The sequence below is a fragment of the Pristiophorus japonicus genome, chromosome 7, assembly GCF_044704955.1.
Source record: "Pristiophorus japonicus isolate sPriJap1 chromosome 7, sPriJap1.hap1, whole genome shotgun sequence".
Classification (NCBI taxonomy): Eukaryota; Metazoa; Chordata; class Chondrichthyes; family Pristiophoridae; genus Pristiophorus; species Pristiophorus japonicus.
In genome coordinates, this window is record NC_091983.1 from 81,099,651 (window position 1) to 81,243,829 (window position 144,179).

At 45.6% G+C, this 144,179-nt stretch overlaps 2 protein-coding genes across 3 annotated transcripts in view; both read left to right on the forward strand.

Moving 5' to 3' along the window:
* The first annotated feature begins 33,908 nt into the window (after window positions 1-33,908).
* Window positions 33,909-74,864, forward strand: laptm4a (lysosomal protein transmembrane 4 alpha). 2 transcript variants are annotated; one of them, XM_070885102.1, is made up of 7 exons: window positions 33,909-34,107; window positions 41,577-41,697; window positions 47,906-47,982; window positions 48,099-48,221; window positions 50,264-50,359; window positions 51,862-51,960; window positions 74,671-74,864. In XM_070885102.1, the coding sequence occupies exons 1-7, from the start codon at window positions 34,009-34,011 to the stop codon at window positions 74,752-74,754; spliced, it is 699 nt and encodes a 232-aa protein (XP_070741203.1). In that variant the 5' UTR covers window positions 33,909-34,008; the 3' UTR covers window positions 74,755-74,864. The 2 variants fall into 2 exon arrangements, with proteins under 2 accessions (XP_070741203.1, XP_070741204.1); XM_070885103.1 differs by lacking the exon at window positions 74,671-74,864 and adding an exon at window positions 56,010-56,993 and having other exon boundaries at window positions 33,911-34,107.
* A 58,955-nt stretch (window positions 74,865-133,819) lies between these two features.
* Window positions 133,820-144,179, forward strand: part of LOC139266798 (matrilin-3-like) — a 47,988-nt gene continuing 37,628 nt past the window's right edge. The window contains exons 1-2 of the mRNA XM_070884391.1: window positions 133,820-133,994; window positions 143,511-144,080. Coding sequence (XP_070740492.1) covers window positions 133,820-133,994; window positions 143,511-144,080 — 745 coding nt within the window. The remainder of the gene's footprint in view (window positions 133,995-143,510; window positions 144,081-144,179) is intronic.

Below are 144,179 nucleotides of genomic sequence, written 5' to 3' on the forward strand. Positions count from 1 at the left end.
AATTAAAGGGACAGTTCCACACATGTAAGCAATGTAACAGTAATTGTAAGTTAGAGACAAAATGTGTAACGGATTATGTAAAGTGTGTAACTGGTAATCGGAATTGTATACATGCAACCAGCGAGGAAAAGTCACGCGATTATGTACAATGTGTGATTGATGATCTGAACTGTGCATATGCAACCAATGAGGAAGAATCACCCGATCATGATCGGACCCCCAGAGTGTCCATCATAAGTAAGGAAAAGCTGTGCGATGCAGGATCCCCACTGCACGCAGCCAATGCAGCGGGTAGACACCCATCGGGAGCACACGGGTCCAGCGAGCTACCCAATGCTGTAGCCTGCGTACCTGGAACCAGAGTCATGCACCATGAAGTGTGGCCACAAGCAGCCAACACACATGAGCTGAGGAGCAAGCGACCTCAGCAAGGCAACGGCAACGGTATTGATACCATGCCCTGGGTCGGCTCCATCTCTCAGGCAACCGATGGCACCAACTGCCACGAGCCTGAAGGAGTAGACTGCACCAAGGCCATACCCCTAGATGTAGGGTCACCTGCCACTGTTCCCCCAGAGGAAACAGGTACCAACCAGGATTCCAAACCAAACGACGCTCAGGCCAGCGTGTCAGCAGTTCCCTGTGCACTGCTAGACGACAGCTCCTCAGGGAGCAGCTGTCACCCAGCGTGTAAAGAAAGAACAGGGAGGTCACAGACATCTGTGAACCAGCCCAACGCTAGGGACCATGGCAACAGCCCCGAGAGCAGGCTACGCAAGCCAACCGGGTTCCCACTGAGCTGCCACAAGACTGCAGGGACACAACCCAACAGCTCCGGGACTAGCTTGTCCTCACGCACCAGTCACCGCATCGACAAGGCATCTAAAATACTTGTCGCACCACGGAATCACAACAAAAAAAAAAAAAAAATGCAAAACCCACTTACCTGAACTTGAATGTACATGTATGTCAGGAGCCCCCCGCCACATCAATGGGGGGGGGGGGGGGAGAGAGTGGAGTGGTTATGAAAACACACACACAAACAGCAACTACCTGCACGCTACTGCACCAACTACCCACCCAAGGTTGAGGTGGCCCACTAGAGGTCAACCAGACAAAACCCACATAAAGCTAAGCCCAGAGCACAGTCAATGCAGAGGCGATTTGCACTGAGGGTTCAGGGGGGAATGATGTCATGTATTCTACATGGCTACTGTTGGTACTATCACAAGGTGTGCCACCAGAGGGCACAGCAGTGGGAGACTCATAGGTTTCCTGTACAGGTGTGCCTGGCCTAGTATAAAAGACAGGCCACCAGGTGTAATCCTCATTCTGGAGTTAACTAATAAAGGACTAAGGTCACTACAGTTCAAGTACAACACACTGCCTCGTGGAGTCATTGTTAGAGCACCTAAGGACACAACAGTCTACCATGCTGCTTCCTCAATCTAAAGTTACATTAAAGAGACCAAGGTCACAACAGTTTGAGAATAACTCTTGTGGAGTTATTCTGAACATAATAAGGGATACCATCTCAATACCTCATGCATGACTCCTGTTAGGAACCCGGACACAGACACTGAGCTTCGCTGCAACAAGTGCCATGCGGCAACCAGAATTCTGATACAGCAGGCTATAGGGATCTTAAAACAAACATTTTGGTCTTGACAGCTCTGGAGGCATATCCTTCATTACAGCTCAGAGCATGTATCAGGATTCATGGTCATCCATTTCATGCTGTGCAACTTCACAATACAAAGGAAGGAATCCTTGGCAGTCACCAGAGGAGAAAGATCTGGAGCAGAAATGGCATGTAGGGATCAAGGAGGCGGAGGCTCCAGAGGAAGAGCAATGCATCCATTTCCCCGAACTCTCGGGCTGCAAATTATTGAAGGGAGGTTCTCTTGAGGAATCCCTGAACTCCCAAGTGCACCAGCAGTGCCTCCTATAATGTCACCCAGTCCTTACACCCACCATGGAGAAGTGCCCAGATAAGTGTACTCTTTAACACTTGCTCTTCATTCATAAAATCAATTTCTATCCTGCACCATCAGGAAGAGAATATACAGAGAACATTTTCCCATTTTAACAGCACTCCTCCATACAATAGAAGGTGGAGGGCACAATTGCAGTGAAGTACAGTAAAACCTTACACACAGTAATTGCAAGTTATGCTGATCTTGAGTACTGCCCATTTTACACTATCATCCAAAGTCAAGATTACCCCATAAGCAGATAGAGGAGCTACAGATGGCATTGGCAATTGAGATCTGTTGCCGTCACCCAACAAGCATGCTCCATTTATTATGATACGTCATATCATAACTCCTTTCTTCATCCTTAAGGAAGGGTTGCACCAGTTATGAATCATAGATATTTGCGGCAAAGAAGAAGGCTACTGGACCCATTGTGTCCATGTGACCAAAAAAGAGCTATCTAGCCTAATCCCACTTTCTAGCTCTTGGTCCATAGCCTTGTAGGTTGCAGCACTTCAAGTGCAAATCCAAGTACTTTTGAAATGCAATGAGGGTTTCTGCCTCCACCACCCTTTCGGGCAGTGAGTTCCAGACCCCCACCACCCTCTGGATAAAATAGGTTCTCATCGACTGCCCTCTAATCCTTCTGCCAATTACTTTAAATCTATGCCCCCTGGCTATTGACCTCTCTGCTAAGGGAAATAGGCCTTTCCTATCCACTCTATGCCCTCATAATTTTGTACATGTCGATGAAGTATCCACTCAGCCTTCTCTGTTCCAAAGAAACCAAACCCAGCCTATCTAATCTTTCCTCATAGCTAAAATTCTGCAGTCCTGGCAACATCCTCATAAATCTCTTCTGTACCCTCTTTAGTGCAATCACATCTTTCCTGTAATTTGGTGACCAGAATTGTACACGCAGTACTCTAGCTGCGACCTAACTAGTTTATACAGTTCAAGCATAATCTCCCTGCTCTTGTATTCTTTGTTTCGACTAATAAAGGAAAGTATCCCATATGCCTTCTTAGATACCCTATCTACCTGACCTTCAGGGATCTGTGGACATGCACTCCAAGGCCCTTCTCTTCCTCTACACTTCTCAGTGTCGTACTATTTATTGTGTATTCCCTTGCCTTGTAAGCCCTTCCCAAATGCATTATCTTATACTTCTCCGGATTGAATTCCACTTGCCACTTTTCTGCCCACTTGACCAGACTATTTTCCTGCAATCTACAGCTTTCTTCATCACTATCAACTACACAGTCAATTTTTGTATCATCTGCAAACTACATAATCCTGCTCTCTACAGTAAAGTCTAAATCATTGATATACACCACGTAAAGCAAGGGACCTATTACTGAGCCCTGTGGAAGCCCACTGGAAACAACCTTCCAGTCACAAAAACACCGATCGACCATTATCCTTTGCTTCCTGCCACTGAGCCAATTTTGGATCCAACTTGCCACTTTCCCTTGGATCTCATGGGCTGCAACTATATCATGTACTAAATACCTTATGATGTCTGTTTTTGAAGGCATTGTTTTTGGGGATTCATTATAAATCAGTTTCCTTTTTTCTTCCTGTGGGTTCTGCCAAGGTGAGGTGGCAGTACTAAAGGGCAGTGCAGTCTCTCACTTATCACAGCACCTTATGTAATTGTACCACCCTGAGCCCAGCACCAACAAAGATACTAGTACTCAGGAGGATGTAGTTAGTGATCGTGAGATATAAATACAGAGTGATTTGCAATTCCCAAATAAGGAACAGCAAGTGGAGGTAGAAGAAGAGGACGAAAGACTTGCCTTTATATAGTGCCTTTTACAACCACAGGACGTCCCAAAGTGCTTTACAGCCAATGAAATACTTTTGAAATGTAGTCACTGTTGCAACGTATGAAACACTACAGCCAATTTGCGCAAAGTAAGGTCCCACAAATAGCAATGTGATAATGACCAGATAATTTTTTTAAATGATGTTGATTGAGGCTAAGGGGAGACCTGATTTAGGTGTATAAAATTATGAGGGGCCTGGATAGAGTGGATAGGAAGGACCTGTTTCCCTTGGCAGAGGGGTCAACAACCAGGGGGCATTGATTTAAAGTAATTGGAGGGAGGTTTAGAGGGGATATGAGGGGAAATTTCTTCACCCAGAGGATGTTGGTGGTTTGGAACTCACTGCCTGAAAGAATGGTAGAGGCAGAAACCCTCACCACATTTAAAAGATACCTGAATTTAAAAGATACTTCAATGGGGCCCAGGTACAGCAGAGGTGCGGAGAAAGATCGGGGCCCAGGAGTAACGTGATTGGGACCCAGGAGAGGTGAGGGTTCGGGGCCCTGAAGAGGTGATTGGACCGTTGGCAGGTACAGCAGGAGCGGCGAGGTCAGGGCGAAGGAGCAGCGAGAGATTGCAGAGCGATGTGATCAGGGCTCAGGAGAGGCGAGAGTTCAGGGCCCAGAAGAGGCGTGGGCCCAGGGGCAGCATGGGCCAGCCCACACTGCGATATGTGTGTGCATTAGGTCCGTGTCGTCTTGGTAAATCCTTGCCACTGGACCACGCCTCTGTCAAGCCCCGTGTGGTGGCTGGTGTGCAACAGCCACCACACGTTAAAAAAATCCACACACAGGCATCTTCCACCCTTCAATATGCAGTTCGGGACCTGGAATATTAGGTCCTTCATTGAAACACCTGTGAACTCATCCATTTTTGGCGTGGAAGCAAGTCATCCTTGTTTCGAGGGACCGCCTAAGAAGAAGAAGAAGATGTGCACTTAAAGTGCCATAACCTACAGGGCTACAGACCAAGAACTGGAAAGTGGGATTAGGCTGGATAGCTCTTGGTTGGTCTGCGCAGAAAAGATGGGCTGAAATGACCTCCTTCCGTACTGTAAATTTCTATGATTCAGGGATAAATATTGGCCAGGACACCAGGAATAACTCCCCTGCTCTTCGAAATAGTGCCATGGATCTTTTACATCCACTGGAGGGAGAAGACATTGCCTCAGTTTAACATCTCATCTGAAAGACAACCCCTCCGACAGTGCAGCACTCTCTCAGTATTGCACTGGAGTGTCAGCCTCAATTTTTATGCTCAAGTCTCTGGAGTGGGCCTTGAACCCACAACCTTCTGACACCAAGGCGAGAGTGCTACCAATCAGGCTATGAGTATCCTACCACATATAATTATATAGACAAGGAGTTTTTATCCTGCTGGGTCTTCAGAAAAAAAGGTATTTACTATATCCTTTGATTCTTTCAAGAGCAGCCTGCAGCAGCTGTCCGAAAGTGTGCAGCTGTGACATCATTGAAGTCCTACGCTAAGAATCTTATGGAAATGCTTAGTACCATGCAACAAGTGGCAGCCCCAAAGCATGAGGGAACAAATGAGAACAGCTTTCTCTCATGGGTCTGTCAGAGCTTGCCAGTAAAATTCAAATGAAGTCTACAGCTCTATGGTCTACAGAATAAGTCGTTGTATTTCAAAGTGCTTCATTGTATATGCAGCACTTTGACTTTGTGAAACATAGAAACATAACATAGAAAATAGGTGAAGGAGTAGGCCATTCGGCCCTTCTAGCCTGCACCGCCATTCAATGAGTTCATGGCTGAACATTCAACTTCAGTACCCCATTCCTGCTTTCTCGCCATACCCCTTGATCCCCCTAGTAGTAAGGACCTCATCTAACTCCTTTTTGAATATATTTAGTGAATTGGCCTCAACAACTTTCTGTGGTAGAGAATTCCACAGGTTCACCACTCTCTGGGTGAAGAAGTTCCTCCGCATCTCGGTCCTAAATGGCTTACCCCTTATCCTTAGACTGTGACCTCTGGTTCTGGACTTCCCCAACATTGGGAACATTCTTCCTGCATCTAACCTGTCTAACCCCGTCAGAATTTTAAATGTTTCTATGAGGTCCCCTCTCATTCTTCTGAACTCCAGTGAATACAAGCCCAGTTGATCCAGTCTTTCTTGATAGGTCAGTCCCGCCATCCCGGGAATCAGTCTGGTGAACCTTCGCTGCACTCCCTCAATGGCAAGAATGTCCTTCCTCAGGTTAGGAGACCAAAACTGTACACAATACTCCAGGTGTGGCCTCACCAATGCCCTGTACAACTGTAGCAACACCTCCCTGCCCCGTACTCAAATCCCCTTGCTATGAAGGCCAACATGCCATTTGCTTTCTTAACCGCCTGCTGCACCTGCATGCCAACCTTCAATGACTGATGTACCATGACACCCAGGTCTCTTTGCATCTCCCCTTTTCCTAATCTGTCACCATTCAGATAATAGTCTGTCTCTCTGTTTTTACCACCAAAGTGGATAACCTCACATTTATCCACATTATACTTCATCTGCCATGCATTTGCCCACTCACCTAACCTATCCAAGTCGCTCTGCAGCCTCACAGCATCCTCCTCGCAGCTCACACTGCCACCCAACTTAGTGTCATCTGCAAATTTGGAGATACTACATTTAATCCCCTCATCTAAATCATTAATGTACAGTGTAAACAGCTGGGGCCCCAGCACAGAACCTTGCGGTACCCCACTAGTCACTGCCTGCCATTCTGAAAAGTACCCATTTACTCCTACTCTTTGCTTCCTGTCTGACAACCAGTTCTCAATCCATGTCAGTACACTACCCCCAATCCCATGTGCTCTAACTTTGCACATCAATCTCTTGTGTGGGACCTTGTCGAACGCCTTCTGAAAGTCCAAATATACCACATCAACTGGTTCTCCCTTGTCCACTCTACTGGAAACATCCTCAAAAAATTCCAGAAGATTTGTCAAGCATGATTTCCCTTTCACAAATCCATGCTGACTTGGACCTATCATGTCACCTCTTTCCAAATGCACTGCTATGACATCCTTAATAATTGATTCCATCATTTTACCCACTACCGATGTCAGGCTGACCGGCCTATAATTCCCTGTTTTCTCTCTCCCTCCTTTTTTAAAAAGTGGGGTTACATTGGCTACCCTCCACTCCATAGGAACTGATGACATAATGAAGTGCTCTATAAATATATTTTTAATAAATCTCTGTTGTTACAAACTATTCTTAAACAAACCATGGGCAACATCATGGGAGATCTGATCGTTCAGAACAAAATGTCGTTGTGAAGTTTTTTTTTAAAAGCTCAGTTTAAATGCTGTAATGCCCATTTTCAAAGTTATTTCAGACTGTCACATTTCATTATTGTATCACAAATGACCTGTGAAGTAGGGATTTTACAAATTCTCCAATTTTCAGCACCTTGTGCCATTGCCTATCTTCCAGATTGCAACAAATAACATAACAGGTTCAGCAGTTATAAGGGATGTCTTGTGATTTATTCCTCAGCCTATCTGCACATCTCAGGCACTTCTGTGAGTAAAACCTCTTCCTGTTCATATATGTCACACTGTTATGGGCAAGGGTTCAAATGCCTGTCTGGTGTAAATAATCACCCTTGTGCTCATAGGAAGCCAGTCGTACAATGGATTGTATTGTCTGCTCATATTGTTGCTATTGCTCTGACAATAATTGTAATGACTCACGAGTCTTGTTACTGTAAACGGCCTCAGGTGCAAACCTGATCCAACTTTATTCGCGGCCAAAGTACCCGCGTGACATGGTACCCACGCTTATATACCAGTGACCACGCACATGCACGTACAACCCGATGACCTCTGACAGTGGTGCCCCTGGTGTCTGGTGACCCCAAGCATCAATGCATAACAATAATGATGAAGCATCTGATTTTCCAAAATAAAACATCAGTCACATCTTAATTTCAAAAATCATTATTATTTTACTTAACTTTCCACTACCTTACCCACTCTTGACTATGGAGGACAATTCGGTTGATGCAGATTGGTAGCAGATCAGATTTAGAATGAAACGTAGTAGTAATAGATATGGACCCAGTTATTTGCACTGTGTTGACTGATTGGCTCTCCATTATCACATGACCCGATTGCTGATTGGTCCCCTTGGAGGATAAGCTACATTCAAAGGTTTCTCTGGAGTGTGTAATTGGAACCGCTCAGCCCAATTTCTGAGTGACTTTGCAAAGTGTAATTCGAGCCATTCTGACTTCAGAATTCCCCTGCAAGCAATCACAGAGAGGATAGAGCTCCACAAACTCAGCAAAAGCTTCCCAAATCCCTGACCCCAGCCCAAGTGCATGCCACCCCAGCCGAAGTCCCTGACATACCTGTTATGTATACAAACCTCACCAACGTGTAAGACTTGCCACGAGGGGGCACACCTGTGGGAGACCTAAGGGTCACCTGTGCACCCTGGGACAAGCAGGTATAAAAGGCAATCCACCATGCTGCTGCCTTGCTTTGGAGTTATATTAAAGACTAAGGTCACAATGGTTTGAGCTTACAACACAGTCTCATGGAGTTATTCTGAACTTAACAACTGGCGACGAGTTACAGATCATGAACTTTCAAGCGGAAATGGCTGCCGTTGATATTCTTGAGAGATTTGTTGAGGAAGGCTTCATTGAGCGTGTCGACCAGTACTTCGTGGCCAATGAGCTGGACACGGTTGAGATGGCAGTGAAGCGCAGGGCGATTCTCCTCACCGCTTGTGGGTCTTTGATATATGGCCTCATCAAAAATTTGCTGGCACCGGACAAACCAATGGACAAGACTTACACAGAGCTGTGTACACTGGTTCTGGAACACCTCAAGCCGAAGGAGAGCACCTTAATAGCCAGGTATCACTTTTACATGCACCATCGCTCTGAGGGCCAGAACGTGGCGAGCATTGTCGCCGACCTAAGACGCCTTGCGGGACAATGCGAATTTGCCGGATCTTTGGGGGAAATGTTGCGGGACATTTTCGTGCTTGGAATCAGCCACAAGGTCATTCTTCGCAAACTGCTGTCTGCCGAATTCCTAGATCTGAGCAAGGCCATCACGATAGCCCAGACTTTCATGCCACGAACCAGATATCTTCACGGCATTGAACTCGATTGGCAATATGATTCCCTCTCATTGAAGTCTGTCCAGATCGATTTCGACTTTCTCCCGCATCATATATGGGACTGCTCGGGCCTTGTGATGAACGGGCCGTGCCCCAGGAACAAGATGCATCTGCAACTTGGCACCTGTGAAGTTGCCGACGCCTGGCTCGAATAACGGGAATTTGTTTAGCACCTGGGCGCACGGGGCGTCATCCACCGAAGACAGCGCTTTGATGTTGTCCCAGTTCCAAGGGACCTTTCCTAGCCAGCTTCTGCCGAACAGCAAGTACTGTGCATAAAATAATGCCTTCAGCAGGCAGAACTGTACATGGTAGGGCCTACACGACTGCAGAGGCCAGGCCTAGGGTGACTCAGAGGCCACTGTGGGGTGTGAATGCGTATCCATTAACACCATGCTGGCGCTGCGGGGACAGTCATAGAGCCCATCAATGTTGATTCAAGCATGTGTGAAAGGGCTGTGGAACAATGGGGCACCTCCAGCGAATATGCAAGTGACCTCTGACTCACCACGTGGCAGTCAGCAGAGGACGACCGAACCAGCGCGGATCACACTGAACGAGCAGGAGAGGCAACTCAACCTGAGGATGAAGAGGAAGTGTACGGGGTACACACCTTCACCACCAAAAGCCCTCCGATAATGTTAAAAGTTAAACTTAACGGCATTCCAGTCTCCATGGAATTGGACACGGGGGCGAGTCAATCAATCATGAGCCAGAAGACTTTTGAGAAACTGTGGGGCAACAAGGCACAGAGGCCAAAACTGAGCCCGATTCACACAATGCTACGCACTTACACCAAAGAACTCATACCTGTTATCGGCAGTGTGGCAGTGAAAGTATCATACGACGGAATGGTGCATGATTTACCACTATGGATTGTACCAGGCGATGGCCCAACACTGTTCGGCAGAAGCTGGCTAGGAAAGATCCTATGGAAATGGGACAACATCAAAGCACTGTCTTCGGTGGATGACGCCAGGCATCGGCAACTTCAACTTCACAGGTGTCAAGGTGCAGATCCATCTTGTTCCTGGGGCACGGCCCGTTCATCACAAGGCCCGAGCAGTCCTATATATGATGCGGGAGAAAGTCGAGATCGAGCTGGACAGAATTAATTGAGAGGGAATCATATTGCCAGTCGAGTTCAACGAGTGGGCCAGTCCAATCGTGCCGGTGCTAAAGAGCGATGGGACGGTCAGAATCTGTAAGGACTACAAGGTAACGATCAACCGAGTCTCGTTACAGGACCAATATCCATTACCCAAAGCGGATGACCTGTAAAAAGCTGCATCCTCAATGGGAGCTGGTCGGCGGTTCCTGGGGAAATGTAAAATGAAATTCACCGACGTAAGGATGAATTGTCCATCCAATCGGATTGTCTCCAATGGGAAAATCACGTGGTTATGCCAAAAAAAGGCAGGGAAACGTTTATACATGACCTACACCGTACCCATCCAGGCATAGTCATGATGAAAGCTATTGCCAGGTCGCATGTTTGGTGGCCCGGCATTGACTCTGAATTGGAGTCATGCGTACACCAATGCAACACTTGCTCACAGTTGAGCAACACATCCAGGGAGGCCCCACTGAGCCTGTGGTCATGGCCCTCCAAACCGTGGTGCAGGGTCCACGTAGATTTTGCTGACCCTTTTCTAGGAAAGATGTTTCTAGTAGCAGTGGACGCTTATTCTAATTGAATGTATAATAATGTCATCATATACGTTCACTGCCTCCATTGAAAGTCTCAGGGCCATGTTCGTCACCCATGGTTTTTGTCATGTATCTTACATTATCATATATAACTGGATCCTAACATGCTATACATAAGATATGACCTGTAACCACCAGCATACCTTACCACCAGGGGTGCACTTGCAAGAGACAGGCATATAAGGACAGGTCTCAGGCAAGTGCAGCATTCCAGAGCTGTGAAATAAAGGTGCAGGTCCAGAGTGACCTTGACTTCACTACATGCCTTGTGTGAATCTGTACTGAGGGGACAGGACTTTACAGTGGCGACGGGTTACGGGATTACAGAATCCACAGAATGGCGAACAATGGATCAGATGAAAAGTACAATGCGGGAGACAATTGGGAGGACTTTATAGAAAGGCTCCAGCAAAGCTTTGTAACCAAAGACTGGTTAGGCGACGATAAGGCAGACAAGAGAAGAGCCCATCTCTTGACCAGCTGTGACTCGAAAAAATACGCTTTAATGAAGGATCTATTGGCACCCGAGAAACCAGCAAGCAAGTCGTTTGAAGAATTGAGCACACTGGTAAGAGACCACCTGAAGCCAGCGAGCAGCCTACACATGGCCAGACACAGGTTCTACAACTACAGATGCTGTGTGGGCCAGAACATACCCGACTTCGTGGCGGAACTTCGGAGGTTGGCTAGTTTATGTGAGTTCTCCGATGAACTGAGGAGAGAAATGCTGAGAGACTTTTTTATTGAAGGAACAGGCCACGCAGGCATATTCCGAAAGCTCATAGAGACCAAGAACCTGACCTTAGAGGCAGCAGCACTGGTTGCACAGACATTCTTGGTAGGGGAAGAAGAAACGAGGTTGATTTACAATGCAGTTACAACAACTAACAAAATATCGGAACAAGAAGTTCACAGCACTAAACAAGCTGCTACCCCCACACACAGACAAAACCAGGAGAACAGGCTCTCGACAGCAGGCAGAAGCCATCAAGGGCCACAGGAACGGCCGTTCACACCTCATCAACCCACAATGCGAGCAATCAACTACAAACTGAGAGAAGCTCAAGAGAGATCAGCCAGACGCAGCTCATTCTTTGGGAACATTTTGAACAATGGAACAGTTCTGTGCTGGAGGTGTGGGGGTGGGGACTCGTCAAGCGGATGTCGATTTCAGCAGGCTGTTTGCAGAAATTGTGAATATACAGGGCATTTGGCCCGAATGTGCAAAAAAACGGCAGCTCGGCTGGTATACGAATCGGATGGGTCGGAAAGCGGACCAGAAGATGGTGGGGACAGTACCCGGGACACCGATCTACAGCGGGTCAACACGATCAATGGCCGCTGCTTCTACAACAGGACGCCTCCTATAATGATGAGGGTCCTACTCAACGGGATATCTGTCAACATGGAGCTGGATACGGGAGCGAGTCAATCTCTCATGGGCGCTCAACAATTTGAACAACTGTGGCCGCATAAAAGAGACAGACCAAAACTCACAAGGGTCAACACCACACTAAGGACCTATACCAAAGAAATCGTACCAGTCCTCGGCAGCGCCATGCTCTCTGTCACACACAAAGGGACAGTGAACCGACTTCCCCTGTGGATTGTCCCCGGAGACCCCTCAGCACTGCTGGGGAGAAGCTGGCTGGCAAAACTAAACTGGAAATGGGATGATGTCCATGCCATGTCATTAGATGAACAGACCTCCTGCTCAACAGTTATAAAGCGATTTGAACATCTCTTTCAGCCAGGTGTGGGCACTTTCAAAGGGGCCAAAGTCAAAATCTACATCACACAGGATGCTAGACCGGTCCATCACAAAGCCAGAGCTGTACCCTATGTGATGAAAGAAAAGATTGAACACGAACTAGACAGGCTTCTGCGGGAAGGCATTATATCACCTGTGGAATTTAGCGACTGGGCAAGTCCCATCGTCCCAGTCACGAAGCCTGATGGATCCGTACGAATCTGTGGGGACGACAAATCTACCATAAACAGAGTCTCCCTACAGGATCAGTACCCGTTGCCCAGAGCGGAGGACTTATTTGCCACATTGGCTGGAGGTAAACTTTTCTCAAAATGAGACCTCACATTTGTGTATATGACGCAAGAATTGACCGAAGAATCCAAGCTACTCACCACCATCAACACACATCGAGGCCTTTTCATGTACAATCGATGCCCATTCGGCATCAGGTCGGCAGCTGCCATATTCCAGCGCAACATGGAGAGTCTGCTCAAGTCCATCCCGGGGACGGTTGTATTTCAAGATGACATACTTATCACGGGCCGGGACACCGACTCCCATCTCCGTAATTTGGAGGAAGTACTAAAGCGGTTGGATCGGGTAGGCCTACGAGTCAAGAAATCCAAGTGCCTGTTTCTCGCACCCGAGGTTGAATTTTTGGGCAAAAGGATTGCCGCTGATGGAATCCGCCCAACAGAGTCCAAAACAGAAGCAATTCGCCTGGCACCCAGGCTCCGAAATGTCTCAGAACTGCATGCCTTTCTCGGGCGACTCAATTACTTTGGGAACTTTATGCAGAACTTAAGCACGCTGCTGGAGCCTCTCCACGTGCTACTCAGGAAGGGGTGCGATTGGTTTTGGGGTGACACCCAGGAACGTGCCTTCAATAAGGCACGCAGCCTTCTGTGTTCCAACAGTGTTTTGACTTTCTTTGACCCAGGTAAAAAGCTAGTTCTCACATGCGATGCGTCAGCGTATGGAGTCGGGTGCGTTTTGCAACATGTCAATAGTGCGGGCAAATTACAACCCATTGCTTATGCCTCCAGGTCACTTTCGCGGGCGGAGCGCGTGTACGGTATGGTGGAGAAGGAGGCGCTCGCATGCGTGTATGGTGTCAAAAAGATGCACCAATACCTTTTCGGGGCCAAGTTCGCATTAGAAACCGACCACAAGCCCCTCACGTCCCTCCTATCTGAGAGCAAGGCAATAAACGCCAACGCCTCGGTGCGAATTCAACGGTGGGCACTCATGCTGGCGTCCTAAGACTATACCATAAGGCACAGACCAGGCACAGACAACTGTGCTGATGCGCTCAGCAGGCTACCCCTGGCGACCACGGAAGGGTCTGATGAACAGGACTGTGAGATAGTCATGGCAATCAATGCCTTTGAGTCCACAGGTTCGCCCATGATGGCTCACCAAATCAGAACCTGGACGGCCAGCGACCGCACATTATCCTTAGTAAAAAGATGTGCCCTAACCGGTGACTGGGCAGAGGCTCGCGATGCCTGCCCCAAGGAATTAAAACCCTTTCACAGCGCTTGCATGAGCTATCACTACAAGCAGACTGCCTGATGTGGGGCAGCCGAGTAGTCATGCCTCTGCGAGGCAGAGAGGAATTTGTCCGGGAGCTCCACCGCGAGCACCCGGGGATCATTCTCATGAAGGCCATAGCCAGATCCCACTTCTGGTGGCCTGGTATTGACACGGACTTGGAGCTCTGCGTCTGAAGGTGCACCATTTATGCCCAACTCAGCAATGCCCCCAGGGAGGCTCCACTGAGCCCCTGACCCTGGCCTACCAAACCGTGGTCGCGGGTGCAAGTAGACTATGCGGGCCCATTCATGGGCAAAATGTTCCTCGTAGTTGTAGATGCATTTTCAAAGTGGATCGAATGCACCGTTTTAAACTCTAGCACAGCCTCCACCTCTGTGGAGAGCCTCGCAAACATGTTTGCAACGCACGGAATTCCTGACATATTAGTCAGTGACAATGGTCCGTGCTTCACCAGCACAGAATTCCAAGACTTTATAATTGACCACGGCATAAATCACGTCAAGACGGCACCGTTCAAGCCGGCCTCCAACGGCCAGGCGGAGAGAACAGTGCAAATCATTAAACAAGGCATGCTTAAAATCCAAGGTCCCACGCTGCAGGGTCACCTGTCGCAACTGCTGCTGGCATACAGATCTCGTCCGCACTCACTGACTGGGATCCCCCCGCGCAACTGTTGATGAAAAGGACTTTAAAAACAAGGCTCTCATTAATCCTCCCAGACATGCACGAAATAATTGAGGCAAAGCGCCGTAAGCTGACTGAATACCATGACAGAAATTCGAGGGGGAGATGGAATGAGATAGGGGACAAAGTGTTTGTACTAAACTATGGCAGGGGTCCCAAATGGCTTGCAGCGACAGTAACGGGCAAGGAAGGAAACAGGCTACTGGTAGTACAAATGGACAATGGCAAAACCTGCCGGAGACATGTAGACTAAGTCAAAAGCAGATTTGCCAACAACACTGCGGAACCAGAGGCAGACTACAATGTGGAACTCGCACCACACCTGGTGGACAGACAGAGGGAACAACCTGAGGAAAGGGCAATCCCAACAGACAGTCCAGGCGAGTCAACAACAATCACACCAATCGAAACAGACAGCCCAGGCGAGATACCAGCAACCACACACAAAGAAAAACAGACACCAAGGCAAACAACTGAACCACAACTCAGATGCTCCACGCGAGAGCGTAGACCACCTGAGAGACTGAACCTATAAAGACAATAAGACCTTGGGGGAGGGTGATGTCATGTATCTTACATTATTATATATAACTGTATCCTAACATGCTATACATGACTGTAATAAGATATGACCTGTAACCACCAGCATACCTTACCACCAGGTGTGCATTTGCAAGAGACAGGTATATAAGGACAGGTCTCAGGCAAGTGCAGCATTCCAGAGCTGTGAAATAAAGGTGCAGGTCCAGAGTGACCTTAACTTCACTACATGCCTCGTGTGAATCTGTACTGAGGGGACAGGACTTTACAGTTTTGTTATGTATTTAACCCCTTGTAACCTACATCACACCTGTCCACCAGTGGGCCTACCTGTCAGAGTCCCAAGAGATCCCAGCATCTCTTGGGAGCATAGTATATAAGCAGGCCACCCACGATGTACCTGCACTCTGGAACTACAATAAAGGAGCTAAGGTCACACTTGCTCATTACACACAGTACTCGGTCTGACCATTTATTATGAGTATAACAATTGGCGACGAGGTAACGAACCGCGCGAAAATACAAAGAACAGTCGGCATCCTGGAGAAGTTCTCAGAGGGGGACGATTGGGAGGCCTTCGTGGAGAGACTTGACCAATACTTCGTAGCCAACGAACTGGAAGGGGACGAGAACGTGACCAAATGAAGGGCGATCCTCCTAACTGTCTGTAGGCCTCATGAAGAATCTCCTGGCCCCAGCTAAACCAACAGAGAAGTCCTACGAAGAACTGTGTATGCTGGTCCGGGAGCACCTAAATCCTAAAGAAAGTGTTTTGATGGCGAGATACCGGTTCGACACGTGTCAACGATCGGAGGGCCAGGAAGTGGCAAGCTACGTCGCCGAACTAAGGCGCCTTGCAGGACATTGTGAGTTTGAGGGATTCCTAGAACAAATGTCAGAGACTTTTTTGTACTGGGCATCGGACATGAGACAATCCTTCACAAACTGTTGACTGTAGAAACTCCGAATCTGAGTAAAGCCATAACGGTTTCCACCAGCGACAACACCAAGCAGATTTCGCAGAACAATGAAGTTTTGGCCAGTACTGTGCATAAAGTAACATGGGTTTTGAGCAGAAATGTACAGGGCAGAATGTACACGCCGGCTGCTGTGGCCCGACCTCAATTGACCCAGAGTCCACCATCATTTGTTAATGCGAGGCAGTTAGCATCCTGTTGGCGCTGTGGGGGTGATCATCAGCCCCATCAATGCCACTTTAAGCACTATGCGTGCAATGGCTGCAGAACAATTGGACGCCTCCAACGAATGTGCAGGCGAGCTGCAAACCTGCAAACCCTGCAAACCAGCACGTTGCAAAGGAAGATTGGTCCACAGTGGATCCAACGGAATTGGAAACTCGTACGGAGGAGGCAGAGGTGTACGGGGTACACATGTTCATGACGAAATGCCTACCAATAATGTTGAAAGTTGAACTGAACGGTATTGCAGTGTCTATGGAACTGGACACGGGGGCAAGCTAGTCCATAATGAGTAAAATGGCCTTCGAAAGGCTGTGGGGGAAGAAGGCACATAGGCCCAAGCTCAGCCCCATTCACACCAAACTAAGGACGTATACAAAGGAACTAATCCCTGTAAATGGCAGTGCTGAAGTCAAAGTCTCCTATGAGGAGTAGTACACGAACTCCCACTATGGATTGTGCCACAGGATGGCCCCATGTTGTTTGGCAGAAGCTGGCTGGGGAAAATCCGCTGGAACTGGGATGACATCCGAGCGTTCTCGTCCGTTGACGACACCGCATGTACCCAGGTTCAAAGCAAGTTCCCTTCGTTGTTTGAGCCAGGCATTGGAATTTCTCGTCGGCGAAAGTGCAGATCCATTTGGTTCCCGGTACGTGACCCATCCACCACAAGGCTCGGGTGGTACCATACATGATGCGTGAAAAAGTGAAAATCGAGCTGGACAGGCTGCAACGTGAAGGCATCATCGCGCCGGTGGAATTCAACGACTGGGCCAGTCTGATTGTTCCAGTACTCAAGGAGAACGGTACGGTTAGAATTTGCAGGGACTATAAAGTAACGATTAACCGTTTTTCGCTGCAGGACCAGTACCCGCTATCCAAGGCAGACAACCTATTCGCAACCCTGGCTGGAGGGAGACGTTCACCAAGCTGGACCTGACCTCGGCCTACATGACGCAGGAGCTGGAGGAGTCTTCGAAAGGCCTCAGCTGCATCAACACACACAAACGTCTGTTTATTAACAACCGGTGCCCCTTCGGGATTCGGTCGGCCGCAGCAATCTTCCAGCGGAACATGGAGAGCCTGCTAAAGTCGGTTCCTTGCACAGTGGTCTTCCAGGACGACTTATTGATTACAGGTCGGGACACCATAGAGCACTTGAAGAATCTGGAGGACGTTCTTAGTCGGTTGGCTCACGTGGGGCTCAGGTTGAAATGCTCGAAGTGTGTTTTCCTGGCACAGGACGTCGAATTCTTAGGAAGGAGAATCACAGCAGATGGCATCAGATTCACCGACGTCAAGACGGAGGCCATCAAGAGCGCTCTGTGACCACGGAATGTGACAGAGCTGCGGTCGTTCCTGGGACTCCTGAACTACTTTGGTAATTTCCTACCTGGGTTAAATGCCCTGCTAGAACCCCTGCATGCGCTGCTGCGCAAGGGAGATGACTGAGTATGGGGGAATTCACAAGAGGCTGCCTTTAAGAAAGTCAGAAATTTACTGTGTTCTAACAAACTGCTTGCTCTGTATAACCCATGTAAACGACTAGTATTAGCTTGCGATGCGTCATCATACGGGGTCGGGTGTGTGTTACAACAGGCTAATGAATCGGGAATTTTGCAACCAGTTGCGTATGCATCCAGGAGTTTGTCCAAGGCCGAAAGGGCCTACAGCATGGTTGAAAAAGAGGCTCTGGCGTGCGTTTACGGGGTAAAAAAAATGCACCAGTACTTGTTTGGCCTCAAGTTCGAGCTTGAAACTGACCACAAGCCGCTCATGTCGCTATTCTCGGAGAGCAAAAGGATTAATACCAATGCCTCTGCCCGCATCCAAAGATGGGCGCTCACGCTGTTGGCATACAACTATGTAATTCGCCACAGACCGGGCACAGAGAACTGTGCAGATGCTCTCAGTTGGCTACCATTGCCCACCACTGGGGTGGAAATGGCACAGCCAGCAGACTTGATTATAGTCATGGAGGCATTTATGAATGAGAAATCCCCCATTACAGCCCACCAGATCAGGACCTGGACCAGCCAGGATCCTTTACTGTCCCTGGTAAAAAAAACTGTGTCCTCCATGGGAGCTGGTCCAGTGTCCCAGCAGGAAGCGATTAAGTCATTCCACAGACGCAAAGATGAGCTGTCCCTGCAGGCGGACTGTCCTTGTGGGGCAATCGTGTGGTCTTGCTCAAGAAAGGCAGAGACACATTTATTTGTGAACTACACAGCACCCACCCAGGCATCATGATAATGAAAGCCATAGCCAGATCCCACATGTGGTGGCCAAGCATCGACTCGGATTTAGAGTCATGTGTGCGCCAGTGCAACACTTGCTCTCAGTTGAGCAATGCATCCAGAGAGGCACCGCTAAGTATATGGTCCTGGCTATCCAAACTATGGTCGAGGATCCATGCGGGCCCATTCCTAGGCAAAATGTTTTTGGTTGTCGTGGATGCTTACTCAAAGTGGATTGAATGTGCAATAATATCTGTAAGCACATCCACGGCCACTATTGAAAGTCTACGAGCTATGTTTGCCACGCACTGCGTGCCCGATGACCTAGTCTACCACAATGGGCTGTGCTTCACCAGTGCGAAATTCAAAGAGTTCATGACCCGCAACGGGATCAAACATGTCAATCTGCGCCGTTCAACCCCGCATCCAACGGCCAGGCAGAACGGGCAGTTCAGACTATCAAGCAAAGCTTGAAACACTTGTCAGAAGGCTCCCTGCAGAGCTGATTGTCCCGAGTACTGCTCAGCTACCGCACCAGACTCCACTCACTCACAGGGATTCTCCCAGCTGAGCTGCTCATGAAAAGGGCGCTTAAAACCTGAACTCTGGTCCACCCTGAACTACATGATCACGTGGAGGACAAGCGGCATCAACGAAGTGTGTACCATGAACGCGCAAACTTGTCATGCGATATTGAGATCAATGATCCTGTGTTTGTGCTCAATTATGGACATGGTCCCAAATGGCTCACTGGCACGGTCACAGCCAAAGAGGGGAGTAGGGTATTTCAGGTCAAACTGACCAATGGACAAACGCACAGAAAACACTTGGACCAAATTAAACTGTGGTTTACCAACAGCTACGCACAACCTGAAGAGGACACCAGCAACTTTGACCTTCCAACACACACACAAGTGGCAACTGACATCACAGTTGACCACAAAACAGAACTCATCATCCCCAGCAGCCCAGCAAGGCCGGCTGCCCAACAGCCCAGTGAAGAACTGACCAACCCACCCACACCAGCATTTGTACCGAGACGATCGACAAAGGAACGCAAAGGCCCAGATCATCTCACCTTGTAAATAAGTGTATTGTTGAATACACGGCGGAGTGATGTTATGTATTTAACCCTTTGTAACCTGCATCACACCTGTCCACCAGAGAGCCTACCTGTTGGAGTCCAAGGGATCCCAGAACCCCTTGGGAGCACAGTATATAAGCAGGCCACCCACGAGGTACCTGCACTCTGGAACTACAATAAAGGAACTAAGGTCACACTTGCTCATTACACACAGTACTCGGTCTGACCATTTATTATGAGTAGAACAGGTTTGCCCGACGTCCTTGTTAGTGATAGAAACATAGAAACACAGAAAATAGGTGCAGGAGTAGGTCATTCGGCCCTTCTAGCCTGCACCGCCATTCAATGAGTTCATGGCTGAACATGCAACTTTAATACCCCATTCCTGCTTTCTTGCCATACCCCTTGATCCCCTTAGTAGTAAGGACTACATCTAACTCCTTTTTGAATATATTTAGTGAATTGGCCTCAACAACTTTCTGTGGCAGAGAATTCCACAGGTTCACCACTCTCTGGGTGAAGAAGTTTCTCCTCATCTCGGTCCTAAATGGCTTACCCCTTATCCTTAGACTGTGACCCCTGGTTCTGGACTTCCCCAACATTGTGAACATTCTTCCTGCATCTAAACTGTCTAAACCCATCAGAATTTTAAATGTTTCTATAAGGTCCCCTCTCATTCTTCTGAACTCCAGTGAATACAAGCCCAGTTGATTTAGTCTTTCTTGATAGGTCAGTCCCGCCATCCCGGGAATCAATCTGGTGAACCTTCGCTGCACTCCCTCAATAACAAGAATGTCCTTCCTCAGGTTAGGAGACCAAAACTGTACACAATACTCCAGGTGTGGCCTCACCAGAGCCCTGTATAACTGTAGAAACACCTCCCTGCCCCTGTACTTAAATCCCCTCGCTATGAAGGCCAACATGCCATTTGCTTTCTTAACCGCCTGCTGTACTTGCATGCCAACCTTCAATGACTGATGTACCATGACACCCAGGTCTCGTTGCACCTCCCCTTTTCCTAATCTGTCACCATTCAGATAATAGTCTGTCTCTCTGTTTTTACCACCAAAGTGGACAACCTCACATTTATCCACATTATACTTCATCTGCCATGCATTTGCCCACTCACCTAACCTATCCAAGTCACTCTGCAGCCTCATAGCATCCTCCTCGCAGCTCACACTGCCACCTAACTTAGTGTCATCCGCAAATTTGGAGATACTACATTTAATCCCCTCGTCTAAATCATTAATATACAGTGTAAACAGCTGGGGCCCCAGCACAGAACCTTGCGGTACCCCACTACTCACTGCCTGCCATTCTGAAAAGTACCCATTTACTCCTACTCTTTGCTTCCTGTCTGACAACCATTTCTCAATCCATGTCAGCACACTACCCCCAATCCCATGTGCTTTAACTTTGCACATTAATCTCTTGTGTGGAACCTTGTCGAAAGCCTTCTGAAAGTCCAAATATACCACATCAACTGGTTCTCCCTTGTCCACTCTACTGGATACATCCTCAAAAAATTTCAGAAGATTTGTCAAGCATGATTTCCCTTTCACAAATCCATGCTGACTTGGACCAATCATGTCACCTCTTTCCAAATGCGCTGCTATGACATCCTTAATAATTGATTCCATCATCTTGCCCACTACTGATGTCAGGCTAACCGATCTATAATTCCCTGTTTTCTCTCTCCCTCCTTTTTTAAAAAGTGGGGTTACATTGGCTACCTTCCACTCGATAGGAACTGATCCAGAGTCAATGGAATGTTGGAAAATGACTGTCAATGCATCCGCTATTTCCAAGGCCACCTCCTTAAGTACTCTGGGATGCAGTCCATCAGGCCCTGGAGATTTATCGGCCTTCAATCCCATCAATTTCCCCAACACAATTTCCCGACTAATAAGGATTTCCCTCAGTTCCTCCTCCTTACGAGACCCTCTGACCCTTCTTATATCCGGAATGTTGTTAGTGTCCTCCTTAGTGAATACCGAACCAAAGTACTTGTTCAATTGGTCTGCCATTTCTTTGTTCCCCGTTATGACTTCCCCTGATTCTGACTGCAGGGGACCTACATTTGTCTTTACTAATCTTTTTCTCTTTACATATCTATAGAAACTTTTGCAATCCGTCTTAATGTTCCCTGCAAGCTTCTTCTCGTACTCCATTTTCCCTGCCCTAATCAAACCCTTTGTCCTCCTCTACTGAGTTCTAAATTTCTCCCAGTGTCCGGGTTCGCTGCTATTTCTGGCCAACTTGTATGCCACTTCCTTGGCTTTAATACTATCCCTGATTTCCCTTGATAGCCACGGTTGACCCAACTTCGCTTTTTTATTTTTATGCCAGACAGGAATGTACAATTGTTGTAGTTCATCCATGCGGTTTCTAAATGTCTGCCATTGCCCATCCACAGTCAACCTCTCAAGTATCATTCGCCAATCAATCCTAGCCAATTCACGCCTCAAACCTTCAAAGTTACCCTTCTTTAATTTCTGGACCATGGTCTCTGAATTAACTGTTTCATTCTCCATCCTAATGCAGAATTCTACCATATTATGGTCACTCTTCCCCAAGGGGCCTCGCACAATGAGATTGCTAATTAATCCTCTCTCATTACACAACACCCAGTCTAAGATGGCCTCCCCCCTAGTTGGTTCCTCGACATATTGGTCGAGAAAACCATCCCTTATGCACTCCAGGAAATCCTCCTCCACCGTATTGCTTCCAGTTTGGTTAGCCCAATCTATGTGCATATTAAAGTCACCCATTATAACTGCTGCACCCTTATTGCATGTACCCATAATTTCTTGTTTGATGCCCTCCCCAACATCACTACTACTGTTTGGAGGTCTGTACACAACTCCCACTAACGTTTTTTGCCCTTTGGTGTTCTGCAGCTCTACCCATATAGATTCCACATCATTCAAGCTAATGTCATTCCTAACTATTGTATTAATCTCCTCTTTAACCAGCAATGCTACCCCACCTCCTTTTCCTTTTATTCTATCCTTCCTGAATGTTGAATACCCCTGGATGTTGAGTTCCCAGCCCTGATCATCCTGGAGCCACGTCTCCGTAATCCCAATCACATCATTTTGTTAACATCTATTTGCATAGTTAATTCATCCATCTTATTACGGATACTCCTTGCATTGAGAAACAAAGCCTTCAGGCTTGTTTTTTTAACACCCTTTGTCCTTTTAGAACTTTGTTGTACAGTGGCTCTTTTTGTTCTTTGTCTTGCGTTTCTCTGCCCTCCACTTTTTCTCATCTCCTTTCTGTTTTTTGCTTTTGTCTCCTTTTTGTTTCCCTCTGTCTCCCTCCATTGGTTCCCATTCCCCTGCCATATTAGTTTAACTCCTCCCCAACAGCACCAGCAAACACTCCCTCTAGGACATTGGTTCCGGTCCTGCCCAGGTGCAGACCGTCCGGTTTGTACTGGTCCCACCTCCCCCAGAAACAGTTCCAATGCCCCAGGAATTTGAATCCCTCCCTGCTGCACCACTGCTCAAGCCACGTATTCATCTGCGCTATCCTGCGATTCCTACTCTGACTAGCATGTGGTACTGGTAGCCATCCCGAGATTACTACTTTTGAGGTCCTACTTTTTAATTTAGCTCCTAGCTCCTTAAATTCGTTTCATAGGATAATGGACCATGTTTCACCAGCTCGGAATTCAACAAGTTCATGACCCGCAATGGCATTAAGCATGTCAGGTCTGCCCCATTTAAGCCCGCATTCAACGGTCAAGCAGAATGGGCAGTCCAAACCATCAAGCAGAGCTTGAAATGCATAACGGACGGCTTCTTGCAGACCTGGTTATCTCGGGACCTGCTCAGCTACCAGATGTGCCCCCACTCACTCACCGGGGTTCCTCCTGCAGAATTGTTAATGAAGAGAGCACTCAAAACCAGGCTCCCCTTAGTCCACCCGGATCTCAATGATCACGTAGAAACTCAGCGGCACCGGCATAAATGTACCATGATCGTACACATTGAGGTTAATGATCCGGTGTTTGTTCTAAATTACGGTCATGGTCCCAAATGGATTGCTGGCACTGTTTTAGCCAAGGAGGGGAATAGAGTGTTTGTTGTGAAATTGTTGAATGGGCAAATGTGCAGAAAGCACTTGGATCAGACCAAACTGCGATTAATGGACAACCAAGAACAGTTTGAAGAAGACTTTACCATCTATGATCCACCAACACACTCCCAACCAGCAATTGACCTCACTGTCAACCACGAGGATGAACCCACCATGCCCCACAGTCCAATCAGACCAGCTGCGCTGCCATGCAGCAATGATCCGACCAACTCACCCATGCCAGGACTTCAACTCAGGTGATCGACTCGGGAACACAGAGTGCCAGATCGCCTCAACCTGTAAATAACTTGTACATAAGACTTTGGGGGGAAGTGATGTTATGTATGCAAACCTCACCAACGTGTAAGACTTGCCACTAGGGGGCACACCTGTGGGAGACCTAAGGGTCACCTGTGTACCCTGGGGCAAGCAGGTATAAAAGGCAGTCCACCATGCTGCAGCCTCACTTTGGAGTTATATTAAAGAGACCAAGGGCTTAATGGTTTGAGCTTACAACACAATCTCGTGGAGTTATTCTGAAAACAATACCCAGCCCAAGTTTATCACTGCCCCCACCCAGTCCAAGTGAATGCCTCCCCCAACCCAAGTTGATCTAATCCCCAGCCCAAGTTCATGCCTCCCCCAGCCCAAGTTCATCTAATCCCCAGCCCAAGTTCCTGACCTTAACCCATCGCCCCCCCCCACCCCGCCGCTATAGATGAGGCATTGTGTGTGCGTCATGGATTGTTAACAGGTTTATTGGGTATGAAATGAATAGTGAAAGTGTCGTGACTTCCGGATTTCATCCACTCCAACGCTGTCCCTTGTAACACACACGCTTAGCTTTCCGAGAAGTCGGGTGTGAGTGTAAAGGGGGTTAGAAGAACGTGATCCAGCTTCCCTGAGTTCCCTCGCTCTCCTCCAATCCCCCCTCCCGCTTCCCCAGCTCTCTCTCTTCCCCCTGTCTCTCTCTTTCCTCGCCCCCCCCCCCCCCCACTGCATCCCCATCTCTCTCTCTCCCCCTCAATTATTAAGGATGTCATAGCAGTGCATTTGGAAAGAGGTGACATGATAGGTCCAAGTCAGCATGGATTTGTGAAAGGGAAATCATGCTTGACAAATCTTCTGGAATTTTTTGAGGATGTTTCCAGTAGAGTGGATAAGGGAGAACCAGTTGATGTATATTTGGACTTTCAGAAGGCGTTCGACAAGGTCCCACACAAGAGATTGATGTGCAAATTTTAGAGCACATGGGATTGGGGGTAGTGTACTGACATGGATTGAGAACTGGTTGTCAGACAGGAAGCAAAGAGTAGGAGTAAATGGGTACTTTTCAGAATGGCAGGCAGTGACTAGTGGGGTACCGCAAGGTTCTGTGCTGGGGCCCCAGCTGTTTACACTGTACATTAATGATTTAGATGAGGGGATTAAATGTAGTATCTCCAAATTTGCGGATGACACTAAGTTGGGTGGCAGTGTGAGCTGCGAGGAGGATGCTGTGAGGCTGCAGAGCGACTTGGATAGGTTAGGTGAGTGGGAAAATGCATGGCAGATGAAGTATAATGTGGATAAATGTGAGGTTATCCACTTTGGTGGTAAAAACAGAGAGACAGACTATTATCTGAATGGTGACAGATTAGGAAAAGGGGAGGTGCAAAGAGACCTGGGTGTCATGGTACATCAGTCATTGAAGGTTGGCATGCAGGTGCAGCAGGCGGTTAAGAAAGCATGTTGGCCTTCATAGCGAGGGGATTTGAGTACAGGGGCAGGGAGGTGTTGCTACAGTTTTGCAGGGCATTGGTGAGGCCACACCTGGAGTATTGTGTACAGTTTTGGTCTCCTAACCTGAGGAAGGACATTCTTGCTATTGAGGGAGTGCAGCGAAGGTTCACCAGACTGATTCCCGGGATGGCGGGACTGACCTATCAAGAAAGACTGGATCAACTGGGCTTGTATTCACTGGAGTTCAGAAGAATGAGAGGGGACCTCATAGAAACATTTAAAATTCTGACGGGGTTAGACAGGTTAGATGCAGGAAGAATGTTCCCAATGTTGGGGAAGTCCAGAACCAGAGGTCACAGTCTAAGGATAAGGGGTAAGCCATTTAGGACCGAGATGCGGAGGAACTTCTTCACCCAGAGAGTGGTGAACCTGTGGAATTCTCTACCACAGAAAGTTGTTGAGGCCAATTCACTAAATATATTCAAAAAGGAGTTAGATGAGGTCCTTACTACTAGGGGGATCAAGGGGTATGGCGAGAAAGCAGGAATGGGGTACTGAAGTTGAATGTTCAGCCATGAACTCATTGAATGGCGGTGCAGGCTAGAAGGGCCGAATGGCCTACTCCTGCACCTATTTTCTATGTTTCTATGTTTCTATGTCTCTCTCTCTCTTCCTCCCATCTCTCATTCCCCATCTCTCTTCCCCATCTCTCTTCCCCCCATCTCTCTCCCCCTTCACCTCTCTCTCCCTCCCCCAACACCGTGTCTCTCTCTCTTCTCCCCTCCCCATGACTTTCTCTCTTCCCTCCTCTGCGCCTCTCTCTCTTTCACCCCTCCCCCCCGTGTCACTCTGCCTTTCACCCACCGTCTTTCTTCTCCCCCCCCCGTCTCTCTTCTCCCCCCCCTCCCGTCTCTCTTCTCCCCCCCCCGTCTCTCTTCTCCTCCCCCCCCGTCTCTCTTCTCCCCCCCCCTGTCTCTCTTCTCCTCCCCCCCCCCATCTCTCTTCTCCCCCCCCCTGTCTCTCTTCTCCCCCCCCGTCTCTCTTCTCCCCCCACATCTCTCTTCTCCCGTCTCTCTTCCCCCCCACCCGTGCCCACCCCTCTGCCCGCTGCATCTCTCTTCCCCCCGCCAGCATCCCCCCACCCCCCTTTCTCCCCTCCCGCCGCCGCCTCTCTCTCCCCCCCCGCCTGCTGCCTCGCCCCCACATCCCCCCCACACCCCTCCACCCTCGCCCCACGCCGCCACCTCTCTCTTTCCCCCTCCACCTGCCGCCTCTCTCTCTCCGACTACCTCTGATGCTTTCTCTCCCACAGAAGGCCGCAATAATGCAAAGGCTAGAAGCAATGTTTCAGCAGCGGACTCCATTTGGACTCATCTGGGGCCTACTTGCGGTTCCAGTTTTGGGTCCATGGAGTCTGCGTGAGAGGCGTCTGGGGCAAAGTCCAGAGGATGCAGGCGGAGAAAAAACACAGTGCAAATAGTCACTCTAAATAGATATAGAATGAAAGTGTAATCATAAGACAGGCATGCTTTATTTTATATATATATATATATATGTGTGTGTATGCTTAATGTAGAGACTAGTAGATTCTGAATGAAAAAACTGGGCTGAATCTTAACTCCCAAAAAGGGGTGGGTTAAGGTCGGGTCAGAGGTTAAAATTTTAAAAATCTGAAACAGGAGCCCAACGCGCCTCAAATCCGCCCACTTCTGATTTTAATGGTGGCGGGATGAGGGATGATCGACCAATTGGTCATTTAAATATTATAATCAGTCTGCCTGCCTTCATTTTAACAATCATTCTATTTTTAACTCAAGTTGGCCATGTTTTCCAGAGCTTGGGAAACCCGGCAGGTGAAAGGAAGCGAGAAGGACTGAATCCATAAGGTAAGTACCTTTACAGCAATGTTTGTGGGCCAGGAGCAGTCGGAGTGTTTACTCCTGTCCCAACAATAGACAATGTCCTAGTAAAGGATTCCCTTGGAATGAGTGATCATAGCATGATTGAATTTCAAATTGGATGGAGGGTGAGAAAGTTGGATCTCTAACCAGCGTACTAAGCTTAAATAAAGGAGACTATGAAGGTATGAGGGCAGAGTTGGCTAAAGTGGACTGGGAAAATAGATTAAAGTGTAGGACGGTTGATGAATAGTGGTGTACATTTAAGGAGATATTTCACAGCTCTCAAGAAAAATATATTCCAGTGAGGAGGAAAGGGTGTAAGAAAAAAGATAGCGATCCGTGGCTAACTAAAGAAATAAAGGATGGTATCCAATTAAAAACAAGGGCATACAAAGTGGCCAAAACTAGTGGGAGGACAGAAGATTGGGAAGCTTTTAAAAGCCAGCAAAGAATGACCTAAAAAATGATTAAGAAAAGGAAGATAGACTATGAAAGGAAACTAGCACAAAATATAAAAACAGATAGCAAAAGTTTCTATAGGTATATAAAAAGGAAAAGAGTGGCTGAAGTAAATGTTCGTCCCTTAGAGGACGAGCTGGGGGAATTAATAATGGGGAACATGGAGATGGCAGAAACTCTGAACAAATATTTTGTATCAGTCTTTACGATAGAGTACACTAACCATATCCCAACAGTGGGGGGGGGGGAGGAACTAAACACAATCACAATCACTAAAGAGGTGGTACTCAGTAAGATAATGGGACTAAAGGCAGATAAATCCCCTGGACCTGATGGCTTGCATCCTAGGGTCTTAAGAGAAGTAGCGGTAGGGATAGTGGATGCACTGGTTGTAATTTACCAAAAATCCCTGGATTCTGGGGAGGTCCCAGCAGATTGGAAAACTGCAAATGTAAAAAAGGAGGCAGACAAAAAGGAAGAAACTATAGACCAGTTAGCCTAACATCTGTGGTTGGGAAAATGTTGGAGTCCATTATTAAAGAAGCAGTAGCAGGACATTTGGAAAAGCATAATTCTGTCAGGCACAGTTAGCATGGATTTATGAAGGGGAAGTCATGTTTGATAAATTTGTAGGAATTCTTTGAGGATGTAACGAACAGGGTGGATAAAGGGAAACCAGTGGATGTGGTGTATTTGGACTTCCAGAAGGCAGTTAACAAGGTGCCACATAAAAGGTTACTGCACAAGATAAATGTTCATGGGGTTTGGGGTAATATATTAGCATGGATAGAGGATTGGCTAACAAATGGAAAACAGAGAGTCGGGATAAATGGTTCATTCTCTGTTTGGCAATCAGTAACTAGTGGGGTGCCGCAGGGATCAATGCTGGGACCCCAACTATTTATAATTTATAGTAACGACTTGGAAGAAGGGACCAGTGTAACGTAGCCATTTGCTGACGATACAAAGATGGGAGGAAAAGCAATGTGTGAGGAGGACACAAAAAATCTGCAAAAGGATATAAACAGGCTAAGTGAGTGGGCAAAAATTTGGCAGATGGAGTATAATGTTGGAAAGTACGAGGCCATGCACTTTGGCAGAAAAAAATCAAAGAGCAAGTTATTATTTAAATGGAGAAAGATTGCAAAGTGCTGCAGTACAGTGGGACCTGGGGGTACTTGTGCATGAACACAAAAGGATAGTATGCAGGTACAGCACGTGATCAGGATGGCCAATGGAATCTTGGCCTTTATCGAAAAGGAGATGGAGTATAAAAGCAGGGAAGTCTTGCTACCGTTATACAGGGTATTGGTGAGGCCACACCTGGAATACTGCATGCAGTTTTGGTTCCATATTTAAGAAAGGATATACTTGCTTTGGAGGCAGTTCCGAGAAGGTTCACTCGGTTGATTCCAGAGATGGCGGGGGTTGACTTATGAGGAAAGGTTGAGTAGTTTTGGGCCTCTACTCAATTGAATTCAGAAGATTGAGAGGTGATTTTATCAAAATGTATAAGATTATGAGGGGGCTTGACAAAGTGGATGCAGAGAGAATGTTTCCACTGATAGGGGAGACTAGAACTAGATAGCATAATCTTAGAATAAGGGGCCGCCCATTTAAAACTGAGATGAGGAGAAATTTCTTTTCTCAGAAGGTTGTGGATCTGTGGAATTCTCTGCCTCAGAGAGCTGAGGAAGCTGGGACATTGAATACATTTAAGACAGAGATAGACAGTTTCTTAAGGGAATAAGGGGTTATGAGGAGCGAGCAGGAAAGTGGACCTGAGTCCATGATCGGATCAGCCAAGATCGTATCAAATGGTGGAGCAGACTCGAGGGACCGTGTGGCCTACTCCTACTCCTATTTCTTATGTTCTTATGTTCTAATAACAAGCTACCCAGTAAATACCCCCTCCCTACCCCACCCCGCGATCTGTATGGTACTTCCCCCAACCCTCCCCCTGACCACCCTCTGCTTTCGCCCACCACTTACACACCATCGATCCCCCAACCAGAATTGGACCCCCCCTCCCCCCCACCCGGCAATCAGGAACCCTCTCACTATACCAACCTGGTCTCCTCGGCTGCATCCTTGTGTTACAGGCTTCCCCATCCAACAGGCCTCTAGTCTATCAATCAAGCTGTCTGTGGGTGGGAAACCAACAGGCCTCTTGTCTATCAATCAGGCTGTCTGTGGGTGAGAAACCAACAGAATAAAATGTAAAGAAGCCCTGCAGTTAAAAACTGCCAGGACTTGCAGGAAATCCTTTTTTCGGGTTTCCCGACCTCAAATCAGCTCCCCCCACCCCACACGCAATGCGTCTTTGGGCTAAAATCCAGGCCAATGTGTCCAGAAACTCTTGAATTGTAGCTGACCTCATAGCGCAAACAGTTTAATTATCTTTTTAGTATAAACAATCCTCTGACAAAAATACAAAAGTCTTGGGATCACTCAGAGCCCCAGTGTGAGACAGCATAGTGGCTCCTGTCCTATTCATCTTTTCAGCTTCACAGGAAGCAGGAGATATGTAACGTCTTTATGATGGCTAGGTGTTATTACAGAATGATGAAGCAATAGATTAATAATTTGTAAATCTGATCTAACAATTTGCATCAACATCACTGTCCCCCAGATCAAGAGTGAATTTGTTCAGTTTATAGACTCAGCTTGTTAGGTGAAAATTTTTAGTACAGAACTATAATATAGGTATTACTTTGTGGAATCTCTTGTATGATGAATATTTAGTTTTATTATTGTGAAAACGACATATTGAAAATAAAGCCTGACCTCAGGGCCTAAAGCATGTGTTGTGTTTCATTGAAAGTCCAGAACTAAACTAGAAATAAGCATAAAGCTTAACAAGGATGACATTGGACATGAATTCAAGGCTGAGATAGATAGAATTTTGGATTTGGATTTTTGGACTCTAAGGAAATCAAGGGATATGGAAATCGAGTGGGAAAGTGGAGTTGAGGTCGAAGATCAGCTATGATCTTATTGAATGGCGGAGTAGGCTTTAGGGGCCATATAGCCTACTCCTATTCCTAATTATTATGTTCTTTGTCTCTACGATTGAGACCATCCGATAGCTGCCTCTGCCACTTCCCTTCTTTCTCCTAGCCCACTGGGCAAAACTTCCTCTCTGATTCCCCCTGCCCTAGCCCTGAAGTTGTATATTTCTCCAGTTTCTCTCAGGTTGCCCCTCATGACCTCTCCGCAGTCATCTTGTCCTTAAGACCCACTTCCTTCTCCCTTGACCCTATTCCTACTAAACTGCTGCCCACCCAACTTCCTTTTCTGGCTCCCATATTAGCTGATATTGTTAACTGTTGTCTCTCCTCAGGTACTGTCCACCTCTTCTTCAAATCTGCCGTCATAACCATCCCAAAAACAACCCTTGACCCCCCCCCCCCCACTTCGTCCTTGTAAACTACCACCCATCTCCAACCTTCCTTTCCACTCCAATGTCCTTGAACGTGATGTTGCTTCCTAAATCCATGCCCATCTTTCCCGCAACTCCATGTTTGAATCCCTCCAATCAGGTTTCTGCCTCTGCCGGCCTTATCAGTACTGAAACGGCCTTATCAAAGTCAGAAATAACATCCTATGTACCTGTGACAAAGATAAGTTATCCCTCCTTGTCCTTCTCGACCTGTCTGTAGCTTTTGACAGGGTTGACAACCCATCCTTTTCCAATGCATCACCACTATCATCCAGCTGGGTGGGACGGCACTCACCTGGTTTCATTCTTATCTATCTAATCATAGCCAGAGAATCATCTGCAATTGCTTCTCTTCCCGCTCTCACATCATTACCTCTGGTATCCCCCATGGGTCTATCCTTGGCTCCCTCCAATTTCTTGTTTACATGCTGCCCCTCAGTTTCCACATTTACGCTGATAACACCACTTCTCTTGACCCCTCCACTGTCTCTAAGTAGTCAGACAGCTTGTCCGACATTCAGAAAATTCCGCCAATTATATATTGGGTAGATTAAAGACATTATCTTCAATCCTCATTATGAACTCCGTTCGCTAGCCACCAATTCCATCCATCTCCCTAGCATCTGTATGAGGCTGAACCAGACTGTTCGCAATCTTGGTGTCTTTTTGACCCTGAAATGAACTTCTGGCTATATATCCGTGCCATAACTAAGTCTGCCTATTTCCACCTCCGTAACATCGCTCATCTCCACCTCTGATTCAGCTCATCTGCTGCTGAAACCCCCATCCATGCCTTTGTTATCTCTAGACTTGACTATTCCAATGCACTCCTGGCTGGCCTCCCACATTCTACCCTACGTAAACTTGAGATCATCCAAAACTCAGTTGCCTGTGTCCTAACTTGCACCAAGTCCTGTTCACCCTTCACCCCTGTGCTCGCTGACCTAAATTGGTTTCCAGTTCAGCAATGCCTCAATTTTAAAATTATTGTCTTTGTTTTCAAATCGCTCCATGGCCTCGCCCCTCCTTATCTCAGTAATCTCCTCCAGTCCCACAGTCCCCCAAGATATCTGCGCTCCTCTAATTCTGCCCTCTTGAGCATCCCTGATTTTAATCATTCAACCATTCGCCATACCTTCAGCTGCCTAGGCCATAAGCTCTGGAATTCCCTCCCTAAATCTCTCTGCCTCTCCACCTCTCTTTCCTCCTTTAAAACGCTCCTTAAAACCTACCTCTTTGACTAAACTTTTGGTCATCTGCTCTAATTTCTCCTTATGTGGCTTGGTATCAAAAAAAATGTCACACTTCTGTGAAGCACCGTGTGATGTTTTACTACATTAAAGGTGCTATATAAATACGAGTTATTGTTGTTCTTATGTTCATTCTGGTTGTCTCGCCAAGGTTTCATTATTTACTTTTGTCTGTTGTGTTATATAAGATAGAGAAACCGAGATTTCAAAATTCAGAGAGATTTTTCTAGTTTTGCTTTGGCCCATAAGGTAACATTGGGCACAAACTCAATGCCAGAAAATATATTACAAGTGTCCCCCCAGTAGGCAGGATGTATCAGGGTGGTGGACAAGGGTGCGGATGTCAAGAATGTGGATCAGCAGTGAACAGAGGAAATCACTCCATGGTGATGGTATCAATGGTAAATGTGCTTCTGCAAGTTTAGAAAAAAAAATTGCGCAATTTTGTGTGTTGAATCACGAGATCGTGAGTAGGGCTAAATTTTCATTAAAAGTCACGTGTTTCGTGATTAATTCGCGAGAGTTGGCATTACTGAATTACCAACTTTATTGAATTCAGTTTCACAACTTGCCATAGTGGGATTTGAACTTACAACCTATGAATTGGTAGTCTACCATCAGTAATTAAACCAGTGATTTGATTTATAGAAGCTACATATATGGAGCTGACAGATCAAAGAGGTCTCTGCCACTCGGAACAAACATGTTTCAAATTCCACCCTTCTCTGCAAGGCCAGCCTCCCCCCAGTGCCAGCTAGCAGGTTCGGCCTACTCACTGAACTCACTGGAGTTCAGAAGAATGAGAGGTGATTTTATCAAAACATAAGATAATGAGGGGGCTTGACAAGGTGGATGCAGAGAGGACATAGTCTCAGAATAAGGGGCCGCCCATTTAAAACTGAGATGAGGAGAAATTTCTTGTCTAAGAGGGTTGTAAATCTATGTAACTCTCTGCTCCAGAGAGCTGTGGAGGCTGGGTCATTGAATATATTTAAGATGGTGATAGGCAGATTTTTGAGCGATAAGGGAATGAAGGGTTATGGGGAGTGGGGAGTGGGCAGGGAGGTAGAGCTGAGTTCATGATCAGATCGGCCATGATCTTAGTGAATGGTGGAGCAGGCTTGAGGGGCCAAATGGGGGACTCCTATTCTTATTATGTTCACAAGGTGACGGCTTAGGTAGCAATGATGAATTGAAAGTGCAACTGTGTGACGTCTTAATTGAAGTCCCGCCCCTTCGCTCTCTTCCTATTGGTCCACCCGGGCGGGTGCCCTTTCACACGCTGGGATTGGAGGGGGCGGCTGTCACTCAGGTGACGCGGGCCGGGTTGCCTGGTTGGGTGGGCGGCGCAGGGAGCGGGTCGGTGCCAGTTGCTGGAGTCAGGCAGCGGGCGTCGGACGGAGTGTGTTTGCTGTGGTCGCCATTATGACTTTCAAATCGGTGGGCAGCCGCCTGTACAGCACCCGGTGCTGCGTCTTCTGCCACGTCCGCACCGGGACCATTATCCTGGGCACCTGGTACATGGTGAGTGGGCACCGCAGGCGCCTCGCAATTCAATCTGCGCAGCCGGAAGTGGGCCAGAGTCATAAACAAACGGCCGCCCTGGCCTGTGTCCGGGCCACACCCTGTGTGCGGAGCCCGGGGGCGGTTTGTTGGGGTGGGCGGTCAACCGCCTGAGTGACGGGTTTAAAGTGTAAAAATGAGCCAGGCCCGGGAAAGTGAGTGCCTTCAGTAAGGGCAAGCGGGCGGGCTAGTCTGTGAGCCCCACTCGCTCTCCTGTTTCAGTCCGAGGCCCCGGATCCACTCGACGTGTCCGTTTCCAGTTGGGACCTCGAGCCTCCCCTCCGTGCGGGAGGTGACGTCCGCAAAGCCTGGAGCTGCACTGTGGGATTGCACACACACTGCCGAGTTCACCAACTCACCGCTCTGTGGGCTGGGTGGGATTGCACACTGCCGAGTTCACCAACTCCCCGCTCTGTGGGCTGGGTGGGATTGCACACTGCCGAGTTCACCAACTCACCGCTCTGTGGGCTGGGTGGGATTACACACTCTGCCTAGTTCACCAACTCACCGCTCTGTGGGCTGGGTGGGATTACACACTGTGCCTAGTTCACCAACTCACCGCTCTGTGGGCTGGGTGGGATTACACACTGTGCCGAGTTCACCAACTCACCGCTCTGTGGGCTGGGTGGGATTACACACTGCCGAGTTCACCAACTCCCCGCTCTGTGGGCTGGGTGGGATTACACACTGTGCCGAGTTCACCAACTCCCTGCTCTGTGGGCTGGGTGGGATTGCACATACTGCCGAGTTCACCAACTCCCCGCTCTGTGGGCTGGGTGGGATTACACACTGCCTAGTTCACCAACTCACCACTCTGTGGGCTGGGTGGGATTACACACTGCCAAGTTCACCAACTCCCTGCTCTGTGGGCTGGGTGGGATTACACACACTGCCGAGTTCACTAACTCTGTGGGCTGGGTGGAATTACACACTGTGCCGAGTTCACCAACTCCTCGCTCTGTGGACTGGGTGGGATTACACACACTGCCGAGTTCACTAACTCCCCGCTCTCTGAGCTGGGTGAGATTACACACTGCCGAGTTCACCAACTCCCTGCTCTCTGAACTGTGCTGTGTGACGTTCGGCGGTGTCATTACTGGGAAATTGAGAGACTTTTTAAAAACCACAGCTTCCACACAGTATCGATGTATTAAAATTTCGGTTTGTGGTAAGGTGTTTTTAAATAAAAACAAATCAAAATATATCTCTTATCTAAAGCTAGATATATCGATCTAGATAGCTATATAATTAACGAGAACAAAATAACAATGTCTACTGTGAATTCAGGTGTTAGTATTCTATTGTACACTATACCTTTTGAAAAGACTCACTAAATTAACTGAGGTTTAGTTCCCTACAATTGCTGCATCTTTTCTAGTGAACTGCTTGGTGTAGCTGAATTCAGTTTGCTAACCCATCTAAAAATACCAGTCTCATTTAGGGTAATCAGGGATGCCCAGTAAATGCTGGCCTCGTCACCGAAGCCCACATCCCATGAATGAATTTTTTTAAAAAGAGACTTCCTTTGAGGTTCATGTCATGCCTAATTTATATTGAGCCCAATTTCCTGAGCCCTTGCCCCCTTCCCCCACCCCCCCCCAAAAAAAAAGCTTGGTGGAATCCCAGAAAATCGATCTTGTTTGCTGCCCTATTTCCACCTCTAATATATCATAATTCTGTTCCTATTTTGCCACCACTGAAACTTTTTCATGCCTTTTTCATCTCAACCTTGACTTTTCTAATTGGGTGCACAGCTGAAATGTTGACTGACCTGCCCTCTACACAGATGCTGCTTGACGTGCTGTGTATTTCCACCTTTTTCTGTGTTTCACTTCTTTGCTCTCCTTGCTGGTACCCAGGGCAGTACTCTACATTACAACAGTGACTACACTTCAAAAGTACTTCATTGGCTGTAAAGTGCATTGGGATGTCCTGAGGTCGTGAAAAGTGCTATAGAAATGCAAGTTCTTTTTACAGTACACAAACTTTAACGTCCAAAACTCTGCTGGTCATGTGCTAGCCTATGTTAAATCCTGCTCATCGATAAACCATTGCATTGATTTCATACTTCTAATTCCTGGTTACAGATCTCTCCATGCTCTTTCATCTTGTCTCTGCAACCTCCTCCAGCTCACTTTCTGCTCTTCAGGCATTGGCCTACAGTGTGTTATCTCTACGTAACATCAATGTTGCTCCTGCCTGCTGGAATTTTCTTCCTAAATCTGTTACCTTGCTACAACTTATCATCTTCAAAAGCCTCCTCAAAAAAGATCTTTGACTATGTCTTTGTTCTCCTCTGCTAACATATGCTTGGTGTCTGTTAAGTTTCCACTCTTTGAGTGCTATGTACCAGGCAATGGTATTGAAGTAGCAACCCAGATTGAGTTCCAATCCTATCATGGTGTATTGTAAAATTGAATTAAATCAGTCTAGTAATTTGTGGGCTGGCATCAGAAGAGTGACTGTGAAAGCTGCCAGGTTGTTGTACATACCTAGCACCTGGATAAGGAACCTATCTAGTCTGGCATACTTGTAACTGCAGTCCCACGCATTGAATTTTAGTAAAGTACATCGATTGATGCATCATAAGTAACCGTGCTCCTTTAAAACTTGTAAGTAGTTGTGGAGGCATGCCCCAAGGGCAATGACTTAAATCAGCAAGCGGTTGTCTTTTCTCCTCTGCATTTTTGCCTCCCCAGGAATTAATATTATTCGTGATTGTGAAGAGTGATGTTTGCGGGTGCACTGTTTAACTAGTCGGATGGGCCTAATGATTGTAGGGGTTGGGGGATGGCTGTCTGCGTGGCCTCATAAGAACGTTAGGTTTTAAAATCAATACTCGTTGCTTCAGCAGCTTCTAAACATTATTTCCTCCTGCTTTTATATTTCCGTTATTTTCTTGGTTCAATGCTGGGGGTGCTCCAGCATTGAAGCACTGACCACACTTGATCAGCTTCGCTGGGCAGACCACATCGTTCGCATACCAGACACGAGACTCCCAAAGCAAGTGCTCTATGCGGAGCTCCTTTACAGCAAACGAGCCAAAGGTGGGCAGTGGAAACGTTACAAGGACACCCTCAAAGCCTCCCTGATAAAGTGCGACATCACCACTGACACCTGGGAATCCCTGGCCAAAGACTGCCCTAAGTGGAGAAAGTGCATCCAGGAGGGCGTTGAGCACCTCGAGTCTCAACGCCGAGAGCATGCAGAAATCAGGTGCAGGCAGCAGAAAAGAACGTGCGGCAAACCAGTCCCACCCACCCCTTCCCTCAACGACTATCTGTCCCACCTGTGACAGAGTCTGTGGCTCTCGTATTGTACTGTTCAGCCACCAAAGAACTCACTTTGAGTGGAAGCAAGTCTTCCTCAATTCTGAGGGACTGCCTATGATGATGATGATTACTTTCCTGGTGCTTTGCCTTCCCCTTTAGGGTCTCACTTCCTAGTTTGTGACTTTTATATCTCCTGTGGTTTTGTCCCCACTGTGCTCTGTGACGTTTACTTTCCTGATTCTCATTGAGTTTTTTTCTTCAGTATGATTAGCTAGAAGTCATTGTACTAAGACATGTTGTACAATTTATTGGTTTCTTGCTCACAGTTGCTGTTTATACTGCATTACAAATCAGTATTAAACTCCCGAGAATGCTTAGACCATTCCCGGAAGAGAATACTGTGTCGCGAGACATGGTTCAGAAAATCCCACCCAGACCTGTGTTCAAGTTGGCTCCATTTTCCTAACTTCTGCTAGTCTGTTTGGAGAGATCGAGACTTTTTGCTCCTTGAGTTAGATAGGTATAGATTATGGCTAGCTTGAAATAACATTCCCTAGTCTGTCCAATGTCACAAATTACCATAGTAGTGTGATTATACCCTTTTTCAGTAGATGCTAAAATGCATGAAATTTCTTTTATAAGCTTTTGGAGCAGTTTTTCTTTATGTAGGATCAATTGTACAGAGAAACTATTTATAGTCATGATTACTTTTCAATGTTTCTGCTTGTCCATCCTACTTGATTGGTGCTACTGGACTCACCACCTCCTTTAGCACCATGTATGCAGTATGTATTTACAGGATGCAGTACAGAAACTTATCAAGCTTACTTCGACAGTAACTCACAGCACTGTGGCCTCCAGCACCAAGGACAAGAAGCAGCAAGATCATAGGAACACCATTGCCTCCAAGCTCTGCTCCAACTCACACACTGCACAGCATTACAAAGTATTTATGCAGAAACAAGCCATTCTTCCCAACAGGTTCATGCCGGTGTTTATGCTCCACATGAGCCTCCTCCCATTCTCCTCCTAACCCCATCAATATATCCTATTCTTTACTACCTCGTGTGTTTAACTTCCGCTTAGATGCATCTCTGCTGTTCGCCTCAACTATTCCTTGTGGATCGTCCGCACTAGATTGACTTGGACATATATTGCTGTTTCTTCAAAGTAGCCGCTGTGGAAATGTATTTTTATCTAAGCTGATACCATACGGTATTTGTGTGCCCATTGCAATATATATCAAAATGGAGTCCTGGTCTTTCCAGAACTTTCTGCTTTTTAGCAGTCAGCTTGCATAAACAGCTAAACCTGGTTTGAGATGGCTGATGGCCATCAGACAGCTAGGAGACAAGTCATGCTGAGACAAGTACCCCCCCCATGGTGCTCTCCTATTGTCTACACGACACCAATTCCATGTCACCCCACCTTTCCTATGTACTCCATTCCACCAGCCACTATCTCTTGTAGAGACCTCATCCTTTTGATGTAAACAATAAACTGACCAGGAAATTGAACAATCCTGACACAATACAAGACAGGTGATAGCCCATTACATATGATTCATGGAGTAATGGCCGGCTGGCCAACTGATAACCCTGACAAAAGGAAATATCTGTAAACCATGTCAGGACCAGGATATAGTAATTAACTCTTTATCTGTATTCACTGACTGTGAGACAGAGCAATACACAGGGAGAGGCCAGAACTTGGGTTTTACTGTATAAATATCTTGTGAAGCTGTACCATTTCGGAGGTGTTCACTTAGCCCTTGACTGAGTGTGACCTACCCCTTGCTAGCAAGCGAATTAAAGAAACTTCCGGAGCTGTAAGTGTCAGAGTCATTCTTTTCGGAGGTCGAGATTTCGACACCGCTTCAAAGTCCTGCAGTTCCTTACCTAACACCATCATGGGAGCACCTTAAGCATAAGGGCTGCAACAGTTCAAGAAGAAGGACAAAGGGGAGTTGTCAATAACTGTGGCCGTGGCATCTTTGCCCACAACTCGAACATTTTTTGGGAGATAAAAATACTAATAATTGGGAGATTACATAAAGATCTTGAGGACTAGGTTCATAAGTTCCAAACTTGTTGGTACTTGAGGTGAGGCTAGAGAGATTAGAGGTTTATGATAGTGGTTGTTCTGGGCAGGCTCATTTTGGCTGCTGATGTTTGATGTGGTTAAACCAGAAAAGGATTTGTGGAAGGATTTAGCTAAGTTATGCATTTAATCAGACAAATGGCAAATACATTTTAGTACTGAACATTTATGTATTGCATAAAGTTGAGGGGATGGTGGTTAATAATCAATGACAAGGGTATACAATGAAGGAAATGGCACAGGAAGACATTGAATGGGACCTTGCAGCAACCTAAAGAACTGTTAGTTTGGGTTTTGTTCCCTAGCACCTTTGTTCTGCTTATGGATGCTGGTCTGGCTGTCAGCACCAGATTGCCTTGTATAACCAAGACCTATATCTTTATTCTTCCCTTGGTATCACTACCCTGAATTATTTACTGGAAGATGTGTCGATGGCCCATTCTCCCTCTTCCTTCCCCGCCTCTCTTTCCCCCCCCCCCCCCCCCCCCCCACAATCACCTCCAGAAGACAAAGGAAGCACATCAGTAGCCCATCACACTCTCCAGATTTATTCACAAAAGCAGACAGGTAGGGGAGATGTAATTGGTCAGAAAAATCCATCTTACACTCGCTACCTGGTTTGGTAGCTTAAAACAGACACCATCCATAGCTTTTGAAGTCCTTGCTGTGATTAGAAATTGTTTCTAGTGAAATGTATGAGATTTCATGGTATCCCTGTGGTCCCAAATTATGTAACAATAGATGGAAATGAGAGTCCCTTTATTGTAAGGACCTGATTTTCCATCTTTATGGTTAATAAGTCACATATTTTACCCTAAAATAATCTTTGATTATTGAGCACACTCCTTGATGACATTACCATCCACTTTGATTGAATTAACGATCAAAGCACCAATTGTGGTTTCTTCTGAAAATTACACCAATTCCAAATCATACTTGGTTAGTACAGGTATAGACAGTATTTCACTAACTCTGGCTAGTAGGCCATAGTGGCATAAATTTATATCTGCCTGTCACTTTGTTTTGTATGTCATGCACTCTGTGTTTGGGCATCAACATTCTATGTCACACTTGCCTGTAGCTGCAAACTTCTACCACTAGCTGGAACTCTACAAGCTGCAGAACCCCATACCTTCAACATCGCTAATGTACTTGGGCAAATTTGCATTGTCCTAACTTTCCATGGCAAAGTCACAAGATGCACTAGGGAGGAAGTTTAAAACCCTATGTAGAAAGCTTTACTTTACGCAGAGTGTGAGGAATTGAATAATCTAACTGATACCCAATAGCCAGACGAGGGTATTCAAAATGCTAATTGGTGGGCTTGGTAAGTAAGAGTACCAGATAGATGAGTTTTGATGGGCTTTATAGTCTGCCAAACAATTATTTTCATGCAAATTTAAGCACCTGCAGTTTTTCTGCTAATCCTGGGTGCTCTCTTCAGTACCAAGACCATGAGGCATCTTTGGAGACGACTTTAAATACGCAGTGAATAATTTTGGCTTAATATACAAAAGCAGATATATTGCTGTTGAAATTTTGAAAGCTGATCATTTAAAGTTGCTTTTTTTTTAAAAGTCGAAAGCACTGCTAGAATTGAGAATTCGTCCATGGCTGATGCCTAATGTGTTTTATAATTGATTTCTCATTATTATGTTAATACAGTGCTGCTTTGCAGAATCATTGAAGGATGAGATTAACTGCTCACTGTCTTGCTAATAATTTCATATAGCATAACCTGGTTCATTATATCACTAAACACATTCCCATTCTACCCTTTTTATGCAAAACTTTCTAACTGATAGCATCCATATTTGAAATCAGGCAGGGTGGTCATTTAAGAATTCTATGCATCATAATTCAGTAATCAAGTTTATCTTGCACTAAATAAATATGGCATAAATATTACATCAACCAGCCTTGTGCTGGTAATTTTCTACTTTATAACATTAGGTGCCTATCTTGTAAGACAAAATGTAGTATTAAATTGGTGTTATGAAGTCCAATAAATGTATTTTATTGTATAGTATTAATGTGTATAAAACTTTTTTTGAATAGGTGGTGAATTTACTGATGGGAATTTTGCTGACTGTGGCAATAACTCACCCTGAAACTGTACCCCCACTGGACATACAATATGAAGTTATTGGAAACTACTATTCCTCCGACAGAGTAACCGGTATGAAAAATATTGAATATGCTGAGATTTTTTAATTCAGTACTTAAGCAGCATCTTATTATCTTGCAATGTGCAAACTGCAATGGTAACTTCTGCAGAAATCCTTTTTTTTAAAAAAAAAAGTATAATGCATCCTTTATAAATTTATACAATTAAAAGCTATGATTGTTCCTTCACATGATATACAGCAATGATGATGAGCCTCTTTCAGCTCAAGTGCCATAAGATGATAAAGATTGAGTTATTTCTTAATGTGTCTCTTGTTCCATAAGCTCACTCTTGTCTCCTACGTGGAGATTGACAATGAACAATGACGCAACATCCACTATCTTTTGGGGGAAGAGAATTCCACATTTCCACTACACTCTAGGGGAAAAAGTGCTCGCTGATTTCATTGAAGATAGGTGCAGGAGTAGGCCATTCGGCCCTTCGAGCCTGCACCACCATTCAATAACATCATGGCCGATCATTCCTTCAGTACCCCTTTCCTGCTTTCTCTCCATACCCCTTGATCCCTTGAAATGTAAGGGCCATATCTAACTCCCTCTTGAATATATCCAATCAACTGGCATCAACAATTCTCTGCGGTAGGGAATTCCACAGGTTAACAACTCGTGAGTGAAGAAATTTCTCCTCACCTCAGTCATAAATGGCTTACCCCTTATCCTTAGACTGTGTCCTCTGGTTCTGGACTTCCCCAACATCGGTAACATTCTTCCTGCATCTAACCTGTCCAGTTCCCTCAGAATTTTATGTTTCTATGAGCTCCCCTCTCATCCTTCTAAACTCCAGTGAATACAGGCCCAGTCGATCCAGTCTCTCCTCATATGTCAGTTCTGCCATCCCGGGAATCAGTCTGGTGAACCTTCACTGCACTCCCTCAATAGCAAGAACGTCCTTCTTCAGATTAGGAGACCCAAAACTCAACACAATATTCCAGGTGAGGCCTCACCAAGGCCCTGTACAACTGCAGTAAGACCTCCTTGCTCTTATACACAAATCCCCTCGCTATGAAGGCCAACATATCATTTGCCATCTTCACCGCCTGCTGTACTTGCATGCCAACTTTCAATGACTGATGTACCATGACACCCAGGTCTCGTTGCACCTCCCCTTTTCCTAATCTGCCATTCAGATAATCTGCCTTCGTGCTTTTGCCACCAAAGTGGATAACCTCACATTTATCCACATTATACTGCATCTGCCATGCATTTGCCCACTCGCCTAACCTGTCCAAGTCACCCTGCAACCTCTTAGCGTCTTCCTCACAGCTCTCACTGCCACCCAGCTTAGTGTCATCTGCAAACTTGGAGATATTACACTCAGTTCCTTCATCTAAATCATTCATGTATATTGTAAATAGCTGGGGTCCCAGCACTGAGCCCTGCAGCACTCCACTAGTCACTGCCTGCCATTCTGAAAAGGACCTGTTTATCCCGACTCTCTCTTCCTGTCTGCCAACCAGTTCTCTATCCACGTCAATACATTACCCCCAATACCATGTGCTTTGATTTTGCACACCAATCTCTTGTGTGGGACCATGTCAAAAGCCTTTTTAAAGTCCAAATACACTAAATCCACCGGTTCTCCCTTGCCCCCTCTACCAGTTGCATCCTCAAAAAATTCTCGAAGATTTGTCAAGCATGATTTCCCTTTCATAAATCCATGCTGACTTGGACCGATCCTGTCATGCTTTTCCAAATGCGCTGCTATTTCATCTTTAATAATTGATGCCAACATTTTCCCCACTACTGACATCAGGCTAACCGATCTATAATTCCCCATTTTCTCTCTCCCTCTTTTTTTAAAAATTGGTGTTACATTAGCTACCCTCCAGTCCATAGGAACTGATCCAGAATCAATAGACTGTTGGAAAATGATCACCAATGCATCCACTATTTCTAGGGCCATTTCCTTAAGTATTCTGGGATGCATACTATCAGGCCCCGGGGATTTATTGGCCTTCAATCCCATCAATTTCCCTAACACAATTTCCCGCTTAATAAGGATTTCCTTCAGTTCCTCCTTCTCACTCGACCCTCGGTCCCCTAGTATTTCCGGAAGGTTATTTATGTCTTCCTTTGTGAAGACAGAACCAAAGTATTTGTTCAACTGGTCTGTCATTTCTTTGTTCCCCATTATAAATTCACCTGAATCTGACTGCAAGGGACCTACGTTTGTCTTCACTAATCGTTTTCTCTTCACATATCTGTAGAAGCTTTTGCAGTCAGTTTTTATGTTCCCAGCAAGCTTCCTCTCATACTCTATTCTACCCCTCCTAATTAAACCCTTTGTCCTCCTCTGCTGAATTCTAAATTTCTCCTAGTCCTCAGGTTTGCTGCTTTTTCTGGCCAATTTATATGGCTCTTCCTTGGATTTAACACTATCCTTAATTTCCCTTGTTAGCCATGGTTGAACCACCTTCCCCGTTTTATTTTTACTCCAGAAAGGGATGTAAAATTGTTGAAGTTCATCCATGTGATCTTTAAATGTTTGCCATTGCCTATCCACCGTCAACCTTTTAAGTATCATTTGCCAGTCTATTCTAGCCAATTCACATCTCATACCATCAAAGTTACCTTTCCTTAAGTTCAGGACCCTAGTCTCTAATGTTAAGGTTATGTCCCTTTGTTCTGAATTCTCCCACCAGAGGAAATAGCTTCTCTGTATCTACTCTATTGAGTCTTTTTATCATTAATTAAATTACCCATTAACCATCTCAATTCGAGGGAATACAACCCAAGTTTATGCAACCCGTCATCAGAATTTAATCCTTTAAGCACCAGTATAATTCTAGTAAATATGTGCTGTATCCACACCATGGCTAATATATCCTTCCTGCGATGCAGTGCTTAGAACTGAATGTAATACGCTAGATTGAATCTGACCATGGCTCTCTACAAATGAAGCATAACTTCCTCCCCTTTGTATTACAACCCTCTGGGGTAAAGATCAACATTCCATTAGCTTTTCTGTACATTTGTGTCCACAACTTGATACAATCCTTCTCTGTTTTCTGTCAGAGCAGTTAAAGGGGGGAAAAAAGAAAGACTTCCATTTATATAGTGTCTTTCACAACCTCTGGATGGCCCAAAGTGCTATACAGCCAATGAAACATAGAAAATAGGTGCAGGCATACGCCATTCGGCCCTTCGAGCCTGCACCACCATTCAATACGATCATGGCAAATCATTCACCTCAGTATCTTTCCTGCTTTCTCTCCATTCCCCTTGATCCCTTTAGCGGTAAGGGCCATATCTAACTCCCTCTTGAATATATCCAATCAACTGGCATCAACAACTCTCTGCGGTAGGGAATTCCACAGGTTAAGAACTCTGAGTGAAGAAATTTCTCCTCATCTCAGTCCTAAATGGCTTACCCCTTATCCTTAGACTGTGTCCCCTGGTTCTGGACTTCCCCAACATCGGGAACATTCTTCCTGCATCTAACCTGTCCAGTCCCGTCAGAATTTTATATGTTTCTATGAGATCCCCTCTCATCCTTCTAAACTCCAGTGAATAAAGGCCCAGTCGATCCAGTCTCTCATATGTCAGTCAATCATCCCGGGAATCAGTCTGGTGAACCTTCGCTGCACTCCCTCAATAGCAAGAACGTCCTTCCTCAGATTAGGAGACCAAAACTGAACACAATATTCCAGATGAGGCCTCACCAAGGCCCTGTACAACTGCAGTAAGACTTCCCTGCTCCTGTACTCAAAATCCCTAGCTATGATGGCCAACATACCATTTGCCGCCTTCACCGCCTGCTGTACCTGCATGCCAGCTTTCAATGACTGATGTAACATGACACCCAGGTCTCATTGCACCTCCCCTTTTCCTAATCTGCCGCCATTCAGATAATATTCTGCCTTCGTGTTTTTGCCCCCAAAGTGATAACCTCACATTTATCCACATTGTACTGCATCTGCCATGTGTTTGCTCACTCACCAAACCTGTCCAAGTCACCCTGCAGCCTCTTGGCGTCCTCCTTACAGCTCACATCACCACCCAGTTTAGTGTCATCTGCAAACTTGGAGATATTACACTCAGTTCCTTCATCCAAATCATTAATGTATATTGTAAATAGCTGGGGCCCCAGCACTGAGCCCTGCGGCACCCCACTAGCCACTGCCTGCCATTCTGAAAAGGACCCATTTATCCCGACTCTCTGCTTCCTGTCTGCCAACTAGTTCTCTATCCACGTCAGTACATTACCCCCAATACCATGTGCTTTAATTTTGCACACCAATCTCTTGTGTGGGACCTTGTCAAAAGCCTTTTGAAAGTCCAAATACATCACATCCACTGGTTCTCCCTTGTTCACTCTACTCGTACTTTTGAAGTGTAGTCACTGTTGTAATGTAGGAAATATGGCAGCCAATTTGTGCACAACAAGGTCCCCAAAAGCAATGTGATAATGACCAGGTAATCTGTTTTCAGTGATGTTGGTTGAGGGATAAATATTGGCCAGAACACTGGGGAGAACGCCCCTGATTGGTTCACAAATGCAAAATAGTACTATGGGATCTTTTGCGTCCCCCTGAGAGGTTAGACCGCGGCTAACATCTCATCTGAAAGACGGCTCCTTCAACAGTGACACACTCCCTCAGTTCTTTACTGGAATGTCAGTCTGGATTTTGTGCTCCAATCTCTGGAGTGGGATTTGAAACCACAACCGTCTAACTCCACAGCGAGCCACGGTTGACACCTGTTCCATCAGTAATGGGTCCCAAGACTGCATCATTTTAAACCCATTTTTATTTTACCTGTTTGTCAGACATCAAGATAAAATAAACAGTTGCCCAGTTGTTTTCTTGCTGTCCAGAGGAAAGGGCTGTACAATTATTTAATGTAATATAATCACCTTGATAGTCATTCAAGGGAGTGGGGTTGGCACTGTGGCCTTGGTATGTCAAGCCATTTATGTGATGTCACAACACAGAATACCTGGATTGCCCAGGTGAAATATACTAAATTAAAATGGCTTTATTAAAATGGCTTTACAGATAGTTGTGAGACATCTACCTTATATGCACTATAGTTAAAGTACCTGCCACAGATTTTATTCTGGAATCAATATCTTTCCATTTAAACCTGACTCTCCAGCAAAAATTCCAGTGCCTCACATGGCATGTTCCTGTGTGCCAAAGAACCTGTTTTTTATGCGCACAGCAGCAGTGCTAAATTGATCCTTCAACAATGTGCATTTATATAGTCTGTTTAATATGTTAAAAACACCTCAAAGTGCTTCAAAGGCATAATCCAAAAAGAATTTTGGCAGAGAAGTAAATTCCACAGCAGCAGAAAGAGTTGTTTTATTCCTGTAACTGCTTATTGATAATATGGCACACTTGTTACAGGATAAATTTACATGAGAATTTTGGCAAATTATATTGATCTTGGCCACACAATGAATTATCTTTAAAATGGCTTGATGGAGTGCATACTCTACTTTCTTATGTAACTTGGGTTGGGACCAAATCTAAACTAGATGGAGACATACTTCCACAGTCTGGGGCACTGTTCAACTTGGAACGTACACATCTGAGCATTTTGGGGATATTGAAGTATTGACACTGGTAATGGGTGTTATTTAGGATTACTTAGTGCAGTCAGTATTGAAAAGCTTTGAAATAACTTTTGTATGCTTTGGATGTAAAAGTGCTCATTTACACTTTGCATTCTTCTCTGCTTATTCCTTCCCTTGTTGAAGATCTAACTTGTTTTAAAGAGGAAAGTGAAAGAGGCGGTGCAGATCATTACCATAGAATGCGTAGTCCGAGAGAAGCAACTTTCAAATGTTGGGAATGAATTCTTAACGCACCCTTGGATGTTGTTCGTATTGAAATTTCAGAGAGAGAAATGTACAGTAATAGTATCTCTGAGGAGGAAATTTACTCTTATCTAGTTATGGAGTGCTTTTGATTGTGTCCCTGGAAAGATCTACAAACTAACCCTAATAATTGTTAAAGCCACTTAACAGCTGTATCTGTGGTATTTATTAGTTAACTTTTCCCCTTCCATTTTGAAATTCCATTAGGGCTTCTCGCAATCCAATGAAACCTCAAATCATAAATGAGTGAAGTTCGAATAGTTTGTCAAAATATTTCCTGCAGCCCAGATATATTTAACCTGTTGAATAAACTCCCTGTAATTAGTATCACTTTATGAATTTGTTTCATTATCTTTTTCCTTTTCCTTCTGTTTAGAGAATGCTTGTGTTGGGTTTACCATATCACTTTTGATGTTTACTATCAGTGCCATGTTGGTGTATGGAGCTGTCACTGTGAGTATTTTCAAACTGAACAAATTGTCCAAAACATGTACTTGTAGTTCTTGGGTTATAATTGCTAGATGCATAACTTCTTCTAACTATTTTTTTCATTTTTCCCTCTTGCCCAGCACCGTGGAGGATGGCTGATTCCATTCTTCTGCTACCTGTTGTTTAATTTTGCCCTTTCCTGCCTTGTTGCTATCAGTTCTCTCACCTATGTGCCCAGGATCAAGGACTATCTTGACCAGCTGGTAAGTTTTAGTAATCTCCAGTTAAAAGTGCATTTTTGTAACAATTGTGAAGTATCAGAACTTGGGGGTAGGCCTTAGTGCTAGTAATCCCAGCCACTGAGATCTGTTTTCAATAGTCTTGTGTTTACCTCCTTTTAATTTGAGTTTTGAGTTTACAGTGTCAAATGTGTAGTATAGCCTAAGTTTAGCTTTTTAAAGTGCAAATTTAATTGCAAATGGATAACTGCCTCCAACTATTAATATATGAAAATAATTTTTTAATTCATGATTTTATTTTCCTTTGCAGCGATGGAGCTTGATTTATTTAATGACTAAGCTGCTTGTATGCTTTGAGTTCTGAATCAGTGCTTATAGCTTAAAAGCTAGCTTTTATTGGATAACTGGTATCAAGTTGCAATGTCTCCTATGATCACTTTATATTTGTTGCTTTGTAGCTTGAGTAACGCTTGGTTTTATCTGTTAGAGATACTTCAACGATTGTTGAGTTATAAAATATTCTTTTAATAAGTCTAGTGAATCTTATTTTGGAAAGGTAACTTTTTATGATCTATTAAAGAAAACTAAGAAATTGTCAAATACGAGTGTATTGAATCCTATTAACTACTGTTTTGCGGTTTTGAATTTATTCTTGTACTGTAGGAATATACAGATTTATCATGAAAGATTCCAGTCGAGATTAGATATGAATACACTGGTCTTCTGCATCAGACTTTAATTCCTTCCTAGAAAGAGTAGGAATCTTTAGTGAAAGATACCTGGGTCTTGTTTTCTTGGTATATTTATCCATCTCCTAAATTGTGCCATATTCAAGCCTACAGCTTCAAATATAAACTGACCATATGAAGCTTGTGTAGATATTCCTATAGCTTCTTCAGATGCTGTAGAAATAAAGCCACCAGTCCATAATAAATGTTTCCATTTAAGAGGCCTGACTCTCTCGTCTGTTTTTAGTAAAATCATTTGTTTTACAGTTTTTAATACACAATTTCAACAGTACCTGGCATTAAATCACCTGATGAATACTATAAATTGTATTTGGACAGCCTCTTGAGCCCTATTTCCAGTGGATGAATCTGCAACCCAGAGCTAAATTCCCAATTAGAACCTCAATCATATAATAGTGTCTGTTCTAACACAATCGTCTGAATTGGAAAGTTGACATTTCAGGCCTTACTCCATGCGCACGTAACATAGCTTGACTCGTCATTGTATTCAGAGGAAGTGCTCCATTGTTGGAGGTGCTGTCTTTTGGATAAAATATCAAACCAGTTCAGGTTGAAGTAAATCAGGGCTCGACAAGGTGGATGCAGAGAGGATATTTCCACTCATAGGGGAAACTAGAACTAGGGGACATAGAAAAAGGGGCCGCTCATTTATAACTGAGATGAGAAGAAATTTCGTCTGAGGGTTGTAAATCTATGGAATTCTCTGCCCCAGAGAGTTGTGGAGGTTGGGTCATTGAATATATTTAAGGCAGAGATAGCCAGATTTTTGAGCGATAAGTGGGTAAAGGGTTATGAGGAGCAGGCAGGGAAGTGGAGCTGAGTCATGATCAGATCAGCCATGATCTTATTGAATAGGGGAGCAGGCTCGAGGGGCCTACTCCTACTCCTATTTTTATGTTCTTAAATAGTCCCACGATACCATTTGAAGTCGAGCAGAGTTCTCCTTGGTGTGCTAGCCAACAACCGGCAACCCCAAAACAGATTAATTGGTCATTCATCCCATTTGTTGTCGTGGGATCTTGCTATGGGCATTGATTGCCCTGTTTGCTTACATAATAGCAAGTACACTTCAAAAATAATTCACTTGGATGGTGACAGAATACAAATACAAATTATTTCAATGATTGAATCAAATTATTTAGATTCAACATTGACAAATGGAACAGCTGGATACGTGCTTTGGAAATACTTTTTAAATGAGTTTTTAATCCATTGTTCAGAGTGATGCTGTAATACTGTGTTTTTAGTGTGTGTTAAATATAAGATGCTGTGGTTAATACTTCAAATGCACAGCACAAATTTTGTTTTCTTTTGCAGCCTGACTTCCCTTACAAGGATGACCTCCTTGCTTTGGACTCCAGCTGCCTTTTGCTGATAGTTCTGCTTTCCTTCACCATTATTATTACTGTTAAGGTAAGGCAGTAGCAGAGCATAATGTTTTTTTAAACTTAAACATGTATGCCTTATTTTTTGAGTAAAAGATATGTGTTCAAAACTTTTAAAAATATCCATAGTTGATTAGAGGACAAATTAAAAACTTCAAGCACAAACCTAAATCTCGAAAGATACCTACAGAAAAAACACTTCTATTAAATGCGTACTTCAAATAAAAAATGGCCCATGTAATTAACTAACGCAGCCATTTTATTGACTGTTCCAGCCTTAATTATTAGTTATGGGACTCATTCTATAAATGTACTGTCGTACTCTGTAATATTCAAAAAAAAGTGCAACTCATGATACAATATCCCACCAATTAAATATGGCATCATATCTTTCAAAATAAACATTTTCAAAGAGGTCCTGTTTTTGGCTCAAATCTCTAACACTTAAACATGAGTCTTTCTACATTGTGGCTGAGCTGCTGGTCAGTTTTCTTCCTCATTAATTGTGTTTAACTCTGGGCTTTTTTTTCTCAGCCAGTTAGAAATATTTTACTCTTCTTTCATATTGCATAACTTGTCTCTCCAATTTCCCCCGTGATCATGTTTGGCTATGTCATTATTCCTCACCCATCTCACTAATATATATATTTAAGATTTAAAAGAAAATCACATTGTTTAAAAAAAACACGAACAAAGGAAATTGTAGAATTACCATAAACTTGGATCCAACAACTTTTTCTCACTCCAAAAAAAAATCTCACTCTGGTAGACTCTCGGTACAACATTCTAATTTTCTCTCTGATCTTTCTCCTTTTCTTCCCCCACCCATACCAGTATCTTTAGCTAAAGGGACGTGAGAATCTTTTTATGGGCCCAAAATTCAATAATCCCTAATGTGATATCTGACATGTAAAAGTCCATTTCTCAACATACTCCTGACTTTTATTTCATCAGTGTTGTGACCCAGGACAAGAGTTGGAGGAAAATTGAGATACCTTCTTGTTGATTGGGAGGGTGATGAGCCTGCAGGAGGAGGAGAAAAACTCCTGCTGTGGGGAAGGTGCCTATTTCTGCCCCTGCTTGGATGGGAGGGGATAGTTGCTGTGGTAACTTATTAATCAACATCATAAATGGTGCCTTCTCTGACTGGCTGTGAGCAGTTCCATGATCCAATAGTACAGTAAAGCATGACTGATTTTGACATCCTCCTCTTTTCTCTTCCCCCACCCCCTGCCGTTCACTCCATTTGCCATCCAAAGTCCTTAAGTTAATGTCTTATTGTAACCAATGTTCTAATTACTATAGCTTTGACCATTTATTGCCTGGCCAACCACAATTCACTAACGTTATTGAAACCAGATATGCTACTTTATAAAAGCAAACAAAAATCCATTTCGCTGTATTATGTCTTATTTAGTGTTTAGGTTATTATAGATTTAGAAATGCCTTTGTAAATATATCTAGATTTTGCTGCATTCAATAAAACTGCAGCTAATGAGCAAGTACATACAGTTTTGTTCTGTTTTACAGGCTTACTTCATCAACTGTGTTTGGAATTGCTACAAGTACATCAACAATAGGAACGCACCTGAGATAGCTGTGTATCCAGCATTTGAAACACCTATACAGGTATGCAAATTGTGGGTGTAACATCTTCACTTTATTTTCCCCTTTTTTTTCTCCAATTTTACTCACTCTCCTCTTCTCCCATTGTGGTGAATGGCTTCTTGGTAATGTATGGTTTTAGTCAGGGGCCAAGGAGGCAGGCAACCTCGTACATCACCCATTAGGCAATTATTCATAAGCCTGGGCAGGCTGTTGGATTATAGAATAAACTGGTGCCTGTTGCCAGGGTTTTTTTTTCTCTCTTCCCTTTCCCTAGGGACATTGAAGATAATTGCAGTGACACTATAGATATATTTGCTGTGTTACACTGAGCCACACAGCTTAAAAACCTCAAATTCAATCCCTGGGTTGTACTGATTTTGAACATCCCAGCTGAGGTGCAATGCAGATGAGGCAGTTGGCTTCAATGTCTGGGTTGGGGAAAAATCAGTTTCCACTTCTGATCACTATTCAAGTACTTTTGCTTTGAAGTGCATACCTGTAGATTCTGCGTTAGGCGTTTATTGGGCTCGTCTTTAATAGTTCTCGCAATGGATTTGAGGTTAGGTTTTGAAATGAAGCATGACATGATGGGATGCTACTACCTCAAACTGTACCTTCGCTTGAGACACTGCCTTTGGGATTAGAGAATAAATGAAAAGGGCAAATACTTAGGCATGCTTATTCTCATCATCATCATAGGCAGTCCCTCTGAATCGAGGAAGACTTGCTTCCACTCTTAAAAATGAGTCCTTAGGTGGCTGAACAGTCCAATACAAGGACCACAGTCCCTGTCACAGGTGGGACAGATAGTCGTTGATGGAAAGGGTGGGTGGGACAGGTTTGCTGCACGCTCTTTCCGCTGCCTGTGCTTGATTTCTGCATACTCTCGGCGATGAGACTCGAGGTACTCAGCGCCCTCCTGGATGCACTTCCTCCACTTAGGGCGGTCTTTGGCTAGGGACACCCAAGTGTCAGTGGGGATGTTGCACTTTATCAGAGGCTTTCAGGGTGTCCCTGTAACGTTTCCTCTGCCCACCTTTGGCTCGTTTGCCGTGAAGGAGTTCCAAGTAGAGCGCTTGCTTTAAGTTATACGATGAAGTACAAAAACACTCATCCACTGATTTATTTTTCATCCCTGGGATGTGGCATTTCAGGCAGGGTGGCATCTACTACCAATTCCTAATTGCCATTGAGAAGGTGATGGTGGGCCGTCTTGAATCACTGCAGTCTGTGTGGTGAAGGTGCTCCCACAATGCTGCTGGGTAGGGAGTTCTAAGATTTTGAGCCAGTGACAATGACTTAAGTGCTGGAACTGTATAAAGCTTTGGCATTGATTAAAATGCATCAATACAACAGAGTTGTGAATGCAGGGTGAGATAACTGGTCCATAGTGGAGGATAATTTTTTGGGAGGGTATTTAAAAAGTATTTTAATAAAATGGAATGAAAAATTATGCTATAATGAGCATTTTTAGAAATGTATTTGGGTAGGTTAGTTTATGTGGATGAGAACCCTTGACTGTTGAAGTACTGTTTGTCTCTGACATCAAGTCATTAATTCTATTTTCTCCAGCTTAACAGTAGTAAAACATGCCATCCTATTCAGTTCCTGATCAACATCCACAAAAAACTATACACTGGGTGTTGAGTCCATCCTTCTTGGCAACTTGCATATGCTAGAACTAATGGTGTGCATCTTCCAATGTCCTGTCTGATCCTGAGCTCCACTTCAAAACCCACATCCAATCCATCCTTTTCACATGGCATATCTACATCTCTACAGAACCTTCATCCACCCTTTCATGTTCTCCAGGCCTAAATTCTTCAATGTTCTGCATGCCGATCTATGAAACGTCACCTCGCATAAGCTCGAACACGTACAGAACTCTACACCATGAAACCTGCCCCCCACCCTACATTACCTCCCCCATTGCGTGGACTTTAAAGTCTTCGTCCTAGTTTTCAAATCTTCCAAGTTCTCCCTACCTCTACATCTCTTCTAGCTCTGGTCTACTGAGTGTTCTACCCTCTCCTCCTATACATTGATTGATTGTCTTTCAGCCAGGATATCCCTGCACTCCAGAATTTACTTCCTAAACCCTTCATGTTTTCTACTTCTCTCCTCATCTTCACAAGACTCTACTTCATTGTCTTCTTCTGGACACATGCGATAATAGTAACCAGCCTTCTGGCTTGGATCTCCTTTTTTTGTTTTTCTTTCCCACCCAATAATATGCCTTGGGAAGTTTCATTATGGCAAGCTGTTACATAAACTAACATTTTAGTTGGGTGTGTGTAAATGGAGACAATTATAACGAGTAGATTTTTAATCAAATTTAATTCATCTAATAATTGGATTACTAATTGAAGCACCATAGTATGAAGCACCATGTTCAAACAAGAGTTCAGCAAATAATTCCGTTTCAGTATATAAGGGGCAGAGCACTCGGCAAAATCATTAAAGCTCATGGGCAACAACTATCTGAAGCTCTCCAGGTATTCTCTGCAGATTATTTGGGTAGATACTGAATGTTGGAGTGCTGCTCTTGAGATAATGCTGTGGTCATGATCTTGGAACAGGTCTTAATTCCTCACAGCAACACTTTATTTTTATAAAGAGGATGTGCTCTGACTTGGAAGTAGTCAAATCCACTAGCCTTCAGTACAGACTCCAGGTACAAAGGATGAGTTTGTCTGCTGCCTCCAAACAGGATTGCGAAATGTCTTCATTTGGGTGGATATAGACTTTGTAGAGCAATGATTCTGAGCGAGTATAGCATGATGTCTAGAAGATTCCCTTTTGAGTTTTTTGTCGTCTTCACTTGTTTAACCCAACACAGATCAAATGTGATTATCAAGCCATGGAATAGAATGTTTAACAAAGGTGTTAGAATTAAAGTGGAAGTAGCTAGCTGACATAATGGCTAATCTTTGTCGACTGAGTTATTAATGTAATCTGCTCAATAGTGAAGATGTATCACTTCTATGTGGCTGTAATGATTGTGCACCACTTGACTTTCAGATGATTCATTGACTCTACAATAGGTTCTATCAATAAAATTTTAATGAGTGCCTCACTAAAACATGTTTTTTGGCCTGTGATTTGTTTTCAACCATAACACTGAAAATATAACACGACAGTAGTCTTGCCCCAAAATAGAGGCATCTTGTAAAATTGCTTGCCATTAATTAATTGTAATTTTTGTAGCTTGCCCTTGTCTTCATCCATCTGGTCTTTTTAAAATAAAAGTCGAATTGTATCTTTGACTAGTTGCATTGGCTTCTGTGATCATTCTAGACCAGGTTCAATAGCTAGTGTGGCAGCTAATTTATCATTGAAGTGTTCCTGGTGATTCCAAATTTATTATGGCATGTTCAAAATTAAAAATTTAGCTGAATTTAATGGAAAGCTTTATTGTCCCCAATTTTTGGGAAGAATTCCAGTGCAGTGCTGTAGTGAGCATTTATTTTGATAGTTTGAATTAACTGCTAAATCTGTCTGGTTTAAACAGTACTGGCTTTCTTCTTTGTTCCCAAGTCAAACATGAATGGTCAAAATTCATTGTCTAAAAGGCTATTTTCCAACCAACTGATAAGTCTTAAGAATGAAATGTTTACTCTAGGAAAAGCTCTGCTGAATAGAAATATTGACAGGCAACTACAGGAGTACCACACATGGACAAGTGAAGTTCTTTATGACATTTATACGGGTTACATTTTCTGTTTTTTGTCCTGAGTGTTGTTAAATGCTATGTTTTCTATGAGTGGCATAACAACTAGTAGCTTTTTTTATTATACTGTTTTCAAAAACAATTAAAAGGATATTGTGGATACATATTGCAATACTTTGGCACTTGTGGAGGTGGACTCTCGTGCTTTTTCTTGGTACACCACAGCTTGTATCTGAAATCTGCTATCTGGCTAATTAACTAGAGTAAGACCTTTGAACATGTATCTATCTACTTGTACTGGCTTTCATTGATATGACTAAATTGCATTTATATTTTTAGATCTATATTCCTTGAGATGGTATAGCTCCAGTATTTAATTGTGCTTTGACATTTTTTTTAGTATGTGCTGCCAACTTATGAAATGGCTGTGAAGATGCCGGAGAAGGAGCCCCCACCTCCTTACATGCCTGCTTGAACACAATGTAAATCAGTAACAAAATGAGCATTTTTCTCAACAAATTCAAGCCTGGTTACCTTGCATTTAAACTTTGAAACTTTGTAAGAGGTATTCTGTATTTGTGTAAACTTTTGAATATCTAGAAAATTATATTTTGTATGTAAACACATGATTGAAACTAAAATCCTTGAATATGGACATGTTTTTTAATCTATTTCTTGTTACTTAACTGGGTGAATATTTTTGATCCTTTTGCGCCAGACTGAGATTTTTTTATTTGAATTGCTTTTCATTCAAAATTATCTGGGTGCATTTGTATTTTTATATCTTCCTCATAACATCACATGGAGAGTAGAATGACTCTGGGAATAAATTCTGGACAAAACTGGTCACTAATTTGAAATTTGACCATTTGAAGTAGATGAGCAGTTAAAGCACTTGTTGGAATACAGTGTAGAACTTGAAGTTGAAATATACAATACTTAGTTTCTACCACTAGAGGTTTCAAATGAGCTATCATTAAATCTTAGTGCAACCTCCTGAGGCAGAAATCATGTACAACACTAGTTTTCCACTGGTCCATCCAACTTTGCACTTATTTTTTCTGCAGGCTGTAGACTTCAAACTGTTTGAACCTTCAATTCAGACTGGTGAATTATGTGTCCATTGGCGATATGGAAATGTACTGTTGGATGTATGGATCAAATGTATTTGTGCACTTCCTTCTGTTAATTTGTATTAAGATTCCTTTCAGTTTAGTCTCTTTTTAGGTGAGGGAGAGGAAATTGTAATGCTTAAACAAAATGTTCCTGTTTTCTGCATTGTATAATTGATACAAGTGTAAACAGTTTCATTTTATGGATTGTATGATTGCTTTATTTGTCATTTTTATCTAAAAATTTCATTAATAAATGTTTCAATTTATAATGCAGTTAATTACTCTTTAAACTGATAGATAACCTGCTTGATTAAAAGAACTGTTGGCATTGCCTTTCCATATACAACTGTACAACTGTAGTCCTTACTACTAGGGGGATCAAGGGGTATGGCGAGAAAGCAGGAATGGGGTACTGAAGTTGCGTGTTCAGCCATGAACTCATTGAATGGCGGTGCAGGCTCGAAGGGCCAAATGGCCTACTCCTGCACCTATTTTCTATGTTTTACCCATGTGCAGATTGAGGTGGAATTAAACTTGTCTGTGGTTAGTTATTACAAAAAGATATAAAAAGTACTAGTCTTAAGCTGATCCATCTCCAGTAGAAAGGCAAAGGCATTGGGTCTGCAAGTAGCTATTTATTTACAAAACTGACTGAAGTTTATCTATAGATTGTATCAATGGTAGAATCATTTACCATCCTTATCAAAGGGAAATCCTTTTTTAAACAAAAAATTGTACCATGCTTCTCAGTTGTTCATCTGCATTTAGGTGTACAACAACTTGCATTTATATTGCATATTCAACGTAGTAGAATGTCCCAAGGTCCTTCATAGGAGTGTAATAAGACAAAAACTGATGCTCATTCGGACAGGTAACAAAACATTGGTCAAAGAGGAAGGTTTTAAGCTCTGCCTTAAAGGAGGAGAGAGAGAGGTTTGGGAAGGGAGTTCCAGAGCTTGGGGCCTAGATAGCTGAAGGCACAGCAGTCAGTGGTGGGACAAAGGAAGTAGGGAATGTACAAGAGGACAGTGTTGGAGGAGCCCAGAGATCTAGGAGGGTTATAGGCCTGGAGAAAGTTAGAGATGGGGAAGAACGAGGACATAGAGGAATTTGAACAAAAGTATGAACATTTTAAAATTGAGGTGTTGGTGGATTGGAAGTCAGTGTAGATCACCGAGCACAGGGGTGATGAGTGAATGGGACTTGGTGTGAGTTCAAATATGAGCAGCAGAGTTTTGGATGAGCTCAAATTTATGGAGGAGGGAGAATACGTAATTATGTTCTCGCCACATTCTCAGTTCTTTCTCTTGCCACTTGGCAGCAATCATAGCTGTTTTAATAAACTAGAAAAAGCTCAGGTTCTGCAAATCCATTGATTTTTCATGTTGCATCACCATTCAGGTTGAAAGTTCTGTATATTTTCTCGTTCCTCCAGCACTGCCTGATGGGATGAAAATCTCCTTTGTGCTGGCTTTGAGAACTGGAAGTATCTGCCAGCTGACTTGTGTGAAATGAGATCTGGGTAGTTTCATAAGAACATAAGAAATAGCAGGAGTAGGCCAGTTGGCCCCTTGAGCCTGCTCTGCTATTTAATAAGATCATGGCTGATCTGATCTTGGGCTCAGCTCCACTTCCCTGTTTGCTCCCCATAATCCTTTATTCCCTTATCGCTCAAAAAACTGTCTATCTCCATCTTAAATATATTCAATGAGCCAGCCTCCACAGCTCTCTGGGGCAGAGAATTCCACAGATTTACGACCCTCAGAGAATGGGCAACCCCTTATTCTTAAACTATACCCCCTAGTTCTACATTTCCCCATGAGGGGAAACATCCTCTCATTGTCGAGCCCACTCAGAATCTTATACATTTCAATAAGATCACCTCATTCTTCTAAACTCCAATGAATATAGGCCAAACCTGCTCAGCCTTTCTTCATAAGTCAACCCCTTCATCTCAGGAATCAACCTAGTGAACCTTCTCTGAACTGCCTCCAATGCAAATATATCCTTAAATAAGGAGAGCAAAACTGAACGCTGTACTCCAGATGTGGCCTCACCAATACCCTGTACAGTTGTAGCAGGACTTCCCTGCTTTTATACTCGATCCTCTTTTTGCAATACAGGCCAACGTTCCATTTGCCTTCCTGATTGCTTGCTGTACCTGCATACTAACTTTTTGTAAGTCATGCACAAGGACCCCTAGGTCCCTCTAATGCAGCATTTTGTAATTTCTCTCCATTTAAATAATTTGCTTTTTTATTTTTCCTGTCAGTGGATAATCTCTCACTTTCCCACATTATACTCTCTGCCAAATGTTTGCCCACTTGCTTAGCCTGTCTATATCCCTTTGCAGATTTTTTGTGTCCTCGCAACTTGCTTTCCCACCCATCTTTGTATCATCAGCAAACTTGGCTACATTACACTCGGCCCCTTCATCCAAGTCATTCATATAGATTGTAAATAGTTGAGGCCCCAGCACCGATCCCTGTGGCACCCCACTAGTTACTGTTTGCCAACCGGAAAGTTACCCATTTATCCCGACTCGTTTTCTGTTGGCCAATCAGCTATCCATGCTAATATATTACCCCCAACCTGTCAGTTTTTATCTTGTGTAGTAACCTTTTATGTGGTACCTTATCGAATGCCTTCTGGAAATCCAAATACACCACTGGTTCCCCCTTATCCACCCTGCTTGTTATATCCTCAAAGAACTCCAGCAAATTTGTCAAACATGATTTCCCTTTCATAAAACCAGGCTGACTGCTTGACTGTATTATGCTTTTGCAAATATCCTGCTACTGCTTCCTTGATAATGGACTCCAGCATTTTCTCAACGACACATGTTAGGTTAACTGATCTATAGTTTCCTGCTTTCTGTCTGCTTCCTTTTTAAAATAGGGGTGTTACATTTGCAGTTTTCCAATCCGCTAGGATTTCTCCAGAATCCTGGGGATTTTGGTAGATTACAACCGATGCATCCACTATCTCTGCAGCCACTTCTTTTAAGACCCTAGGATGCAAGCCATCAGGTCCAGGGGATATGTCCACCTTTAGTCCCATTATTCTACCGAGTACTTTTTTTGTAGTGATTGTTTTAAGTTCCCCCCTCCCTATAGTCCCTTGTTTATCCATTATTGGAATGTTTTTAGTGTCTTCTACCATGAAGATCGATCCAAAATATTTGTTCAAAGTCTTCGCCATTTCCCTGTTCCCCATTATCATTCTGCAATCTCATTCTTTAAAGAACCTGTTATGTTCAGAATAAATTCACAGGACAATATTGCAAGCTCAAACTGTTGTGACCTTGGTTTCTTCATTCACACTCCAGAATGAGGAAGCAGCATAGTGAATCACCTTTTATACCTGCTTGCCCCAGGGTGCACAGGTGACCCTAGGGTCTCCCACAGGTGTGCCCCCTAGCGACAAGTCTTCCATTTGGGTAAGGTCTAGATACATAACATCACTCCCTCCAAAAGTCTTATTGTACAAGTTACTTGCAAGTTGAGGCGGTCTGGCGCCCTGCGCCCCCGGGTCGATCGCCTGGGTTGAAATCCTGACATGGTGAGTTCATCCTCGTGGTTGATGGCGAAGTTGATCGTGTTAGTGTGTCGCTGGGGGCCAGGTCCTTTCACAGTGGTTCCTGGTTATCTGTCGTCCGCAGTTTGGTCTTGTCCAACTGCTTTACTCATTAGCCCGGTACATAATTTCACAATTAAATGTTCCGTTTTCATCACATATGCTTCATTCCCCCCCTTGGCTAATGCGGTGCTAGCGGCCCACCTGGGGCCCTGAACATGGTCTACATCACTTAAACTGATGTCGCGTGGAAGGGCCGTGCAATTATGGTGCATTTTCTGCTGTTGGCATGTGGAAGGCTCGGTTCTGAGTGATTGCGTAGCACCCAGGATAGCCGGGTCTGTAGGGAGTCTACCGTGACACGCATTGTGCTAGGTTTAGTGATTTGGGCGCTGACATTGAGGTCTGGCAAGGAGGTCTAGTGGCGGGAGGTCTAGTGGACCTTGGGCCGTAGTATGGGGCCCCCGGACCATCGATTGTGTGTAGCCGCCCTGCCTTGCTTTGCAACGCTGGGAAAGGGTCTATCGTCTATGCGGCTGATAGGTTGCCACATTCCGTCAAGCAGTTCACCGTTGGCAGGCGGTGATAACATGGGATCAAGGCTGGTCCAGGTCCTAAGCTGGGGGGCCGTTATGATTGACCTCTTGCTTTCTAGCACTTCCACAACCGCTAGTGGGTCTGCAGGCTGTGCCTTTTCCATCCCAGGGGTGGGCAACAAGGCCAACTGAGGGCGTAGGTGCCGCTCTCTGTGCCTGGCCCGTGGCGGATCATGTTACAGTGCATAGACAGTGTTGGACATTCTCGAAACAACGCATCGATAATGGTGCCTCTGCTCTCCCAAGCTTGTGAGATGAGCAGCTTGTCTGACTCGAGCACACATTGGGACACTCTTTGGTACGTCTCTTTAGTCCCGTGAACACAGGCTGCTGCTTTGTTTAACTTATTTGATACATGTTCAATCGTTTGGGGCTCGCCCACTACTTTTGATTGCTGCACAACACGCCCGACCCCGTGCAGTAACATCTCACTTGCTACAAGTACTTTGTCAGATATATATATGACCGGTTGGTGTTTGCCCGCTACTTTGGTTTGTTGTAAGGTACACCCAACCCCATACAATGGTACATCATTGGCCGCGAAGGACCGCTCGCAAGGGCTACATAGTGCACATAATTTATTTGAGTGTAGTGGGTTCCTGGCCTTCACCGCAGCCACCCTTTACCTTTGTCCAAAACCCAGTCGTTTTCCTTGCTGGGCGACACATTCCTCCGTTCCGTTGCGGTGACCTTCCGTGGTCTGGGCGTCCTCTCGTCCGTGTCTGTGATGCCGCTTGCTGTGATCTTCCTCCTCAGGTATTTTGCCTCTGGTGTCGGAAAGACGCATTCGGATCATTTCGGCCACTCCGCACGGTCGACCTGGAACCTCTTCCATCGTCGCGAAAGGGTCGTCAGCTTCGGGTGGTGGATATTATGCCTGTACCGCTGCTCGGTTGAGCTTTACCTCCTCATGGTTGTGATGAGCGGCCTGTGCCTTGGGGATCTGCACTATGATGCCTGGTTTAGCTGGAAGTGGGGCTTTGCTCGGCATTTGAGAAAGGGAGGCCTCGTTCGCCGGAGAAGGTACACAGAGGTCTTCCCAGTTCCATCGGATCTTCATCCACCTCCTGCCAAGCAGCGTTGGCCCATCACCTGAAACAATCCACAGTGGTAAATCGTGCATTGCTCTCTCATGGAATACTCTTATGTCCGCACTACCAATAACTCCTTGGTGTAGGTGCGCAGCTTTGCCTGAATCAGGATCAGCTCAGGTCGCTATGCTTCGTCGCTCCACAGCCTCTCGAAAACCTTCTGGCTCATAACTGATTCACTCGCCCCCGTGTCTAGTTCCATGGAGACTGGAGTGCCATTAAGTTCAACTTTTAACATTATCAGAGGGCTTTTGATGGTGAAAGTGTGTATCCCATATACTTCCTCTTCATCCTCAGGTTCAGTTGCCTCTCCTGCTCGTTCATCGTGATCCTCGCTGGATCGGCCATCTTCTCCTGACTGCCACATGGTGAGTCAGAGATCGTTTGCACATTCGCTGGAGGTGCCCCATTGTTCTACAGCCCTTGCATACATAGGGCTTGAATCTGCATTGATGAGCTCTATGGCTGCTCCCGCAGCACCAACATGATGCTAATAGATATACATTCATGTCCCACAGTGGACTCTGAGTCACTCTAAGCCTAGGTCTGGCCTCTACAATCGGGTGGGCCCTGCCCTGTGCCGTTCTGCCTACTGCAAACATTATTTTGTGCACGGTGCTTGCTGGTGAGCTCCGATTCTGTGAAGATATCTGTTTCGTGGATATATTGGCTTGGGCTACCATGATGGCCTTGCTCAGATCTGGGGATTTTGCAGACAGCAGTTAGCGAAGGATGACCTTGTGGCCAATTCCAAGCACGAAAAAGTCCCGCAATATTTCCCCCAAGGATCCTGCAAAGTCGCACTGCCCCGCAAGGCATCTTAGGTCGGCGACAAAACTCGCCACGTTCTGGCCCTCGGAGTGACGATGTGTATAAAAGCCTTACCTAGCTACCAGGATGCTCTCCTTTGGCTTGAAATGTTCTTTAGCCAGCGTACACAGCTCTGCATAAGATTTGGCTGTTACTTTAACTGGTGCCAGCAAATTTTTAAGGAGGCCATATACCGATGACCCACATACGGTGAGGAGAATTGCCCTGTGCTTGGTCGCCGTCTCAGCCTTGTCCAATTCGTTGGCCACAAAGTGCTGGTTGAGGCACTTGTTTTGGATCAATAATAATAGACTCAGGTTCGGGATCTGGATGAATGTTAAATAAGAGACAAGACAAATGAAGTAAAGAATAAAACACCATTTACTGAGAGAAAAGAAACAATAATACAGTTGACGAAGAAAAGAGAAGTATGATAAGATGCAACAACGCTCACGGCCTTCCGTCCGTCGGGAACTCCACAGCGACGGCTGGTCTGGAACATTGGGGGTCCCGGCACCGCTCGCGAATCACAGTCCAAGGTGAAGTTCAAAGAGCTATGGGACAGTGCTGTACCTTTATACTATCAAATAAACATACTATTGAACAAAACATGGGTGCATGTGGCTTATGGCCAACTCCTAATCTGTAAGGCCCCAGGTGCTTGTCCACAAAGCATGAGACCGCGAGTCGCGGACCGTCTCATAACAAGCTGGTGTGCGTCTCAAGGTTGCTTTCCCTCTCTCTCTCTAGCAACAACATCCACGAGGCATGAAGCAGAGACACACTGTGAATGACTAAATATCATAATTAACCCTATGTGATTAACCCTATACAATACAGCGCTCCACAAAGGCTTCCCAATCATCACCTTCAACATATCTCTCAAGAATACCAAAGGCAGCCATTACTGCGTGAAAGTTTTTGATCCATTACTCATCGCCAATTTGTTATGTTCAGAATAAATTCACAGGACTACATCGCAAGCTCAAACTGTTGTGACCTTGGTCTCTTTATTCAGACTCCAGAGTGAAGAAGCAGCATGGTGAATCACCTTTTATACCTGCTTGCCCCAGGATGCATAGGTGACCCTAGGGTCTCCCACAGGTGTGCCCCCTAGTGGCAAGTCTTACATTTGGGTAAGGTCGACATACATACACAACAGAACCAATGTTTACTTTAGCTACTCTTTTTATATACCTGTAGAAGCTCTTACTATCCATTTTTATATTTCTTGCTAGTTTACTCTCAAGCTCTACCTTTCCTCTATAATTCTTTTAGTCATCCTTTGCTGGTTTTTTAAAAATTCCCAATCCTCTGGCCTTCCTCTAATCTTGGCCACTTTGTATGCCATTGTTTTCAATTTGATACCATCCTATATTTGTCATGGATGGTTATCCCTTCTCTTAAAGTCTTTCCTTCTCACTGGAATATATTTTTGTTGAGAGATATGAAATATCTCCTTAAATGTCTGCCACTGCATAACAACCGCCTTACACTTTAATCTATGTTCCCAGTCCACTTTAGCCAACTCTGCCTTCATACCTTGTAATCACCTTTATTTAAGATCAGGACACTGGTTTGAGATCCAAATTTCTCACACTCCAACTGAATTTGGAATTCAACCATGCTATGATCACTCTTTCCTAGAGGATCCTTTATTACAAGATCATTTATTAATCCTGTCTCATTACACAGTGCCAGATCCAGGATAGCCTGCTCCCTGGTTAGTTCTGCAATGTACTGTTCAAATATACCATCCCGGATATACTCTGTGACCTCTTCCTCAAGACTACCTTGGCCAATTTGATTTGTCCAATCAATATAAAGATTAGAATCACCCATGATTATTGCCGTACCTTTCTTACAAGCCTCCATTATTTCTTGATTTATACTCCGTCCAACAGTGTAGCTGCTGTAGAGGGCCTATAGACTACGCCCACTAGTGACATCTTTTCCTTATTATTTCTTATCTCCACCCACACAGATTCTACATCTTGATTCTGAGCCAATATAATTTCTCACTCATCATTCATCATCATAGGTGGTCCCTCGAACAACAGTGACTTGCTTCCACATGGGTTCACAGATCTTTCAATGGAGGGCCTGATATTCCAGTCCTGAACTCCAATTGAAGGAGTGGAAGATGCCAGTGTGTACATTTTTTAACGTGTGGTGACCGTTGCATAATCAGCCACCACATGGGCTTGACAGAACTAGGCATTTATCCAGTGGCAAGCATTAACCAGGATGACTGGAGACCTGCTCTGCTGCACGGACCTAGTGCGCACACATATCGCAGTGTGGACTGGTCCGTGCTGGCCTTGGGCCTTTGGCTCGTCTGGGCCCCGTACCCTCATTTGCCGCACCTACGCCACGATCACTCGCTGCTCCTCCGCCACAAACATTTGCCCCACCTCTGCCACAACCTCTCACCGCTCCTCCGTCATGATCTCTCGCCGCTACTCCACCACAAACATTTGCCGCACACCGCCACATTTCTCACTACTGCACTGATATCATTCTTTATTAACAGAGCTACCCCACCTCCTTTACCTTTCTGTCTATCTCTCTGAAATGTCAAATACCCCTGTGTATTCAGTTCCCAGTCTTGGTCACCTTGCAACCACGTCTCTGCAATGGCTATCAGATCATACCCATTTATATCTATTTGTGCTTTCAACTCATCTGTCTTGTTATGAATGCTGCGTGCATTCAGATAAAGAGCTTTTAATTTTGCCTTTTTACCATTTTTCCCTGCTTTGACCCCATTTTCTGAAACACTCTTATTTTTATACATTTTGTCCCTTCCTGTCACACTCTGGTTACCACTTCCTCTACCGCTACCCTGGTCTATTGCCTTCTCCTTGCTCTTTGACTTTTTAAATTTCCGCTCACCCGAACCTTCCCCACACCACTGCCCCCACCGCCCCCACTATTTAGTTTAAAGCCCTCTCTACAGCCCTAGTTATTCGATTCGCCAGGACACTAGTCCCAGCATGGTTCAAGTGAAGCCCATCCCAATGGAACAGCTCCCTGTTACTCCAGTACTGGTGACAGTGCCCCATGAATCAAAACCCATTTCTTCCATACCAGTCTTTGAGCCACGTGTTCATCTCTCTGATCTTATTTACCCTATGCAAATTTGCTCGTGCTCATGTAGTAATTCAAAGATTATTACTGTTGTATATGTGGACTTGTATTTACTCTATACAGCCACCAAAGGGCTCATCCCCATAATCCCTTGGGAGCACAGGTATTTAAGGAGGCCTCATAGGTTGGAGAGGCACTCTGGAGACCTGCAATAAAAGACTAAGGTCACACTTTACTTTGAGCTCACAGTGTTCAGTCTGACTCTTTCACCATATGTAATAACTGGCGGCGAGATACAGATGGCGAACCCAAAGATGCAGAGAACAGTGGGCATCCTGGAGAAATTCTCGGAGGGAGATGATTGGGAAACTTTTGTGGAGCGACTTGACCAAGACTTCGTAGCCAACCAGCTAGATGGGGAATAGAGCGCTGCCAAACGAAGGGTGATTCTTCTCACCGTCTGTGGGGCACCAACGTATAGCCTCATGAAGAATCTGCTCACTCCAGCGAAACCCACGGAGAAATCGTACGACGATTTGTGCACACTGGTCCGAGAGCATTTGAACCCGAAGGAAAGCGTTCTGATGGCGAGGTACCGGTTCTACACTTACAAAAGGTCTGAAGGCCAGGAAGTGGCGAGTTATGTCGCTGAGCTAAGACGCCTTGCAGGACATTGCGAATTTGAAGGACATTTGGAGCACATACTCAGAGACTTTTTCGTACTTGGCATTGGCCACGAAACCATACTTCGCAAACTTTTGACTGTAGAGACCCCAACCTTGAGTAAGGCCATAGCGATAGTCCAGGCATTCATTGCCACCAGTGACAATATGAAGCAAATCTTTCAGCGCACAAGTGCTGCTACAAGTACTGTGAACAAAGTGATGTTGTTTTCGAATCGTAATGTACAGGGCAGGTCACACATACCTGCAGTTACATGTCTGCAGATGTCTCAGAGTCCACCATCAAGGGTGATGAATGCAAGGCCATTAACACCTTGTTGGCGCCGCGGGGGTGATTATCGTTTCCATTCATGCCAATTCACAGGGTATGTTTTCAAGGGTTGTGGAACAATGGGACACCTCCAACGTATGTGCAGGCGAGCTGCAAATCCTGTTAAACCTGCAAACTACCACGTTGCAGAGGAGGACAGATCCACGGAGGATCACGACGAACCAGAGCCTCAGACCAAGGAGGCAGAGGTACATGGAGTGCACACATTCACCACGAATTGTCTCCCGATAATGCTGAATGTTGAACTAAATGGACTCCCAGTGTCAATGGAGCTGGACATGGGCGCGGGCCAGTCCATCATGGGCAAAACGACTTTCGAAAGGTTGTGGTGCAACAAGGCCTCAAGGCCAGTCTGAACTCCAGTTCACATGAAACTAAGAACTTACACAAAAGAACTGATTCCTGTAATTGGCAGTGCTACCGTAAAGGTCTCATACGATGGAGTGGTGCACAAGTTACCACTCTGGGTGGTACCAGGCGATGGTCCCACGCTGCTCGGCAGGAGCTGGCTGGGAAAGATACACTGGAACTGGGACGACGTCCGAGCGCTATCGCCCGCTGACGGCACCTCATGTGCCCAGGTCTTATACAAATTTCCTTTGTTGTTCGAACCAGGCATCGTGAAATTCCAAGGAGCAAAAGTGCAGATCCACCTAATTCCGGGGGCGTGACCCATCCATCACAAGGCGAGAGCAGTACCTTACATGATCAGAGAAAGGGTAAAGATCGAGCTAGACCGGCTGCAAAAAGAGGGCATCATTTCACCGATCGAGTTCAACAAGTGGGCCAGTCCTATCGTTCCAGTCCTCAAGGGCAATGGCACCATCAGAATCTGTGGCGATTACAAAGTAACTATCAATCGTTTCTCCCTGCAGGACCAATATCCACTACCAAAGGCCAACTACCTCTTTGCAACGCTGGCAGGAGGAAAGACGTTCACGAAGCTGGATCTGACTTCAGCCTACATGACGCAGGAACTGGAGGAATCATCGAAGGCCCTCACCTGCATCAACACGCACAAAGGTCTTTTTGTTTATAACAGATGCCCGTTTGGAATCCGATCAGCGGCGCCAATATTCCAGAGAAACATGGAAAGCTTACTGAAGTCGGTCCCGCACACCGTGGTCTTCCAGGATGAATCTTGGTCACAGGTCGGAACACAGTCAAGCACCTGCAAAACCTGGAGGAGGTTCTTAGTCGACTCAACCATGTGGGGCTCACGTTAAAACGCTCAAAATGCGTTTTCCTGGCGCCTGAAGTGGAGTTCTTGGGAAGGAGGATTGCGGTGGATGGCATCAGGCCCACCAACGCGGAGATGGAGGCAATCGAGAACACACCGAGGCCACAGAACGTGACGGAGCTGCGGTCGTTTCTGGGACTTCTGAACTACTTTGGTAACTTCTTACCGGGTCTTAGCACACTGTTAGAACCACTACATGTTTTACTATGAAAAGGGGATGAATGGGTTTGGGGCAAAAGCCAAGAAAATGCCTTTGTAAAAGCGAGAAAATTGTTATGCTCAAACAAATTGCTTGTGTCGTATGATCCATTTAAGCATTTGGTACTAGCATGTGATGTGTCGTCATATGGCTTCGAAGGTGTATTGCAACAAGCTAATGATTTTGGGAAACTGCAACCGGTTGCTTATGCATCCAGGAGTCTGTCTAAGGCTGAGAGAGCCTATAGCATGATTGAGAAAGAAGCATTAGCATGTGTCTATGAGGTAAAGAAAATGCATCAATACCTGTTTGGGCGAAAATTGGAAACTGACCATAAGCCACTTATATCCGTTTTCCGAGAGCAAGGGGATAAATACCAACGCATCGGCCCACATCCAGAGATGGGCGCTCACGTTGTCCCCATACAACTATGCCATCCGCCACAGGCCAGGCACAGAAAACTGTGCCGATGCTCTCAGTAGGCTGCCAATGCCCACCACGAGGGTGGAAATGGCGCAGCCTGCAGATCTAGCCATGGTTATGGAAGCATTTGAGTGTGAGCAATCACCCATCACTGCCCGGCAGATCAAAACCTGGACAAGCCAGGACCCCTTATTATCTCGAGTCAAAAGCTGTGTGCTTCACGGGAGCTGGTCCAGTGTCCCAGTGGAAATGCAGGAAGAGATAAAGCCGTTCCAGCGGCACAAAGATGAAATGTCCATACAAGCAGTGGGGCAATCGAGTAGTGGTCCCCAAGAAGGGCAGAGACACCTTCATCAATGACCTCCATAGTACCCACCCAGGCATCGTGATGATGAAAGCGATAGCCAGATCCCACGTGTGGTGGCCCGGTATCGATGCGGACTTAGAGTCCTGCGTTCACAGATGTAATACATGCTCGCAGTTAAGCAATTTACCCAGGGAGGCGCCGCTAAGTTTATGGTCTTGGCCCTCCAAACCGTGGTCTAGGGTACACGTCGATTATGCAGGCCCGTTCTTGGGTAAAATGTTCTTTGTGGTTGTAGACGCGTATTCCAAGTGGATTGAATGTGAGATAATGTCGGCTAGCACGTCCGCTGCCACTACTGAAAGCCTGCGGGCCATGTTTGCCACTCACGGCTTACCCGATATCCTGGTGAGCGACAACAGTCCATGTTTTACCAGTGCTGACTTCAAAGAATTCATGACCCGTAATGGGATCAAACATATCACATCTGCCCCGTTTAAACCAGCATCCAATGGTCAGGCAGAGAGAGCAGTGCAGACCATCAAGCAAGGCTTGAAGAGGGTAACCGAAGGCTCACTGCAGACTCGCCTATCCCGAGTCCTGCTTAGCTACCGCACGAGACCCCACTCGCTCACTGGGATCCCACCTGCTGAACTGCTCATGAAAAGAGCACTTAAGACAAGGCTCTAGTTAGTTCACGCTGATCTACATGAACAGGTAGAGAGCAGGCGATACAACAAAGTGCATACCATGATAGCACAAATGTGTCATGCGAGATTGAAATCAACGATCCTGTATTTATATTGAATTATGGATAAGATCTCAAGTGGCTTCCTGGCATTGTCGTGGCCAAAGAGGGGAGCAGGGTGTTTCGGGTCAAGCTTTCAAATGGACTCATTCACCGGAAACACTGGGACCAAATCAAACTCAGATTTACGGACTATCCTGAACAACCCACCTTGGACCCTACCTTTTTTGATCCCCCAACATACACACTAGTGGCAACCGGCACCACGGTTGACCACGAAGCAGAAATCATCATCCATAGCAGCCCAGAAAGATCCAACACACCAGGCAGACCAGCAAGGCCAGTTGCACAGCAGCCCAGCGAGGGCTCAACAAATGATTCAACAGTACCAGCTTTTACACCAAGATGATCAACCAGGGCAAGAAGGGTCCCAGATCGACTCACATTGTAAATAGTTACACTATTGGCTTTGGAGGGGGAGTGTTGTTGTATATGTGGACTTGTATTTACTCTGTACAGCCACCAGAGGGCTGATACACTGGAGTCCAAAGGGATCCCATAATCCCTTGGGAGCACAGGTATTTAAGGAGGCCTCACAGGTTGGAGAGGCACTCTGGAGACCTGCAATAAAAGATTAAGGTCACACTTTACTTTGAGCTAACAGTGTTCAGTCTGACTATTTCTCCATACATAACAATTACCTTTGTGGTTCTGGTTTTCACTTTTGCCTCTAGCTGCTCATACTCCCTCAACAGAACCGCTTTCTTTGCCCTACCTATGTCATTGGCACCTACGTAGACCACTGCAACTGGATCTTCCTCCTCCCACTCCACGTTCCTCTCCAGCCCAGATGAGATGTCCTTAACCCTGGCAACACAGCCTTCTGGATTCACGCTCTTAGCTGCAGAGAACATTATTTATCCCCCTAACTATACTGTCCCCTACCACGACAATATTTCTTTTTACTTCCCCCACTTGAATGGCCATCTGTACCACGGTGCTATGGTCAGTTTGCTCATCCTTCCTGCCGTCCCTGCCCTCGTCCACACAGGGAGTAAGAGCCTCGAACCTGTTGTACAAGAACAAGCGCTGAAGCTCCTCAATCACTACCTCCTGGGACCCTAAACGTTCCTCACTTGTAGTCACACCCTCCTGTCCCTGACCACAAACCAAATTTGAATTAATTAATCTAAGGGGTGTGACTGCCTCGTGGAACACAGCGTCCAGGTAACTCTCCCCCTCCCTGATGTGTTGCAGTGTCTAAAGCTCAGACTCCAGCTCATCAACACGGAGCCAAAGCTCCTCGAGCTGCAGATACTTACTGTAGTTGTGGTCGCTGTGGGCCTCAGTGATGCCCACCAGCTTCCACAGGCAGCAGCAGAAACACATCGCCTGCCCTGCCATCTCTAATGTATTTGATTAATTAGGTTTTGAAGTTTTCAACGTTTAGTTTTTAATCCCAGCTCTTAATTTAAACCAATGCCCAAGAAAAGAAAGAAAACTGACCAAACAATCAGTTCCCTGCTTTCCTGTGATGTCTTATCCTTTGAAACTTTTGACTTCTTATCCTCCCAGTTCAGTTGGGCTGTCTGTTTTAAGTTGTGCCACTCCTCCTGATTTCCAGCTCTTTTAAGCTGTTTCAACCAGTTCCTAATAGGTCAATGAACCAACAATGCAAAATTTGCTCCAGGCTATAGACAGCTAGTTTGGAAAGTGGAAAATCACATCTAAGTAAATATGTTCTGTGCTTGATAAAGACTTACCCTCAGATGGATTCAACATACTGCTGTATAGGATGTTCTGAAATGATAGGACAGAAGAAATGGGATAGCTTTATATATTGAGAATTTGAAAATTAAAGAAGATGGATTAATATCCCGGGGAAGACATAGTTCAAAGGCGAAATACTGTGGAAGCTGATATAAAAGAAAATGCTGGAAATACTCAGCAGGTCAGGCAGCATCTGTGGAAAGAGAAACAATTAGTGTTTCAGTCACTTATCTTTGGTGTCAGCTGTGGCTCAGTTGATAGTACACTTCCCTCTGAGACAGAAGGTTATGGGTTCAAGTCCCACTCCAGGAACTTGAGCACATAAAATAAAATCTAGGCTGACAGTGCTGTACTGTTGGAGGTGCTGTCTTTCAGATGAGATGTTAAACCGAGGCCCTGTCTGTCCTCTCAAGTGATGTAAAAGATTCCCTGGCACTATTTTGAAGATAAGCAGGAGAGTAATCCCCAGTGTCCTGGCCAATATTTATTCCTCAATCAACATAACTAAAAAAACAGATTAACTGGTCATTATCACATTGCTGTTTGTGGGAGTTTGCTGTGTGAAAGTTGGCTGCTGCGTCTCCCACATTACATAGTGGCTACACTCCAAAAGTACTTCATTGGCTGTAAAATGCTTAGAGTCGTCTGATGGTCATGAAAGGCGCTATATAAATGCAAGACCTTTTCTTTTTCATAAGAACTGGAAAATGTTACAGAAGGAACAGGTTTTAAGCAAATACAGAAATGGGTAGCGGAGGAAAGAACAAAAGGAAAGGTCTCTGATGGGGTGGAAGGCTGGAGTGATTAAAGGATGATGGTGTTGAGGCAAAAAGGGGGTGGTAATGGGACAAGAAAGAATGAAAAGATGGGTCTAGAGGAGCTGTAAATGGCAACAGCATAATCATTAGCAGCACCTGTTGTCCAAAAAAATGGGAGCAGTGGCTATCTGAAATTGTTGAATTCAATGTTGAGTGTGGAAGGTTGTAAAGTACCTAATGAAAAGATGAAATGCTGCTCCTTGAGCTTGCGTTGAGTTCAAGTTTTTTGTTGACAAATCAGAACAGGCTTAACTGGGTTTGCTACAGACTATCTGAACAGGATGAGGATAACCTATAGAATGGAAGAGAATATAAAGACCATGTAATTGGTGACATCAAGCAATGTGATTTAAGTTGAACACGTGTAAATGGAACAGAATCAATGAATATAGTGCAAGATTGCTTCTGGATCCAATGTGTCTATGACACTAGTAGGAGTAATTCTAATTTAAACCTGGTAATTGCAAGTAATTAGAATAGCATCCATTATTAACATCGAGGGACCAGTGATCAGGGTAAATTTAACTATCAGACAATCAGCAATAGTAAGAAGAGAATACAAATTTAAATGTCAAACTTCAAAGGAATGAGGTATAAATATAATTAACGAGAAAATATTGCTGAACATTGAGGGAAAACAGAGTACACATGTATGCAAGATGCAAGCATCTCCAATTGGATAACTAGGCTAATAAAAATGGGAATTAAAAAAAACCCTATCTAAAGCCACTTTCGTGGGGGGTAGGATTATCTAAAACAAGTCAGAGTTTGAACATGTGAAGAAAACACCAACAATGAATTATAGTTGGAAGATGTTGAGCATAACACCAAAGTTCAAATATAAGAGTAGAGAAGAATTTAGAACTTTAAAAGTGTAAGTGAAATTAAGGGCAACATAGTTGAAAACATTTGTAGAAGTATTCAAGTGAAAGGATATGATTACAGTCTAGTTTTTGTAATACACCTTGTATCCTAAGAATATTTTGAAATCAGTAGTATATATCTTGTGGGACAAATGTATTATGTGTTATATACCATAGTTAGGGTTAGATAAATACTTTTATATCTATATACAGAGGTGAATAAAATTCATGGGAAACAATGGGGGTGAATTTCCTCAATGGTTTACCTGCTGTATCTTTGGCAGAAGAGCCATGGTATAAATACAATGTTTCTGGGAGTCACTTACTTCTGCCAACATTACAGCAGACGATTGTAATTCCATGATATCCAAAGGTAATCAGCTAAAACTCCAGATCACCACCCAAACTCTTATCTTCATTATTCAACCCTGCTCCCATCCACAGAAAATGTGGGAAGTGAATTTCCACAAAGGGTAGTGGGGTGGGGAAATTAGCCCAGAACTAATCAGAACCCATTGAGGGGCACCATAACTGAACCCAATCTCTACTTGTATGTACTTTCCAGCAGATGTCAATAGATAGCAATCAGGAGCAGGAGCTCGGGCTAATTTCCCCACCCCACCAACATTGTGAAAATTCACTTCCCACATTTTCTGTGGATGGGAGCAGGGTTGAATACTGAAAATAAGAGTTTGGGTGGTGATCTGGAGTTTTATTTGATTACCTTTGGATATCTTGGAATATTTATTTTCCAATTTTCTCTGCTGAAGGTATTGACTTCTGCTAGGTATGTTTCCATGGGAAAAGCACCCTTGGTATCTTGCCCAAGCAGCAAATCTTCATATGTGATCTCAGTCAGTAAGTTTTGGTGCGCTGTTCATTATTGAGGGGCATCCTAACTGAACCCAATCTTTACTTGTATGCACTTTCCAGCAGATGTCACTAGATAGCAATCAGGAGCAGGAGCTCGGGCTAATTTCCCCCTCCCCAGTCAAGGGCACAAAATCCAATGGTAGTATCCCAACTGCCACTCTGCTGAAAGCAGCCAACGCAGTACAGATTGAGAATCAAACCTGAAAGCTTTTAGTCTGTATGACTCAGTCACACCATACCAACTGGGCCAACCGTAATACCTGGAATAACATGTCAAGTTTCCTCTCAGGAGATTAAATGGATTAAATGTACATGGTTTTGAAGGGAACAGGCTTAGTGGGACTAATACTGTGTTCTGTATTTCATGTGAACTGTTTTTGGAATTTGTCACAACAATACTAAGATTGTATACTTCTTACTGTGATGTTTCTGCCCCCATTTTGGATGTTCCTTTCCTCGTTGAAAGCAATTATTGCTTTGTTACAATAAATATCAAAGTTGCCATCTATTAAAAACTCTTTCATTTCACAGGAAAACAAATCCCATTCTTGTTCCCATGGGACCAATGTGTGGTGGAATCTCTTGAGCAATTTATATACTTTCATTGGACGCTGAGGTGGTCTTGGATTTCGATCTTCAGAGCCCTGCCTTCAGTTTCTTTGATGTAATATTTGTTTCAGGCGATTGAAGAGGAAGAATACATTAAATGCCCACTGTTTTCCTCATTTGATTTGTCAGTTTCTAATCTCTTAAATCATTTCACCTCACAAAACTGTTTTTCCAATGTGAACAGATTGAGCGAGCTTCATGGTTCAGTTATTTCAAATCTGGGACCATTTTTACTTTGTTTTTGATAATTCACCAATTTAAAACCGAGTTGAGAAGGAATTTCTTCTCCCAGAGGGTTGTGAATCTGTGGACTTCTCTGCCCAGGGAAGCAGTTGAGGCTAGCTCATTGAATGTATTCAAATCACAGATAGCTAGATTTTTAACCAATAAGGGAATTACGGGTTATGGGGAGCGGGCGGGTAAGTGGAGCTGAGTCCACGGCCAGATCAGCCATGATCTTGTTGAATGGCGGAGCAGGCTCGAGGGGCTAGATGGCCTACTCCTGTTCCTAATTCTTATGTTCTTATGTTTTTATTTAAGGGGAAGCTAGATAAGTACATGAGGAAGAAAGGTTTAGAAGGATATGCAGATATGGTTAGATGAAGTAGGGTGGGAGGAGGTTTGTGTGGAGCATAAAGCAGTTGGGCTAAATAGCTTATTTCTGTGCTTTAAATTCTATTTAATTGGACTAATATTCAATGGATCTGTTTATGCAACTAGCTTTGTAGTTCTCCTTGCAATTGCTGTCCATTACAGTGACAATAAGTTTTAGGCATTTTCACACATTTCTGACCCACCTTATTAACAAAATACTTTTTATAATCATGTTTGTTACTTTTGCACCAATATGATCTAACTTATATTTGTCAAATTAAATGTCACCTGTCATTAATCTGTCCGAATGTTGAGGGAGTAGTTTTCCCATCTGCCGTGACTGGCAGATTTTGGGGGACAGGAATTACACAGGGACATTATGCAATTTCCTGGAAGCCTTTAATAGGGACGAACAATATTCCTGCACAAATCACGCTTGAGCTACATTTCCATAAGTAACTCGGGAGTAATTTCACAATGCCGTGGCTTGATTTATGCAGTGAGATGATCCTGCTCATACATGGGTGTTAAATACCAGTCCTGCTCCTTTTTCAGGAAGCAATTTCTTAAAAGTGAACTATTCAAATTGATTGCTGAAAACATCATTGCCTAAATCATTATAATATTTAGTTCTCCTCTATCGCTGAGCTTTGTTTTAAAAGGAAAGAATCTCGGGATGCTAAGGAGGTTCATCCGTGCAGGAAATGGGTCACTCGCTCCTGCCATTATCCACTGATGCTTGCAGCCACCATTCTTTTCCTTTAATGCAATTCTCCGTGCTGGAAGGAGAGGGCTGACTTAAAGGATAGTTCCAAAGGGATGTAAAGATTTTAAAGGATGGCTCCTCTGCAGCCTAGAATAATTTAGAAAGTGAATGCTGGTAACAGCGACATCCCTGCACCCACCCAAAGGATCATAGAGAAGACGACTGACTTCTTGAAACTTTCCTTCAGATGCCTGGACTGGTCAGGTGACATCTTGTAGTAAAGCCGTGACAAGTCTCCATTGCCTGTTGCAGACTGCACAATTTCACCACCTAGAGAGGCCTAACTGGGGAGCACAAAGTCAATTTGAAGTAAATGGCAGGTAAAATCTGGCAGGGTGGCTATTTAGATATCGCCTGTTTCACACCATCGTCCAAAGTTAACACTACCCCCCCAACCTCACTGGCTTGTTCTGCAAATAGAGAAATACCATTGAGAAATTTCATGAGTACATACAATGAAAGTAACAGCAACCACTTGTATTTATATAGCACCTTCAACGTAATGAAACGTTCCATGGTGTATCACAGGAATATTATGAGATTAAAATTTGACACAGAGTCGCACAAGTAGAAATTAGCGCAGGTGAACGAAAGCTTGGTCGAAGAGGTATGCTTTAAGGAGCGTCTTGAAGGAGGAAAGAGAGGTAGAGAGGTGGAGAGATTTAGGCAGCGAGTTCCAGAGCTTGGGGCCGAAGCAACAGAAGGCACGGCCACCAATGGTTGAGCGATTATAATCAGGGTTGCTCAAGAGGGCAGAATTACAGGAGCGCAGACATTTTGTGGGGGGGGGGGGGTGTTTGTGAGGCTAGAGGAGATTACAGTGATGGGGAGGGGTGAGGCCATGAAGGGATTTGAAAATAAGGATGAGAATTTTGAAATCAAGGCATTGCTTAACCGGAAGCCAATGTAGGTCAGTGAGCACAGAGGTGATGGGTGAGTGGGACTTGGTGCGAGTTAAGACATGGGCTGTCGAGTTTTAGATCACCTCTAGTTTTACGTAGGGTAGAATGTGGGAGGCCAACCAGGAGTGCGTTGGAATAGTCAAGTCTAGAGGTAACAAAGGCACTGATGAAGGCTTCAGCTGCGATAAGCTGAGGCTAGGGCGGAGACAGGTGATGTTATGGAGGTGGAAATAGGCGGTTTTAGTTATGCTTCGGATATATGGTCGAAAGCTCATTTCATGGTCAAATATGGCACCAAGATTGTGAACAGTCTGGTTCAGCCTCAGACAAAAGTTGGAGAGAGGGATGGAGTCAGTGGCTAGTGAACGCAGTTTGTGGTGGGGACCAAAAACAATGGCTTTAGTCTTCCAAATATTTAATTGGAGAAAATTTCTGCTCATCCAGAACTGGATGTCAGACATGCATTCTAACAATGACAACAAGGTTTGCCAGAAAAAAATTGGACTGCAGTCTTTTAAGATATCCATTTGCCAAAAGTTTCAGTAATAACCTGCCCCAGAATTTGCAGCCTGCTACATCAAGGACATTAATCATAAGCATTTAGGCAGCTGTAAATAAGCCTTAGGGGTTGGCAAAAGCCCGCAGCATATGAGAATGTGAGGAAGCATTTTGTGGCATGCATACTTTGCCTATTTTGCTTGGTATAAGATACTGGTGGGTCATTTTCCATTGAATATTTTCTTTTGGCATGAAAATATTTGATGCCCATAAAGGTGGCTAAACAGGAGTAATTACTTGCATCAGCTGTTCTAATCTTGCATGTGATTATTTGGGGTCCCAGGCTTGCCAGAGCACCATTATCAGCCTGCAACCTTTCATCAAAAGTAATCTTCTGAATATTTGCTAGAAAAAAAACGGACCTGCCTTTTAAAAGGAAGTTGCAACTGGTTTTAATAAATATGCTGCCTCCAAATCAACCAGTTTGGAGCTTGTTTGTCACATGTAATTGGGTTCAACCCAGAAGATGTGTCTGAATCAGATATGCATCGCTTAGGTAGGTACGAGATCCACAAAGCAATATACCCCACTTTCCACAATGATGATACAAAATTGACCCTTGTATGTTTTTGCATTTCATAAGAACATAAGAATATAAGGAATAGGAACAGGAGTAGGCCATACGGCCCCTCGAGCTTGCTCCACCATTCAATAAAATCATGGCTGATCTGATCATGGACTCAGCTCCACTTCCCCGTCCGCTCCCCATAACCCCTTATTCCTTATCGTTTAAGAAACTGTCTATTTCTGTCTGAAATTTATTCAATGTCCCAGTTTCCACAGCTCTCTGAGGCAGTGAATTCCACAGATTTAGGTCCCCTGCAGTCAGAATCAGGGGAAGTCATAACGGGGAACAAAGAAATGGCAGACCAATTGAACAAGTACTTTGGTTCGGTATTCATAAAGGAGGACACGAACAACCTTCCGGATATAAAAGGGGTCAGAGGGTCTAGTAAGAAGGAGGAACTGAGGGAAATCCTTATTAGTCGGGAAATTGTGTTGGAGAAATTGATGGGATTAAAGGCAGATAAATCCCCAGGGCCTGATGGTCTGCATCCCAGAGTACTTAAGGAGGCGGCCTTGGAAATACCGGATGCATTGACAGTCATTTTCCAACATTCCATAGACTCTGGATCAGTTCCTATGGAGTGGAGGTTAGCCAATGTAACCCCACTTTTTAAAAAAGGAGAGAGAGAGAAAACAGGGAATTATAGACCGGTCAGCCTGACATCGGTAGTGGGTAAAATGATGGAATCAATTATTAAGGATGTCATAGCAGCGTATTTGGAAAGAGGTGACATGATAGGTCCAAGTCAGCATGGATTTGTGAAAGGGAAATCATGCTTGACAAATCTTCTGGAGTTTTTTGAGGATGTTTCCAGTAGAGTGGACAAGGGAGAACCAGTTGATGTGGTATATTTAGACTTTCAGAAGGCTTTCGACAAGGTTCCACACAAGAGATTAATGTGCAAAGTTAAAGCACATGGGATTGGGGGTAGTGTGCTGATGTGGATTGAGAACTGGTTGTCAGACAGGAAGCAAAGAGTAGGAGTAAATGGGTACTTTTCAGAATGGCAGGCAGTGACTAGTGGGGTACCGCAAGGTTCTGTGCTGGGGCCCCAACTGTTTACATTGTACATTAAGGATTTAGACGAGGGGATTAAATGTAGTATCTGATGTCATGTATTCAACCAGCATTGTAACCCATGTATAATCTGACCTAAGTTGTACACTGTGAGAACACTGACCACTATGTGATGAACTTGTGGGAGACACTCCTTACATAGACCTTCAGATATAAAAGGGGAAGCTCCACCCACTTCCTGCACTTGAGTGCTAAGGAATAAAGGACAGGTCACAGACTGACCTTCTCTCAAGCATGGGCCTCGTGTGCATTTATACTGTATAGTAAGGACGTATCAATGGCGACAAGAAACTGGGATTTGAACCACACGAGCATGGCCACTAGTAGAACAGACAAGAGATACTGTGTTAAGGAATGGTTGGGACAGAGATTCAACATTGTTAAAGCAGCACACAGTTCTCCAGGCAGACAAGGGCAATCGGGCATGCCCCAACATGTAGTCGAACCCAGAGGGGGAGTTCGACAGAGACAATGGCAAGCTGAACGGCGATTCACGTCATTGCAAGGGACAATGCGGCCAGTAATGAGGCCATCAACACCTGTTAATGGCGCACTCAAGGGCAATAACAGGGGCAGTCAGGGACGATCGACTGGCAAGGGACCTTTTGTTCCAAACCGCTGCTCATGCTGGAGGCGTGGAGGCACGCACTCAGCCGGAATTTGCAGAGGTGAGCTAAATACCTGCAGAAATTGCAGAAATGAACACTGGGGGAAATCGCTGGAAGCTGAAGTTCAGCGAGTTCATGTGGAGCACGTATGCAGTTCATACACCAGGATGCCACCGATAATGATGAAAGTGCTCCTCAATGGCATCCCAGTATCAATGGAGTTAGACACGGGGGCCAGCCAGTCCCTGATGGGTATGAAACAGTTCGAAAAGTTATGGGCGTCCAAGGCCAGGAGGCCAAAATTAGCGCCGATTGACGCACAGCTACGGACTTACACAAAGCAGATCATTCCGGTGCTAGGCAGCAAAGATTCGGAGAACAGACTGCCACTCTGGATTGTCCCAGGGGACGGTCCCGCACTACTGGGGAGAAGTTGGCTTGCTGTCATGAACTGGAAATGGAGCGATGTCAATGCAATTTCCTCTGTGGAGCGAGTATCATGCTCACAGATCCTGGACAAATTTGGCTCATTATTTCAACCCGGCATTGGCACTTTCATGGGGGCCAAGGTAGTGATTCACATAAACCCGGACGCCAGGCCAGTACACCACAAGGACAGAGCGGTGCCGTACGTGATGCGGGAAAAGATAGAAGGTGAATTGGACCGCCTGCTGAGGGAAGGCATCATCTCGCCAGTCGAATTCAGTGACTGGGCAAGGCCGATTGTGCCGGTGCTCAAGGCGGATGGGTCGGTCAGGATATGTGGCGAGTACAAGGCCACCATCAATCGGGTGTCACTCCAAGACCAGTACCCACTATCAAGAGCGGAGGACTCTTTGCGACGCTATCCGGTGGCAAACTTTTTTCAAAATTGGACCTGACCTCAGCTTACATGACCCAGGAGCTGGCGAGTAAGTCGAAGAAGCTGACCACCATCACGACACACAAGGGGTTGTTTGAGTACAACAGATGTCCGCTCGGGATTCGCTCGGCCGCCGCGATCTTCCAACGAAATATGGAAAGCCTCCTCAAGTCGATTCCAGGGACGGTGGTTTTTCAGGACGACATCCTCATTACGGGTTACGATACTGAAGAACACCTCCACAACCTGGAGGAGGTGTTATGCAGACTGGACCGTGTAGGGCTGCGACTGAAAAAGGCGAAGTGCGTCTTCCTAGCTCCAGAGGTAGAATTCCTGGGGATGAGGGTAGCAGCAGATGGGATCAGCCCTACTGCGTCCAAGACGGAAGCGATCCAGAGAGCACCCAGACCCCGTAACACAACAGAGCTGCGTTCGTTCCTGGGGCTCCTGAACTATTTTGGTAACTTTCTTCCCAAATTGAACACGCTGCTAGAGCCGCTACATGTGCTCCTACGCAAAGGTCGCGAATGGGTCTGGGGGGACAGCCAGGAAAGGGCTTTTAATAGAGCACGCAATTTGTTATGTTCCAACAATCTGTTAACACTATATGACCCATGTAAGAAACTTGTGTTAACGTGCGATGCGTCGTCCTATGGTGTCGGGTGTGTGTTGCAGCATGTCAATGTCAAGGGTCAGTTACAGCCGGTAGCTTATGCCTCCAGAAGTCTGTCCCAGGCAGAAAGGGGCTACGGGATGGTAGAAAAGGAGGCGCTCGCATGTGTATATGCGGTAAAGAAAATGCACCAGTACCTGTTTGGCAGGAAATTTGAGCTGGAGACAGATCACAAACCCCTAACGTCCCTTTTGGCCGACAACAAGGCCATAAATGCAAACGCATCGGCCCGCATACAGAGGTGGGCACTCACGTTAGCCGCCTATGACTACACAATTTGGCACAGACTGAAAACTGCGCCGATGCACTCAGCAGGCTCCCACTAGCCACCACTGAGGGGGCTACCGAGCATGCTGCTGAGATGGTCATGGCTGTTGAAGCTTTCGGAAGCGAAGGCTCACCCGTGACAGCCCGTCAGATTAAAGTCTGGACAAATAGAGACCCGCTATTGTCTCTAGTCAAGAAATGTGTCCTGAATGGGGACTGGGCAGCCACGTACAGGGCATGCCCTGAGAAATTTAAACCATTTCACAGGCGCAGGGATGAACTCTCGATTCAGGCCGATTGCCTACTGTGGGGAAACCGCGTAGTCATGCCCCAGATGGGCAGAGAGGTGTTCATCAGAGAACTCCACATTGTCACGATGAAGGCAATTGCCAGGTCACACGTTTGGTGGCCAGGGATAGACGCAGATCTGGAACTTTGTGTTCGCAGGTGCAACACGTGTGCCCAGCTGGGCAATGCGCCCAGGGAAGCCCCCCTTAGCCCCTGGCCATGGCCCGCCAAGCCTTGGTCACGCATCCATGTGGACTACGGAGGTCCTTTCATGGGGAAAATGTTTTTGGTTGTAATAGACGCCTACTCCAAATGGATCGAGTGTGACATTTTAAATTCAAACACATCCTCTGCCACGGTAGAAAGTCTACGGGCAATGTTCGCCGCCCATGGTCTACCGGACATCTTGGTCAGCGACAATGGCCCGTGCTTCACAAGCACTGAATTCCAGGACTTCATGGCAGGCAATGGAATTAACCATGTTAGAATGGCACCGTTCAAGCCGGCCTCAAATGGCTAGGCAGAACGAGCAGTGCAGATAATCATGCAGGGGATGCTCAGAATCCAAGGGGGTTCCCTACAAACCCGCTTATCACGCCTCCTGTTGGCCTATAGATCCCGACCACACTCGCTCACAGGGGTTCCACCCGCAGAGCTGCTAATGAAAAGGACGCTCAAAACCCGGTTATCCCTTATACACCCCACCATGAAAGAAATTGTCGAGAGCAGGCGCCAGTCACAATAGGACTACCATGACAGGAATGCGAGGGCGCGATGTATTGATGTAAATTATCCTGTTTTTGTCCTCAACTACGCTGCAGGACCCAAATAGCTCGCAGGCACTGTGGTTGCCAAAGAGGGAAATAGGATTCTGGTAGTTAAACTTACCAATGGACAAATCTGCCGCAAACATGTGGATCAAACAAAAAGGAGGTTCAGCAACCCCATAGAAGAAGCAGAGGAAGAACAAGAGATAGAGTTCACTCCACCACAGGTGACTGAACACAGGAACCAAAGGGAGCAGAGCCCAGTCACTGTTGGCAGTCCGGACAGGCCTGAGGCACCACAAACAGCAGACACTCAGGCCAGCGTCCAACACCGGAGCCCCAACTCAGGCGCTCTATAAGGGAGCGTAAACCACCAGAGAGACTCAACCTGTAATCCCAATAAGACTTTGGGGGGGAGGTGATGTCATGTATTCAACCAGCATTGTAACCCATGTATAAACTGACCTAAGTTGTACACCGTGAGAACACTGACCACTAGGTGGTGCACTTGTGGGAGACACTCCTAAACTAGACCTTCAGATATAAAAGGGGAAGCTCCACCCACTTCTTGCACTTGAGTGCTAAGGAATAAAGGACAGGTCACAGACTGACCTTCTCTCAAGCATGGGCCTCGTGTGTATTTATACTGTATTGTAAGGACGTATCAATTTGCGGACGACACTAAGTTGGGTGGCAGTGTGAGCTGCGAGGAGGATGCTATGAGGCTGCAGAGTGACTTGGATAGGTTAGGTGAGTGGGCAAATGCATGGCAGATGAAGTATAATGTGGATAAATGTGAGATTATCCACTTTGGTGGTAAAAACAGACTATTATCTGAATGGTGACAGATTAGGAAAAGGGGAGGTGCAACGAGACCTGGGTGTCATGGTACATCAGTCATTGAAGGTTGGCATGCAGGTACAGCAGGCGGTTAAGAAAGCAAATAGCATGTTGGCGTTCATAGCGAGGGGATTTGAGTACAGGGGCAGAGAGGTGTTTCTACAGTTGTGCAGGGCCTTGGTGAGGCCACACCTGGAGTATTGTGTACAGATTTGGTCTCCTAACTTGAGGAAGGACATTCTTGCTATTGAGGGAGTGCAGCGAAGGTTCACCAGACTGATTCCCGGGATGGCGGGACTGACATATCAAGAAAGACTGGATCAACTGGGCTTGTATTCATTGGAGTTCAGAAGAATGAGAGGGGATCTCATAGAAACGTTTAAAATTCTGACGCGTTTAGACAGGTTAGATGCAGGAAGAATGTTCCCAATGTTAGGGAAGTCCAGAACCAGGGGTCACAGTCTAAGCATAAGGGGTAAGCCATTTAGGACCGAGATGAGGAGAAACTTCTTCACCCAGAGAGTGTTGAATCTGTGGAATTCTCTGCCACAGAAAGTTGTTGAAGCCAATTCACTAAATATATTCAGAAAGGAGTTTGATGTAGTCCTTACTACTAGGGGGATCAAGGGGTATGGCGAGAAAGCAGGAATGGGGTACTGAAGTTGCATGTTCAGCCATGAACTCATTGATTTGCGGTGCAGGCTCGAAGGGCCGAATGGCCTACTCCTGCACCTATTTTCTATGTTTCTATGTTTCTATGTACAACCCTCTGAGAGAAGAAATTTTTCCTCATCTCTGTTTTCAATGGGCGGCCCCTTATTCTAAGATCATGCCCTCTAGTCCTCGTCTCCCCCATCAGTGGAAACATCTTCTCTGCATCCACCTTGTCAAGCCCCCTCATAATTTTATACGTTTTGATAAGATCACCTCTCATTCTTCTGAATTCCAATGAGTAGAGGCCCAACCTACTCAACCTTTCTTCATAAGTCAACCCCCTCATCCCCGGAATTAACTTAGTGAAGCTTCTCTGAACTGGCTCCAAAGCAAGTATATCCTTTCGTAAATATGGAAACTAAAATTGTACGCAGTATTCCAGGTGTGGCCTTACCAATACCTTATACAGCTGTAGCAAGACTTCCCTGCTTTTATACTCCATCCCCTTTGCAATAAAGACCAAGATACCACTGGCCTTCCTGATCTCTTGCTGTACCTGCATACTATCCTTTTGTGTTTCATGCACAAGTATCACCCAGGTCCCGCTGTACTGCAGCACTTTGCGATCTTTCTCCATTTAAATAATAACTTGCTCTTTGATTTTTTTCTGCCAAAGTGCATGACCTCACACTTTCCTTCTAGTTGTTATATTTTTGGGTATTTTTTTGCCAGTTTTAGAAACTTTGGCTGCTGTATTTTTAGATTACCCTGTTTGGTTAATCTTAGCTCCCTACTGTCTAGAGGGTATCTTCACTCACACTGATCTAGTTTCAGATACTTGCAAATGGGCAATTTCGGCACCCAAAAATTGCAATCTGCATATTCTTTTATACTTGACTTTTATTTGCACAGTTTTCTATTCTGGTCTATTCTAACTGTGGGACCTAGCTAGTCGAACCCATCTTTCTCTGAAGGTTAAAACCCACTCAACTTGATTCCATTCACTGCACCTCTGCTCAACTTAGCGTGCTGGACTGCTTTATCTCATGAAATATCCCTGAAAACAGTTTGCAGGGCTTCTTGAATTAAAATGTCAGCCAGATAACTGGCAAATACATAACTGAGCAAATCACACAGTATATGATTGTTTCAATGCAGTTTGGTTCCTCCAAACTTTGGAGACAACCAACAAAACTTTGCAACATTTATATTGATTAGGCTATCACATAGATTTTAACTGCAGCTGACTTTCCAAGCATCAAAATTATTTTTCTTTCCTCCTGGATCTTTCTTTCTGGTAGATTCAGAATAAGTTACTTCCAATTCTGACACCATGTACCGTTTGCTAAGTTCTGGTAGTGATAAACTAGAAAAGACCTAAGAGTTTCAAAACAAGTGTTGTTTACTGATCAACTATCTGAACTAAAGTATGCCATTCAAAAGCTACCAGATCAGAGGGGACGATCAGTAGACCATGGGCCTCAAAAACATGCTTTTCCATAGTTCCCTCTGTGGAAGTACTTCATATTCACACCAGTATTAGGTTCGGGACCACTTTTCACAAAAATCAATGTGCCCATCTTCAAAAAGTGAGCATTTTGCAGAAATTTTCATTAGAAAATAGGAAGAAATCTCGTCAAAACCCTGAGTGATGACAAAATTGCAAGTTACCTATATGATCAATTACAACTGCTTTATTTGTCAGTACCGCAAAATCAGCCAATCATGATCTCTGTACTGGATCAATTAGAGTCAGTGACTGCATTCACCAAATCAATGGCGTGCTGCATGCACGTAGTAAGTGCCAAAGGCAACATAAATTATTTTTCGGACTCTAGCTGGATAAAAATTTTAATGAGTTTTCATCAGTGGAAATTTACTGGAACTAGATGTCATGTACGTATGCTTGGGGTTACTAGCCACCAGGGAGCGCCACTGTCGGAGGTCATTGGGCTGTACGCACAGGTGTGCGCGCCAGGTATATAAAGGAAACCACCATGTAATGTGGGCACTTTAGGCCCGAATAATGTTGAGCCAGGTTTGCACCTGAGTGAGTTTACAGTATTTAGTCTATCGAATTATTACATACATAACATTTGGCGAGGTGGTAACTCAAGAACCTTCGCATGCAAAATGAGCACTATTGGAAATCTGGAGAGATTCGTGGAGGAAGAGGACTGGTCGGATTTTATCGATCGCCTGGACCAGTACTTCGTGGCCAACAAAATGGAGGAAGCTACTGACGCAGTTAGGCGCACTGTTTGCAGACCGAAAATCTATGGCCTCAAAATGAATCTCCTCTCGCCTGCACGTCCAGTTGACAAGAACTATGAGGAATTGTGTGTGCTCTGGTACATGACCATCTCAAACCAAAAGAAGGCATCATCATCTCACACTATCGATTCTACACGCATGTTCGTTCTGAGGGCCAGGATGTGTCGGAATTCGGCGCCGACCTAAGACGTCTTGCTGGGCTATGTAAGTTCGAAGATGCGTTGGGAGACATGCTGCGAGATTTCTTCGTAATAGGAATCAACCACGAGGTGATCCTCCGGAAGTTATTGACTGCGGAGATGTTGGATTTGAGCAAGGCCATTGCGATTGCCCAGGCATGCATGACGATGGATGATAATTTAAGGCAGATATCAGTGAAGAGTCGGAGCTCCATGGCAAGTACTGTAAACAAGATTGTGTCGTCGTATGGCAGAGCTGCTTATGGCAGGGCCTACTCGACTGCATATGCAAAACCTGTAGCTGCTCAAAGTCCACCAAAGGGTAGAATCTGATTTCACCCTGTTAGTGTTGTGGGGACAATCATCAGCATCATCAGTGTCATTTTAAACAGTACATCTGTACAGGCTGTTCGAAAGTGGGGCATCTTCAGCGAATGTGTCCACAACTGAGCATGCGTACTGCGACTCACCACATGGATGATGATGACCAGTCCAGCGCGGACCTGGATACGCAACCCGAGATACCCGAGGAGGAAGTATATGGACTGTATTTGTTCCTGACAAAGAACCAACCGATAATGGTTAATGTGAAACTAAATGGCATGCCAGTATCGATGGAATTGGACACGGGTGCGAGTCAGTCGATAATAAGCCAAAGGACATTCGACAAGCTGTGGGACACTAAGGCTGTGAAGTCTAAGCTGAGTCCATTCAATGCAAAGTTGCATACTTATACCAGAGAACTCATACTGGTGATTGGCAGTGCAGTAGTCAAGGTGTTGTATGATGGTGTGGTTCATGATCTACCGTTATGGATCATTCCAGGAAATGGTCCAACGCTGTTCGGCAGGAATTGGCTCGAAAAAATCAAATGGAATTGGAACGATATCAAAGCGTTGTCATCGGTGGATGACACTTCGTGTGCTCAAGTGCTGAGCAAGTTTCCCTCGATGATTAAATTGGGCATCGGCAATTTCACGGGAGCCAAGGTCCAGATTCACCTGGACTCGGGTGCAGACCCGTCCATCACAAAGCTCGGGCTGTTCCATACATGATGAGGGAGAAAGTTGAAATTGAGCTGGACAGACTCCAATGTGAAGGGGTCATATCACCGGTCGAATTTAACGAATGGGCCAGTCCCATTGTTCCTATGTTGAAGAGTGATGGCACTGTCAGGCTTTGTGGGGACTACAAGGTTACGATCAACCGATTTTTGAAACAGGATCAGTACCCGTTACCGAAGGCTGATGACCTGTTTGCAACACTAGCCAGTGGGAAGTCGTTCACTAAACTGGATCTGACGTCGGCCTATATGACACAGGAGCTCGTTGACACGTTGAAGAAACTTACAAGCATTAACACTCATAGAGGACTGTTTATCTATCACAGGTGACCTTTTGGAATTCACTCGGCAGCAGCCATATTTCAGAGGAACATGGAGAGTCTACTGAAGTCCATCCATAGAACCGTCGTGTTTCAAGATGACCTTCTGGTCACAGGTCGTGACACTGCCGAACACCTGAACAACCTTGAAGAGGTTCTACATCGTCTGGACAAAGTGGGACTCAGGCTGAAACGTTCGAAGTGCGTCTTCATGGCACCAGAAGTCAAATTTCTGGGGAGGAAGATTGCTGTTGATTGCATCAGGCCCACGGACTCGAAAACCAAGGCCATCAAAAATGCACGCAGGCCTCAAAATGTGATGGAGCTGTGTTCGTTCCTAATCTACTCAACTACTTTGGTAATTTCTTACTTAGATTGAGCACTTTATTAGAGCCACTGCGCATGCTGCTCAGGAAAGGCGACAACTGGGTTTGGGGTGTGTCTCAAGATAGAGCTTTCGAGAAAGCTTCAAATCTGCTTTGCTGTAACAAGTTGCTGATACATAATGATCTGTGTAAGGGTCTAGTATTGGCCTGTGATGCTTCATCATATGGGATTGGCTGCGTGCTCCAACAAGTTAATGAGTCGGGTAAACTACAACCTGTTGCGTATGCTTCGAAAAGTTTGTCAAAGGCGGAAAGAGTCTCGAGCATGGTAGAAAAAGAAGCTTTAGCCTGCGTGTATGGGGTTAAAAAGATGCATCAGTACCTGTTTGGTTTTCATTTCGAACTCGAAACGGATCACAAGCCACTCATTTCATTGTTTTCGGGAAACAAAGGTATCAATACCAATGCATCGTCCCGCATCCAGAGGTGAGCACTGACATTATCTGCCTATGATTATGCCATTCGCCATAGACCTGACACCGAGAATTGTGCCAATGCACTGAGCCGTCTGCCTTTGCCCACACCGGAGGTGGAGATGCCACAACCTGCAGATCTACTGTTAGTTATGGATGCTTTTGAAAGTGAAGAAACCCCTATCACTGCTCAACAAGTTAGGACCTGGACCAGACAGGACTCGATTTTATTGGTTGTAAAACGTTGTGTCCTTAGTGGTGATTGGTCTGCTATACCTATGGAAATGTGTGATGAGACAAACCTTACAATCGTCGCAAAGACGAACTATCCATTCAGTCAGATTGTTTACTGTGGGGTAATAGTGTTGTTATGCCTAAGAAAGGCAGAGAGGAATTTGTACATGATCTACACAGCACTCATCCCAGTATTGTCATGATGAAAGCCATCTCCAGGTCTCCCGTATGGTGGCCTGGAATTGACTCAGAGCACTTGCCCGGAATTGGAGTTGAACTGAGATGATCAATTCGTGAGCAGAAAGGCCCGGACCGTCTTAAATTGTAAAAAGACTGATACTAAGATCTTGAAGGGGTATGTTGTCGTGTATGTATGCTTGGGGTTACTAGCCACCAGGGGCACCACTGTCGGAGGTCATTGGGCTGTGTGCACGGGTGTGCGGGCCAGGTATATAAAGGAAGCCACCATGTAATGTGAGCACTTTGGGCCCGAATAAAGTTGAGCCAGGTTTGCACCTGAGTGAGTTTACAGTATTCAGTCTATTGAGTTATTACATACATAAAACTAGAGAAGCTAAAATTGCAGAGAATGCCATCGAAAGTTTAGATCTGGAGCTGGTTATTGCAGCAGAAGGACTCGCAACAATCCCACATTCAATTGGATACCATCGACAGTGCTACATGCGTTTCACTGATAAATCCAAGATCGACAGAGCCGAGAAGAAGTAAGAACGGGAAAATCAGAACTATGGACATGATTACACCTGATTTTACAGAAATTCCTATAAAACTGTGTCAGCCTACAAATCCAACTTTCGTTCCTTAGTTCAATGGTTATGCCGTTTGACACATTCCATTTCGTGGACCTGCCTCAGCCCCATACACTTATTTCTGTGTAGACTGACTGACTCTAAATTTCTCACTCTGGTCATAACACGCCCAAACACGGCAAAAAACTGCGTTTTTGACCAAAGGTCATTGTCAGTGGGGCTGATTAGAATATCCATTTTTTCATTCCTTCGAGACATTGCAGAACCAGTACAGAAAGAAGAGAGGAATGAAGCCGTCACCAAGGTTTGACTGCTTCACTCAAAGATGACAGACCCCAAGGTTATACCTTCTTCCCATCTTCTTTAAGTGCACTGCCTTCTCTGCAAGAAGGACGAGAACATTATGGAGAGACAAAGCTGAAAGAGATGAAAAAAGAGGCTGGTACAATGTGAGACTAAAACTGCAGGTAAGTTGCTCCTTGCAGCAGAAACCCACAAAGATGAGGCAACCCTGTTGCATATCCATGGACAAGATCTTATTGCCCTTGAAACGAGATATCATCTTAGCTGCTACCAGAGCTACACCAGATTTCTGACCAGAAAGGAGCAGGAAGACCCTCCAGAAGGCAACCTCTACCAGACAGGATATAGGCACTTCTGTGATACAGTGATGGAGGGCAGGATTGTAAAGAACTGTGAAGTTTTTAAAATGACAAAGCTGAAAGTTTGTTTAAGAAATGCATTTTTCAGAAAGAGGGTATCGATGCTTCTTATAAAATGTATAATCTTAAATATAGAATGCAGAAATCTTGTCCTTTCCTGAAATTTGTCAGATCATCGCACAGTAATGAGAGTGATCCTGTTTTTGTAGAAGATCTTGCAACAGAAGAAGTTGTTGAGGAGGCAGTCAGAGATTTGCTTCAGAAACAAGCACAAGTGAGTCCGACACAGACATGGATACCAGCATGGATCCTGAAGATGATGTACTTGTCACAGACTGGATGACACTTCCTCCAGCACCAGCAAGTGTAATGGAGCTTGCACATTGTTCATGCAAAAAGACCCAGTGTGCATAAGGAAGGTGCTCTTGTCCTCTCAATAAGCTACCTTACACCGACATCTACTTATGTGTAGGTTGTGAGAATGTTGCATCTTTGCCCGAGACTTCTAGGGCTGAGGAAACAGATATCCTTGATTCTGATGATGATTCATAGATATGCTTTCATTTTCAGCCTCTAAATTTTTTTCAGATCTATTTAGTTTCTTCAGTACTTCTATCTTTAAAAAAATCAATACTATTACTTTTATTATTATTATAATTATTATTAGAATTATATAGTTGACAAACGAGTCCGTCTGAAATGTCAATAAGTGTGTATGAAATAAATGGTTTCTATAGTAGATTTCTTTCTTGGCAACGGATATGAAAACAAAACTTAGATTTATGTATAACATCCAGATCTCAAATGTCCTTAGTGATACTTCTTTTTACCAATTCTTACACTATCCATGCTTAAAATTTAGCAGTAGCACCATTGCTAGAGAAAAGAAAGTCCATAGCAACCATTTTTAAGTTTTTCCTTGTTTTTGCCTATTTCTCAGTAACACTCAATTTTCAGACTTGGGAACATTTGGTTATTGCTTCAGATACATATGTTTAACATATTTAGCACGATTCTGGGTACTTCCCACACGGAGACTATGGAACTAAAAATCTAGGCAAGAAGATAAGCTTCGACCCATGGTCTACAGGGTATTTCCTGTACTTAACTATGGAGATAAAGTTGCACCAATATTAATTTCAGCTATTTCAAGTGCGTTTGGACACACACAAAGTATTCCGTATAATGTGCATAACGTAGCCAAGTTTGCTGAAAATACAAAGATGGGAGGAAAAGTGAGGGGGACACAAACAATCTGCAAAAGGACATAGACAGGCTAAGTGAGTGGGCAAAAATTTGGCAGATGGAGTATAATGTTGGAAAGTTGTGAAGTCATGCACTTTGGCAGAAAAAAAATCAAAGAGCAAGTTATTATTTAAATGGAGAAAGATTGCAAAGTGCCACAGAACAGCGGGACCTGGGGGTACTTGTGCATGAAACACAAAAGGATAGTATGCAGGTACAGCAAGTGATCAGGAAGGCCAATGGTATCTTGGCCTTTATTGCAAAGGGGATGGAGTATAAAAGCAGGGAAGTCTTGCTACAGCTATATAAGGTATTGGTGAGGCCACACCTGGAATACTGCGTGCAGTTTTGGTTTCCATATTTACGAAAGGATATATTTGCTTTGGAGGCAGTTCAGAGAAGCTTCACTAGGTTGATTCCGGGGATGAAGGGATTGACTTATGAGGAAAGGTTGAACAGGTTGGGCCTCTACTCATTGGAGTTCAGCAGAATGAGAGGTGATCTTATCGAAACGTATAAGATTATGAGGGGGCTTGACAAGGTGGATGCAGAGAGGATGTTTCCACTGATGGGGGAGACTAGAACTACGGGGCATGATCTTAGAATAAGGGGCTGCACAGGACAGGTTAGATGGAGGAAGAATGTTCCCGATATTGGGGAAGTCCAGAACCATGGGTCACAGTCTAAGGATAAGGAGTAAGCCATTTAGGACCGAGATGAGGAGAAACTTCTTCACTCAGAGAATTGTGAACCTATGGAATTCCCTACGACAGAAAGTTGTTGAGGCCACTTCATTAGATATATTCAAAAGGGAGTTAGATGTGACCCTTACGGCTAAAGGGATCAAGGGGTATGGCGAGAAAGCAGGAATGGGGTACTGAAGTTGCATGATCAGCCATGATGATATTGAATGGTGGTGCAGGCTCGAAGGGCCAAATGGCTTACTCCTGCACCTATTTTCTACGTTTTTTTTCTGTTTAAAACAAAGATGAGGAGAAATTTCTTCTCCCAGATGGTTGTAAATCTGTGGAAATCGCTGCCTCAGAGAGCTGTGGAAGCTGGGACATTGAAAAAATTTAAGACAGAAATAGACAGTTTCTTAAACGATAAGGGGTTATGGGGCGTGGGCAGGGAAGTGGAGCTGAGTCCATGATCAGATCATAATCTTATTGAATGGCAGAGCAGGCTCGAGGGGCCGTATGGCCTACTCCTGTTCCTATTTCTCATGTTCTTATGTAGCAATCCCTAGATACAAGTTTACCCCTCCCTGCATGCAGTGTGGACATTCTCAGCACCCAGCAAAGATGGAGATTTCTGTATGAGAAGAAGGATCCTTAGAAAGGGATGAGTTTAAGGAACTACAATATTTGGCAGATCGTGGAGAGAAATTTATAATTATGTGTCCATTGTTTCAGTGAAAAATGCTAGTCAGAAATTTAAATATTTAGTTGATTAACAACTTGAATTTATATAGTGCCTTTAACATAATAAAATGTTCCAAGGCGCTTCACAGGAGGGTCTTCAGACAACATTTGACACTGAGCCACAAAAAGAACATTACGAGAGGTGACCGAAAGCTTGGTCAAAGAGTTAGGTTTTAAAGACCGACATAAAGGAGGACCGAGAGAGGCAGAAAGGTTTAGGAAGGGAATTGCAGAGCCTTCGGTCTAGATGGCTGAAGGCAGGGCCCCCAATGGTGGAATGAAGGAAATTGGGGATGCACGAGAGACCAGAATTGGAGGAGTTCAGAGGTCACGGATGGTTGTGGCGCAGGAGGAGCTTACAGAGATAGGGAGGGCTGAGCATGAAACATAGAAACATAGAAACATAGAAAATAGGTGCTGGAGCAGGCCATTCGGCCCTTCGAGCCTGCACCATCATTCAAAATGATCATGGCTGATCATGCAACTTCAGTACCCCATTCCTGCCTTCTCTCCATACCCCCTGATCCCTTTAGCCGTAAGGGCCACATCTAACTCCCTTTTCAATATATCCAACGAACTGGACTCAACAACTTTCTGTGGTAGAGAATTCCATAGGATCACAATTCTCTGGGTGAAAAAGTTTCTCCTCATCTCAGTCCTATATGGCTTACTCCTTATCCTTAGACTGTGACCCCTGGTTCTGGACTTGACCAACATCGGGAATATTCTTCCTGCATCTAACCTGTCCAATCCCGTCAGAATTTTATATGTTTCTATGAGATCCCCTCTCATTCTTCTAAATTCCAGTGAATATAAGCCTAGTCGATCCAGTCTTTCTTCATATGTCAGTCCTGCCATTCTGGGAATCAGTCTGGTGCACCTTCGCTGCACTCCCTCAATAGCAAGAACGTCCTTCCTCAGATTAGGAGACCAAAACTGCACACAATACTCCAGTGTGGTCTCACCAAGGCCCTGTACAATTGCAGTAAGACCTCTCTGCTCCTATACTCAAATCCTTTCGCCATGAAGGCCAACATGCCATTTGCTTTCTTAACTGCCTGCTGTATCTGCATGCCTACTTTCAATGACTGAAATACCATGACACCCAGATCTCGTTGCACCTCCCCTTTTACTAATCTGTCACCATATAATAATCTGCCTTCCTGTTTTTGCCACCAAAATGGATAACCTCACACTTATCCACATTATACTGCATCTGCCATGCATTTGCCCACTCACCTAACCTGTCCAAGTCACCCTGCAGCTTCTTAGCATCCTCCTCACATCTCACACTGTCACCCAGCTTAGTGTCATCTGCAAACTTGGAGATATTACATTCAATTCTTTTGTCTAAATCATTGATGTATTTTGTAAACAGCTGGGGTCCCAGCACTGAACCTTGCGGTACCCCACTAGTCACTGCCTGCTATTCTGAAAAGGACCCGTTTATTCTCACTCTTTGCTTCCTGTCTGCCAACCAGTTCTCTATCCACGTCAATACATTACCCCCAATCTCATGTGCCTTAATTTTGCACACTAAGGGATTTGAACGCAAGGATGAGAATTTTAAAATTGAGGTGTTGCCAGACACCAAACACTGTAGGTCAACAAGCACTGGGGTGATGAGTGAACAGGACTTGGTGCAAGTTCTGATACAGGCAGCAGAGTTTTGAACAAGCTCAAGTTTATGGAGGGTGGTAGGTGGGAGACTGGCCAGGAGAGCATTGGAATAGTTGTGACTCGAGGCAACAAAGGCACAGATGAGGGGTTCAGTAAGGTTTCCATTGAAATAATTTAAACCAGCCCCTTGCAAATGCTCCAAATTGTCTTGATTTAGTTTCCCAAAAGTAACCCAGGAAAGAACTAGATAGCAGTGGTGACAAAAGGCAGGAGGTTAACAGTGCCTAGAGTGAATGTTAACCCAGGGTCTGCCAGCAATTGTATTGGTACTTTTAGTACTGTTTCTGAAATGCACCATAGAATAATAATTTTAAATGACTAAAACAAAGAAAGTGAATAAAGACAACTTCCTCCCCCAACAGGAGAAAATAAACGCAACACAACTCCCCATCTGGTCGGTACATGTGATGCGAAGCTCCCTTATTGTCAATTGCAATTTGTTGTTGATATTCTTTGTTCCTTTCCCTATGATCATTTGAGCAGGCCTTATTCAAACTGTTACAGTGCGCAGTAAATTTAACAACAGTCGGAGCAAATGAAAAAAATTGCCTTAAAATGAATTTTGTTTCGAGAAAATATTGCACAGTTTTAATACTTATTGTAACATTTTTGAAGCATAATTGATAAAAATGAATAATTTTCTAACCTCTGCACATTGAAATTTGCCTCCCATGTATGGACTGGTTAATTAGCCAGAAAGGTAGTGACAGTTAAAATGTAACTATTTTGATATGCGTTATGAACTTATTAGTTTAACAGGACATGATTAGGTTATGTTGCTGACTGGAACATAAACCCATTGGCGTGTTCCTTTTTTTCAGTTCTTCTCCTCTCCTGAATGTGTTGTGTCATGCTAGGGTATAGAATCAGAGGTTCATAGAATGGTGCAGCACAGAAAGAGGCCATTCGGCCCATCAGGTCTTTCGAAGAGCAATCCAGTTAATCCCACTCCTCAGCTTTTTCTTCATATCTCTGCAATTTTTTCTCCTTCAAGTATTTATCCAATTCCCTTTTGAAATCTACTATTGAATCTGTATTCACCGCCCTATCAGGCAGTGCATTCCAAATCCTAACCACTTGTTGCATAACAAAGTTTTTCCTCATGTTGCCTCTGGTTCTTTTGCTAATCACCTTAAATCTGTGTCTTCTGGTTATTGTCCATCAGAAATAGTTTATCTTTATTTACTCTATCTAAACTCTTCATTATTTTGAACACCTCTATCAAATCTCCTCTTAGCCTTCTCTGCTCTAAGAAGATCAACTCCAGCTTCTCCAGTCTATCCACGTAACTATAATTCCTCATCCCTGGAACCATTCTAGTAAATCTCTTCTGTACCCTCTCTAGAGCCTTCATGTTCTTCCTAAAGTGTGGAGTCCAAAGTTGGATACAGTACTCCAGCTGGGGCCAAACTCGTTTATTATCAATGTTTAGCCAAACTTCCTGGCTTTTGTGTTCTTTGGGAGGGGGCGGGGGATTTTAACCTAAAGAAATGGGTGGGTTTGGAGCAGGGGGGAGGTAGTTAAATTGTTAACAATCGGAATCCTGACCTCAACCTGCACACCTCTGGTTTTAACGGAGGTGGGCCGGGGACAGGCAGCCAACCCGCTACCAGGAGGCGGGGCATGAATTTAAATATTACAATGAGGTTGGAAGCCTCTTCAATCTCCATTCTGTTTTCAACTGAAGCTAGACAGGTTTTACACACTTCAGCAGTTAAAGCAAGGTGAGGACTGCTGCATCCTAGAGGTAAGTGTCTTTACACCTACCTCCTGGATCTAGGGTCCCTGCCTAACCCCTCCTCCCTGCATGATCATAGGCACCCCCACCACAAGGCCTCCGATCGCCTTCCTGGACACCCCACCTCCCTCCCCAACTACCATAATCCACCAGCGAGCCACGATCCTCCGGTGGCCAGTCCCGGCCTTAAATCCCGGTCCCACAGCATCCACAATCTTCTCCTCCCGTTAAAGTCGACATGATTTGCAGGAAACCTGTTCTCCCAGGCTTCCCCTCGCCCACAACCCGCCTTCTCCATGAAAATCCAGCCCAATGCCTCTATTTATAAGGCCCAGCATCCCATATGCTTTATTAACTGCTTTGCTAACCTGTCCTGCTGTATTGTATAGGGTTAATCACATCAGGTTAATTATGATATTCCGACATTTACAGTGTGTTTTCTGCTTCATGCCTCGTGGAATGTTGTTGATGCAGAGAGAGAGAGAGAGAGACCTTGATGCACACACCATCTTGTTTATGGGACGATCGGCACCTCGAGGTCTCATGCTTTGTGGAAGAACAGCTAGGGCCTTACAGATTAGGAGTTGGCCATAAACCACATGCACCCATGTTTGTTCAATAGTATAAAGGAATGGAACTGTCCAGTAACTCTTTGAACTTCACCTTGGACCATGATTCACGAGAGATGCCGGGACCCCCAAGGCTCCTGACCAGCCGTCGTTGCGGAGTTCCCAACGGGCCGAAGGCTGTGAGCTTTGTTGCATCTTCTCTTTTCTTCGTAAACTGTATTATGTTTCTTTTCTCTCAGTAAACGGTGTTTTATCTTTACTTCATTTGTCTTGTCTCTTATTTAACATTCATCCAGATCCCGAGCCTGGGTCTATTATTATCGATCCAAAACACCTGCCACCTTTAAAGATTTGTACACAAACACCCCCAGATCTCCCTGTTCTTGAATCCCCTTTAAAAACATTTTTTATTTGTTCATGGGATGTGGGCGTCACTGGTAAGGCCAGCATATACTGCCCATCCCTAATTACTCTTGAGAAGGTGGTGGTAAGCTGCCTTCTTGAACCGCTGCAGTCCATGTGGTGAAGGTACATCCACAGTGCTGTTATGGAGGAGTTCCAGGATTTTGACCCAGCGACGATGATGAAAATTGTACCATTTAGATTGTATTATCTCTCCTCATCTTTCATACCACTTTTCTGCGTTGAATTTCATCTACCATGTATCCACCCATTCCACCAGCCTATGTCCTCTTGAAGTCGACTCTTCTTAGGCAGTCCCTTGGAGATGAGGATGACTTGCTTTCACACTAAAACTGAGTTCTCAGGTGACTGATAGTCTGATGCGGGACCTATAGTCTCTGCCACAGGTGGGGCGGATGGTGGTTGAAGGGACGTTAGTTGAAGTGACGGGTGGGTGGGGTGCTTGGGTGGTCGTGCGCTCCTTCCGTTGTTTGCTTGCTCCTGGCGAAGAAGCTCTCCTTCCCGGATGCTTCTCCTCCACTTTGAGTGGTCTTGGGCCAAGGATTCCCAGGTGCCGGTGGGGATGTTGCACTTCTTCAAGGAAGCTTTGAGGGTGTCCTTGAAATGTTTCCTCTGCCCACCTGGGGCTCGCTTGCCATGTCGGAGCTCCGAATAGAGCACTTGTTTTGGGAGTCTCGTATCGGGCATGCGGACTGTTATATATGTAAAGCTGTAAATATCTTGTTTAACGACCAGAGGGCTCATCCCCTGGAGTCCCAAGGGATCCCACAATCCCTTGGGAGCACAGGTGCTTAAGGAGGCTTCACAGGCTGGAGAGGCACTCTGAAAACCTGAAATAAAAGACAGGTCACACTTTACTTTGAGCTCACAGTATCTGGTCAGACTCTTTATTCATACATAACAACTGGCGACAAGATACAGATGACGAACCACACTGCAATGATGCAGAGAACAGTGGGCATCCTGGAGACATTTTCGGAGGGAGATGATTGGGAAACCTTCGTGGAGCGACTCAACCAATACTTCATAACCAATGAGCTGGAAGGAGAAGCGAACGCTGCCAAATGAAGGACGATTCTCCTCACAGTTTGTGGGGCACCAACGTATGGCCTCATGAAAAGTCTGCTTGCTCCAGCGAAACCCACAGAAAAATCATATGATGATTTGTGCACACTGGTCTGGGAGCATCTTAACCCAAAGGAAAGCATTCTGATGGCGAGGTACCAGTTCTACACGTACAAAAGGTCTGAAGGCCAGGAAGTGGCCAGCTATGTCGTCGAACTAAGACGCCTTGCAGGACATTGTAAATTTGAAGGACATTTGGAGCACATGCTCAGGGACTTCTTTGTACTTGGCATTGGCCATGAAGTGAAACTTCGCAAACTTTTGACTGTAGAGACACCAACCTTGAGTAAAGCCATAGCGATAGCCCAGGCGTTCATTGCAACCAGTGGCAAATCTCTCAGCATGAGTGCTGCTACAAGTACTGTGAACAAAGTAATGTTGTTTTCGAATCGCAATGTATAGGGCAAGCCTCACATGCCTGCAGCTGCACGTCCGCAGATGTCTCAGAGACCACCATCAAGGGTGATGAATGCAAGGCCATTAACACCTTGTTGGCGCTGCGGAGGTGATCCTCATTTCCATTCATGCCGTTTCAAAGAATACGTTTGCAAGGGCTGTGGAACAATGGGATACCTCCAACGTATGTGCAGGCGAACTGCAAATCATGTTAAACCTGCAAACCACCATGTTGCAGAGGAGAACAGATCCATGGCGGATCACGGCGAACCAGAGCCTCAGGCCAAGGAGGCAGAGGTATATGGGCTGCACACATTTACCACGAATTGTCCCCGATAATGCAGAAGGTTGAATTAGATGGACTTCCGGTGTCAATGGAGCTGGACACGGGCGCAAGCCTGTCCATTATGAGTAAAAAGACTTTCGATAAATTGTGGTGCAGAAAGGCCTCAAGGCCAGTCCTGACTCCCATTCACACTAAATTGAGAACATACACAAAGGAACTGATTCCCATAAATGGCAGTGCTACCGTAAAGGTCTCCTACGATGGAGCGGTGCACAAGCTACCACTCTGGGTGGTACCGGGCGATGGCCCCATGCTGCTCGGCAGGAGCTGGCTGGGGAAGATACACTGGAACTGGGACGACGTCTGAGTGCTCTCGTCCGTCGACAACACTTCGTGTGCCCAGGTCTTAAACAAGTTCCCCTCGTTGTTTGAACCAGGCATCGGGAAGTTTCAAGGAGCAAAAGTGCCGATCCACCTAATTCCGGGGGTGTGACCCATCCATCACAAGGCGAGAGCAATACCGTATATGATGAGAGAGAGTGTGGAGATCGAGCTGAACGAGCTGCAACGAGAGGGTATAATTTCGCCGATCAAATTCAACGAGTGGGCCAGTCCGATGGTTCCAGTCCTCAAGGGAGACGGCACTTTTAGAATCTGTGGTGATTACAAAGTAACTATCAATCGTTTCTTTCTGCAGGATCAATACCCACTACCAATGGCAAATGATCTTTTTGCGACGCTGGCGGGAGGAAAGTTCACGAAGCTGGACGTGACCTCAGCCTACATGACGCAGGAGCTGGAGAAATCATCGAAGGGCCTCATTTGCATCAACACGCACAAAGATCTCTGCATTTACAACAGATGCCTGCTTGGGATTCGATCAGCCGCGGCGATATTCCAGAGAAACATGGAAAGCTTACTGAAGTCGGTCCCGCGCACCGTGGTCTTCCAGGATAGCATCTTGGTTACAGGTCGGGACACAGTCGAGCACCTGCAGAACCTGGAGGAGGTTCCTAGTCGGCTTAACCGCGTGGGGCTCAGGTTAAAACGCTTGAAGTGCATTTTCCTGGCACCTGAAGTGGAGTTCCTGGGGAGAAGAATCGCGGTGGGCAGCATCAGGCCCACCGATTTGAAGACGGATGCAATCGAGAATGCACCGAGGCCACAGAACGTGACGGAGCTGCGGTCGTTTCTAGGACTCCTGAACTACTCTGGTAACTTCTTACCGGGTCTCAGCACACTATTAGAACCACTGCATGACTTACTGCGTAAAGGAGATGAATGGGTTTGGGGCAAAAGTCAAGAAAATGCCTCTGTAAAAGCGAGAAAATTGTTATGTTCAAACAAATTGCTTGTGTTGTATGATCCATGTAAGCGTTTGGTACTAGCATGTGATGCATCGTCATATGGTGTCGGGTGTGTATTGCAACAAGCTAATGAATCTGGGAAATTGCAACCGGTTGCTTATGCATCCAGAAGTCTGCCTAAGGCTGAGAGGGCCTACAGCATGATTGAAAAAAAAGCGTTAGCGTGTGTTTATGGGGTAAAGAAAATGCATCAATATCTGTTTGGGCTCAAATTTGAATTGGAAACTGACCATAAGCCACTGATATCCTTCTTTTCTGAAAGTAAGGGGATAAATACGAATGCATCGGCCCGCATCCAGAGATGGGCACTCACGTTGTCTGCATACAACTACGCCATCTGCCACAGGCCAGGCACAGAAAACTGTGCCGATGCTCTCAGTAGGCTGCCATTGCCCAACAAGGGGGTGGAAATAGCACAGCCCGCAGATTAAGTCATGGTAATGGAAGCATTCGAGAGTGAGCAATCACCTGTTACCGCCTGACAGATTAGAACCTGGACGAGCCAGGACCCCTTACTGTCCTTAGTAAGAAACTGTGTGCTTCACGGGAGCTGGTCCAGTGTCCCATTAGAAATGCAGGAAGAGATAAAGCCGTACCAGCAGCGCAAAGATGAAATGTCTATACAGGCTGACTGCCTTCTGTGGGGTAATCGGGTAGTGGTACCCAAAAAAGGCAGGGACACTTTCATTAGTGATCTCCACAGTACCCACCCAGGCATTGTAATGATGAAAGCGATAGCCAGATCCCACGTGTGGTGGCCTGGTATCGATGCGGACTTAAAGTTCTGCGTGCACAAATGTAACACATGTTCACAGTTAAGCAATGCACCCAGGGAGGCGCCACTAAGTTTATGGTCTTGGTCCTGGTCTAGTTGATATGGTCCAGGGTCCATGTCAACTATGCAGACCCATTCTTGGGTAAAATGTTCCTAGTGGTTGTAGATGTGTACTCCAAATGGATTGAATGTGAGATAATGTTGACAAGCACGTCCGCTGCCACCACTGAAAGCCTGCGGGCCATGTTTGTCATGCACAGCCTGTCTGATGTCCTTGTGAGCGACAACGGACCGTGTTTCACCAGTGCCGAGTCCAAAGAGTTCATGACCCGTAATGGGATCAAACATGTCAAATCTGCCCCGTTCAAACCAGCAGCCAATGGTCAGGCAGAGAGAGCAGTGCAAACAATCAAGCAGAGCTTGAAGAGGGTGACTGAAAGCTCACTGCAGACTCGCCTATCCCGAGTTCTGCTTAATTACCGCACGAGACCCCACTCGTTCACTGGGATTCCACCTGCTGAACTGCTCATGAAAAGGGCACTTAAGACAAGGCTCTCGTTAGTCCACCCTGATCTACATGAACAGGTAGAGAGCAGGCAGCTTCAACAAAGTACATATCATGATAGCGCAAATGTGTCACATGAAGTTGAAATTAATTATCCTGTATTTGTGTTGAACTATGGACAAGGTCTCAAGTGGTTTCCCGGCACTGTCATGGTAAAAGAGGGGAGTAGGGTGTTTCGGGTCAAACTTTCAAATGGACTCATCTACAGGAAACACTGGGACCAAACCAAACTCAGATTCACGGACTATCCAGAGCAACCCACATAAAACAAGGAATTATAGACCGGTTAGCCTGACATCAGTAGTGGGGAAAATGTTGGAGTCAATTATTAAAGATGAAATAGCAGCGCATTTGGAAAGCAGTGACAGGATCGGTCCAAGTCAGCATGGATTTATGAAGGGGAAATCATGCTTGACAAATCTTCGAGAATTTTTTGAGGATGTAACGAGTAGAGTGGACAAGGGAGAACCAGTGCATGTGGTGTATTTGGACTTTCAAAAGGCTTTTGAAAAGGTCCCACACAAGAGATTAGTGTGCAAAATTAAAGCACATGGTATTGGGGGTAATGTATTCATGTGGATAGAGAACTGGTTGGCAGACGGGAAGCAGAGAATAGGGATAAACAGGTCCTTCTCAGAATGGCAGGCAGTGATTAGTGAGGTGCCGCAGGGCTCAGTGCTGGGATCCCAGCTATTGACAATATACATCAATGATTTAGATGAATGAATTGAGTGTAATATCTCCAAGTTTGTAGACGACACTAAGCTGGGTGGTGGTGTGAGCTGTGAGGAGGATGCTAAGAGGCTGCAGGGTGACTTGGACAGTTTAGGTGAGTGGGCGAATGCATGGCAGATGCAGTATAATGTGAATAAATGTGAGGTTATCCATTTTGGGGGCAAAAACACAAAGGCAGAATATTATCTGAATGGCGGCAGATTAAGAAAAGGGGAGGTGCAACGAGACCTGGGTGTCATGGTACATTGAAAGTTGGCATGCAGGTACAGCAGGCGGTGAAGAAGGCGAATGGCATGTTGGCCTTCATAGCTAGGGGATTTGAGTATAGGAGCAGGGAGGTCTTACTGCAGTTGTGCAGGGCCTTGGTGAGGCCTCACCTGGAATATTGTGTTCAGTTTTGGTCTCCTAATCTGAGGAAGTACGTTCTTGCTATTGAAGGAGTGCAGCGAAGGTTCACCAGACTGATTCCTGGGATGGTGGGACTGACATATGAGGAGAGATTGGATTGACTGGGCCTGTATTCACTGGAGTTTAGAAGAATGAGAAACATATAAAATTCTGACGGGACGGGACAGGTTAGATGCAGGAAGGATGTTCCCGATGATGGGGAAGTCCAGAACCAGGGGTCACAGTCTAAGGATAAGGGGTAAGCCATTTAGGACCGAGATGAGGAGAAACTTCTTCACTCAGAGAGTTGTTAACCTGTGGATTTCTCTACTGCAGTGAGTTGTTGATGCCAGTTCATGAGATATATTCAAGAGGGAGTTAGATATGGCCCTGACGGCTAAAGGGATCAAGGGGTATGGAGAGAAAGCAGGAAAGGGTTACTGAGGTGAATGTTCAGCCATGATCTTATTGAATGACGTTGCAGGCTCGAAGGGCTGAATGGCCTACTCCTGCACCTATTTACTATGTTTCTATGTTTCTATGACTCTACCTTTTTTGACTCCCCAATACACACACCAGTGGCAACCGACATAGCAGTTGACCACGAAGCAGAACCCATCAGCCGCAGCAGCCCAGAAGGACTCACCACACCAGGCAGCCCAGCAAGGCCAGCAGCACACCAGCCCAGCGAGGGCTCAAGAAATGACTCACCAAAACCAGCATTTGCACCGAGACAATCAACCAGGGAAAGAAAGGCCCCAGATCGACTCACCTTGTAAATAGTTACACTATTGACTTTGGGGGTGGGGGGGGAGAGTATTGTTATATATGTAAACCTGTAAATACCTTATTTAACCGCCAGAGGGCTCATCTTTTGCAGTTCCAAGAGATCCCACAATCCCTTGGGAGCACCTGTACTTAAGGAGGCCTCACAGGCTGGAGAAGTACTCTGGAGACCTGTAATAAAAGACTAAGGTCACACTTTACTTTGAGCTCACAGTATCTGATCAGACTCTTTATTCACACATAACACGGACGATGTGGCCTGCCCAATGGAGCTGATCGAGTGTGGTCAATGCTTCGATGCTGGGGATGTTGGCCTGAGTGAGAACGCTGACATTGGTGCGCCTATCCTGCCAATGGATTTGCAGGATCTTGCAAAGGCAGTGTTGGTGGTACTTCTCCAGTGCTTTGAGATGCCTGCTGTACATAATCCATGTCTCTGAAGCATATAGGAGGGCGGATATCACTACTGCCCTGTAGACCACGTGCTTGGTGCAGGGTTTGAGCTCCTGGTCTTCAAACACTCTCTTCCTCAGGTGACCGAAGGCTGCGCTGGCATACTGAAGGCGGTGTTGGACTTTGTCATCGATGTCTGCCCTTGTTGAGAATAGGCGCGAGGTATGGAAAATGGTCCACATTGTCCAAGGTCTCGTCACGGATTTTGATAATCGGGGGGGCAGTACTGTGTGGCGGGTCGCAGGTGGGTAGAGGACCTTTGTCTTACTGATGTCTAGTGTAAGGCCCATACTCTCGTACACTTCGGTGAAGGTGTTGATGATGGTTTGGAGTTCGGCCTCCGAGTGTGCGCAGACGCATCGTCTGCATACTGTAATTCAATGACAGAGGATAGGACGATCTTGGATCTGGACAGTAGGCGGCGGAGGTGGAAAAGTTTCCCGTTTGTTCTGTGGGTGAAATGGAGCATTGCAGCAAGGAAGATTGAGACGAGCTTTGGTGCGATGACAAAACCTTGCTTGACCCCAGTCCGTATGTGAATTGGATCTGTGGTGCATCCGGCTTGCATGTCATTATGAAGCAAGCAGATAATGTTGACAAACTTTTGAGAGCAGCCGAATTTGAGGAAGACACTCCATAATCCCTCTCGGTTGACAGTGTTGAAGGCCTTTGTGAGGTCAAGGAAATCCATGTGCAGAGGTTGGTATTGTTCCATGCATTTCTCTTGAATGTGACAAGTGTTAAAGATCATGGGCTAGATTTTCCACTTTTTTTGCATGCTTAACGCCCACTTAACGTCCATTTTACCACTGAAACAACGCCCATATATCGCCCATTTAGCCACAAAATCGAAATTGACGGGCATTTTTCGGAAATTTATTGGCAAGTGTTACTTTCCCCGTTTGTGTAACGCCGGGAAAAAATAATACCGCCCACCCACTTTTTTTGGGCGGAATCATCAGAATGGGCGAAATCAACGCCCATAATATCACCCAGCGTTAGTTACCACATTGATTTAACCACTGAGATTCAATAATACCGACCGCCCACTTTTTTTTGTTGTAAAGATCACATTTGCCGAAACTAACGGCTAGGAGATCACCCAGTGTCAATTTCACCACCTCGCACACATATCGGCCACAATATCGCTCATCCAAAAAAAACGCCCGGAAAAAGTGGAACTAACCGGAACTAATCACAGCGTTATGGACGCCATGTTCTACATCACATGTCGCATCATTTAAAAGGCTGTTCTGCTTCAACTTCGGGGGAGTCCGGATGTACTCTGGAGGTCTTTGGAGGTGATGTGAACATCTGTACAAACATCTTTACCATACTGTGAACGATTAATAGGTGTCTTCGTCGGGACATTCATTCTTTGTGACCAATCGGTGGAAAACAGAGAGCTATTGCAATGGGGCCTGTCCTTTCTCACCCTCTCTTGATGACCAATTACATGTTACAGACTCGAGATGGCCGAAGGTATGCTCCACAGCATTTAGTGCCCAATGTAAGACGTGCCAAACTGATGAGGAGGACCAGATGTTACACCCCCCACAAGTACAGGGACAAGCGGTCTTACCTCGACTTGCCCGACAACACCTGCCTTCGGAGACTACGCTTCCACAAAGAGGTTATCACTGAGGTATGGCAGCTGATAAGGGGAGTTTTGCAGCCTGCCAGCACCATCAGGACTGCACTGTCCGTCGAGGTCAAAGTTAGCACGGCACTGTCGTTCTACGTGTCAGGTTCTTTTCAGGCCTCAGCTGCAACATTTGCAGTCTGTCTCAGCATGCCACACATTGCTGCATTAAACAGGTCACTGAAGCCCTGTACGCATGCAGGAGGGACTTGATCAGCTTCCCTATGACCAGGGAGGCACGGACTGAGAGGGCTCTAGGATTCTGCAGAATTGCAAACTTCCCCAAGGTGCAGGGAGCAATAGACTGTACACACATCACGATGCGGGCACCTTTTCAGGATGCTGAGGTTTTCAGGAACTGCAAGGGATTCCACTCCCTGAATGTCCAACTCGTCGACCACGAGCAAATTATTATGGCAGTGAATGCTAAATTTCCGGGCAGCATCCATGATGCTCACATCCTGCGTAAGAGCACTGTCTCTGACTTGTTTAACAATCAGCCACCAGGTCAATGCTGGATGCTTGGTGACAAAGGATATGGCCTCACCACCTGGCTGATGACCTCCCTGCGTGACACCCACACCAAAGCCGAGAGGCGATACAACGAGAGTCACAGAGCCACTCGCAATATCGTGGAGAAAACCATTGGAGTGCTTAAGCAGCGCTTGAGATGCCTGGACCACTCAGGAGGCGAGCTCCAATACCACCCTGAGCAGGTAGCTCAATTCATGGTGGTGTGCTCCATGCTACACAACTTGGCTATCAGGAGGGGACAAGAATTGCCTGATGAATCTGACAGTTCACCTCACCAGAGAGAGGAAGTGGAGGATGAGGAGGCGGATGCTGACATCGGTCCAGACAATCAGGCTGATGCTGAAGCCATGCCCCTGCCCCTCTGTAGACTGCATGAAAGGGCCCATGGTGGCATGATAGCTGCAAGAGCCTTACGTCAGGAGCTCATCAATGAGCGTTTTGCCTGAAAGAATGTTGGTGGTATTTACAAGGCTGACACACTGCTGGATGTGCAGGTCATACATCAATGGTGGGCATCACCTTGGTGACAGTTAAAGTTTAAGTTGATTGAAGTCAAGTGTGATTATACCCTTTGATGTTATTGAATCACCAGAATGTAACGGTGCAACTGTCTGAGCCAATGCGCAACAAGGTTTTGTTAAATAAAAAACATTTAAACCGAACATTTGTCTGAAATCATCAGTATTTCTGTAAAAACCAACTCTCTCCCCACTTCTCCTCCCCACCTCTACCCCTTCCCCTTCCCCTCCTGACTCCTGGCCGAGGCGATACTTCATTGCAGCGGGGGGAATGATGACTGAATTGCTGCTTGGACGGATAAGGGAGAGGACGGTCCCGACGTGGGAACATGCTCCGAGCCAGAAGCAATATGTTGCTCCTGGCTCTCATGTGTCGTTGGCAATGGGGGTGCGGCACCTTGGGGTGCAGTGCCGTGCTCTGGGAGCACTGGGAGCCCTCTGCCACCAGTGTTCCTGGCTACCAGCTCCAAGGCCTCCACCATCCCTACAATGTTATATCTTATTTGTTGCACAAATACTCGGTGCCAACTATGTTCTTGGTGCTTAGTAGGCTTTTTGCTGCTGGTGAATCTCCTTCGTGCCTCCCACAACAGCCAAACAAGCACACACCACAGCCACACACGCCTTCAGTCCCGCTCAGCTCCCTCTTGCTCTGCCTCCTCTTTTGCGCATGTAATGATGATCCTTGATCTCCTGAATCGTGGGAATCGAGCATTGCCATGCCGTTGCTAAGGATGGTGACACTTTACGGCAGATGGTCAGAGAGATTTAATGCTACCGCCCATTTCATATCGCTCGTGGTAACGCCCAATTTCAAAAATGGAGACTAGATGCTTTGAGAATGGGCGAGAAGCCGGCGATCTGAAAACCCATTTTTACCGCCCACGCTAGAAATATCGCCCATTTTTGGGCAATCTGCACAAAAGTGTAAAATTTAGCCCCATGTCCATTGTGCCCCTTAGCGGACAGAATCTGCATTGCGACTCTGGGAGTTGCTCTTAAGCCACAGAGAGAAGGCGATTGAGGAAGATTCTTACAATGACATTCCCTGTGGCAGACAGCATGGAAACTCCTCTGTAATTACCGCAATCGGACTGGTCACCTTTCTTGAAGAGGGTCACGATTACGGCTTCTCTGATCCCCTGGCATCCTTTTCTCCTTCCAAACAAAATAAATTAGTTCATGTATTCTGCTAATAGTGCTTCTCTGCCATGTTTTAATGCTTCGGTGGGGATTCCATCTGCTCCTGAGGCCTTGTTGTTCTTCAATTGTCAGATGGCCTTTTCAACCTCATGCCGGGCTGGGGTTGTGATGAGGTGGTAGCCGGCAGTATGCTGCGGGATGGAGTTATGGTAATTCACATCGAAGACAGAGTCTCGGTTAAGGAGATCTTCGAAGTGTTCCTTCCAGCGGGCACTGACTGCCTCTCTGTCCTTGATGAGTACCTCTCTGTTCTTGGCCCACAGTGGGGTGGGACCTTGGGTACTTGGGTCGTAGGTGGTTTTGACTGCGCTAAAGAATCCACACACGGTGTGGTTGTGGGTTAATTGCTGGATCTCCTGCGCTTTCTCCACCCACCATCTGTTCTTTACGTCGCGAGTTTTTTGTTGGACCTCAGCCTTCAGACATCTGTAGAGCTGCTTTCTTGCTCTTGAGTTGTGATGCTGTTTCCATTTCAAGAATGCCTTGCGCTTGCAGCTTATTAACTCCTGGATCGCCTAGTCGTTCTCATCGAACCAGTCTTGGTGTTTCCTGGTCGACTGACTGAGCATCTCTTCACAGGTGCTAATTATGGAGGCCTTGAGGGCAGACCAGGTGCTGTGGACACTCTGTGTCTCTGGATCACTGGGAGTCGTCAGATTGGTTGTGAGGTATTGGTTGAATAGGGCTTTCTTAGCAGGGTCTTTGAGTGCTTCAGCGTTGATTTTCCTGCGGCATTGTTTCTGTTATCGCCGCTGTTTTGGGGCTACATTGATGAAGATGACAGAGCGGATTAGGCGGTGGTCCGTCCAGCAGTCATCAGCTCCTGTCATGGCGTGGGTGATGCGGACATTCTTGCGGTCCCTCGCTTGGACGATGACGTAGTCTAGCAGATGCCAGTGCTTGGATCGAGGGTATTGCCGTGAAGCCTTGTACTTGTCTCTCTGACGGAACAAGGTATTGGTTATGACAAGGCCATGGTCTAAGCATTTTGTCAGGAGGAGGGAACTGTTGGAGTTGGTTTTCCCTACCCCCTCTCTGCTGATCATACCTCCCCAGAGGTCTGTGTCCTTTCCAACTCTGGCGTTAAAGTCGCCAAGGAGGATCAGCTTGTCGCCCGTTGGAACTCGGGACAGGGATTGTTCAATGCAGGAGCAGAATTCCACTTTGTCCTTGTCTGTAGCTTCCAGTGTTGGGGCATACACACTGATGACCGTTGCGCACTGGTTCTGGGCTAGGGTGAGCCGAAGTGTCATGAGGCCTTCGATTTTCCTGCAAGGGGAGTTTCTGAGACAGCCAATTAGCTAATTTTTTATGGCGATGTCTACCCCATGGAGACGGCGTTCTTCTTCTGGTTTACCTTTCCATAACCACCACTTTGTTCCTTGAGCTGGCCTTCCCATGCCCGTCAGGTCTTGCTTAGGGTGGCGATGAAACATTTGAGTTCCCGGGCAAGTACGGCGATAGTAGTACGGCATTTCGGTCTGTTGCTGTTGGGGTTGTCCATGAGGGTCCTGACATTCCAGGTCCAGAACTTAATTTCAAAGGGTGGAAGATGCCTGTGTGTGAATTATTTTAATGTGGGGTGGCCAATGCACACCAGCTACCACACGGGCTTGACAGAACAAGGTCTTGTTCCAGTGGCAAGGGGATCCAAGACAACTGGAGACCTTCCTACTGTCCTCCTTCCTCCTTCCCACAGATCCTCTCTCCCTGGGATTCATAGGACACAGTGTTGTCCTCACGACCTTGCTGTTGGCCTGTGCTGCACCTTCCCTGGGCCCCGACTCCACTGCTGGTCCACGCTACGCCACTCATGGGCCTCGACCTCGCTGCTCCTCCGGGCCTTGCCGCTTCTGACCTCCGCTCCTTGCCGGTCCTGACCTCTGCTCCTCACTGCTTCCGACCTGTGCTCCTCCACGCTTCCGACCTGTGCTCCTCCACACTTCCGACCTCCGCTCCTCGTCGGTCCTGACCTGTGCTCCTCGCTGCTTCCGACCTCCGTTCCTCACCGCTTCCGACCTCCACTTCTCGTTGCTTCCGACCGCCGCTCTTTGTCGGTCCTGACCTGCGCTCCTTGCTGGTCCTGACCTGTGCTACTCACCGCTTCCGACCTCCGCTCCTCACCGCTTCCGACCTCTGCTTCTCGCCGGTCCTGACCTCCACTTCTCCACACTTCCGACCTCCGCTCCTCGTCGGTCCTGACCTGCGCTCCTCGCTGCTTCCGACCTCCGTTCCTCGCCGCTTCCGACCTCCGCTTCTCGTTGCTTCCGACCGCCGCTCTTTGTCGGTCCTGACCTGCGCTCCTTGCTGGTCCTGACCTGTGCTACTCACCACTTCCGACCTCTGCTTCTCGCCGGTCCTGACCTCTACTTCTCCACACTTCCGACCTCCGCTCCTTGCCAGTCCTGACCTGTGCTCCTCGCTGCTTCCGACCTCGTCTCCTCGCCGCTTCCGACCTCCGCTTCTCGTTGCTTTTGACCGCCGCTCCTCATCGGTCCTGACCTGCGCTCCTTGCCGGTCCTGACCTGTGCTACTCGCCACTTCCGACCTCCGCTCCTCGCCACTTCCGACCTCCGCTCCTCGCCACTTCCGACCTCCGCTCCTCGCCACTTCCGACCTATGCTCCTTGCCGCTTACGAGCCCCGCTCCTCGCCGGTCCTGACCTGCGCTCCTCGCCGCTTCTGACCTCTGTTCCTCACGCGCCTGGATCCTGACCCCACCACTGGACTCGACCTCACTCCAAGATACGCCACCAATCAGCTACCTGGATTCCTGTGACGTGATTTTGTTGCCCTCTTCGATTGTGTCAAATTCCCTGCCCTGGTGGGACCTTGGTTTGAATGTAGAAGTTCCTCCGTAGATCCGGATTTGCTCACACACTCTTGTAATTGTACAGTTTCTCATTGTTGACTGTCTTGCAAAAGGCAAAGCAAGGCGTTCCGAAGTCAGTGGGAGGCCTTGGTTAAAGGTTGATCCTGAATGTTTTTCTCTGTAAATATGTTGTACGAATGTATTTTGTGTTGTATTTTAAAGGATGTATTCAGGGTGTTAAAAGTAAAGTATATAGGGTTGGTTGGACCACGATGTGTTTTCACCAGCGGACATTTGATATTCCAGAAGTATTCTTGAAATATCATAGGGGCGACTGTAAGATTTGGCGAAAACATTAGCGTAAACTTTTGGACTTATAAGTTTTGAACTTTGCTGGGACACATTCACTGTACAGCAGAAGAGCTAACCTGGGCAAGTCCAAACATGTTTTAACTTGAATACACATTAGCTGGGCAGGAATGAGAATGGCTGAAAGCAGGAACATCATGGTTAATTGGGCGGCTTTTGTCATGGAATGGGAACCCATCAGTGAGACCCATTAAGTAAAGTGGCCGATGTTTCAGGCCATCGAAAGACAAAGGAAATGATGTGGCCACCCAGACATTTTGGAACCTGATCCATAGGAAGAGCCCCAGTAACAAAGAGACAGGCTGGAGATGTGACTTGCTTTTCAGTTGGACAGCCCAGGCGGGAAGGACAGTTGGATTTTTAGCCGTCTTGCAGGTATAAGACCGACAGTTGCTAGCCATCTCTCTCTCCCCTCTTCTACGCCTGCTTGCAACGCACAAGGACCGAACACTCCATCTGGAATGGAGAGAAGAAACCACCATCTATGAGCCAAGAGAGCCTGGCTACTTCGACTGGGAGGCTGATCTTGAGACTGGACTTGAATACCACAGTTTGGTACGGACCCAGAAGATACGCCTCATCGGGAGAAGCAGCGAGTAAGCTAGAGGGGTAATTGGTGAGCATTTATCCCAGCCCACACATCTTTAAGACCACTGCATAGTGTGAAAGGATGTTGTGTGTCCCAACTAAGATTTAGAGGTTTTTGTGGGGAGGTTTCTGCAAGGATCATAAGCGTACGGCCATTTCTGTTGGACAGATTTCATGGTGCAATTTTGGATCTGAGCAGGGGTGTTTTAGACGTGGGTACTTTGCGTTAGGGGCCTGTTTAGATGGGTCAGACTGTGTATTGTACTGTGTTTGTTTGTTTTACACACCAGGGTGTGTGTGGTTTTACTGGATGCAGGTGTGTGTTTTAACTTTAATAAAAGCATTGCCGGTACTCAGACCAAGTTACCCATCCCTGACTCATTCATCTGTTTAGTACAGTAATCACTCCCGGCCATTAGAACTATTGTAAAGTGGGGGTGCTTCGAAAACACATAAGGGAAACCACTTATAGAATTTGGTGACCGCAGGCTGGACGCTGGGTGTAATGAACAGAGAGTTATGGAGGATATAAGGTCAAGAGATCGGCAATGGGGGATAGGATTTCCTCATATATCTTTGGGAAAGTTAGCGTAACACAACAGTGGGTACTAGACCTTTTGTGGCTGAGAGTCCAGAGGACAAGGCCGCTGAGTGGACAGAGAGGAAGGGGCATAGAAAGGCAAAAGAAAAGGCCATCTGGCTCCTGTGTCTGCAGAAGCAAGTCCAACTGCTTAGGGAGCAGGTTGGTAGTCTTCAAACAGAGCTCAAAAAGTCCGAGGAACAGTCAGCTGCAAGGGCTGTGATAGGAACGAGACTTTTAGATGAGTTGCGCGAAGAAAAGCTGAGTGGCACACTCAGGAGGAAATGTCCCGTAACAAAAGGGAGTACCTGCAGTGTCAGGTAACAGAGGCCCAGCTCAATGAGCAGGTCGCACAGGAGGAGGCTGCTCATCTAGCGAGTAAAGTAAATGGGCTGGAGGGGCAACTGAAGGATATTAAGACAGCGTATAGAGTAGCCACCAGTAAGGGTTCTGAGAGTGGGAATCACGGGCCCTGCCAAGAGAAAATCCAAAGCTTGACCCACGCTCTATCCAAGGACAAAAGAATGGTCTGCCTAATGGCCCCTGGGGGAGCCCGGGTGGACTGGGAAGAGGAAGGGGAAGACAGTGAGGATTGGGTGCCGGACAGGGACGCATGACCTCCGACAGAGGCACTGGGACGCAGCAGAAATACGGCGCATCATAGACGGCCAAGGTCAGGGGGCGCTGCAAAGCGATTTTGTGGTCCCATTCACAACCCCACAGCTGCAAAATATGATTTCGGGGTGCCCAAGCTTACCAACGAAGGAGACCCATCGGTCCACTTCACGGAGGTGGAACAGGTGGGAGGGATTAATGGGTGTAACAAAGCGGAGATTCACAAGCTGCTATTATTTTCCCTGGAGGGGAAGATGTATCAGGCCCTATCTGCCGAAAGCAAAAGGGGGCAGGGAATCATTGAGGGCTTAAAGGAGGAAATCCTAAGAGCCATGGGTCATGCCCAAGGTAGTCCATTCTCCGGGTGGAAAGGATGCTGCAACTGGCTGAGGAAGCACCTCAGGCTTTTGCGGACCGGCTCTGGCCGGTCTATAATAAAGCCTGTCATGGAGTGCTGGACCGGGCGCAGTTGCAGGGGGAGCCAAGGAACCATTGGCTCAGGACCCTAGTGTCAAAGAGTTTGCCCTGGATTAGGGTAAAGTCCAAGAACTGGTTTGACCCTGAGAATCAACAGAACATGGAGGCCGATGTGCTCCGTCACATGAGTCTGGCATTTAAGGCCGGCGTGGAGGAGGAGGTCAAACCAGTTAAAGGGAAGGTTCACGAGATAAAGGCCAGTGGGGGTAGTAAAAGGGAATGGCGCCAGAAAGAGGTAGCTCAGAGCGGGCTAGGATGTGTTTCGGGTGTGGGAAGACGGGACACTGGAGAAGAGACTGCCCGGCCCCGAGGAGGGGGCAAGGCAAAGGGGATCCTCCAGTGCCTAAGACAAAACCTGTCGAGGCGAAGGGACCGACCCCGGAACAATTTGATGTTCTGGTGGCTGCTCTTCAGACAGCTTTTGTTCCAGAGCAGGGAAGGGTAGACGCTGCCGTGAGCAGAGACTTCCTGACCGCTCAGGTAATCCCGCCACTCTGACTAGCACGCACCCAGCCTGAGTACCTGTGTTTGCTCACGTAAGGTGAGTGGAGTAGACCATGTGTGAAGATGGGGGTGGAGAAGATAGTGGGGAAGTATTTGTTGGACACCGGGGTTTCCAGCTTGGTGATTCACGCAAATAATCCGATTACCTCACTTTTGTCTAGCAAGGTTCCACACAGTCTGGTGGTGTTCACAGGGAATGAGCAGGTGGGATTGAACTCCAGGCCGCTAGCAATCAATTTAGGATCACTCCACGCAAAATGCAAGTGCGTCTTGCTGAAATGGGAGCAACCGGGGTCAGGAGTCCTAGGGGCTGACTTTATGTTAGTCCACAGAATCATTGTGGATTTAAGGAACCACTGTCTTTGGGGGGGCGGTGTGGAATGGGAAGGAGAAAGAAGTGGTAGTGATCCCAAGGAAAGGGGAAGGTAAAGGCACAGTGTGTACGATGAAGCCAAAGGGTAGTTACAACCGAGAGCAATTGGTCAATACTACCCCGGCCGAGTACCAGGCTTACGTGTGGGACAATCTCGTATCATTCGCCACACACAAACATTAATGCGGTAGGTGTTATGTATTCAACCAGCATTGTAACCCATGTATAATCTGACCTAAGTTGTACATTGTGAGAACAGTGACCACTAGGTGGGAGACACTCATAACCTGGACCTTCAGGTATAAAAGGGGAAGCTCCACCCACCTTCATCACTTGAGTGCTAAGGAATAAAGGACAGGTCACAGACTGACCTTCTCTCATACATGGGCCTCATGTGCATTTATACTGAATAGTAAGGACGTATCAATGGCGACGAGAAACTGAGATTTAAACCACGTGAGCATTGCCACTAGCAGAACAGATGAGAGTTACTGTGTTAAGGAATGGTTGGGACAGAGATTCAACATTGTTAAAGCAGCACACAGTTCTCCAGGCAGATAAGGGCAGTCGGGCATGCCCCAATATGTAGTCGAACCCAGAGGGGGAGTTCGACAAAGACAATGGCAAGTTGAACGGCAGAAAGAGGTTACGGAATGGTAGAAAAGGAGGCGCTCGCATAAAGATGCGGTAAAGAAAATGCACCAGTACCTGTTTGACAGGAAATTTGAGCTGGAGACAGATCACAAACCCCTAACGTCCCTTTTGGCCGATAACAAGGCCATAAATGTAAACGCATCGGCCCGCATACAGAGGTGGGCACTCACGTCAGCCGCCTATGACTATACAATTCGGCACTGACCGGGCACTGAAAACTGCGCCGATGCACTCAGCAGGCTCCCACTAGCCACCACTGAGGGGGCTACCGAGCACGCTGCTGAGATGGTCATGGCTATTGAAGCTTTCGGAAGCGAAAGCTCACCCGTGACAGCCCGTCAGATTAAAGTCTGGACAAATAGAGACCCGCTATTGTCTCTAGTCAAGAAATGTGTCCTGAATGGGGACTGGGCAGCCACGTACAGGGCATGCCCTGAGAAATTTAAACCATTTCACAGGCGCAGGGATGAACTCTCGATTCAGGCCGATTGCCTACTGTGGGGAAACCGCGTAGTCATGCCCCAGATGGGCAGAGAGGTGTTCATCAGAGAACTCCACAATGAGCACCCGGGCATTGTCACGATGAAGGCAATTGCCAGGTCACATTTTTGGTGGCCAGGGATAGATGCAGATCTGGAACTTTGTGTTCGCAGGTGCAACACGTGTGCCCAGCTGGGCAATGCGCCCAGGGAAGCCCCCCTTAGCCCCTGGCCATGGCCCGCCAAGCCTTGGTCACACATCCATGTGGACTACGCAGGTCCTTTCATGGGAAAAATGTTTTTGGTTGTAGTAGAAGCCTACTCCAAATGGATCGAGTGTGACATTTTAAATTCAAGCACATCCTCTGCCACGGTAGAAAGTCTACGGGCAATGTTCGCCGCCCACGGTCTACCGGACGTCTTGGTCAGTGACAATGGCCCGTGCTTCACAAGCACTGAATTCCAGGACTTCATGGCAGGCAATGGAATTAACCATGTCAGAACGGCACCGTTCAAGTCGGCCTCAAACGGCCAGGCAGAACGAGCAGTACAGATAATTAAGCAGTGGATGCTCAGAATCCAAGGGGGTTCCGTACAAAGGCGCTTATCACACCTCCTGTTGGCCTATAGATCCCGACCACACTCGCTCACAGGAGTTCCACCCTTAGAGCTGCTAATGAAAAGGACGCTCAAAACCCGGCTATCCCTTATACACCCCACCATGAAAGAAATTGTCGCGAGCAGGCGCCAGCCACAATATGACTACCATGACAGGAATACGAGGGCGCGATGTATTGATGTAAATGATCCTGTTTTTGTCCTCAACTACGCTGCAGGGCCCAAATGGCTCACAGGCACTGTGATTGCCAAAGAGGGAAATAGGATTCTGGTAGTTAAACTTACCAGTGGACAAATCTGCCGCAAACACATGGATCAAACAAAAAGGAGGTTCAGCAACCCCATAGAAGAAGCAGAGGAAGAACACGATATAGAGTTCACTCCACCACAGGTGACCGAACACAGGAACCAAAGGGAGGAGAGCCCAGTCACTGTTGGCAGTCTGGACAGGCCTGAGGCACCGCAAACAGCAGACACTCAGGCCAGCGCCCAACAACCGGAGCCCCAACTCAGGCGCTCTACAAGAGAACATAAACCACCAGAGAGACTCAACCTGTGATCCCAATAAGACATTAGGGGGGAGGTGATGTCATGTATTCAACCAGCATTGCAACCCATGTATAATCTGACCTAAGTTGTACACTGTAAGAACAATGACCACTAGGTGGGAGACACTCCTAACCTGGACCTTCAGGTATAAAAGGGGAAGCTCCTTCCACTTTCATCACTTGAGTGCTATGGAATAAAGGACAGGTCACAGACTGACCTTCTCTCAAGCATGGGCCTCGTGTGCATTTATACTGTATAGTAAGGATGTATCAGTAGGATGACGGGGGTAGAAATCAGGGTACAAGGAGACCCTATGGCCCGGCCGCAGAAACAGTATAATTTCCCCAGGGAGGCAGAGGCCATCTTAGAGATGGCACTGGGATCTCTGGTAGCCCAGGATGTGTTGAGGCCCATAGTCACACATGGGAATCTCCACTTTGGCCGGTTCGGAGACCGGACCTGTCATGGAGGGACACCGTGTACTATCGGGTGCTCAACAAGAACATCCCAGCTTGCGCGCCCACTGTCACGGCCATAGCTGACCCGATAGGGAGCATTCCAGCATCCATGATCACATTCACGGTACTGGATATATCGAACGGGTTCTGGTCAATTCCCCTCAAAAGGGAGGACAAGTACAAGTTCGCATTCACATTTAAAGGGCAACAATGTACCTGGGCATGCCTTCCCCAGGGTTTCCACAACAGCCCCTCCATTTTTCACCACTGTATGGCCAACAGTTTAAAGGGTTTCAGCAGACCCCAGCAGTTGGTGCAGTATGTGGACGATTTGCTTTTGTTATCCGACGAGGGGGAGGAGCATGGTCCGCTGCTGACCGAGCTGCTGGAGCTGTTGAAGGACACCGGGTTCAAGGTCAATCCCAAGAAAGCTCAGATCGGTCAGAGGGAAGTAAAATTCCTCGAGCTGACCATAAGGGCTGGGGAAAGGGCTATAGAGGAGGCCAAACAGAAGGCGGTACAGGAGTTACCAACTCCCACGACCGTGACGGGGGTGAGATCCTTCCTTTGGCTCACGGGGTGCTGCAGGGATTTTATTGAGGATTACGCCACCTCTACTTTGGCTCCTCCGCAAAAGAGTCGGATGGGAGTGGGATGAGGATTGCACGGCAGCTCATCTCAAGGGAGACCTGCAGACGGCATCTGCACTAGCGGCGATTAATGGTGGGGAGGACTTATTTTTAGAAGTAGCAGCCAGCAGGGCAGATTGTGCGCAGTGCTGCTCCAGGAGCGGCACGGCAAGCTGAGACCCATGGCTTACTCCTCAAGAGTCCTCACAGGTGTAGAACGGGGGTACTCCAATAGCGAGAGGCATCTCCTTGCCACACATTGGGCCATGAAGTGCTCCCAGCTCTTCACGGGGTCATACCAGATTCTACTAACCCACCATACCCCCACTCAGATGTTATTAGATGGGAGGATAAAGGACGGCACAGTGAGCAGTGCTCGCATTGCTCGCTGGACTTTATTGCTCTCACAGATAAATCTGAGAGTGCAAGGCCTGTGTGATCCCAAGCTGGCAGTTAACATGATCTATGCAGGGACGGCCCAGAAGTGTTCAGTAGAGGGAGTATGGATGTAGACATAGGATTTTGGGCCAGGTTACACACCACGGGCCGCGAAATGTATGTCGACAGGTCCAGTTCGGTGGTAGCAGGGGAGCGTTTCACAGGGTGCGGGATTTATGACCCGACGGCAGGTATTGCAAGGGCCATTAAACTCCCGAGCACCCTGAGCGCTCAGCTCGCTGAACTGTCGTTATCCGGGCCAACAAGTTACCGACCCTATAAACCATCTGTTCGGATTCCATGCACCGAATACTTGGCCATCTGGTCTCATCGTGGTTTCACATCTGCAGACGGGAAGCCCTCAGCAACCAAACCACTGTTGCAAAAGATCTTAGAAGCCACCGGAACCCAGGGAAGCCATTACATTCATGAAGTAAAGGCCCATTCCAAGACACAGCCCAGAGTGGAAGGCAACTAAAAGGCTGATGAGTTAGCCAAGGAGGGAGCTAAAACAGGAGAGTTTTGGGACCCATACGGGTCCAGCCCAGTAACAGCGATCCGGGACAAAGGGGGAACACAAGGGAGTGTAGGGGTAGCATTGCCCCAGACTTGAGGAAAGTCCAGACACAGGATGCTGTAATCAAGGTTGTCCTGCAGCAGCTGGCTAGGGGAGAAAAGGTAGAAGGCCCGTTCGGGGTAGCGGGCATTACTTTAAAGGAGGGAATGCTTTTCAGGGGAGATCAGTGGGTGGTTCCAGAACAGCACCAGATGGAATTTCTCCAGATAGCCCATGGGGGCCCAGGAGCGGGACACCCAGGGACGGAGACTGCCTGGCAGAAGGTAGAACATGCAGGGTGGTGGCCGCAACTGGGGGAGGATGTCTGCGATTTTTGTGCAGACTGTCTGGTGTGCGCAGCGAACAACCCCGATCCACAGAAAAGAAAAGTTCCCATGGCACACACGAGAAGGGTAGAGGGACCATGGCAGTTGGTACAGGTCGATTACATCGGGCCATTGCCCACCGCGAAGGGGGGTTACAAGTAGTGTTTGGTCCTAGTGGATGTTCTCTCGAAGTGGGTTGAAGCCTTCCCTTGGCGATTAGCCACAGCGTTGGCAATGGCAAGGATCTTGGTGAGGGAAGTGGAGTCTGACCAGGAGAGCCACTTTACAGGGAAGGTCATGCAGGCTACTTTGAAAGTGCTAGGGATAGAAGGGAAATGGCATGTGGCTCATAGCCCACAGTCATCAGGCGTTGTGGAGCGACTTAATTGGACCATCAAAGAAAGGCTGCAGAAGGATCAAGATAGTCCCTGAAAAAGTGGGTTGAGGTCCTGCCGTTTGTCCTGATGGGGGTCCGAGCTATCCTCTCCAGAAGCACAGGGTATTCCCTGCATGAGCTTATTAATGGTAGGGTCATGCGTACGCCCACCCATGTTCTGGTACCAGTTCTTACAGCGGGGCAGTGAGAGAGGTAAACCGGGACAAGTTTGTCAAGAATCTGTTTGAGCACTTGAAACAGATTCATTGGCAAGCTGCCAGCAACATGGGGAAGCAGCATCGAAGCAATCGGTTGCTGCTCGAGCTCTGGAGAACCCACGAGTGGAAGGTAGGGGATCAGGTCATGGTCCACAATTACGCTCGGGTGGGCATGTTTGAACCTTTGTACATGGGACCCGACAGCATCATAGATAAGGCCAGTCCCATGGTGTATGCGGTTAAGCTTCTGAAGCGCACAAAGTGGTTCCATGTGAACCAGTGCAAGTTGTTTAACCCGGGGGAAAGAGCGAGAAACAGAAAGAAGCACCAAGGCGCTGTAAACAGCATGGTGACGCGGGTCTTCCTCCCATAGTTTGGGACAGTGAGGAGCCCGTGGTGGTGGTGGTTAGGAGGAGCAGCAGGATCCCACGACCGAGAACGCCGTGGTCGCCTCCTTACACACCGCCGAGGAGCCGTAAAAGGCCCAGGATCATAGAGACCTAGCGGGCCACCCAGAGACGGGTGGCGGTGTATATAGTTTCCTTCTCAGCTGCTTGTTTTTACAGAGTGTATTTTGATGAAGCCAGACTTGTGGAGGTATACCCAATCACAGAAAGGTTATTGTTTCTTTTTATCTTCACAGGAAGCTGAGAGAAAGATGGAGACAACCCTGGTAATCGTTCTTTGGAGATTGGCCGGAAGAGGGTACAGCAGGAGGGGGGATGCCGAGTTGTCCTTCCTCTACGGATGTACTGGGGGGAATTGACCCACCATGACCCAGGGGGGTAGGACAGGGGACATGGACAAAGGGAAGGTGGCCAGGGTGGCTTGGGTCGAATTTGACGAAATACTCCAGCCACGCCGGGTTCACATACGGGGAGGCTTCCATACCGTGTCCCAGACTGAAGGTCACAGCCACATGGGTTGGAGTGACCGAGGGCAAGCGCGAATGCCTGAAGTGCAAGGGACATATTCCCCTTGGACAGTGTTGGTGGCTCAGTAAATTGAGTCAGGACACGGGGAACCAGACAGCGGACTGGGAATGACTGGGGAACGATACATTCCGGCAGATCACGGGGGGAGTGGAAGTGTGCTGGGACAAGTGGTGGAAGGAGGAACAGGGAATTTGTGTGTATATTGGAGATCGGAGCGAATCTGCCCAGCAGGTGTGTCGATTGCCTTTTCGAGGCAATGGCAGGACGCCGGGGCTGGGATCAGTTGGGATATGGAGTATAGACTCCTGCGTGATCCCAGACCCTCCCAACACAATAAGTGCCACTCAACGTGTAGCACACAAAAGGAAGCCACTGCCCACACAGACAACAGAAGTTAGGTGTCCAGCCACCACACCAGGCCCAGGGAATGGTTTAGTTTTAGTCCCGACTGGAAAGGTTTTATTCTAGCAGGTGCATTATGCGGTGACTCAATTTACTGAGCCACCACCACTGTCCCAGGGGAATGTGTCCCTTGCACTTCAAGCATACGCGCTTGCCCTCGGTCACCCCAACCCGTGTGGCTGTGACCTTCAGTCTGGGACATGGTATGGAAGCCTCCCCGTATGTGAACCGTCAATCATTTGAAACCTAACCAGGGTACATTTGCCCGAGTGGTGTCCAAAAGAAACTGAGCAGCTGTATGAGGCACTCATTAAAGAAATGTTCTGCCAGTTCTTTGAACTCAGTTATGGGGATGGTAGTTGTCATCTATGTAACCTTCATGTAACAACACTGCAATACTGTATATACTTGAGAAATGCACACCTTGACCACAGAGGGTGGGAGACACTCCTCACCTGGTCATCCAGGTATATAAAGGGAGGTCCCATGCAGGGTCATCACTTCTGGGTCCTGTGAATAAAGGTGCAGGTCACAGAGTGACCTTGTCCATAGAATGTGCCTCGTGTGGATTTGTGGTATTGTGTAAGGACTTTACAGTGCCGACGAGAAACGTGAATCAACGACCCACAAGAATGGCTACCGGTAGCACAGAGGAACGGTACTGTGTTGGTGAGGACTGGGACGATTTCATTGAGAGGCTTCAGCAGAGTTTTGTCACGAAGGACTGGCTGCGAGATGCAGCAGCCGACAAGCGAAGGGCTCACCTACTGACCAGCTGTGGATCTAAGACTTACGCGCTCATGAAAGACCTGCTAGCACCGAGAAGCCGGCGGACAAAACCTTTGAAGAACTCAGCAAGCTAATCAGTGAGCACCTCAAACCAGCGAGCAGCATACAAATGGCCTGATACGGATTTTATACCCACCGATGTCGGGAAGGACAGACCATACCGGACTCCGTTGTGGATCTCCGGCACTTGGCCAGCCTCTATAAGTTCACAGACGCCTGCAGAGGGGAGATGCTAAGGGATTTCTTTATTGAGGTCATCGGTTATCCCGGGATTTTCAGAAAGTTAATCGCGACCAAGGACTTGACCTTGGAAGCGGCGGCGTTGCTGGCTCAGACTTTTATGGCGGGGGAGGAGGAAACCAAGATAATATACGCGCGCAACTCTGACTCCAACGTGGCGATGGGTCGGGGGTCAATATCATAAGCTCGACTCAGAGCCCAGCAGGCAGGCAAGGGCAGTTCGACACACCCCAGGCAGCAACAGACCCCAGAACAGGTTTTCAACACAGACAATGGCAGGCTGAACGGACATTTACGCCATCCCAGTGGACAATGCGTTCTGGGATGGGGCCATTGACACCCACTAACAGGGAGTTCAAGAGCAGTCAAAGGGACATTCAGCGAGGAATGCCTGGTTACAGCTCTTTTGTTCACAACAATGGGAATCTCAGTTCATGCTGGAGGTGTGGGGGCAGACATGTGCTAGGTTTCAACAGTTCACCTGCAGAAATTGTAACCTCACTGGCCATTTAGCCAGAATGTGCAGGAAGCCTGCAACCAGGCTAATTTACGAGGCGGATGGACCAGAAGAGGGGTCTGCGAGACAGGATGATGAGTGGTGCAAATCAATGGACGCTGAAGTTCAGTGGGTTCATGTGGCAAACATTCACAGCTCATATACCAAAACGGCACCTATGATGATGAAGGTCCTATTAAACAGCATCCCCGGTTCACATGGAGCTGGACACGGAGGCCAGCCAGTCACTCATGAGCGTTCAACAATTCGAAAAGCTATGGCCACTCAAAGCCAGCAGACTCAAACTAGAACGCATTGAGACTCAATTACGGACATACACCAAAGAAATCATTCCAGTGCTAAGCAGTGCAATGTTGTCTGTCACACACAATGGATCAGTGAACCAGCTGCCCCTCTGGATTGTCCCGGGCAATGGTCCCGCACTGTTGGGGAGGTGATGGCTAGATGAGATGAACTGGAAATGGGGGGATGTGCACGCAGTGTCATCTGTGGAGCGAAGTTCATGCTCACAGGTCCTACAGCAATTTGAGTCGCTATTCCAACCTGGGGTCGGGACGTTCAAAGGTACCAAAGTAGTGATTCGCATCACCCCGGACGCCAGACCAGTGCACCACAAAGCCAGAGCTGTGCCGTATGTGATGAGGGAGAAAATTGAAAGCGAATTGGACCATTTGCTGAGAGAGGGCATCATCTCGCCCGTTGAATTCAGTGACTGGGCAAGCCCCATTGTCCCGGTCCTAAAAGCGGATGGCTCAGTCAGGATCTGTGGCGACTACAAGGCCACTATCAACTGGGTGTCACTACAAGACCAATACCCGCTTCCGAGAGCGGAGGATCTTTTTGCCACGCTGGCAGGCAGCAAGATGTTCACCAAGTTGGACCTCACTTCAGCCTACATGACCCAAGAACTGGCCGACGAATCCAAACTACTGACCACAATCACCACGCACAAGGGACTGTTTGTTTACAACAGGTGCCCGTTTGGCATTCGATCAGCGGCCGCGATCTTTCAAAGAAACATGGAAAGCCTGCTCAAATCCATTCCTGGAATGATCGTATTCCAGGACGACATCCTCATCACGGGTCGAGACACTGAGGAACACCTCCACAACCTGGAGGAGGTGCTACACCGACTGGACCAGGTATGCCTGCGACTCAAGAAGCCTAAGTGTGTGTTTTTGGCTCCCGTAGTCGAGTTTCTGGGCAGGAGGGTTGCTGCAGATGGAATTCGGCCTACCGAAACCAAAACAGAGGCGATGCGACGAGCGCCCAGGCCGGACATCCTTGTTAGCGATAATGGCCCATGTTTCACTAGCTACGAATTCCGGGAGTTCATGTCGGGTAATGGCATCAAACATGTCAGAACAGCATCGTTCAAGCCGGCCTCCAATGGCCAGGCGGAGCGTGCGGTACAAATCATAAAACAAGGCATGCTCAGGATTCAATGTCCCTCCCTTCAATGCCGCCTATCGCACCTCATGCTGGCCTGTAGGTCCCGACTGCACTCGCTCACGGAGGTCCCGCCCGCGGAGCTCCTTATGAAACATACACTCAAAATTCGGCTGTCCCTCATTCATCCTGTCTTGTCTGACATTGTTGAAGGCAAGCGCCAGTTCCAAAATGAGTACCATGACCATAATTCAAGGGGGAGGTGTATAGAAATTGGTGACCCCGTATTTGTTCTCAATCACGTGTTGGGGCCCAAATGGCTTGAAGGTACTGTAATAGACAAAGAGGGGAATAGGTTCATCGTGGTTAAACTTAACAATGGGCAGATATGCCGCAAGCATCTGGACCAAGTAAAAAAAAGGTTTAGCATGGACTCTGAGGAACCTGAGGCAGATCATGAGATGGTATTCACACCACCGCCAGTGAACGAGCAACAAGAACATTCAGCAGCATGCACAGTCCCTGCGGTCAGCCCGGACAGGCCAGAATCATCACAGGGGACAGACACGCAGGCCAAGGCTCAACAGCCAGAGCCCCAACTGCGGCGCTCCATGAGAGAGCGTAGACCACCCGAAAGACTTAACGTGTGATCCCAATAAGACGTTGGGGGGGAGGTGATGTCATGTATGTAGCCTTCGTGTAACAACACTGCAATACTGTATATACTTGAGAAATGCACACCTTGACCACAGTGGGTAAACTTGTGGGAGACACTCCTCACTTGGTCATTCAGGTATATAAAGGGAGGTCCCACGCAGGGTCATCACTTCTGGGTCCTGTAAATAAAGGTGCAGGTCACAGAGTGACCTTGTCCATAGAATGTGCCTCGGTGGATTTGTGGTATAGTGTAAGGACTGTATGATATGGGAGTGTACGATAATGTTGGTCCAGGGAGGCAGAGGCAAGTGGTAACATGGGTACATCTCTCGTCAATAGTATGGATGTCGTGCAGCTGCTGATGCAGATCAGTGGTTTAAAGGACCAGCTGCGGAAAATCCTGGGGGAAGGGAACGCGGTGGTAGGGTCGGAGTTAGAGGAGGACCAGGCAATGACTGTCCATTTAAAGGAGGTTTTCGCAGAGCTGGAGACACACGCAAAGACTGTAAATGCATTAATATCGGAGGACAGGAACGCCTCGGCGCAGGCAGCATGAAACGAGGTGTGCATGTTGTATGGTGCCTGGTGGCTGAGCGAGGGGCGCAGTAACTTAGAAGACCTCCAGCAAGGTCGCGTCCCGTCTTGGATCAGCAACCGGCACCTTGCAGCGCTCAGCCCATACAGTAATTCGATGAGCCCCTGTCAGCTCCGTCTAGCCTCTGAAGCCTACTCAGTCCCAATAGACTGCAGTCGGTCCAACCAGACAATCATAGGGATAGTGTTGTGTATGCTGGTAATGGGTGGGACATCACAGCCAGCTCCGGTATACAGGGTGGAGAACATTGGGGTCATATGGGAAGATGTGCATGTGCGGTATCATGCGGTCCCACCTTTTGTTATAAAGTGGGAGCATGCCATGACTGGCACTGACTTCAAGGAGTGCCAGAGCAGGGGTGCACACGTCATATTGTGTTCCCAGCGTTTGAACGCATTCGATTGGCCAGAGTACGGGTTTGAATCTGAGAGTCGAGAGCTCCTTAATTGCACAATGGAGATGAGGGCCCAGAGCCACGTTCCACCTCAGGTAGCATATGCGGGCAACGGGGCATACTGCGTAACCACGAGTGTGGACTGGTATCGAGTGCACCGGGACACTTAGTATCCGGTCACCGACAACACTTTCTGCTTCAAACTCCACGTTGAAGTTCAAGTGGAACAGGAACGTATTATTCCAATCCCAGAACAATCCACGGTACACATTACGGTAAATGACATGATTCCGAACCTGTAACAGTACATTACCCAGTTCGGGTATCAGTTTCCTTTTCTGCTGGAACACCTAACAACATTATTAAAGGCCGTCGAGCCATCCCAAAAACATTATTTCACACTGGAACAGACAAACCAGGACACAGGGGAAAGAATTAAAGGGGTAAATTCCCCACCCTGGTGGGACCTTGGTTTGAATGTAGAAGTTCCTCCGTAGATCCGGATTTGCTCACACACTCTTGTAATTGTACAGTTTCTCATTGTTGACTGTCTTGCAAAAGGCAAAGCAAGGCGTTCCGAAGTTGGTGGGAGGCCTTGGTCAAAGGTTGATCCTGAATGTTTTTCGCTGTAAATGTGTTGTACGAATGTATTTTGTGTTGTATTTTAAGGGATGTATTCAGGGTGTTAAAAGTAAAGTATATAGGGTTGGTTGGACCACGATGTGTTTTCACCAGCGGACATTTGATATTCCAGAAGGATTCTTGAAATATCGTAGGGGCGACTGTAAGATTTGGCGAAAACATTAGCTTAAACTTTTGGACTTATAAGTTTTGAACTTTGCTGGGACACATTCACTGTACAGCAGAAGAGCTAACCTGGGCAAGTCCAAACATGTTTTAACTTGAATACACATTAGCTGGGCAGGAATGAGAATGGCTGAAAGCAGGAACATCATGGTTAATTGGGCACCTTTTGTCATGGAATGGGAACCCATCAGTGAGACCCATTAAGTAAAGTGGCCGATGTTTCAGGCCATCGAAAGACAAAGGAAACGATGTGGCCACCCAGACTTTTTGGAATGAGATCCATAGGAAGAGCCCGAGTAACAAAGAGACAGGCTGGAGATATGACTTGCTTTTCAGTTGGACAGCCTCAGGCGGGAAGGACAGTTGGATTTTAAGCAGTCTTGCAGGTATAAGAGAACGGCAGTTGGAAGCCATCTCTCTCTCTCCCCTCTTCTACGCCTGCTTGCAACGCACAAGGACCGAGCACTCCATCTGGAATGGAGAGAAGAAACCACCATCTACGAGCCAAGAGAGCCTGGCTACTTCGACTGGGAGGCTGATCTTGAGACTGGACTTGAATACCACAGTTTGGTACGGACCCAGAAGATACGCCTCATCGGGAGAAGCAGCGAGTAAGCCAGAGGGGTAATTGGTGAGCATTTATCCCAGCCCACACACCTTTAAGACTGCTGCATAGTGTGAAAGGATGTCGTGTTCCCAACCAAGCTTTAGAGGTTTTAGTGCGGAGGTTTTTGCAAGGATCATATGCATACGCACATTTCTGTTGGACAGATTTAGTGGTGCAATTTTGGATCCGAGCAGGGGTGTTTTAGACGTCGATACTTTGCGTTAGGGGTCTGTTTAGATGGGCCAGACTGTGTATTGTACTGCGTTTGTTTGTTTTACACACCAGGGTGTGTGTGGTTTTACTGGATGCAGGTGTGTGTTTTAACTTTAATAAAAGCATTGCCGGTACTCGGACCAAGTTACCCAACCCTGATTCATTCATCTGTTCAGTACAATAATCACCCCCAGCGTTAGAACTATTGTAAAGTGGGGGTGCTTCAAAAACACCTAAGGGAAACCACTTACACCACTCTTTTCCTTTTTATATACCTGTAGAAACGCTTGCTATCTTTTTTAATATTTTGTGCTCGTTTACTTTCATAGTCTATCTTCCCTTTCTTAATCATTTTTTTAGTCATTCTTTACTGTGTTTTAAAAGCTTCCCAACCTTCTGTCCTCCCACTAGTTTTGTCGATACCATCCTTTATTTCTTTAGTTAGCCACGGATGGCTATCTTTTCTTTTACACCCTTTCCTACTCACTGGAATATATTTTTCTTGACAGTAATAGGGATGTTGGGGAGGGCATCAAACAGGAAATTAGGGGTGCATGCAATAAAGGTGTAGCAGTTATAATGGGTGACTTTAATATGCACATAGATTGGGCTAGCCAAACTGGAAGCAATACGGTGGAGGAGGATTTCCTGGAGTGCATAAGGGATGGTTTTCTAGACCAATATGTTGAGGAACCAACTAGGGGGGAGGCCATCTTAGACTGGGTGTTGTGTAATGAGAGAGGATTAATTAGCAATCTCATTGTGCGAGGCACCTTGGGGAAGAGTGACCATAATATGGTGGATTTCTGCATTAGGATGGAGAATGAAACAGTAAATTCAGAGACCATGGTCCAGAACTTAAAGAAGGGTAACTTTGAAGGTATGAGGCGTGAATTGGCTAGGATAGATTGGCGAATGATACTTAGGGGGTTGACTGTGGATGGGCAATGGCAGACATTTAGAGACCGCATGGATGAATTACAACAATTGTACATTCCTGTCTGGCGTAAAAATAAAAAAGGGAAGGTGGCTCAACCGTGGCTATCTAGGGAAATCAGGGATAGTATTAAAGCCAAGGAAGTGGCATACAAATTGGCCAGAAATAGCAGCGAACCTGGGGACTGGGAGAAATTTAGAACTCAGCAGAGGAGGACAAAGGGTTTGATTAGGGCAGGGAAAATGGAGTACGAGAAGAAGCTTGCAGGGAACATTAAGGTGGATTGCAAAAGTTTCTATAGGTATGTAAATAGAAAAAGGTTAGTAAAGACAAACGTAGGTCCCCTGCAGTCAGAATCAGGGGAAGTCATAACGGGGAACAAAGAAATGGCAGACCAATTGAACAAGTACTTTGGTTCGGTATTCACTAAGGAGGATACAAACAACCTTCCGGATATAAAAGGGGTCAGAGGGTCTAGTAAGGAGGGGGAACTGAGGGAAATCTTTATTAGTCGGGAAATTGTGTTGGGGAAATTGATGGGATTGAAGGCCGATAAATCCCCAGGGCTTGATGGACTGCATCCCAGAGTACTTAAGGAGGTGGCCTTGGAAATAGCGGATGCATTGACAGTCATTTTCCAACATTCCATTGACTCTGGATCAGTTCCTATGGAGTGGAGGGTAGCCAATGTAACCCCACTTTTTAAAAAAGGAGGGAGAGAGAAAACAGGGAATTATAGACCGGTCAGTCTGACCTCAGTAGTGGGTAAAATGATGGAATCAATTATTAAGGATGTCATAACAGTGCATCTGGAAAATGGTGACATGATAGGTCCAAGTCAGCATGGATTTGTGAAAGGGAAATCATGCTTGACAAATCTTCTGGAATTTTTTGAGGATGTTTCCAGTAAAGTGGACAAAGGAGAACCAGTTGATGTGGTATATTTGGACTTTCAGAAGGCTTTCGACAAGGTCCCACACAAGAGATTAATGTGCAAAGTTAAAGCACATGGGATTGGGGGTAGTGTGCTGACGTGGATTGAGAACTGGTTGTCAGACAGGAAGCAAAGAGTAGGAGTAAACGGGTACTTTTCAGAATGGCAGGCAGTGACTAGTGGGGTGCCGCAAGATTCTGTGCTGGGGCCCCAGCTGTTTACATTGTACATTAATGATTTAGACGAGGGGATTAAATGCAGTATCTCTAAATTTGCGGATGACACTAAGTTGGGTGGTAGTGTGAGCTGCGAGGAGGATGCTATTAGGCTGCAGAGTGACTTGGATAGGTTAGGTGAGTGGGCAAATGCATGGCAGATGAAGTATAATGTGGATAAATGTGAGGTTATCCACTTTGGTGGTAAAAACAGAGAGACAGACTATTATCTGAATGGTGACAGATTAGGAAAAGGGAAGGTGCAACGAGACCTGGGTGTCATGGTACATCAGTCATTGAAGGTTAGCATGCAGGTACAGCAGGCGGTTAAGAAAGCAAATGGCATGTTGGCCTTCATAGCGAGGGGATTTGAATACAGGGGCAGGGAGGTGTTGCTACAGTTGTACAGGGCCTTGGTGAGGCCACACCTAGAGTATTGTGTACAGTTTTGGTCTCCTAACTTGAGGAAGGACATTCTTGCTATTGAGGGAGTGCAGCGAAGATTCACCAGACTGATTCCCGGGATGGCGGGACTGACCTATCAAGAAAGACTGGATCAACTGGGCTTGTATTCACTGGAGTTCAGAAGAATGAGAGGGGACCTCATAGAAACGTTTAAAATTCTGACGGGTTTAGACAGGTTAGATGCAGGAAGAATGTTCCCAATGTTGGGGAAGTCCAGAACCAGGGGTCACAGTCTGAGGATAAGGGGTAAGCCATTTAGGACCGAGATGAGGAGAAACTTCTTCACCCAGAGAGTGGTGAACCTGTGGAATTCTCTACCACAGAAAGTAGTTGAGGCCAATTCACTAAATATATTCAAAAGGGAGTTAGATTAAGTCCTTACTACTCAGGGGATCAAGGGTTATGGCGAGAAAGCAGGAAGGGGGTACTGAAGTTTCATGTTCAGCCATGAACTCATTGAATGGCGGTGCAGGCTAGAAGGGCTGAATGGCCTGCTCCTGCACCTATTTTCTATGTTTCTATGTTTCTATGTTGTGAAATATTTCTTTAAATGTACACCACTGTTGATCAACCGTCCTACACTTTAATGTATTTTCTCAGTTCACTTTAGCCAACTCTGTCCTCATACCTTCATAGTCTCCTTTATTTAAGCTTAGTACGCTGCTTTGAGATCCAACTTTCTTGCCCTCCATCTGAATTTGAAATTCAACCATGCTATGATCATTCATTCCAAGAGGATCCTTTACTAGGAGATTGTTTATTAATCCTGTCTCATTACACAGGATCAGATCTAAGATAGCCTGCCTCCTAGTTGGTTCCAGTACTCAAGAAACCTGTCCCTTATACACTCTATGAACTCTTCCTCAAGGCTACCCTGACCAATTTGATTTGTCCAATCAATATGGAAGTTAAAATCACCCATGATTATTGCTGTTCCCTTTTTACAAGCTCCCACTATTTCTTGGTTTATACTCTGACCAACAGAGTTGCTACTGTTAGGAGGCCTACAGACCAAGCCCACAGTGACTTTTTCTCCTTATTATTCTTTATCTCCACCCAAACTGTTTCAACATCCTGATCATTTGAGCCAATATCGTTTCTCACTATTGCAATGATTCCATCCTTCATCAACAGAGTTACCCCACCTCCTTTTCCTTTCTGTCTGTCCTTCCGAATTGTCAAGTACCCCGGAATGTTTAGTTCCCAGTCTTGGTCACCTTGCAACCATGTCTCTGTTATGGCTACCAGATCATACCCATTTGTAACTATTTGAGCCGACAGCTCATCTAATTTGTTACGAATTCAGATAAATTGCTTTTAAATGTGTTTTCTTACCATTTTCTCCTGCTATAGCCGCAGTTTCTGATACACTTTTATGTTTATAGATTCTGTCCCTTCCTGTCATGCTCTGGTTTTCATTTCCCCCAATGCTATCTTGCTCTATTGCCTTCACCTTGTTTTTTGAGCTTCTAGGTTTCTGCTCACCTGAATCCTGAGTACAAAAGTGTGGATATTATGATGAACCTGCATAAAACACTGATTCAGCCCCAAATGGAGTACTGTGTCCAATTCTGGGCACCACACTTTAGGAAGGATGTGTCGGCTTTAGAGAAGGTGCAGAAAAGATTTACGAGAATGATTCCAGGAATGAGGGACTTCAGTTATGTTGATAGACTGGAGAAGCTGGGGTTGTTCTCCTTGGAGCAGAGAAGATTGAGAGGAGATCTGATAGAGATGTTCAAAATCATGAGGGGTCTGGACATAGTAGATAGAATCTGTTCCCATTGGCAGAAGGGTCGAGAACCAGAGGATACAGATTAAAGATGATTGACAAAGGAACCAAAGGCGACATAAGAAAACATGTTTTTTATGCAGCGAGTGACTAAGATCTGGAATGCACTGCCTGAAAGGGTGGTGGAGGCAGACTCAATCTTATTTTTCAAAAGGGAGTTGGATAAGTATCTGAAGGGAAAAATAATTGCAGGGCTACAGGGAAAGGGCCAGGGGAGTGGGACTAGCTGAGAGTTGGCACAGGCTCAATGGGCCAAATGGTCGTCTTCTGTGCTGTAACCATTCTATGATTCTATGAAAAGTGATGGAGCTCCATGCAGGCACAGAGTATGAATCACAGGCTTCTTATATTGTAGATGTGTTTCCTACCGGTTGAAAAAAGCTGATGGGCCACAAATGCTGCACATTGAAAATCTGTCTGACATTGGCCCTGAAAGTGCAGTATAGCCACATAGTTTCAGGCACTACCATCAAGAAAAAGGCTTGAGCAAACTATTTTTGTTTGCAAACCAAAATGCAATGAGGTAATTTCTGTAGAAATGCATCGCTGTCATTTACATGGTGTGTCACTGTGATGAAAGAAACATTTGTCTGTTCCCCTTCCCAAGCAAAAAAAAATGATTTAGCAGCTTTTTGTGGAGATGGAGTCCCTTTCATGCTTTTTCCGAATGCAGCCAACTTCACAAACTCTACACCTGTGCTATCCAGTATTTGTTCCATAAGGAAAGCTTGATGGAAAAATAATCCAGACCTCAGAATTCCAGAATTTATGATCTGTATACAAAACTGACGCACTTGGTTTAAACAAATCTCGATATAAAAATGTCAATGAACAGCACAATTGGCTGATCTACTTAATCACCAGACAATTATACTGCTGCAACTATTTTAATGAAACAGGCCGTAGGGGTGTTACTTATATAACCTTTTTTTGTTGCGGCTTCTTTTGAAAGCTAGTCAGATCATTCAGTTGAACACATCATTCAAAAATGCAGTTAATCAACTGGCGAGTCGGGTTTGAATTCCATTCGTACTTGCAAGATCGTTCCAAACCAAAATAAAGTACTTAAAACTCTTATCTATTGCTACATGGCAAGTATGCATATTTTGCGCTCAAACACAATTTTGAAACTGGATTTAAACACAGATGCATAGTCACAAAAACACGCATATACCACAGTCCTCACACACATTCACATGAACAGCCACATACACACAGAGCACCGGTGTCACAAACACACACGGTTACATAAATCATTCTATTCGGAAAAATCTTCATTATTTGAACATTGAAAGTTAGGAAATATGACAGGGATCTGCTTCTTCCTTTTTTTATGGTTATTTTTGCCTCAAAAGCTATATATACCCCATATAAGTCTTGTAATGACTTTCAAAATGACTTGAAAAACGTTCAACTGATATAGAATGGTAATATTTGTATTAGTTCCACCGATGTAATTAAAGTTATCTTTATTTTTAGATTTGAAACAATAAAGAGAACTGAACAGCTTTAAACTAAATGTACATTCTTAACGTCCAGATCCCCACCCACCGTCTCCCACACAGCAAGACCCCCACCCACCATCTCCCACACAGCAAGACCCCCACCCACCATCTCCCACACAGCAAGACCCCCACCCACCATCTCCCACACAGCAAGACCCCCACCCACTGTCTCCCACACAGCAAGACCCCCACCCACCGCCTTCCACACCGACACACTAGCCCTTAGTTCTTGTCAAGAGCTTGCCAATGGTTCGAGGAGGCAGGACCACCAGCCCAGTCTCAAGAACGGTAAAGTCGATCGTGCTCAGAATGCATAGCTCTCGTCTTTAGAAGGTTTATTGGTGATTGGTTCAGTATTTCACACGTGGCCCAGACTGGGAGCTTTAAGTTTACTCAGACTGGCTGCAATCTCCAAGTGAACTGCAAAACTCTCGGATACTCGTGAGAAAGAGAAAGACGGTGAGAAAAGGGGGAGACATACATCATGAAGCTGTTGTGGAGCGGCGTTCTCTGCTGTGCCCTTGTGCTCATCGTCCAAGTTCGTGGATTTAATTACCGTTATCACAGAGTACCGAGAGTCCAGAACCAGAGGATTCAGCTTCCACCGACCGTCAGATACACCAACCGAGCTCTTCCACAGCGCAGTAACATTGCACAAGGTACATCAGACAATAATGGAAAGCTTCCCTCTTCTACCTGTGCGTAGAAACAATAGCACCATTTCCTTGATTGAAAAAAGTCATCTATGTTATACAGATGGTTTCTTATTTCGATTCCTATCGTTTGAACATGGTTATTTTCGTTTGACTTAGTTAATGATGGCAACTTTTGTAAAATGTTTGTTGAGATTTATTTGCAAATAACGGTAGTTATCTGTTTGGCAAATAGATCTCCGGAAAAAAACAATTAATAACCTCGAGAAATAAAGTTAAATAATTTTAACTTGCTTAGTTTCCCCATTTTGTCACAAACAGGGCTACAAGTATCTCTTGTGAGAAATAAATATGATTTCAATTCGACACTGAAACAAATTTAAAATTATCGTGAATTTCACTTATTTCCATCTATATTTCTTATTGAGCAATTTTATAACTGTAACCGTAACACATTTGACTTCCATTGCATCTTTTTAATAATTTATCAGCAATCACATTTATAGCTGTGCATCTATCAGGTCAAATAATATGACTTATTTAATATGCATAATATGTCTATTTAACAATGATCAATGCATATCAGAACACAACAGAATGCAAAGAATCAGGCAGCAAAGTGTTTAATTGCAACGGATTTGTTGGGAATTTAGGTCTTAACCTGGCGGCAAATAGTTCAGTATCACGTCAAACGTGCACAATCTGTGCTTCACATCATTGTGGTATTGTATTCTCTTTTCTCTGTCACTTCTTATTCATTTTCATTTCCACTTGAGAGGTCTTGCTATCCAAGACTGAATTATGGATCCCTGTTTCGATCAATATTGTGTCTGCGTCAGTAAACTATAATTTATTCGGTCAAATAAAAGAGCCACGTCGCGTCTGGGCATCGCAATGTAGTTCTCGAGATCTATACATTCCTTATACGTTAAACTTAACATTTTCTTGATCAGATTGATTAAGCAGAGCCTGCATTTTTAAAGGAGCAAATGATAGCTATGCTAAATTATTTCCCACACAGCTGGATATTGTAATCGAAAAGCTGGGTTATCCTTGCAACACTCTGTGAAGTTGTCCTTGGGGTAGCCGTTTTCTGCATCGCTTCTGAAATTCGTTTCTGATGTCAAACAGGGGTAAATTACAGCACTCTTAAAATCCCAAACTCCCAGCTACAGCCTCGTGATACTCCGTGTGAGAGTTACAGAGGAGCAATTATTTTCCGGATAACCTATGAGCCGAGTTAACAGTGTGCGTTTTGGTATCCTGTGCACCGCGCCACTGCCAGTGTCCGGTATACTGCTTCCTAGATCCTGGAACCCTTGGTTCTTATAATGCCGGTTGGTGCACATTGGTGGCGATGTAACTCCCGCTGTTGCACTGTCAACCTCTTAAATTGCAAACAAGGTTTAGAAATAATCCATTAAAAAACACACACTAAACGGCAGCCAGTGGCCAGAAAGCAGAATTTCGTTTGTATATTGCAGTGGGCCAAGTGCCACTGGCTCCAGAGTTTGCGCCGTTTAATAATTGCTCATTGTGTACAATTCTCGGAAACGCCACCGATACTGTTCTGCTTGGTGCAAAATGACAAAACGTCGTCAATAACACATAGGTTAAATTGGCCTTAAAAAACATATTTTTAACAGTGTGCTTTGCTAGATCATTAAAATTCTGCTAGCGGGGCAAATACAATTTTCGTGTGTAAAATTGATCAATCCTGTCAGGTTAATTACATAGTCATTGTTGTAATTGCATAGCGTCTACAGCACACGGTGTTTATGCTCCACACGAGCCTCCTCCCCACCCCTCTTCATCTCACCCCATCACCATACCCCCTCCTTTCCCCCTCATTTGCTTATCGAGTTTTCCCTTAAATGCACCGATGTTATTTGCCCAAACTATTCCTTGTGGAGTGTTCCACATTCTTACCAATCTTTGGGTAAAGAAATTTTCTATTGGATTTATTAGTGACTATTTTATATTTATGACCAACATTCTGGATAAGCTCTCTGCTGGTCCCATGCAGCCCGGGATTGGCTTTTCAAAGTTAAAGTTTGCGCATGCGCGGAACTGTGAATGGGCCGTGCAACCCCTTAAAGGGGCCGCGCACCCCCCAAAAGCTATGAGGAACATTGTTTATGACCTCTAATTTTGAACTCCCCACAAGTGGAAACATTTTTTCTATGTTTACCCAATTAAACCCTTTCATTGGCCCCGAAATTCCGGCCTCCCGGGTCCGTACGGACCCAGGAAGGCATTGCAAAAGCCGGTTTTCATTGCAGAATCCGCATGTGCTGAAAACTGGCTTTTCTAATCTGTCATGCTCCAGCTTGACAGATCCCCTGCATCTCAGGAGTGAGGACATTTGCAAGGGCAAGATTGCGGTACTTACCCATATCTTGCCCAGCAAATGTCCTGAAAAATCCTGCGCCCGATAAAAGCAGGTGCATAGCCTATTTTTACAGGCACAAGAGTTTTAAAATACAAATAATTAAAAAAAAATCATAAAAACACATTTTATTGTTAAAAACCCTCCCCACTACGGTAAGTTTATTTTAAACCATAATTTAAAAATCTTTTTAAAAAATTGGAAAAATATATATTTTTTATAATACATAAATAACTTTAACTTTTTTCTATTTTTTATTAGAGTTTTGTGTGTTTGGGAGGGGGTTCTCATTCATAATAATAGAAACTCCAACTTGTTCCCATTATTATGAAAGAGAACATACTTTACCTGATTCGATGCCCAGAGCCATGTGACTGCAGCTCCAGCCCTGCGCACATCCTGATGTGCACGCACTGCGATGCGCAGTCAGTGGAGGCCTCGTGTGGGTGCAGCAGGAACAGGTAGGTGCGCATCTTTTTAAGTTTTTCATTCAATCTCCCGTGGGAAGCAGCCAACCGTGATTTCTGGGCCCTTACCTTAAAGACCTCAATCAGGTTACCCTTCAGCCTTCTCTTTTCTAGAGAAAGGAGCCCCAGCCTGTTCAATATTTCCTGATAAATATATCCTCTCAATCTGGTATCATCCTTGTGAATCTTTTTTGCACCTTCTCTAGTTCCTCTTCATCCTTTTTTTATAATATGGAGACCAGAACTGCTCACAGTACTCCAAGTGTGGTCTAACCAAGGTTCGATTCAAGATTAACATAATCTCTCTGCTTTTCAATTCTCTATTTCTAGAAATGAACAACAATGCTTTTATGGCCTTATTAACCTGCTTCACTACTTTTAGTGATTTGTGTATCTGTACCCCAAGAACCCTCTGCTCCTATACCCCATTTAGAATCCTATTATCCAAGCAATGTGTGGCCTCTTATTTCATGAAGTTTTTAAAAAATTACCATTATTGTCATGGTCATAATAGTTGTAGAGTTCTCTTCTTTTGACTTGGTTCAAAATTCAGGCAATAAAACTGGATATTAATAACAGAAGAAAGCCAAAATTTGACTGCCTTGTTGGCAGATGATATAAAGCTTGAATAGCAAAGAAACTGGTGCACCACGATACTCTCATATTTTCCCATAGACTAAACGTTTCCCTTGTATTTTCCTGTATTTCCTTACTTTTTCACCCTCTCTCATATGCGAGAAAGCCGAGGAAATATGGAAACAAATTGCCTGTTGCAATTTTTGATTCATGTTCTGTGTGCACATGAAAGTCAACAAGGAACTGCACAAAAAGTATCAGCACATTGTGAACATTAATCTGCTTGTATGTCTATTTGCACATCTCTCATTTTTGATTTCCTCTGTTGCATTGTATTTATTTGTTTAACTGCCAATCGCTCCCTTTCTCTCTATTAAAATGACCACTAGTGGCCACCAAGCCACAAAGAGTGTACCGGCGGCAGGGCTGCTTCCACGGGGCAATTCCAGAAAAGGGGCATTTTCCAGAGGGGCAATTTCAGGAAGGGGTCTCTGGCAGTCGGTAAGGGGTTCAGCGTGTGCATGCCGCGGCGGGAAAATGGCTGCTCCAAACCTGAGGAAGAGCAATTTTCAAAAAGGCAGCCCCTATGCGGTGACTTGTTGGCCATTACGCTACAACCCGTGGCTGCTGCTTTCAGGCTTCCAGAGGCTTTATAGAAAGGGGCAGTTTCGGCCCCCTGACGTTTCTCTTTTTCTGGCCCGAATTTTCCTGTTAGCAGCGAAGGAACAGCACTCACTGTTCACCTCACAGACAGGTTCCTACAAAGATCTGACAGGCTTTAGAATGGAGACGTCCTGTCATGGGGCATCAACTCCAGAGGATCTGTGGTGTCTATGGACAGGACAAGAAACAGTGAGGCTCATCAACCATTCAGATTGAAGAATATTCACTGGGGCTCACACAATCTAAACCAGGAAGTATAAAGCAGGAAATATAAATTAGATTTAAATCATGTACAGAAAAAAAATAAAGATTGTGGCGGAGCAAGGTATCTCCGACAGCAACTTCTGGACTTTTGTTTAACTGTATATGTACGGACGCTAGATTTTGCTATCAGATTTACCCTGTAATAATGGCAAGCGCTGATCGCCTCACCATTATTGTCACAGCAAAATCTGGTCCAGTGACATTTTATATGGCCATATTTTCTATCCTTATAATGTGTACACCAAAATTGAAATGAGACTGTGATATGTCTTCACTTTTTAAAAATTCAACAAACCAATTTGACTACTTCTGAAACAGAAGATGATCATACTTTTCTTTTCCTCTTTCATACCAACCACTTGACATATCATCACTTTGAGATCTGATGGTTACTATACAGAGGTGAGGATTGTTTTTCTGTAGTTTTGTATTTTCAATACCAAACTCCTAACATAGAAACATAAAAAATAGGTGCAGGAGAAGGCCATTCGGTCCTGCGAGCCTGCACCACCATTCAATAAGATCATGGCGGATCATTCCCTCAGTACCCCTTTCCTACTTTCTCTCCATACCCCTTGATCCCTTTAGCCTTAAGGGCCATATCCAACTCCCTCTTGAATATATCCAATGAACTGGCATCAACAATTCTCTGCGGTAGAGAATTCCACGGGTTAACAACTCACTGAGTGAAGAAGTTTCTCCTCATCTCGGTCCTAAAATGACTTACCCCTTATCCTTAGACTGTGACCCCTGGTTCTGGACTTCCCCAACATCGGGAACATTCTTCCTGCATCTAACCTGTCCAGTCCCGTCAGAATTTTATATGTTTCTATGAGATCGTCTCTCATCTTTCTAAACACCTGTGAATACATGCTCAGTTGATCCAGTCTCTCCTCATATGTCAGTCCTGCCATCCCGAGAATCAGTCTGGTGAACCTTTGCTGCACTCCCTCAATAGCAAGAACGTCCTTCCTCAGATTAGGAGACCAAAACTGAACACAATATTCCAGGTGAGGCCTCACCAAGGCCCTGTACAACTGCAGTAAGACCTCCCTGCTCCTACACTCAAATCCCCTAGCTATGAAGGCCAACATGCCATTTGCCGCCTTCACCGCTTGCTGTACCTGCATGCCAACAGTGAACTCTACCTCACATAATGTCCCGCAACAAGACTGCATCCATCACCCTATCTTCACCAACCTCAATTGGCTCCCACTGAAGTGCACGGAATTCAAAATCGTCATTTGCATTTACACATCTCTTCACGGTCTCTGCCACATTTTTGTTACAATTCCTCCACAGAAAGAATTTATGAATAGGTTTTGTTTAAGCACTATGCTTTAAAATTAAGTGAGTTCACACAGGTTTAGAATCTTACTTACAAAGGGGAAATTGATGTGTTCATGGAGCAAACTATCCGTACTGTTTTCCACAATAATAAGGGACAATAAGTCCCTTAAGTCCCAGTAAGTAACCTGTTGTGTCACTTCAGACTACCAGTGTGCCATCCACCTGAGATGGTTATTATTGTTATACTCTACCCACACCTCCCCTGGTTATGCGATCATATGATTAAATATTGGGTAGTACGGGCAACTCTTGAAATTACGATTTAAGGGTGAGTCTGCCTCCACCACCCTTTCAGGCAGTACATTCAAGATCCTAACTATTCGCTGCGTAAAAAAAGTTTTCTTTATGTCGCCTTTGGTTGTTTTGCCAATCACTTTAAAACTGTATCCATTGGTTCTCGAACCTTCCACCAATGGGAACAGTTTCTCTCTATCTTCTCTGTCTAGACCCCTCATGATTTTGAACAAATCTCTATCAAATCTCCTCTCAACCTTCTCTGCTCTAAGGAGAACAACCCCAGCTTCTCCAGTCTATCAACGTAACTGAAGTTCCTCATCCCTGGAATAATTCTCGTAAATCCTTTCTGTAGCCTCTCTAAGGCCTTCACTTCATTCCAAATTTGCAGTGCCCAAAATTGGACATAATACTCCAGTTGAGGCCAAACCAGTGTTTTACAAAGGTTCATCATAACTTCCTTGCTTTTCTACTCCATGTCTCTATTTATGAAGCCCAGGATCCCATATGCTTTTTTTATCCGCTTTCTCAACCTGCCGAGCCACCTTCAATAACTTTTGCACATATACCCCCAGGTTTCCCTGTTCATACACCCCCTTTAGGATTGTACCCTTTAGTTTACATTGCCTCTCCTCATTCTTCCTACCAAAATGTATCAGTTTGTACTTTTCTGCATTAAATTTCATCTGTCATGTGTCCGCCTATTTCACTAGCCTGCCTATGTCTTATTGAAGTCTATCACTATCCTCCTCATTGTTCATTATACTTCCAAGTTTTGTGTCATCTGCAAATTTAAAAATTGTGCCCTGTACACCCAAATCATTAATATATATCAAGCAAAGCAGTGGTCCTAGTACCAACCCCTGGGGAACACCACTGTATACCTTCCCTCAGTCCGAAAAACAACCATTCACCATTACTCTCTGTTTCCTGTCACATAGCCAATTTCGTATCCATGCTGCCACTGCCCCTTTATTCCATGGGCTTCAACTTCGCTGACAAGCCTATTATGTGGCACTTTATCAAATGCCTTTTGGAAGTCCGTGTACACCACGTCAACCGCATTGCCCTCATCAACCCTCTTTGTTACCTCAGCAAAAAACTCAATCATGTTAGTTAAACATGATTTGCCTTTAAAAAAATCCATGCTGGCTTTCCTTAATTCATTCACACTTGTCCAAGTGCCTGTTAACTTTGTCCCTGATTATCATTTCTAAAATCTCCCCCACTACTGAGGTTAAACTGACTGGCCTGTAGTTGCTGGGTTTATCCTTATGCATCCCATTCGGTCCTGGTGACATATTAACTTTAAGTACAGACAGCCTTTCTAGTTCCTCCTCTTTATCAATTTTTATCTCATCCAGTATCTCCATTACCTCCTCTTTCACTATGACTTTGGCAGCATCTTCTTCCTTGGTGAAGACAGATGCAAAGTACTCATTTAGTACCTCAGCCATGCCCTCTGCCTCCATGCATAGGTCTCCTTTTTGGTCACTGATAGGCCCCATCCCTTCTCTTGCTACCTGTTTACTATTTATATGCCTATAGAAGACTTTTGAATTACCTTTTATGTTAGCTGTCAGTCTATTCCCATACTCTCTCTTTGCCTCTTAGTTTCTTTTTCACTTCCCCTCTGAACTTTCTATATTCAGCCTGATTCTCATTTGTATTTTCAACCTGACATATGTAATTTGCACTCTTTTTCTGTTTCATCTTACTCTCTATCTCTTTCGTTATCCAGGGAGCTCTGGTGGCAGTTGCCCTACCTTTCCCCTTAGTGGGAATGTACCTCGACTGTACGCTTTAAAGGCAGCCCATTGTTCAATTACAGTTTTACCTGCCAATCTTTAATTCCACGTTACCCGGGTCAGATCTGTTCTCAACCCACTGAAATTTGCCTTCCTTCAATTAAGTACTTTTACTCTAGATTACTCCCTTTTCTTTTCCATAGCTAATCTAAACATTATGATACTATGATCACAATTTCCTAAATGTTCCCCTACTGACACTTGCTCCACTTTACCCACCTTAATTCTCAGAACCAGATCCAGCAATGCCTCCTCCTCGTTGGAACTGTACTGATCAAGAAAGTTCTCTTGAACACACTTCAGAAATTCTTCCTCCTCTCTGCCCTTTACACTATTATTATCCCACTCTATATTAGAATAATTAAAGTCTCCCATTATTACTACTGTAGTGTTCTTGCACCTCTCTGTAATTTCCCTGCAAATTTGCTCCTCTATATCTTTCTCAATGGTTGGTGGCTTATAGAATACACCAAATAGTGTAATGGCACCTCTGTTGTTTCTTAACTCTAACCAAATAGATTCTGTCCTTGACCCCTCCAGGACATCCTGTCTCTCCAGCACTGTAACATTCTCCTTAACCAATACTGCCACACCACCTCCTTTCTTTCCTTCCCTATCTTTCCTGAACAGCTTATATCCATGAATATTTAAAACCCAATCATTTTTTGAGCCAAGTCTCCATTATCGCCACAACATCATATTCCCATGTGGTTATTTGCACCTACAGCTCACCAAACTTGTTTACCATGTTTTGTGCGTTTACACAGATGCACTGTAAACCTTTCTTAGGCATTCTTATATACTCTTTTGGTCTGACCACACCTAAATTGAGGTAGAAGATCAGCCACGATCTTATTGAATGGCGGAGCAGGCTTGAAGGGCCAAATGGCCTATTCCTGCTCCTATTTCTTATATTCCTTTGTTCTTAAAACTCATTAGATAAAGTTTCCTGTCAAGTATCATTTCCATAAGGAGGCTCAAGCATTCCAGCAGCAAAAATGTTACCTTTTCATGTGACTACTGGAACAGTGTGCAATATGGCAGGTTCACCATAAGCTTTTAATGATAGATTTACAATTAATTTATAGATATACAATTTGTTTTGTTTTAATACGAGGAACCCCATCGTGCAGGACATCATCAGGGTTAAAAAAGTAGGAAAGAAGATGAAGTAGATCAAGAAGTAGCCATTTAGTAATAACCCTGTAGCAAGTTTGAATTTTTAAAGCCTATACATTGGAGGAGGAAGGGAAGACTGAGGAAGGTAATCAGTCCACAATTTTAAAGTCCTGGAAAATAATGAGTTATAGTAAGAGACAGTGCGATGACTCATGATTTCAATACAGCGAGCATCAGGAAGGAGGAACAAAAGGGGGAATATATCTAAAAAAAAAATTTAAAATTGCACTTCCTGTCCAAAAATCATACTTTCTGTTGTTGCGATTTTGGTCACACTTTTCTATCAAATTTTACAAGTACCAATTGCTATGTTAATATTTTGCCATATTCAATTTTTCTAGGACAAATGTCACAATGTAGTTGCAGACTCTGGCCAATAGGTGGCTTTGTGGAGCGTGGTTCTGAAGTCTGTTGCCATCTTATATATAACTTTTTAAAATATTTATCAACTGAATGTACACGGTGCCTCAGACAATTTGCTAGTTTTATATAAAATATATAAGAATGTAATGTTTTCATAAATGTACAAAAATTATATTTTGAATGGTTAATTACACTGCATTTTCAATGTTCTTATTTGTTCCTTTCACAGAATCACAATGTAAAAGTCAACCCCACGATCTGCTTTTTATCATTGATAGCTCCCGTAGTGTCCGACCCCAGGAGTTTGAGAAGGTGAAAGTTTTCCTAGCAGATATGATTGACACATTGGATGTCGGACCTGACAGTACCCGAGTGGCAATTATCAACTACGCAAGCTCTGTGAAGATAGAGTTCATGCTCAAAACATACACTAACAAGGAAGACATGAAGCTGGCAGTTTCTCGAATTGAACCCCTTTCAACCGGTACTATGACAGGTTTGGCCATTGAGAGTGCTATGGACAAGGCTTTCCTGGAGACTGCGGGAGCAAGACCTGAGGACCTTGGTATCTCCAAAGTAGCCATCATTGTGACAGATGGGAGGCCCCAGGACCAGGTGGCAGAAATAGCTGCAAGGGCTCGGGCAGCTGGTATTGAGATCTATGCTGTTGGGGTGGACAGGGCTGACATACAGTCTCTCAAACTAATGGCCAGTGAACCATTGGATGATCATGTCTTCTATGTGGAGACATATGGTGTGATCGAGAAGCTGACTTCTAGGTTCATGGAGACATTTTGTGGTAAGCTATCGCTGGAGCCACTAAAATATGGAGATGCAAATTAAGTGAACAAATCTAATATTGTACGGTACTTTTACAGGATCCTTTATTGCCTGTAGT

Bases quoted from the DNA above. Each gene is read 5' to 3' on its own strand.
- laptm4a (XM_070885102.1), top strand. From the start codon at position 34,009: ATGACTTTCAAATCGGTGGGCAGCCGCCTGTACAGCACCCGGTGCTGC. The intron at 34,108-41,576 runs GTGAGTGGGCAC...TTTTTTGAATAG, and splicing joins TCCTGGGCACCTGGTACATG to GTGGTGAATTTACTGATGGG. The intron at 50,360-51,861 runs GTAAGGCAGTAG...TCTGTTTTACAG, and splicing joins CCATTATTATTACTGTTAAG to GCTTACTTCATCAACTGTGT.